Here is a 144,179-nt window from a genome sequence, read left to right as displayed (position 1 = left end):
AAAAAGAGGAGCTTCTTTAAATGCATCAGTAGTAAAAGAAAGACTGGGGAAAGACTCTGCCCTGTGAGGCCACAGCTGGAGTATAGTGTCCAGTTCTGGGCTCCCAGTTGAAGAAAGACGGGGAACTACTGGAGCACGTCCAGCAGAGAGCTACAAAGATGATTGGGGGACTGGAGCATCTCCCTTATGAGGAAAGGCTGAGAGACCTGGGTTTGTTCATCCTGGAGAAAAGACTGAGGGGGTATCTTCTCAATACTTATATCTGCAGGGTGGGTGTCAGGAAGATGGGGCCAGACTCTTTTCAGTGGTGCCCAGTGACAGGACAAGGGGCAATGGGCACAAGTTGGAACACAGGAAGTTCCACCTGAATATGAGGAAAAACCCCTTCCCTGTGCGGGTGCCAGAGCAGGGGCACAGGCTGCCCAGAGAGGCTGTGGGGTCCCTTCCCTGGAGACATTCAAAACCCGCCTGGACACGGTCCTGTGCCCCCCGCTCTGGGTGTGCCTGCTCCAGCAGGGGGTTGGACAGGATGATCTCCAGAGGTCCCTTCCAACCCCCACCATTCTGTGATTCTGTAATCACCTTTCTGCTATAAGAACCTAATTCTACTTCTACCATATTTGTGCCATGCAGCCGGACTGAAAAATATAGGTCAATTTAAAAGAAAAAAAAAAGTATGATCACAGTTTACTAAAGAAGCTCTAGATAGTTCACAAATTAATTTCAATCCATTACCTTTCCTGTAACACCAGTATTGAATACTGGGGCAAAGACGTACCTTTACTGTAAGGGAGTTGCAGTTTTCAAACAAAGAATCAGATTTTTTTCAGCCCAGCAAATAGCAAGCCACAGTAGCCCATTTTCAAAGTATTTAAGAGCAATGAAGAACTGTTTGAAGATTGCAGCACTACAAAGCAATGGAGCCTTCCAGTGCCTTGCCCGGCAGGAGCAGTACAGAATTTAACAACTAAGCAAACGCAGCTTCAAAAGAAGAAATAAGTCCATAAAGTCCTCTTGACTTCTATAGAGGTGGAATTAATTTAATTGCATCAAAAGAAATCAGAGTTCCTGTTCCACTTTCCTTACCAGTAGTGACATTTGAAAAGGAGCAGAAAGGAGGGGAGGAGTTGGAGAAGGGGCGTAAAAACAGTCCTGTAACTCCAGAAAGAGCAGATGACAGGAATGGCAGATCCAATCTGTTTTGCTTTTGTACTCACTCTCTTGTAGCAGTGTTGGTATCAGGGTGGTTTAATCTCTACACATCAGCAGCTCCTCTCTGTGTTTCGGTTCATTTCTGTGCGCACCGAGGGAAACGGTGCTCTATCCCTCACTGACACAAGTCCACATTTGTTATTAAAGCTAGTAATACAAGTCAGCTTGAAACTCTTAAGGCAAGAGCTGGGGAGTGGTTGGTGGAACACTACTCCACACAAATGGCAGAGGTGTGGCTACAGGGCACTGCTCCCACCTTACTAGAAGATGGAATCAAGTGCAGGTCTGGGTGCAGCCAGGCAGCAATAGGGTCAGCTAGGTATAATACTACACAAAGCCTTCCAACCTTTTCATCATCACTGCTACCATCAGTAACTAGTGCAGTATCGGAACATGCTATAGCACTTAGATTTAACGGTGTAGCTGTGGGGGAAGAGGGCTCTGCTCACACTCTATGGCATAAAGTAGAAAGGAAATTAGTGGAAGAGGAATTAAATATGAGGGGAGTGGAGTTTTTTAACTCAAAGATCGCTGGTCTGGATTGGTATCATCCTTCCACCTGGACTGAAAGGTTGTCTGTGTTTATGATTATAAATAAACTGACCCTTTCTTTCTAAGATGAGAGCTGGACCCCTGGAGCTATTGAGGACAACAAGAGCTGTGAGATTGAGGGCAAGAGTAAATAGGGACTAACATGGCCTTGATATCATGATGCATCACCATTTTTGCCAAAATTGACAATTACCACTGGACTTAACAGAGATGGATGGGCCACCTATACTTAATCTGGGAAAGAAACATGTATATAATGACATATGTCTGTTAAATAACCTGAAGATTTAAGATCCATCCAAACAACCTGAGAAGATCTTGCCAGCAGGTTTTTATTACACTGCTTACACCTTTCTATATAGATGATAATTAAGATGTTACCATGTGAGACAGTTAACATTACATTATTGCTCAAAAGCAAACACTGGTTTTAAAATAAGTATTCTGGCCCATCATCTTATATTTAGTTTTGAGAGAGTGAATTTTAGTTGAAGACATCTCTGTGTGCAGCACAAGACAATCACAGTCCAAAGTGGGATTTTATAATTCAGAACTGTTCCACATGGCTGCCCATTCAACACACGTAATTCGTTACCAAATCCCAACCCTGCTTACTCATTGTCATGTACCAGCTACGGGTTGGATTTAATTTAAAATTATACTTAAATGGCCACTAGCAGCATTTAAATATGAATCTAGAAGTTTGGCTACACAAAGTCCAATTAATAGTCCAGATGTCCGTAATCTAAAAGACCTAACTCCATTCCAACACCATTTTTGTATTTATCAGCAGGTCACAACTATAAAGGTTGATAGAATAGCAGAATAAAACAAAATCCTGGGTGAATATGCACTCTCCATTGAGCTACTGGCACATGAACTACTAATCCCATGATGAAATTAACAGGACACTTGTATTATTTTAAGAAAAAAAAAGATAGCCTTTTATGTTCATAATTTGCTGTATTTTATGTTCTATTAACAGTGCAGATTTATTACTTATCTTGACTAGATCTGATAGTACTCAATTCCCTCAAAAAAATCCAACTTCTAAACATCTGGATCAAATAGTCGCTTAATAGTGTATTTTCCTGAAAAACATTTCCAGTAGAGTCTTATAGATCTAATGGAAAAAGCCTTATAAAACCTGGAGAGCTAACAACAAAACCAGTTAAAGATTGCTCCCTTCATTTTGGTTTCTGGTCGCTTTGATCAACCATTAACTCAAAGACAGGAGAATGATTTCGCCTTGACTGCACTAATCCTCCACAGTGAGTATTCCTGGTTCTACAATGCTGAGTCAGAAAGACACAAGGAGCAGACATATGGCCCTCCTGGGTGACGCTGCTATAACCAACAGGACATCCATGCCTTTGGCATCAATTCCTTTTCTGGAGCTCTGGAACAACTGTTCTGCCTGATACAGTGCTCCTGATCACCAATCCAGGGAATGAGACAGACCCACGGGTGAAAAGCAGATGATATCTACGCTGCTCTCAGTTACATCCCACTGCTATGGGACCTGCTGTTATACTCCTAAGATGCATGCAGGGCAGCTGAGTGACAAGAATCCACATTTCAAGCTAGAGAGTTATGTGAGCACATAGGCATGGATGCCTGACACACCTCAAGACAGGAAAAGCTCTAAATACTAAGTGATAAAGATACTGCCAGCCTGCTCCAGAGTGACGTACCACTACATACCACTTGGTCTGGGAAACAATAGATTTCTTTATCATGGCTAGGCATGGTCAAAGGAGGTCTAGAGACTCAAGTAAGCTTAGACAGCTTGCACTTCTCGAAGTATACTCTTACTCTTCCATCCATCTGATTTGAACATAAGTAGTAGAGTCTTCTATTTCTAATAGTAGATTAGAAACAGCAGATAGACATTGACCAGAGAATCTTTTTTCACTTCATTAGAACAACTAAAATACAAAGCATGCCTGCTCCTCTCTGCAAAGGAATCACGTTATAGTTTGCTGTCCTAGCAAGGACTAGAGCCTAAAGGATCAGCCTAACCTTGAATTTGCAATACTTGTTGCAGCCTTCACTCCTCCGATACTCTGAGACACCTCGAATCCAAGTGATTGGAAATAAACGTGTCCTCACAATGAAATTACAAATTCATATTGAAAATTATGCATTATGTTTATAAAACTCTTTAATATATTTGTATGTCTACATATACAAGAAATTATAACCTACAACTCCAGAGGAAGAACATCTAGAACAAAAATCTAGTGGCATTCGTCCTGAATTTCTGTCCTTGTTAGTTACCATTCCCTACACTGTAGCTGACACGCTTAATGTTTGTCCACACTTACACATATACCAGAAGTGTTTTCTTAAAAAAAAAAAATGCCAGAAGTGGACAAAACTTAACTTGAAAGCAGCACCTAATCTGCAACAAAAGAGTGCACTTTGATTTCATTGGAAGTAGACATTCCACCTCAGTCTGAAGTATCGTGCAAATACAATACCTGCAAAGGCTGTCTGAAGATAACTATATATAAGGCAAAGTCAGGAGCAATAAAAACAAGGTTCGACTGAAATGAGGATTTGGAGAATTGGTGTAAATCAGAGGCAAGTTCTTGCCTATTTCTGTTTATCTGTGGAATTCCCTACCAGCAAAAATGCCCAAGTTATTCCATGTGTGATTATGTGATAAAATGAGAAAGATAGTCTGTACCAACAGCTCCTTAACATGTCTGCATCACCAAAGAACATAGTTAATGCAGCTTAGTTTCAAGACCTCTTTCTTATTTTTGGGAATACCTGGAAACAAAGAAATCACCTGACAAAACCCCCACACAGTTCCATCTATTGAAATAAGTTCCAGCACCACATTTTTTTAAATATCTGAAGAGCAGAGCAGGAGACAGCATTGTCTTCAGAGAAGCAAAGCATCAGAGTAACAGCAGCTCAGGCTGACAACTGGCTGGATTTGTTCAGAGTTTGAAACAATCTGGTAGAAACCAAAGGAATTTAGAGCCTGGAATTACTTTTGTTATTTTCCAACTAGAGCATGAAAAAAGCTCACAAAAGAGAAGAATCCATTGGGAAAGATGCAACACTATCAGTTTTGGATCGAAATCACTGTCTGGTTAAAGCTGAATATATTATTTCAAAATGACAAAATCATGGTTAATGAAAAGAGCTCAAACATCGTTTCTGTTGTAGGTGCTCTGCTCAGTTTTAAATTCAGTAAAATTTTACTAGTTTAGTGAGGGTTTTTTAATAATCTCATTGACAGTTTTTGTAAAAGTTGCATCAAAGGGGTAACCTCGTATCTAAATCAAAAAGATTTTGAAATTTGGAAAAATGAAAGCTTGTTGGTTGGTTGGTTTTGTTTTTTTTAACAGCTCGTGTGTATTCCAACAGACAACATACCACTCATGCACTCTGAAGTTAAAGTCAAGCTTCAGCCCTCAATCTGCAGTGCTCATACAGTCAAGTGTGTACAAGCGATTCCCTTTGAATCCAGCAAGCCTCAGCCTGGCGGTTGGGGTTTAGTTTGTGCAAAGCACGTCCTAGCTCATTTTAGTGCAGCAGATGCCAGTTTATCATGGCAGTCAGAACCACAGTTTTTACAGTGAGTTTTAACCATTTCTCGTAATTCTTTCCACTGCAACTGGGAAACAGTTTGCACTTTCCATTAGACAGCCTGGACTACCAACTGCTTTGGTGCTAAGCCCACACCCCATCCCCCCTGTCCTGCCATACGCTCAATCCCAGCACTCACTGTGGCTGTTGGACAGTAAAACTCAGGTGTTCACAGTCTTCCTCTCTCCGCCTACAAGCCCTCTTTTCTACCATAATGACACCATATTGCTTCTAGGCTGAGGGAGAACGATTTGGAAAGCAGGAGCTCCAGGGCTGTTTAGACACTGCTCAAGTCCTCTTTCACTTTTTAAGTGGAGAGCTTGGAAGGCACCTGGAATGCAAATCCTGAATCATCGAAACAAAAAAAATGTTAGCCCGTGACGTCCTTGGCGAGCAGCTGCGCGATGTTACAGAGGCTCCAGGAGGCTGCAAGTACATAAAGGCACTTTGCATGGTCAGGCACACACTTCACTGACCTCACCTTCACAAAATGGGGTTCATGCCTTCAAATGTTACAACAGACTTCCGTGACCCTAATTCTGCCCAAGTCTGGTTACAAGGGACACACCTGATCTAGAATTCCCCAAATCCTACTTTTGTTCTAACTTCCTACAGGGGAATCTGTGGTGCCATGAGAAGGCATTAACCCAAAATGGCAAGGAACACGTATTCCCAGAGAACACAGCTGAAGTCTAATACAACTGCTGACTCAAAACCACTTCCCAGCTTTTGTAGGGATGCTGAGTTTGTCCTGTCAGCCCACTGCACAGTTATCCCGAAGTCTCCTTAGCAGTAATGGCCAGCTGGCTCAGGCAGGAGTGCACTAATACTCTACTGGTACTTCTCAGGACCAGGGAAAAAAACTCCTCTCCCTCACAAAAAAAAAAATCCAACCCATAAACCCAAAACAGGGTCTCCCATAGGAACAAAGGAAGCAAGCTTCTAGTTACAGCCTAGCTCAGCAAAGGAAATCACAGCTCTAGAGCAGAGGGGAAGAAGTGAATATAAGAGTTATTATCTCAACTACTCCAGGTTATAAAAGGCAACTGTCCTTTCCATTCCTTCAACAAATAACATCAACAAACACGTAGCCTTCTGAAAAAGAGTTTGGTGCCTAGCAAGAAAACAACAAGCAGTATCATACAGGTTAATGTGATGATTTAGAGCTGACACAGCTGCACCACTTCATTATCTGTTGCTTTCTAGTCCATGCAAACTTCTCAGGGCACACAGGTCACCATCGCACTTGGAAGGGGTGGGGGGATAAGCTCTTTACTCCACTTAGCTAACTTAGATTTCAGACACCAGTATGCAAGGCAGTGAAAACATTTCCAAAGAACAGGAAGACATCAAGCATTTGAACTGCAGTGGTCTTGTATCCTTGAGGAATTTTGTTTTTAAGTGATAACACTATATGACAACAGCACAGCCAACCTGAATCTTTGCAGATTTATAAGTAGGTAGCTATAAATTGCAGTATATTCTGACATTCTTTACCAAATACAACACTAAGCTGACAAATTATACTAATACAGTATGATTTCAAGGTATATCCACATTTGCAGCATGTGTAAATTTCTCAAATAGAATCCGATGTTTGCTAATATGGTACGATCTAAGTTAATAAGATCAAATTATGTCTGATCATACTACATTAGTAAATGTCACATCAAATTAGTCATTTTCAGAATTATAATGAAGCACAGAAAGCAACCAAAAATAACTTTTCCAACACAAGTAAGCAGTGCTAAAACTGAAAACTGAGCTAAATACCAAGCCCCTCGAGAATGCTTTTTGAATTCAAGGTTAGCTGAATTTTCTTTTCAGTCTTATTTCAGAGAACTCTCATACATGATTTAAATCATAGTTTGAGTCACAGTAGTCTTGTCCAAAGGTCAGTAATAGGGGCTGGAGGTAAGGTCAAGAAGCTGGCAAAATCTCTGCTGAAAGGCTGATAGTTCAGGGGTAGTCATCTTCCTGCATGGCTGTGCTCAGAGCAATGGTTCCAAGTAGGAAAATTCATGAAAATCCACCAAACAGAAGTTTTGAAAGGGAAAGCACTTTAAACAGGAAGTTGCTTAAGTAGTTATTAAAATTTCTTCCTTTCAAGTGTATTATCTGAACTGTTGTAATAAGGCCTCATAAGATTTTATTTTTCTTTTCTGTTACTGAAAGCAAGTACCTGTCAGGTGTACATTTGGTATAACCTCATTTATTTGCAAACATACAGAGTTTGGTTTCTTTGAACACTGTAGGAAACACAGCTTCTTGGCTCAGAAAGCCCTGAGTCTGCCCTCAGGAAGTTCCCCAGCCCAACATGCCTGGCCATATGCTGATTTCAGAGCCACAGTTTTCCTTTTCCATGTTCTTCCGCCAACTTGGAAAGCTTCCTACAGATTTCCTCCGTGTCCCTACATCTAAAGGTAGGGAATATCACTTGAAATGCCCACATTAAAGCTGACCTGCCATGCAGCAGAGGCTACCCAAGTAGGGTGCCGATAATCTCAAAGCATATTCTAAAAATAGAAGGCTGAAGTCAGTCCTATCAAGGATGTCACACAACCTTAGCAGAACCTTTAACAGGGGGGGAATGACACATGACACATGGACAGTGGGGGAATCAAAACCAGAACAAACTGGCATGTGGCAGAAGGAGAAAAAGCAGGAATTTGAAGGAACATTCAATGGTCCCATGTTCACCTGGAACATGGGAAACGTGAACCTCTCCAAAGCACCCCATAATCTATTTCATTGTGAGGAGGCAAAGAAAAGATCGGGAAGGGGAAAAAAAAGAAATCAATCTAGTCTCATAAAGGTAGCACAGGACAAGAGAGATTTCTTTGGCAAGGCTGAGCAGATCCTCCCTGATGGGGAGGATTTTGCCCCTATGCCCTACAGGTAGAGCAGTATAGGATTTTCCCAGGCCACTGCATCAGCTCCAGAAGACAAGGCTTTTGTCCCTTTTGATGAACTAAGAGACACTGGAAGGGAACAAATATGTGAGTGATTTCATTCCTGTCTTTACTGAGTTAAAATACACCTAGATATCTAAGTCTTCTGGATAAATCACCTTTATTCCCAGCGAAATGAATTAGTGCCAGCTGAAACCATTGCAAGCTCCAAGCAAGAAGTATTTTTCAGCTACAAAGTTTAGGGAATTGAAAGCTAAAATAGTGGTGAATACCTAAGTTATCAGTTCAGGTTTTTTTAAAAAAGTAAAATTTAAAACACACCAAACAAGATGTCCACTGTTAAAAGGAGGATTTCTAGCTACTTTCTCAGGAGGTAGAACATATGTTCATTATGTGACCTGTAGTGGTTAATATCATTTTCTTGATTTAGTATACACTGGCATATGCTTCAAAGACTACTTTTCCCCACAATGGCTTTACCAGCCCCTGTTGCTCATGACTTTTGTTTATTTGCTTGATATTTGTTTCTTTTTAATCCAAGCTGTCTGCATGAATTTTAACTCAATTATGGGTGTTTATATAAGGCACTCTGTTCAGGGACAAAGTTGTTGATCCCCAGAGGAAGCATTGTTCCTATCCTGTCTGTATTTCAGCAGATTAGGTTTAAACCAGACCTATCATCAAAATACACTCACTAGCACACAAGCTTTACATGCGTTTTGGTTTGAATAGGGTTGTTATAATAGACCAGACTTTTGTTATTAGCAATTATGAATACTTCTGTTGGATTCTGGTATGTCAGTGGACCAGGAACCCTTTGTTGTCTTTAAGCTAATGTCTACATTATTCTGCATTTTCTTCTTCTAATCCTTCCTCTATCCTGGAGGATTTTAGCAACATTTTACTGTCATTCTGTTATGAAACTTCTTTTCCCTTGAGCATGTGGCAATTTCATTAGGTAACTGAGGATCATATAAAAATCAAATAACAACATAAGCTTAGCCAAAGAGAAAAAAACAAACAAAAAACAAAACCAAAACCATTTCTACTTAGCTCAAGACAAAAATAAAAACACATGGGAGGAGGAGGGGAAAGAAAGAGGAAAAAAATAAGGAAAGCATTATTTGCTGCACTTTAACTCCTTGCTGGCTATATTTTGTGGTGAATCTCAGATGGCTGTGCAGCAGAAGCAGCCAGGCACCTGACTCCTGCTGCACTCCATGAGCTGTTCTCCAGGCTGCAGCCTGGGACAGGGCACTCCTGAGGCCAGGAGCATCCCCTGGAACAGGCAACAGTAAGCATAACTTAAAGCGGGCAGCTGTTCACTACTTCTGTATGGATGGCTTCACCTCTTTCACATGGAAACTCAAACCATGTGCTCCCGTGATCTCTTTCCTCCACCCTGCTTTCCCCCGCCCTGTAAAAAAAATAAAAATTCTTCCTTCTGGCTGAACACAGCTTGAAAGAAAAAGTGTTAGAGAAAGCCAAGTGTAACTATAGAGGACTGGACCTGATGACCCAGGAGACCCTTCTGATCTTTTCCCAGGGAAACCAGCTCAGCTAATCCCAGAAAAACAGTCACATGTCACAGACTATGCTATTATCTCCTATATACACTATAAAATCCTCCCAGGATGGTCTAGCCATTTTGATGATACAGGAAGACTTTCCACCATTTTAACAGGACAACAAACCATCTTTCTCATTATATCAAGTCAAACAAGAGGTTCTTTCTTCTTGGGACCAGTTAATTACATGCTTGAGTATTTTCTGAAGTGTTATTTGGCTATACATGGGCATGACTGATGACAGTCGTCCTGTTGACCTTTGTTTGTAGGACCCAAGAGCCGCTATTATTATCACCTCGTTCACATTTATTTGAAGTAGTCGTTCAGAAACTGAAGAGCTTGGACATGTAGTGTTTGCACTTATCAGATAAGTGATGAATCTAGCTGACGTCATCTAAAAATGGGTATAAATCAGGAGTAAACCACTCAAGCCAGCTTTCTGTGTAACGTCACTGTACAATCAAAGGCTTCAATATACGTACAAGTTCCAGCTAATTAAGCACAGTTCAGTGACACCAATACAGTAAGTAGCATAGCAAAGCTGGCAAAAAGAAAACTACTTGGCAGGGAAGGCAATGTGTGCTGCTAATGCTGTACAAACAGCATTTTAATCAAAGCCAGGTTCCCACAAGTCACAAGCTCTAATCTCTTGGCTTTGGCCTCAGGTCATTTTTCTGTTACACCCAAGCCCATCTCTTAAGATATAATACTGCTATAATTTTACACACACACTCCCCCGAGAAAAGGAACATCAGTAAACAGCAACATCAGTAAAACAAGATTTTCATACATTTTTATGTATGAAAATAGATTATTTTAATTTATGGCCACAATGCATGCACAATACCACACAGGCCTCTGCCAAGCACAGAAAGATGGAGCATAATTGGTCTTTGGAGTGTGTCAGTACAACAGCTGCAATAGATCCCTTTTTTCCCAAAAAGGAGATTTTAAAGTTGAAAATAACTTATATGAAATTGACTTAAAATTAGTTAGTGCCAAATTAAACTGAATACTTTCTAGAGTTTTAAATAGTGTTAAAAGACAGCAGAAACAGTTCTGCCTCGTGTTCAAATATCTTGACCAGAATTTTCAAAGCAAAAGTTATTTAGTTGGCCCATGCACATTATCCTTGAGTAATAACTGGGCAAACTAGTTCTTGAATTAGCTTTGATTATTGCATCTTAAGATTTAGGAGTAGAAATAAAATTTCTCTTTTTGTTGAGTCATGCTTTTGAGTGAGAAAATTAAAACGTGACTTTGTTCATCACAGGAGAATTAAGGTATATCCGAAGACAGAAGCATTAAAAAAACCTTTGGTTTTAATTCCTCCAGGGTTACCTATCCTCAGTGCTTGCCCTGCCTGACCTTCCTCAGAAGCAGTCTTACCCTCTAAAGTTATTTACATCCCTTAGATATGTGAGGGGCATCAAGATAAACATCTACAAACACACCAGCGTTCACAGAACACCAGGACTTATTGAAGAAAGGTTCCAGTGAACTGAAGAGCTTTCTTCACTGCAAGCACAGCTAAAGCTCTGCACTGGTTTGTGTGTCCTGACTAGCCTAAGCAGACACCATGAGATCTCAACTGTATTATCTTCAGCATTATTGAACGATGAATTCTCGTCTCATCTGGTGCCCCTGAGTTAAGGGATGTAACACCATTTTCATCTTTGCTTCCTAATGAGTGGCCTTCAGTGACCTTGATGAAACGAGGTTGACCAAGTGTATTATTCTTTGTCTGAGCACATTTCACAACCCAACAGGACAGAAGGAGTAGTTCTACTCCTCCACTTACCCGAGCAGGATCCCAAGCAGCAGCCCAGAGCTTACTCTATGAGAGGCTGCTTGTTTTAAAACTCTTCAGCCACTAAAGCATCATTCCATTTTATCATTAGATGAGATGCAGATCTGTGTATAAGGCAGTGGTAGACAGTAGGTAGTCTAGGATTTAAAAGGCCATGCAAAGCCTAATTATTATTCTATTTTTTTGCCAAGGGTGATCCACAGCTGGCCTGTGCCTGAAGCACACCAGACAGACACAAGGTTCAGCCCATTCCTTGGGCATCCACCCCAGCGTGGGATTAAACAGACATGTACATCACCTGTTTCCCTCCGTAGAGCTGGTCTGCACAGAGACAAACAATCTCCCTATTTCCCTCTGACACATGTCAATTACTCCTTCCAAGAGACAAAAAACACCCAAGATCACTCACGTTTCATCCACACTGTGCAGTGTTTGCAAGGCAGAGACAATATCTGGCCAGAAGAGTTAAACAGAAGACCCTGGCCCAGCCTCTCCGCAATTCTGAGGATTTATAAAGCTCCACGATACCAGAATGCTTTTGAAAATCTGTTTTCTACTTGCAGAAGTGAGCAGCCAGGTGGACACCAGCTTCCTTTCCTGCAGGACAGATAAAGCACAGAAGGGTCACTGTAAAGTCTTGTTACCAGCTCCAAGTCCTAACCTGGGGAAACTCATCTTTTGCTTAAAGATATAGGCATCAACAAGGACCACTTATTAAAAAACAGAAATCTGAATTCTGGAGACATTTGTGTGTAAAGCTTTCCATTAAGATACCTTATCTCAGGTCTATTGGACTGTTTCATAAATATTTGTTTCTTTTCCTCCCGTTCCCTTCTCTGGTTTAATCTCCTGAAATGGCTTCTCCCCATTTGACTTTTTCTTTTGTGGAAGAGGCACAAACAGAGAAACAGCACCCAAATAGCCCTAAAAAGGATGAGGCAACTAGGCGTAGGGCAAAAACTCCACTACTTTACCTAACACCAACCATACACACACTGGGGGGGGGGGGGGGGGGGGGGGGGGGAAAGGAGGGCGGGGAAGGGAAGAAAAAAGAACACACAGTTTCTCCTTGCCTCAAAAACCTCACCAAATCCAACCTCCACACACCTCAGTTTCAATCAAGTAAACTTACTGAAGTAAGGTCCTTTTATGTGTAAGGGAATCCCTTAATTCATGGCAGCTGTCCCTGCCCTGACACCCCCTTCCACTCCACCCCCTGCCCCATGTACTTAGGACATGCAGCTGTGATCCCTCTTCTGCTAAAGAGAAGCACTTAACCCCTTCCCTGCTAATCCCAGATGAAAGCGACAGACACTAGACCAGCCAGAAAGTGAATGAGACTGATGACTTTGTATGAAACCTTGTGCAGGCGATCGCCATCAACTTTACAGCTGAAACAGATTCAATTTCCAAACAGAAACAATTGCCAGACTTTGCTCTTTCCCTGCAGAGTGACCACACCACATGCCATTCTGCCTTCCCGTTTCAATTTCAAATCTCTTTTTTTCTGGGATTTCATCACCTGGCAATGAAACACAGTCCCCAGAGGTTCCTCAGTGATGCTGAGTTCAGTAGATCTGCAGCGTACGGAACAGAGATAACAGATGGTGCGTTTGCATTAGCGTGATAGTTCAAATCACATAGACACTTTAAAGACAATGCCCCAAAGTTCCCCAAATTTGGTTCACGCTGCAGAGAGATGCAGGAACATGTGAACTGTACTGTTTGGGTAACTTCAGAAGTCCTACTCCACAGGCCAGAGAAAAATATCTCCCTGACAAAAAGCCAGTAATTGCAAAAACTGGGTAGCAGAGGAAGAGGGGGTAGGTATTGATATGAAATGGACTGTGCTCTTCAGTCAGGTCAATGTGTTAGCTGAAGAGGGAAGGGAGTTTTATTGATGAGTGTGCATCCCCCAACTTCTGTGAAGCCATTTTCCTCCCTCAGCCTCAGTGTTTCCCACACATATGCTCACTTCTAAGCCCCGAGACCTAAATCTTCTTTAAGGACCATATTTCTCCACCACACCACTGTACATGAGGAAAATGGATTATTTTATGGTTGTTTTACTGGAAGGACAGAGCCTCACGTAGAATTACAGAAAAAGGATTTTGTAAAAAATATAATTTTATTTTTCCAAAACTTGGGGCCCAGCCTGAGGCTTACTGTAGCCTACGTGACTCAGGAGTAACTTGGTAAGCTGGTGAAGTTAAACGGACAGAAGTCAAAGCAGAGAAGAAAGCAGACCTTTTAGCCTTGTAAAGAAACAATATGTGTGTGTATTTATCCAAAGGCATTAAGTAGGGGGTCTAGTCCTCCATTAGTGCCCCCAGCTGCCACCCACTGTTCCTTCACATGGTAACAGTCATGTGGCCTCAAGACACCTTCACTCTCCCATCCAGACAGGGCTGCATCTGCCATTAGCACATTTCAGCTTTGATCTTGGACTCTATCTGCAGGTTTGCCCTGCAAGCTCCTGCATGCCATTTGGCAGGGGTTTACATCATTATACACAATTAATCTGTAGCCTTCTCCCTTTGGATTGGGAAGAACAAGCTATGACTCTACTCAGCACACACCCTTATTGGGCTGCAGCTTTTATCCTACATCTGGATCTGCTCACTAAGGAAGTCAAGCGCTGTAATATATTTTAAAAACACCAAGACTTGTAAACTCTGCAAGAAATGGTTACTGTCTCTAAGTGATCAAGAAGAAATATGCCCTTTCATAAATGTGAACCATCTGACCCCAGGAAAGAAAAAATGAGGGCAAGAAACTGCTATAGTGTATAGCTGGCTTAATCCTAACTGCGCTGCACAGAGACCTGATGCCGTTAGGGTTACACCGGGTGTCACTGTGTGTTGACCCCGCTTACAGATGTAAGAGGTGGATGATCCCTTCATATCTTTCAAGACCTGGAACTTGCATGGGTTTAAATACTGCAGTCAGGTGGGCAACAATGCTAGAGGCTTCCTGGTACATGGCTACAAGGGAGTGATTAGTTTAATTAATTTCTGGGTCATTATAGGGATCAATTCTGATGTTGTGGACCATTAAGCCAGTTTGGTCTGTCCCAAAGCACTTGGTCATTATTAGCTCGGAGTCAATAAGCCACATCACACAACCATAATCAATAGATGAAAAAGAATTTTGAAGGAAAAGAAAGAAAAGGATGGATTTTGATCTCAGTTAGATCAATAACTTCCCAGAAATTGGTGGGATTCCCTGATGTAAAATCAATGTGAGCAAGTTCAAAATTGAGTTGTTTTGCTTTGTCAGGAAGATAAAATGGAGAGCTTGGACTGTGCCTTTAAAGAGAGACATTTATAAATTAAATTTTATTTGCAATATCTCGCTCTCCAGAGATTTTCTTTCTATTTATAACCTTGAAAAGTCTATGTCTAGAGGGGATTAGAGGGATTTTGCACATCTGACTGAAAGGAACCTTTGATAGTACTTCAGGTCAATCATTCACAAAAATATTTACCCTCTGTCCTCGCCTAAGATAGAGTAACTGATGTGTCACTTAAAAACAGTATTTTCATTTAGGACAAACCATTGGAGATGTCTGATGTTTATTCCCCATCGTTTTATCATTAACCAAATGTGTAGTCTGGCCCAAATGTCACCCATGGGGATAGAAACGTCTATAAGCGAGCAGCGCCATTGCCTCATGCATTTTGTGCAAGTACGCTATGATAGCAGGGGGGCTTCTGAGCCCTGTTAGCATCAGACTATCCCACCTTGGGCTATAACACTCCTCGGGAGGTAAATCCCAGTGTGACAGTGCTGGTGGCAGCCTTTAGGGACCCCTTGAGAGAAGAGCTGTTGAAAGATACATGTAAAGAGGTGTTTCCAAATTGTAGACTGAAATATGTACGTTGGCAAAACAAGCCTTTTTGCTAGTGATCCTTTAAAAAAGTTCTAAGATGGTTTTAGATTACTAATTGGCAATATTGAAGCATATTTCACATAGGACCCCAAAATGTATGTAAAAACACACAGTAGCATGCTCTGCTGAGTTCAGATATCATTAGTTTGTATGGCACCATTCAGTAAAGCAAACAGCAGGTTGTAAAGTCATGGTTACATGTATTAACTCTCAGGCTATGCACAAGCAAAAGAAGATCCCTTTATGTATGTAAGTTAACGAGTTATAGAGGGTCTTCTCTCAAGTCCGAGCAGGACAAGGGATTGGTGAAACCAGTTTTCACCTCCAGAGTTTGAACAGTCATCCAAGCAAGGTGTGAGTGAGTCGTATGATCTCACCTGTGAACGTTACAAAACAGCAAAGCAGACAATCTGCCTCTGCTTGAAATTTCAAAGGAAGCTTTTGTGAAAGAATAAGATGGTGTGCTGACTACAGTCTCGGAGGGCTCAGTATATCTCTGAGTCCGTGTTATCTATGCGGCAAGTCAGAGGCTGCAGTCTTCAAAGGGTATGGGCAGGGCTTACTGCAGGGTTACCCTGAGCATGAACCTGTGGGCACTCAGTTATTTCACAGTAATTGCCTGTTTCTAGCTGCTATAGCGTTTCCTGAATATAAGAAAGTTCACTTCTTCACTGAGGTATTGCTCATTTACTGGGTAGCTGGTCAGGAGCAGCTCTTAGGGGCAGCCAAAGAGCTGCAACTTCAACGCCTCATTTTCCCTGCAGTGAGTTGTTCAGATCCTTGCTCTATAAGAAAGTTACAACTCCAACAGCAATTTATAATCACTGATAACTGTTAGCATTGCTCCTCTGAGCTTCTTTAAAAGTCCTCGCCAAAACTGTCATCTCCTTTGTCTATCAACTATCACATTCTCTTACAATGTAGGCCCAGAAGGTGGAAACACTAAGTCGCTCCACTCGGGTAGGTTGGGTTTTTTTCTGTAAAATATTACATCCATGCCTGTAGTAGTTTGTTTTAGAGTTGTGACATTTGGCAACCCCCCAGAAGCCCCAAGTGTTCACTAACAACACAAGCCAAACGCTCAGCAAGGGCACTGACAGTGTGACTCTCTGAGCCCACCTCTTCAGGCTAAGTCTTTTCAAAGGAGGAAAAATGCGATAGATTAAAATAGACTCCACTAGAAACTTCACAACCATTCTGCCCACCCAGCTGAATAGCTGCTCCTGTCCCTATTTCAACACTTCTTCAGTTACTGGTTGCTTTTTAATGAATGTCAACTGTTAGGATAGGAAGCACTGTCAGCATAGAGCAAAGGTCACAAATAAGAACACAGATTTGTTTCCAAATTATCTGTAAAAAATACTGGAGCATCATTACAAACCTCCAAGGGCTTTAGACAATTCAATCTCCAGCACCGTTTATAGACTGTTTTGCTACAGCTACCCAAAGGATGACAGCGACAGCGAGATGTGATGAAAATTTTTGCTCTGTGGATGGTCATGGTGGGATTCTTTGCCTCTACCTTTTGCCATCTAAGGAAGGTGGAATTATTGCTGCTGTGAATTTTAATGCAGTTGAGGGTGACAAGGGAAAGGTTGAGTGAGTCCAGCTTTGAAGGTGGAGATGGACGTTCAGGCCTGGGCACAATAAAGACTTTTTATCAGACATTTCATACTGCCAATCAGTGCATGAAACCAAACTCTGCATGAGGCAGAGCAACAGCTCTGTTGCCTTGCAGGTGTATCTATTACTGATATCTGTGATATCTATCTGTGCTTCCAAAAAGTCACATGATATGGTGTTGTGTACATGTCAATGTTTTGCTTGTTCTTCTTTCCTCTAAGAGAATAATTATGGTCCTACCTCCTCTCATTCATTAAATCAAACCTTGTTCTCAGCACAATGAAGAGTATTCTCTGCTGGATACACTTGCTCTTGTACTGAGACCTTGTCAGCTCAGTTTCAGCCTAAAGCAAAATTTTCTGGCTAGGTTTATAAGCTCTTCAATATAAAGGGTTTATAATGGAAACTGCAATTTTGCCTCAACTCTGAGAGCCTGCCTGCCCTGCAATGAGACGTTCAGTACCCTACCAGACTAGCGTACATGCCCTCAGGCAGTACGAAATGACCACTTTCCTGTGTGACAGCCAAACCTCATGACTTGATACAACTGTGCAGTATGTTCCTCCACTGATTTGTTTTTATTGGAGAATAATTAATTCACGGTGACTGACATTGTTTTATTTCCACCCCACCACTGACATCTTGCCTGAGTGACCTCATATCCCACAAATTGCCTATCTTTTTTGGCCGCTGATGCTCTCTATTCCCTCCTCTTTAGTATGATACTCATTATAATCTGCTCTCTTATACTAAGGCCAAGACTCCTGCTGTGTTTCCAGGTAATGTATTCTTTTACTGAGTGATTCATTGGGGACCAGAGAGGAAAGAGAGAAGGAAAAGCCTTGAGAGGAAAAATGTCCAAGTTTCATGATTTCTGAGTCTCTGAAATAGTTCCAAAATTCCTTGGTGTTCTGGAGCTCTTTCCCTGCACGATGAAAGCACTGGGCTTTTGTGTTGTTTGCCTTATTTTGCAATATTTTATGATTCTCATATATTCTGAATTGTGTTGATTTGTGACTAGTTTTTCATCATTACCCTGGGAGGAATTTTCTCTGGAAACACAGGAATGAAGCAACGCCCTGGAGTGAGACACTGCAAATGAGCAACTGCCATCACACGATGGATTCTGTTATTTACCCAGTTCTTGCAAAATATGTATGACTGCAGCATGTGATCACCTCCTAGAACGATAAAGTGAAAATAAAAGTATCTTACTCCCCCTCCCTCCCCTTCCCACTTTCCTCCTGCATCAGCTCTGCAGGCTACTACATAGCGAGGAAGATCCACAGTCCTCCCCAGTCAGGGAAGTAGGTTCTGTGGTTAAGGAGGTAACCATGGATGCAAAACATGTCAGTTCAATTCCATCCCCCAACATGTATACTCTGGAGCAAACTGCCTAGTACAGAGCATCTAAAGTCCCTTGATTTGCAATGAGACCAGTAGAAGTTATAGATTTAAATCTTATTAGGAAACAAGATTCCAGTCTCGGTCTCAAACGCAAGCTGTGAAACATCTCCCCAGCTCACAGGCACTAATTGATCCACGTAGGTATAGAAAGCACTCAGATTCTGAGGCCACAGGAGCTGTAGAAATATCTGAGAATGATGACTCCACCTCTTTGCTCTGGGGTTATTCTTGATTTCCAGAAATATAAATGAGACCAATTTCTCACCATTCATATTTGAGAACACCTCCACAAAAACAGTGACTCCTTGAGCACTAAAATTCAGGGACCTAATTTCCTATGGATTTGCATCTCTGCTAGGAGCCCCTGTGGATCCTCTAATAAGTACTGAATTCATGATACAGCCATTCTTTTAACTGGGCACTAATAGGATTTCTCTTCTTTCCCAGCCGCCTACATTCATGAAATGTGCTGAGCTTATTCTCCCTACCTGCCTGTCTAGCAGGCCACCAAGGCTCATTTCAACTAAGAAATTGCCTTCACTAATTTAAAACATTCATATCCTCAGCTGCTGTAGCAGGAAGGGTATAAAGCCTAATACAATTAGTTTCAAGCCAGCTTTACTTCTATCGGAAAAAAATTACACTTTGCTTTCAGTTCTGATCTCCCAAAAGACTTTCATCATTTCAAATTCTGTTTGTATATCCCTGGAACTATGCCGACATGGAACCAGCATAAGTTAAAGTGAGAATCAGTTAATGTAAATCTAATCTTTATCACTTAAAATGTTGTTTATCAAAGTCTTGGCTTCACAATACAGGGTAAGGGGTAGATACAGAGTACTCTCACTACAGGTGGTAGAACTACTCCCAATGTGCTAATATAATGAAAAGTAAATCTGCAAACATATCCATATCCAAGGAAAGCAAGTAAAATCCTGATTTCAACTTTGTAGTTGAGTGTGTAGGGCAATAATTTCACTATAAGTTTTCTCTGGAGCAAGAAAGTATGATTCTAGAAGCTTAGAAGGGTGTTTTCATGTCCCATATTGTTCCATAAAGAAAAGTAAAAGAAGCAAAAGCTAATTTTCATTGGAATTGGCTTGACTGGGTTTTAAAAGACTTGTAATAAAGAAGTGCCAACTTTAAAACACATATACAAGCCTAGTTTTGGACAACAAGCTTCTGGTGCAGTCTGCATTTTTTACCCATTCTTTTGCTTCAAAAGCAAATGGGTCTTTTTTTGGAGTATATATAGAACAAAGTCTTTTGGACAGCTTTCACATTAGGTGTCATTTTACGAAGCTGAGTTTCTTATTCTTGGCTACTCACACTAAAGCTGCAGTTCTTATGAACACATTTTAATGCTTCAATTTATATTCAGAACAAAGAACCTAGGGTTATCCCGTCATCAGAAATCCTTATGAGTTTGATTTTTTACTCTTTCCATCATGTAGGATTATGGCTTCCATAGAAAAATAAAACAAAGTTTTCCTTTATTTTATTTTATTTTTCCTCCCAGAGTCTATTTTTGGAAGAGCAAATACTTGCGGTTTTGGTTTTTGTTGGGTTTGTGTTTTGTTTTTTTTTTTTTTTTAATAAAAAACCAACAAGCATTTGTTGTATATTATAAATTGGAATGCAGTGTGCCTTCTTCCACAAACGCGTTAACCTGCTAGCCAGATGTGTGTTTGGCACACTGACTGAATGCTGGCTCCCTCGTGTAAAGACCCACAAGGCAGTTTGGGTCTGATCTGTAGATCAGTAGATCCATTATCTAGTAGGGTGAAATTCTTGCAATAACAGCCAGTACCAGATAAGGGTTCCTTTCCTCCCTGTTTTTTTTTAAAGCACTGGGAAAACCCTATAAACTGATTTGTGTGGAAGTATTGAAGACCTATTCAAGAGGCTCAAGTAGGGAAATTTTCACTAGCATGTAGAGGCCAAAAAAGAATCATCTGTTTCTTCTCACCTATACTCAGAGATCTGCTACGTACTCACGAGACAATGAGGTGACATGTCAGTATTCTACCATTTGCCAGAATGTATGTGTCTGTTTATCAAGGAAGCACGAATCTATAACTCCCAAGGTTGTATATTTTTCCAATGAAACACTACAAAAAGTCATCAATTCCTCCACCTTCAAAATTTTATTTTCTTTTGAAAAAGCATTTTGATTGAAAATTCCTATTCAGCTTTTTTTTGCATATATTCTTATAAGAGTAGAAAGAGTAGTGTGAATTCCCTCACACTTCTTGGTGAGTGATAGCATCCCTTGAGGGCAGAATTTCTTTGCAATGTTTCTTGTACAGAGCTACACCAACCTCTGGGGACTGCACACCGGTATATAGCTCCATTCATGTCACTGTGTTTGCAGGACCAAGGTTTTACCTGATATTTTGGAGTTTTCATTTACAAAAGCATCTGTGAAGGAATATGGTCTAAGTATTCCACTCCATTTAGGCCGATAACCTCAACTGAGGACAGGGGAACAGAGACAGAATTTAGACCAAGATAGAAAGGAGCTATGTTTTACAAACATCTCTACCCATCAACTTTAATTTGTTTGCCATTTTGTTGCCCCCGATACTGTAATTTCTTTGCACAGCAAACTCCTTAGGCAATACCTTCAGATTTTAAGCTGTTTGGGTGTAGCAGGCACTCTGCATTTTACTGGGTGGTCCACCTCTTTCCTGGACTCTTGCCATGGCTTTGCAAGTCAAAAGAGATGAGAATGAATCTGGGAATCAGTTCAGCCATGTATTTTACATCAGATAATGCTGGAAAGATTTCATCCTGAGACTATACTCTTGACGCACTATGCTCAAGAGAGAGAATATATGCCGTATCTATGGGAAGAAAACACAGTATACAGGAAGCTGGAGTCCAGAAAAAGATTCCTAAACCCTACCTAAACCCATTTTAAGATAAATAGCACTCCAGCTCTTAATTAAAAACAAACAAACAAACAAACCCAAACAAAACACCAAACCAAACCAAAAAACCCCAACCAACCAACCAAACCAAAAAAAAACCCCACCCTACTCAAAGGTAGCAAAGCTCCTCAGGTCCATTTTCCAGAAGATGTTTGCTTTGGTTGCTTTCAAACCCCAGGGCTTATTTTCTTTGCTATGTGTCACTCTCTTAATCCTTTAGTTACTGAAACTGAGATAGAGTTTGCAAGAAGCTTCCTGAATGATGCCACCAAGAAAAAAACCCACATGCTGTCTTGATGCAGTTCATTAGGAATTTATCCATCACTGACAGCAGGAACAGACACTCAGCACTGAATCCAAACATGTGACACTGCAGGAGTGAGCAATGGATGTTGAGTATTTGCATGTATGAGGAAACAAAAATGGAGAAAAGCTGGGCTTTTGGCTTGCGTCCACTACTTTCCTTCATTTTAAATGTTTGCCCAGGCTTCACTGCATCTCTGCATATTGTATTAGCCCTAGACTTACATAGCTCTGTTTTCATTATTAACCTAGAGAGGAATTACTGGAAGACTCTGGTGTGTTATGTATCACACGAATCCTTACAGGGCTGCTATGCAATAGGCTGGACACCAGCATTCGTTTTTTAATGCTCTGGGGAATGAGCCGATACTTTAGAGAGACTAAATAAATTGTCCCAACTAAGTTGCTTAGAGCTCAATAAAATTACATTTTTCCCTGCAGAGATGGTAACGAGACTAAACTGTATTTTGGGCTTCACATTCAGTAACATCCACTTTTCTGCAAAAAAAGAAAAAAGTCAACTTCATTGTTTATCCTCATTAGGATTACGAGAGACATTCAGGGTCCTGTGCAAGATGATTAATGTCTTCAGCTGCCAGTGAGGCAAATGGGAGTTGAAGACGCTCAGGTTCTCACTTCAGTTAAATGGATTTCTGCCTGGACACAGCCACTGGACTGCAATATCCACTCCTGTGGGAGTGCCAATGGCTGTGGTTGCTTTGCAATTAAGAAGATCCTAAAACCAGCCAGGCTGCACCAGAACAACATACTAGGACTACCTGTTTCCAGCAATGCTCAGCAGAAGATGCTTAGGAAAAGCAGCTAAAAATGAGGATCTGTAGAGACCCACCTTTCCCAGACACACCCTCCAGAGCTGCCATCCAGAGCTTTATTTCTGCTTTGCGATGGCGATGCTATTCTCTCAAATTTCCAGTCTGCTCCATGTTCATGGGACAACCGCACCTCCCCGCAGACAAAGGACAACATTCTCCATTTTGATTTGTCCCTCTAACCTCCACTGCACATTTGAATCTTGTACCATGCACTCAAAACTCTGTCCCTAGCACTAGCAGCACAGATATTTCCAGCCTTCCAGGACGAGAAAGGGGCTGAAGGACAAAAATATCCCATCATTTGTCTTTTGCATGCTGGGTTTTACTTCAGATTTATTAACGTCTGGACAAAATCATTAGCATTCTTTAAAAAGTCCAAGTCTCCAGCCAAAACTAAAATTAATTTGATAGATTCCCTTTGACTCTTAGTTATTAGGTGAGTGCAGAAAATGTTCATAAACATGAAGGACCTTGACACCACAATCTGAAAATTGCCCTCATAATAAATTAAAGATTTTTTTATAATATAATTTCTCATTGCATGTTTTGTCCTACTCCTTCTTCCAAAGAAGGTTTTTGTATATATTTCAAGCTCCCTTACTTTCTCCCAGTTGCAAGAACTGTTATGTGACTGATCTGTGTATTTTGAAATACTATCTTCGCCAAATAGTTCTAACAGCAAACATGAAATAAAATGTGAGCAGTACTGTTCAGCATCACTTCAAGACTTCATAGCGTTTCGTTCAGATGCGCACAAAGATATTCTAATTAAAAATCCCAGTGGATTTGCTTTCTAAGAAAACTATCATTTACATGATAATGTTTTATGTCTCAGAGAGAAACTACGAATAGATGCTAAAAAGAGAAAGGAAGAAAAACTGCCTGTGCTGCAAGGACATTTATATATGAAAACTGGGTTAGAAATCACTTAAAAGATTACAGCTATCAGAAACACTGCATTCTCAGCTGGAAAATTGGGTTTATCAAACTGCTTCTTAATTTTGATGATCTGATTGGAAATCTGACATTGTAACCTGTGTATGATATCCTTCAGTCCTCCCATTTCCATGTAGATGAGGAGAATTTAGCCCAGCAGGCGTGACAAGAGTTTGCCTTAATAAGCAATGGAAGTTTGGGTCCAATAGGAGAGACAAATCTGAGGGGGAAAAAGTAGTATCTTGCTGGGCACAGGAATGAGATGTTGTCACCAATATAATCCGGAAATATATCCTTCCTGAATTTAAAATTAAGGACTTAAATAAAAAAATAAATTTAAAATTCAGGAAAAAAACGCAAATTGTACTGTGTAGCCACATACATTTTATTAGATTATTCCAAGGTCCCTATAAGTGGAATTTAATTCTTTTTCTCTCTCTCTCTTTGTATTACCCTTGGTGATAGTATCCATACGTCTCAAATGTAAGATAAGTTTGCAGGCTGTATTTTCTCTTTTTATAAATATTTACATTTTCTCATAGCGCTGTTTCTTTCGTATAAGTCACACGGTCTCTGTCTCACTGCTGGTCACACACTTCTGTTCCTTGTAAAACTGTACAACATTTTCACACATAGGATGAAAGCGATAGAATTCCCCTTTTGCTGGTGTCAAAAGCACATTGAATTAATTTACTTCAAAATCTTTTTTCAGATTTTAACAGTTAATAAATTGCTATTTTGCTTTAGAGAAACTAAACATTTTGCTTTCTCTGACAGAGTCAGAGGCTCAGTGCCACCCTTAATTACCACAATCCATTGGAGATCTATTGACTTAGGTGGAGCTACATCACTCTGTAACAACTGAAGGCCTAGTCTCTAATGTGCTGTGAAAAATCAAGTTTTCCTGGAAATGCAGTACAATGAATTTATAGGCTAAGTAGGGAAAAAGTGATCCTTCACTGCCTTTTTTACTGCACGGTCAATTCACAAGGCACCTAGCATTATGGCAACCCACAAGCTTTATGTGGCTGGCTTAGAAGCTGAAAGAGACACCCCAAATAATAGGCTTAAACTTTTACCTCGGTCATATCTCAACCAGTTTCTCTACATTTTCTTTTTTTTTTTTTTCATGGTGAAGACTCATACTACGATGCTTTCGTCTTGTGGCATTTTAGCACAACCACCCTAGAACAAAATTGAAAAACATATAGACAGAAGTTCATCCTGTGTATGTGTGTGTATATATAAATATATATATATACACACACGGGAAAGTTATTCTTTCTCCAGGCTCTGCAGTCTTCAAAGCTGCTGAACTAGTTTTGTTCAAGTTGCCAGAAATAGCTGTTTCAGGCACACAGAGAGCTCATAAAATGGTAGGTAAAGTTTTGAGCAACGGCAGCTGGGCACCGGGACAGAAGCTGTTAAGCCATTCTGGTTGTTTTCTGTGTTCGTGCTCCCACTGTGATTAACTGGTCAGCTACACTGAGCTGGGATCCCAAACCCCACATCACCTCGTTTGCTCCAGTAGTTCTTTAAAATCTGCAGAAGTTGTTAGAGACAAAATGGAAAATTGAGTCTGGTGACTTATTGTAGGTGGATGATTAATTCTTCCGAGATTGCAGCCATGATCACAGAGCTTTCATCTCAGGTGATGCTAATTAGGTTTTTCATTCTTCTGCACGCATACATGATATTGGAGCAAATTCACTGCAATAGCACTGGGGAGGCCACATGCAAAGCCGCTCTATTTATTATCACCAACCAAACAGCCTTAAACACTACTAATCAAATACATGGTTTATTGAAATAAGGCACCGTCTCCATTTACGCAGCGTCTAAAGCCCAAGGCCTCTGCTCAGAACAGTTTGCTAGTCGGGTTTAGGCATATAGTTTTACCAGTCACCTACGGTAAAGCTATGCCCAGGTATGCCAGCCCACCTTGCAGCCACTCCTACTGCAGAGCAGACAGACAGACGGTAAACACAAGCACTTTTCTTATCAGCATTTGGGTAAAGTTCAGGCAAAGCCAGAAGCCATAGGAGACATCCACTTCTCCCTCTTCCCACTGAAGTGGAAGAGGACGTGGGGTAGGTTTGTAAGGGGTGCAGAGGAGCAGGCGACTAATGCCACCACGTAGGCTGGGATCCACCCGTCTCGAAAAGCCTGGCAGGGGGTGAGTGTGCGGGCCCTGCTCCAACGTGCAAACTCAGATACAGTCAGAGGGATCTGCGGAGGAGCTGCATGCCCTAACGTGGACCGGGATGGGGCTGCTCTGTGCCTACCCACCCAGAGGTCTGGAGAGCACAGGGAGTTAAACTGGTTACGCCAGTGATTTGGGATCAAGCTGCTAATGTAGGAAAACAAGGAGGAGGGAGGAGGGCAAAGCAAAGCCTGGGAAAGCACATGGGACATTTGGAAGCAAAAAAAAAATAATAAAATGGGCTATAACTGCTTAGTAAACATAATTTTTTCTCACCCTGGGAAAACCCTGTTTTTCTGAATGTATCCTACATCATAATGGCACATGGAACAAATTAACTTGCAGCCATGACCTACATTAGGATCAGAAAAAGGCTGTTCTAGCTAAAACAAAGTTGTGAGCTGATGTTGTCAAAATACTGAGCTGTTGTTTTCTTACAGCCTTTAGGATGATCCCCTGCAGCAAAAGGCTTCAATGTATTCAACAGCAGAGCATGTCTGCTGATAGCTTTCAAGAATTTAAGTCCTCAAATCCCTGGGAAGCATGTCTATCCCTCAATCATTAGCCTCATTTGATCTTATGGGACAAGCACAAACAAGAATAAAAACAAGGAATTGCAGGAGTGGAAACAACATTTCCCAGAAACATCCAGTAGGTGTGAAATATCTGGAGTCCCCAGCACAACCACATCAAACTAGTGAGATATATATGTACTTGGCACATCTGTACTAGTTCTGAAATTGCTTTAGCCCTTTTGGATCATATCCAAAATATGAATGAGCCAGTATAATCTCTTCTTCTGCAGAAGAGGCGAAGCAATATTTGTTTGTTCAAGTGGCCCGTGTACATAAATGAGCAAAGCACACAAAACTTGCTGGCAGAATGGCTGGATCCTATTTTTGAAGCCATGATTTTGCAACTTAATGGTGCAAACCTAAGAAGGCAGAGATGAGTCTCAACCAGGATATTGAGTACCAAGCCTAGGAGAAAGTGTAGAATCTTCCCCTTCCCTCTGGCTGGCTTTAGTCTTGGTGCATTTTCAGCAGCCTGGCTCCTGCATTCGCTTACGTTCCCCGTGTCTCAAATTCAGCCTATACCCTGTATGTGGAAATTAGCCTCTTGTGAAAGGATTTGCAGGACTCTCCCATAACAAAAAGCTACATGTGCTCTCTCTGTCACTCCATTCTCTGAGGCTGTTGAAGTGGATATACTGGCCCATAAGCAAACAACCTTTGCCAATGACCTTAAATATCAAGTCACAATTAGGAGGCTGCAGCTGACGATGCATAACACAGAAAAGTAAGACAAGACTGACAAGACTGAAGGAGTGCCACAAAATGTCATCAGACATTATCAACCACTGCTGGGCCTGGAGCTTTCCCGGGGAAGCCTGCCAAGGAGCCAAGAGAGTACAATATCTGCGACTCAGTGGCAAGTAGCCTCAGACAGTGTAAGAGACACAGAGTTGTCATATATAAATCTCCAAAGGCTGGTGAAAAACAGCTAGTGAAAGCAAGTGAGGCAGCAGGGAGAGAACTCTGGAGGCAAATGCTAGAGTATCACCGAACCATATGCAACCCTACAAAGATAATGGCCCTAAATTACCTCTCACTCGCATTGGTTCATTAAGAATTTGATAGAGCTCTACTGGTGCCACAGGAAGCCTGTTCAGAGAGCTAAGTGGACTCTGGATCAGGCCCTAGGACTGGAAAATATATTAGGTCATAAAGTACACTATTACATATTTTATAAGAGAACAGCTATCAATGTCTGCTCCACCCGGAAAACATACAAAAAACAGCTGGAAATAAGAACAGCTGTGCATATCCCAGCCTCTCTTTAACTGCAGCTTCTTCCAGCTACTCCTGAGCTCGTGTTAGAAAGACATTCCTATGGCTCCCTATCTGTAGGAGTAATCTTAAAACACTGAGAAAACAATTATGTTCAGTGACGTACGTGAGTAAAATAATTATAGCATAAATAAGATATGCTTGACATTATTGTCAATTATTTGATCTAACCTCTGGGTATGCAAATGTGGACAATGAGAGATATGGTTGCAGGTGTCTTTAATGAGTGTTTCTTGCATCACAACTTTTCAGCCAAGATTTTGGTATTTGCTAGCCAGATCTAAAACTATTCCATTAATACAGTCCAAATCAGACCATCCGTTGCTTATACATAAGATTCTTCTGTTAAGGTCGTCACAGAACAACGGGCAACAGATATATGCTGTGGGTGGAGGTTTTGCTAATGAGACTACTACTTATTCCCAAGGAAGTGATTTTTTAGACCCATACTAAATTCCCTGCCTCTTGGGCAAAATTCTTCACTCTCACACAGCTGAGTTTGATCACATGTTTGGTGCTAGATCCGTTTGCAAGTCTATCACAATGTCATCTCACTTCCAAGAGGGAAAAAGAGATATTAATCTGTAGATGGATGGATCCATGGTGCAATCTGGACAATTTTGTATTTAAATTCTTTTCCTTTGTGTCTGGGAGTTGGACCCAAATGGTGTTCTTTCATCATGATTTTCTTTCTCCATTAGTCATATAAACTAGAATATGTGTTGCATTGAACCAGCTGCTTGACCACTGAATCTAAATATCCAACAACTGGTAAAGAAATTGGCTTACTTTTCTGGCATGTAACACTGGTTCCCTGGGAATAACAGATAGGTATTTAATTGTTAAAAGGACTTATATTTATTTTCCTAAAGATAAATGAGAAAAATATAGCATGTTGCACTTCACAGAGTGCACTTGTAAAATATAATGTATCTGAGTGGAAAACTTGCCTGGAGTTTTCCATAGCACACCAAATGAAATACGAGCTCTGTTTGGAAAAGACTTACGGTGTGCCTAAGGCTGTTTTTAGTGCTGCTCACATGGAAATGTCACATCATACAAGTCTCCATTGTAACCCATGCAAAACTGGAATTGCTTCCCCAGAATGCAGTCTCATGGTCTGTGCTGATGGAATAATGGATGCCAGTCTACATGGATAATTGGGAGATTCCTGGGTATTTAGGTCTCTGGAGTAATGCTAGCCTCAACTTGCCTATAGGACAGATTCTTATAATTCACTGTCTCTTTGACTATGGCAGAACTATGGAAGTCTATACAGAAGACATGACTTGGAGACTAGTGTTGCTAATGCATGTGTATCACACATTTTAGATTAAATGCTTCTCCCGTCTGATTTTATCCATATATAAGAAACAGAACGAAAACATTGGCTCAGTCATGACAGAAAAACCCAAAGGTGATAACATCTGCCAATTTAACATGAAAGTTGCCATGACATAGAGGAATTCCTGGGTGACACAGTATTGGGATGGCAGTTCCCCCTGCCAATGCTGAAAAGGAAAGTTATTGCCACTGAAGAGGAAGGGCACAGAGAATACCAGTGACTTTAAGTGTCTGAGCCTGTTGGAATTAGTTCTTAATAATTTGCTAACACAAAGAAAATTCCTGAACACTGGACGACAGCTAGTGTGGTGCCAAGAGCCAAAAGTGGAGCTGAAGTGTGAGCCAGCTGGCCGGCATCAATGCCAGGCAAGACCATGGAAAGCTGAGAAAACTTCAGTTAATAATGATAATTAATTAAAATAATAAAGTATAGAAATATAATTAATGCCAGTAATCATGGTTTTATGGAAAACAGGCCTCATCATATAAATCTGATGTGATTCTTTGATGAGATTACAAGTTTGGTTGATAAAGATAACTGCATAGATGCAACACACAGAGTCTGATGGGTCATAGAACTCAGCAGCACACAACATGCTGATTATAAAAACGTTACGAAACATCTGTAGAGGAGAGGTTGTTTGTAGCACGATATGGTTGCAGGCCAACCACAGTCAACGGCTGCAAAGCTTCAGCAATCTGACATGCAGGAATCAACATCAGAAAATAAGAGGTTAAACATGGAAAGGGATGTGCATTATTTAGCAGTTTTGGGCACTTAAACCAAGATGCATTTTAATCCAGCCAAATGCAAAGTTTTGCAGCTATCAGTGAGGAATGTAGGCCATACTTGCAGCAAGGACTACAGGGAAAGCAGCGAGCTGGGACAGAGTTAAGGAAATTGATATAAGCCCTTATTCTAGGAAAAGAACAAAAAAGTAAAGAAGCAAATCTGACCTTTGTATACACTAAAAGAAGAGAATTGAGGGTGGATTTTTACCTCTGCACACAGCACCAGCAAAACTATCCTGTTTTAACATTTGTATTTTTTAAGGCTGCTGAAAATTGGAGTAAAGAATGAGTCTAAAGTATTTAGTAAAATGTTTGACATATTATTTATGGAATTCAATCAGTTTAATTAACCAGCAAGACAATGGAAAGGTGACTTGATTGTGAAGTGTTTGTACACACAAAAGACCAAAACACTGGGTATCAAAGGACCCTTTCATTTAAAGAAGCGGAGCATAACAAGAAGCAAGGTCTGAAATGTGAAGCCATACAATTCTAAGTAAGCAATTAAGAACACATTTTAATAGGAAAAGTTATAAATCACGTCTAGAAAATACTGAGGAAATGGTGGATTCTACAGTCCTCAGCATCCACAAATCAAAATTAGATGCTAGATGCTTTTCTGGAAAAAAAAACTAACCGAATATAAGTTTTCAGGCTAAATACAGGGGCAACTAGCCTTCATTAAACAAAATGTCAAAGTAAATGACCTAATGGTCCTTTGTGGCCTTAAACCAAATGAATCTCTGAAGAAACAGAGAATGCTTTTTCTTTAAAAAATCGCATGATGACTTCTGGTTTTCAGCCAGTTTAAAACATGCTTTAAATTTTTCAGAGTTTTGACTGGTTTTCCCATTCTGCCCTGTGTATTTCAGTATAAATGTTGATAAATACATAGAGAGATATTTATATCTATAATATTTATGTAAATATACAAATATTGATCAGTATAAATATTGATAAAACATATTTCCCACCAAAAAGGAGATTGTCCAGTCAATAATTTCCATTGGTATTCATATATTTTTATATGTTTATGACTGGCTTTACGAAGTGCTGGATTCCGCTCAGCATTTCCTGGTGAAAACCAGGACACTTTGTCATTGAAACATCCACACAATTTTGTTTTGTATTTTCTTTCTACCTGTATTTAAGATCTTGTGAGTAATCAATAAAGTGAATGAACCTGACCTATGAAGTCGTTTATTCCTATCTTTGCAGCCAGAAAGAGTTACATCAGTGACATCTGCTAAAGTTTTTCATTTCTGTAGCACATGATGAGATCTGATTAATGTGGAGCAGTTTCTCACTGCAGCACTGTATGTGGTGTCGCATTTTTTGCATACCTTCATTGCTATATGATACATTAGCTTAACAGGCAGCTACGTGGATGTGGCAGATTTTTGGAGCCAAAACACATGAAAGAAAATGGAGGCATTTAATTGACCTAATGGGACCTCCAGGACCAGTTTTTCCTAGCATTGCATATGGTACATCTTAGTCCTCCCCACCATTCTCCCACCGTGATGGGAAGGCACTGTGCTGCTGGACCACACGGCGCTGATTCACATGGTCTGAACCACTCAACATAGCTCAAACCCACATAGCAAAAACCTAAAGAACCAACACCCTTTTGTCTTGCCAGCAAGGTCAAGGCTGGGTTTTTTTAGTGATACAGCCAGATACCAGTTGGCTTATCTCACTGGGGAATTCCACTTTGGGAAAACAAAGGATGAAGTGGTATTTCCTAATGAAAAGCATGCACTCTGCTGCAACCTACAGGCCACAGCCGGTATGCGTCTGCCAAGAAACGCCTTCGGTTTTTTTGGCAAGAGATTTTCCTCTCGCTTTTCCTCTCAGTGCTCTACTGATTGTAATGGAGTTATTCCTGAACTGTTCAATAGCAATGAAATGAGAATTAGGTGCACCCTGTTTCCAAAACTCTTCCCTAACAAGTATCAACATGTTGTCATGTTGTTCTCCATCCATCATCCACCCATGCCAGGCATTTACAGCCACTCTCTTTATTTTCCTAGCACTATATTCATGAAGTAAAAAGAAAAAAAAAAATCCTGCTCCATACATTTGTGTAAGGTATATTTGAAACAAGTACACAGCAGAGCAGCAGTCAGAGCTGCAAGCTTCGTGCCAACCTTCCTCCAAATGAAGTGAAGGACTCAGGGGTCCAGATTACATCCTAGGGGTCAGTTTGGAGTAACCTTGGGCACCTTCACTAGATTTTCCCCATGTACCAGCTTTGAGCAAATAATTTGTCAAATAGCCAGCTCTGTATTGCAATCCTTTACTAGAGACACATGAAGAAGCGCTTATAATGCTTGGAAACACCTTCTCCTCCACCCACAGAGACCTCACAACCCTTTGGTTTTGCTGATAACGGTCATAACTCATTCCACATTCCTGGTCAAAGCATCAGTCAGAATTATAGAAAAATCAGTCTGAGACCCCAAGGAGGAAGCCACAGGCTTTGCCTGGCTGGTAGTGGTCTGGCTTGCCATCTGTTCTCCCCTTCACATAATTTTCCATTTGGGGGATGGTTGCAACCATCAAATTACAAAGTAAAAAACAATGTGGCTGATTACACTCCACGAATAATAAATAACCAAATCACCTAGACAATGATAGACATAGGATGTGGAAGCTGTGCTTTTTCAGTCTTTCATTACTTGTTTGTCTCTCATTTATCCTTTGTGCTTTTGAACATCTCCCTTTGTACATGAACACTTCATGTGCTGTCAATGATTTGCTTGAATCATTTACAAATATCACATTTGATTTGGAAATCACATTTCCAAATAGCTACGTGGATGGCCCAGCACCTAATGGTAAGCTCAGAAACCAGAAGCAGTTTGTAAATAATTCACAGATCAACCAGAGAACAGAGCCTTGGAAAATACCATTTGAACAGCTATAATATACTTAACAATATTGCAGCCCGGAAATCAATAGGGTCTGACAGACTAAATATAACTCTGCAGTCACAAACATGAGTTTAACTAACTTCAGAGGTATTACCTAGGCTGGATGAAGACGAAAATTGGCCTTTTTCTTTATTGACGGAAGAAAACAACGATTTCCTGCACTGTGGTCATGTAGATTTCGCCTCTCTGCTGCCACGCCGCTCTCCTGATAAGAAACTGTTTAATCTCCCTGACCCAGGGAACAACGGTTCTGTTGATTCTCCGAAGGAAGTCAAGACATGCAACACGCCTTCGTCTCAGACATGTCCGGAGCCCTGAACGAAGCAGCATGACAGAACGTGCACCAGAGCTGCAGTGAGGCATGAGTCAGCCTCCTCCGGCCATAAACCTAAGTCACCGCAAAACTCCCTTCCATTTATTCCAACTGATCCTCTCTCCCTTGATTAACTTTGCAATGGTGTAATTTTAAAAGCACAGTTACGCTCTCTGAAGGAGGTACAGAATCTCTCAGGGAGTCTTGGAACCGTGTTGTCAACTCACATGATTTTTATCTTAAGTCTTATGATTTTTGAGCGTTCTTCAGCTTTGGCTGCCAGAAGCATGCAACGACATGAGAAAGTCAGCTAGCTCCGCTCTTAATTTTTATTAATAGTAATTTTCTAGACTTTATGATTGTACCCTAAAGACCCAGAAATCAAAACACAAAGGAAAAAGGGGCCAGTTTAGTAATTTTAACTGTGATTTTTTAAGATTACTGTGTAGTTCAGGAAAACCTGACTCAAGATATTTTTCTATTGAAGCTGGCAGCACTGTTTGCTTTTCATCCTCACTAAACTGCCCCTTAATATTATTCTAATTTAACTAAGTTATTAAAGAAACTGGGAATACAAACTCTCTGTATCTGGAGGCAGAACAGCAACCTGAGGCATTTACTTCAGGTGCCTGCAAATAGCTCATCAGTACTGGGTGAGGAACAGGGCCATCAGGACGGTGGGGAGGAGAAGGGAAGGAGCTAGGTCCTAACGGGAAAGGCAGAGAAGAGAAAGAGAAGACGAGTTTGCCATCCCTTAAGGAAATGCCCTCCATAGAGCCTCCTGGAGGCAGGACAGCCTCTTTGGCTGCTTCCTCCAGACGAGACGAGATGGGCTGACAGGAAGCAAAGGCACCTTCTACAAGGCAGGTTCCCATGTACATGGCTGAGTCTGCTTTTTCTCTGTTTTCCACAGGACTGCAACTAGATCCAGCTTAGAGGCAAGGAAATACTGTTCTTGGACAAAAAAGGAGTCCGTATTTAACCAGCTTTGAAGGCAGAGGAGCAAATTATACATATTCTTGCAGTTACCCAGCTTCCAAGCTGGGTTTCTCCCTTGCCCTTCCAGGTGCCAGGGGCTGTGCACACAGTGGGTGCGTCCACAGTGTCGCTGCTCTTCAAAACATAAAAGCTTGCAAATAAATGGGGGGTTTAATTCTCTTCTTGGGCACTGAGAAAGGGTTTTGCTGAAGTCTATTGTGGCCAAACCATGCTGCTGACAGGGCCAAAATCTCTGTGTTGTTAATACAGCAGCCAAGCTCCCATAAAAGGGACCTTTGCTAGGGACAACCAGGTTTGACCCTGAAGAGGCACGTGATCCTCAGAGCTGCTGTGTTTTTCAGGGGTCGCAGGAGATTGTGCACAAGTCACCTTTTCCTCTCTAAGAAGAGCTGCTTTGACATCAGTTAGGCAATGGGGACCGTTGTTCGTAAAGGAAGTGCCTCTGCCCAAAAACATTGTGGCAAAATATTCTGCGGGTGTATGTTCCCTTGCTGAGCTGTAGCATGGTCACTAGCTAGTGGCCACAACATGAGTCCTGTTATACTTGGCATCTTTCTGAAAATGTCACCTACTGAAAGCATTTAATTAACTGATAATTTTGACCTTCAAAACAAACAAAATGAAATAAAAACCAGCTCTTTAGCTCCGATGACTTTGGAGAAAATCTTAAAAACACAACCCAGGCATCCCCTGTAGGCACCAAAGGCAAGCGGAAAGGTGGCCAGACTATGTATTTTTCTTCCAGATACTGTGATCATAAAGTCAACCTCCTACTTTTAGAGGACCTGACATCATTTTTGCATGGAAGGAGGCATTAACAGCTTATCTGGGCATTATCTTTGAGAGAAAAATAATTTAGCAGATATTAGCTATCTCTGGATAGTAATGGGCCAGTGAAGAAAAATGTGTTTTACTTAAGTGCTCATTACCATTGCAAGTTTCACTTGCTTTAAAACAACTTGCATATTAAGTAGCAATAATGTAAGCCTCATTAGGGGCTGCCCATATGTCTGGCAGTGAAAGGATACACAGCTCTCACACCGTGAAAAAAAATGAAGGCTTGCAATGGTAAGCTGTTCCCAACCTTTTCCACTGGCAATCGCACCCTGCCAAGCTCCTCATCCAGGTGGAGGAGCCCACTTCTGCTACTGGGTTGACTTGCAGTCATTCCTCTTCTCCTTTATGAAAAACTACTTACATATCTTTCCATCTGTCAAGTGTTACATTACTCTGTAAGTGCAAAATAGATTACTGGTATGTCCATTACTAGATTGGACTTCTAGCAAAATAAAGTGATATTCAAGGAAGATGAGTAAATGTATCAAAATTCAGCACTAAAGAAGCATTCATCCCAGTACAAATGGAGAATTATGCTCAGCTGTACTGAGCTTTGCCCAGACAGGAGGAGAGAGATGCTGAGAGCTAAGCCCGATAGCTTGATAATATATATAATATTATTGTGAGAAGAGTTTTGACAAACTGAACGTGTAAATATGTTCAAATTGAACATGTAAATACATAAATGTGCTTATAAATCTACACACAAAGGTGTAGATTTCTAAGTGTACTGAATATTCTGGGAATGTGGAGATTTGACTCTTTCTGAGTGAAAAAAAAATCAAGATGTGTTGTTTTAACAGCCAGACCCAAACCAATAATGGAAGAATTTCACCCAAAACTGTAATACAACTATGTTGTATTTTTCATGCCTATAAGCAATGCATGTTGGTATTTCCTGTAATCTATTTTATAAAATTATTTTAATTTCTTCCAAGCACACATTTTTATGAAGTTAGAGAAATAAAAATTCTGACCTTGAAACGCAGTCATACTAATAGTAATAAACTACTAAATGTGTATGAAGTGGTTTATCATTGTGCCTCAGTTAGAGAGATTAGCTAATCATACAGCTTATTTTCCAAACATCTATATGCTGCTATTGTTTGTTCGTTTGTTTGTTTGTAGTTCTGGCAAAGAAGCCTCAAAAGAATTAAAAACATGATTAAGGATTTATTTACATTTTCTTTAAATATCAGCAGCATTATAATATGAATGACTCTCTTAATCACCCACCCAATTTTGTGTTTATAATGTTGCCCATAAATTCTGAGTGCTGATTTATTTTTTGACAAAGCATTGCTAGTTTTATGTGCAAGCCTATCTAACCCTCATTAGAGTTAAGAATCAATGGCTCTTATAGACATCTGGGCATTCAACCAGGTCCCATTGGTATCTTTTCAATTGCTAGTCATCACACAAGAGCAACAGAGAACTTGCAGCTTCATCTCAAAATCTAAAGTCATGTTAAATCTACAGTTTTAAAGCCAGTCCTTGGAGAGGCAGAGGTGAATGCATTTGCTTTTACAAACAGCAGACCTACTCTTGTGGGTGTTTTTTTAGCAGTAGCTCTGAAATCAGTGTACAGAGGAAGCATCTTTATGCCTAAATATCAGATAGGCAAACTAAGCATGGAGTTACACAGTGCACCTGAACAGATCCATCAGTTTACGACTGCTAAATGTGGGAATCCCGCTCCCTTTGCCATCACTGCTTCTTCCTCCCCTCATCCCTTTCTCCCGCCTGCACAGCTCCAGCCTTCTCCTTGCACAGCCCATCCCCCATGAGACACCCCACCGAGCCAGTTCAACCCACTAATCTGGCAGAAAACTATCCACTTTTTCCACCTAGCTGGCAAGTTTGCAGGAGTTACCTTAAACCCACACTTCTGCACCTCCAAAGCCAACTTATTGCAGAGAACTGCCACGATATTATCACAACATTATGTAAAATTATCAGCAACAAAAGCCTTGACCCTGATTTTATCCCCACTTACTCAAATCAAGAGGAACCATACTAGCACATAAGACAGCCATAAGTGAGGGGGCCCAAGGTTCAAGATCCCTGGGTACCCCAGGTTGCTCCTGCCTTTGTGGGCTGCACACAGCCTGCCTACTCAGCACCTCGGATGCTGCCTCTGAGAGGGGAGGGAAAAAATCAAAGGTTGAGAACAAAGGAGGTCATTCAGGAGCCATTTCAATCCTATCTTTATTTTAACCATAGCCCCCAAGAACTAAGAGCTAGAGAGTCATCCTTATCACCTGCCAGCCAAAGCAGGAATATGCTCTGCAGTATTTTCTTGAGGGCTCTTATCCAGCTTGTATTTAAATGATTCAAGTAATGGGGATTCCACAATCGACCAGACTTTGCTGTTTGGAAAAATACACTCACAGCCAGCTTACATTTCCTTCTGCTCGTTTCATGCCATTCCTACTTGCTGTGCCTCCTTCCACCAACAAACACAACTTCTCCTGTGCTTTTGGAGAAGCTTCCCCATCCCTGCCATGCCGCACTCAGGATGTGATGGAGGGGAAAGGTTGACTCATGAAATGCAGCTTTAAGCACAAATTAATCTCCAAAATCTTGGGAATATTTGCTCCTTGGCTGCTGGCATAAACCACAGCAGTCTTGGGAATGTCCTGAGAGGTTTAAAGCACAAACTGGTGATCTAAACAAACTAGATACCCTGCCCTGCTGGGTGTCTCCAGTGTCGCTATTGACAGGTGAATTATAGTCCTCCCTCGAGCTTTTATTTAAGCCATTCAGGCTTCTTTTAAGCATCCCTCCATTTACAGCTCTCCCGCCCAACTGACATCCTTCCAATCTGTCCAAGGGAGCCTTTGTTCCCCCGACCAACTCCAGAGAAACGAGGCCCTTTGCAAATTGCAGACCATCCTTTCAATTATATTTCTATAGTAATGCTGGCACATTAGTTCCACTTATCCTTGGTTAATAGTTCAGCTTATATTCAAACAGCCATTAACATAAAATCAACACAGCAATTTTGTATGAATTCTTATATCATTAATCCATTTAAAGTGGATACACAGTTCACACTCCAAATTCACTTAATTATTGACTTAATAACATTTAAAGAGGCCATGGTCTTTGGCTCCATTGGAATGCAATATCCCCCCACCCCACACACACTTTTATAGGTTTTCTGCAGAAGTTAATTTTGCAAGGTTTCGGTAATGCTTGGAGGTGTGTCACATCTGTGAGAAACCTCCACCTAATTATAGGTTCAATCTCATGAGGAATAACCTTCCAGAGCCTGTTGGCTGGCTGGTTGGCTCAGCTGGGGAAAAGAGGGGAAATGTCCATGAGGGGCTGTATGAGATGGACCCCAATTGCCCAAAGCCCTCTGCAGGAGGCAGCCCCAAGCATCCCAGCCTGGAGCATCCTAAGGCGACTCCTTTCAGCCTCCTCCATTGCTGTGGGCTGCAGGAAGCCCTCACACTGTCCTGCTCTGGTGGCAGCCATCACCCCTGCTGAGGAAGGGGAGGTAATTACATCTTCCTCTGTATCTGATATAATTAGCTCGCTAGCTCTGGCACAGACAGTGGACATATCATGATAATTTCTAAGCACTACACACAAAATTAATAGTTTCATCAAAATTGTCTGTGGAGAAGCTTGCTTTCCTCCATAATTCGATTCAATACTCTTTTTTTCTCACTCCTTTCCCATCCCTCTTTTTTCTCTCCTTGTCGTCATCCATGGCGAATGATGTTGTTTGCGCTTCAGCTGCTGTTACAGGGCAAAAGCAATCAGCAAGCAGCGGGTCTTACATTTCACTTTGAAAAATGTCAGGTTAGGACTTGTCGGAATCCTCTCGCATAATTTGTGCCGCTGTGGGAGGCCTTTCCCAGACACTTCTCTTCCTCCAGTGACTCTGGTGGGATTTGGGAACACAAAGACGTGGGGAGGATCAGAAAAATGTCTGAGAGCTGTGGGGAAATGTGTGCATGGCTGACCCAGACCATTGGCCCTTCCAGCTTCCCCATGTGGTCCAGAGGCTTCCCTGAGGGCCTCTGGTGACAGCAGAGGAGGGCGCGCAGCACCACACAGTCCCGCGGGCCGGATTCCACCTCGCTGTTGTGCAAGGCAGGGCTATCTGACTCAGGCATGCTGAACGTGCTGTTTGCCAAAAGTCCTTGAAAACTACTTTGAGCCACCCCTGTGATTATGGGAGCTCATTTCATTGCCTTAAAGACACTTCTGTTTGCCCTGGCTACATGGCAAGCTGCACCTAGCAGTACAGACATATCCTAAACAGCCTTTCTCCTCTCCAAGATACCAGGGCAAGCCAGGCGTCCCCGCTTCCCATAATACATTCATAGCGGTATATTGGCAGGAAAATTTCACTGTAATAGATACCAATGGAGACTAATTGCATCGGGCTTTTTGCTGGAGAAGGGTCATTGGAGCCTAAGAGGCTACTCTGCTTTTCCCTGCCTTTCACAGAGAAGTGGATGCTTGGAGATCCATATCAATGGAGAGGAGCCAAATTTTATTAATGCACTCTTGCCGCAGACATCAGCAAAAGCACAATCAGATGCACAGTGCTGCAGGTTATAAGGAAAGGTTTTAATTCAGATATTGTAGTAAAGAAAAGAGCAGAACATTCCGGGACAGATGCTAAGTGTAGTGTGTGGTTTCTTCTTCTCAGCTGGGCCTTAGACTGTTTCTCTGATCTCCACCACACTTAACACCATTCCCTCTTAATTCATGCACATAGGAATTCCCAGGTAGTGTTTGCTTGGGATTGCCTTGAAAAGAATGGGTAGGTACTTGATAAAACTAGGTGCAACTTTGCACCCATTTTATTGCTAGCTTTGTTATCCCTCTGAGAATAAATGCTGTTTCCTATTTGAGATTTAAGACAATCTGTGCCAGCAAAAACAGTCCTTTTTTGTTTAATGCCTACTGATGCATTTACGTATTTTATAAGGTAACACTGTAACCCTTTTACTATAAAATACATTAAAAACATTGAAAGGAGTCATAAAACTGCCCCTGAAACTCTGACATTTCACAAATACTGGCAAACGTCTCCATGTTCTTCCTAAATTTGCCACAGATTTTCTAAACATCATGTTTAGAAAACATGGTCCTCGTAAAGAACAGCTTCTCTAAACAAGGTCCAGAGCCTGGTTTCAGAATGATGCAGATCATCGCTCTCACTGCAGCTGTTTACATGTTCTTTGGGACCATGGCCCCTCTTGCAATTGCTGGGGAGATGAAGCGGTTGAGCACTTCCCTGTCCCTACTTGCGCACGCAGCAGCAATCACAACTCCTGGCAATTTGAAGGGTATCATAGGACAGGAGAAAGTCTACTGACACACAGACTGCTCCTAAGCAGCCAGAGTCACGTCAGGACATTCATTATATTGCCCAGGCGGTGCACAGCGCCCAGCACCCAGGGCAGCGTGACTGCAGCAAGGGCTGGACCTTGCAGTGGCCTTATGGCTTAGCCCTGCAGATGAGCTCAATGCCCTAAGGCACAAGCATCATATGGGAGACTTCAGAGCACAACAAGCTTTGTAACCAAACCGGCTCTATTTCTACTTAACATTTTTAAGGGAAAAAAAAAACCCAAACCTCAAACTGTGCTGGTACATCCCATGCACCGTTCAGGCTGCAGAGCACGCCCCCAGTCCTCCCAGCAAACCTGCATCAGACAGTTCCCGTGTGGTGCCACAGACAGCGCGTCCCCTGAGCAGTGGGCCAGTGCATGTGCTGCCGGCACAGGCAGGCTTTCCGAGCAGGGAGCCCTGCCAGCGCTCATGGTCTCACTGCGCTGCTGCTCATCCTCAAATGCCCAACCTGGGACATGTCTGGACAAACAGGGATGCCGAGTCCTAGCCTCAAGCCAGAACAGACTCAGCAGCAGGAGTGGAAAAATACCTCTTTCCCACGTGTATTCATTCAATCCTACCGGCTGCTGCTCCCACCTCCCTGTTCCTCTCCATGCTACAGATGAGTTAATATAAACCTACTTGGAGGGCTGCCTGGCTTTGGAGATTCACGTCATGCTTCCTGTTGGGCCCCTCGCCATCCTTATAAATATGTACTAAAATTACGGTCATCGTTCCCAGAATAGATCACATCGTAATCAAATCTGGAGAAACGTGGTTAGATATTTTCTCCATCTTACTGGGTCCAGCTATTTGCTGTGGAGAAACAACACTGGAAGGGACAATTTAAGGTTAAGAGATCCCAAACTTAACACACGCAGCTTTTCATGAAGACATTTAGGAGAAAGAATGGAATTGAATCACTGCTGGGCTCCTGTGGGGCACCCACCAGTGATACTCAGCTGGAGGGATGCACCTGCAGATGCCCCGGCTATAGCCAACTCCTGTGCACAGCTTGCCCCTTCCAAGGTGCTGCCCAAGAGGAGCACAGAAGTGCTCAGAAATACCAGTCTCAGAAATAAAGGTAATTTCCAACAAGCCAGCTGTCTACATTCCCACTGACTTTGGTGGGATGAAGATTCAGCATCTATTTGTAGGCCTGGAGACCACAAGAAGGTCCAGAGATGCACAGTTGTAAATCAGAGAACAAATGCCAAGAGTTGTCTTTATCTCTAGAAGGTGGAAGTTATGCGGACACATTCGTACACATCCCGACATCATTTCCACATAGCGGGTATTACAAGGAGGACACTGCAGCAAAATCTGCTTTGTCTTTCTTGAAGAAACTGAACAAAGAAGAGCAATACTTTGTTTAATTTCCCTGTTTGTATGAAAACAATGTAATTCCAGTTACTGTATGTGCTTCTTGAAAGGTAGAAGGATACGTTTACTCTTACACCTTTTTTTAACACAGATGAAAGAGGAAAACAAGAAAAGATGTTCATACCAATCAACAAGACAGATTAGGATTTTATCCAGTGTATGGACCGATGGGTCTTTATTAATGCCTTGGATTTTCCCTCTCTCCACTTTTTGCAGTAAAGACGCCCAGCCAACTATTGAGTCTTTTTCTATCTGTGCTGAACCACGTCCCCTCCCCATAAAAACCACCCAAAACCCCATGTCCAGCCTTGCTTCCCAGAACTGAAAATTGACCCTCAGGTTTATAGAATGGTATCTCCTTGGTAATTCAGGTCTGTCTGAAATCTTCAGATTCTCTCATGATTTTCACCTAGGCCTCTATGACCTACATAGTCCTGAACATTTCCACATAGATAAATGAAGTACAGAAAGACTGAACTACTTGAATATAACAAGAAAGTCTGTGTTAATGAAAGGAGTTAAAGCCATATCCACCCAATGCTTGGCGGTGCTCAGCCCACTGGAATTTTATCTGTGAGAGCATTTTATTGCAGCCCTAGGTCACAACAAGACATCTTGTTTCATGAAGGGTATGTTCAGATGAATTTCTCTTCCACATCAGAACAAAACCACCAACATTTCAAAATTCCTTGCAATAGAATTTTTGGAGGAAAGAGTTGCTTCGGATTTATCAAAACATTTGGTTTCTGCATGAATTACTTATTTTTATTTTTTGACAGTTTCTATGACAGTAAGAAAAATATTATTTGGAAGTCCCCAGGGGGTAATTGAAGTATTGGAGTTTCTTATTTTACTACTGCAGACATGGACCATTATGATACTGCTATAATTGTCTCTGCTGCCCCCTTCCTTGCACACACACACACCCCACCCCAAAAAAAAAAAAAAGATAAATTGACTAAACATGATTTCATAAACAGTTTTGATTCTGGTGGAATTCAGTCCCGCATAGAAAGATACTCAGTGAACATCCCTATGAACAGCTCTGTCTTGTCAGAGGCAGCAATCAACTGAACAAGTTTTGCTCTGCCTGCTTTTGTTTGCAGATGTCCATTCACTGCCCAAGCACAGGGTTGCTGTAGTACCACTGCCTCTCTCCCGCCTTTGGGGTTTGCTTCCTTTGCTCCACCAACACAGCTTTCCTGTGACAGAGAGGGATGTAACTGGGATGTAAGGTTTGAGTCGATCAAGCTGCAGGATCCTAGAAGTGCTGGGGTCCTCAGATTGTGAACAAGGGTTTCAAACGAGAGGTATTTGCTCTAACATGAAGCAGATGTAGTTTAAATTGACTCTTTGGAGATGAGCAGGAATCTCAGCTGCTCTTTAGGAAGAAAGGCCCATCAAAACTGTTACATCAGTTCTGCAGTGGGGTTTCACCCACAGCTACCTTGGGGACTTGGGGCGATTTTTTGTTTACTGTCCATGTGGTGTTTTGCTGTAGGCTGCCACATATTTTGCTATTGTCTCTTCCTTCCCCCAAAGCCATAGAAAATTCCTCTGACTCATATTTTATTTACAAATTTTTGTGGTTTGTTGTTTTATCAGTTTGGGTGGGTAGGGGAAAGTCAGTTTTATGGTTTGGTTGGTTGTTTTTTGTTTGGTTGTTGGGGTTTTTTTTGCATAAAAGGGGAGAACAGCTTCTCTCCAAATCTCACAGTAATGGTTTGCAGCTTGTCAGGGACTATTCTTTGCTTTATGGAAGATAGAATATAGGTTCCTCTGGTTTGGGACCTGAACTGAAACAAACTTTCCTCTGAGCAGGCTGTGATTCTGAGTGCTCAAGTCTGAACACCAGAGAAAAAAAGCCAGCGCTGCAGTTCTTGTCATGCAATAATCTGTGGCTGACAGCTTTTTTTTCCACAGTTGTACTTACTGGATCAGGGTAAAGCTCCTCCTGTGCTGCTCAGGAGTCAAAGACAGGAGGCAGATTTCTGCTCGCAGAGTATCACAATCCAAGGAAATAGTAAATGGAAAAGGACAACCCCTACATTAAAAAAAAAATGTTGAATACAAAAAGCCCAAAATATGGTAGTGAGCAGCACTATTTCCTTCTCCTTGGGTAATGTAAAGATTATACAATGATTATCACTTTTCCTGGTCCAATTCCTTTTAGCAGAGACGACAGCTCCACCTCCATAAGCAGCACATCAGGTGACAAGTTGTGCCAACCCATCCTGGAGCGATTCTTCAGAGATCCACATGTTGAACAGTCCTTCCCAGCCAACACACAAGAAAAAACAGCTGTGTTTTCCACACTTGGGGCTAGGGACAAACAACACTCGGGACCAGAAACATTTGCCTCTTGGAGCTAGCAAGGGATGAGGTCTGTGTGAAACATTGTTCGTGCAGGTGAAAAAAGCCCTGCTGTAGCTGAGAAGCCGCTCATAGTTTTTCAGCTGCATCCAGTCCAATTTTATATTTGCATTTATATCAGCACCCTCGGAACAGGGTGGAGCCCAGGTTTGAAAGCCAAGAGTCATTTGAAAACATCTTTCTCCGTGAGCCAAAATTTTCTGATTTGATATAGCCAGAAAGATGGGAAATGCTTTAATGGGGCCTTAGAGAGAGTACGGAGTCGCTCCGTGCGAGGCATCCTTTGAGCCTGTGTTCACACAACAGCCGCACGCTGCTCACAACGCTCGCTGCCTGGTGCGGGTACCCTTATACCAGCAGAAGACTGCCTGTCCCAGTGTGGCTTATTCCTCCAAGCCTAGGACTGGCTTGCATTAGGAAGGATGTGCTGGTGCAACTTGACCACACACACTCCTAAGGGAAATACAGCTCACACCCATAAAAGAATTCATTTGTCAGGATAGCTTCAGCTGGTTCTCTGAGCAAACAAGCTGTTACAGCAAAAGCACGTTCTTGCTGTATAAATGTGTCTCCATTATGGTTTTTCTTCAAAATTAAAAAAAAAAAACCACCAACCCTGAAGAAAAATCATACTTCTGTGGAGAAGTGAGGGTCAGCATTTGAGAAAAAAAAATTTAAGAAGGAAATATATAATATCCTGATAATTTTTCACTTAATTGAAAGAAATTGTGGGTGGATACTGTTATGAAGCAGTTTTGGAGAGGTCACAAAAAGGTGGTAGAAATTGGTTATGTAGAATTAGAGAGAAAAACTCACGTTTAAGTACAGTACAATTTTACTCAAGCAACTAAGAAAGATGGGTGAAAACTCAATAGTATTATTTTTTTATTTATAATGCTTACTGCAACACAGAAAACAGATTTGAAATAGGAAATTGAGCCAAATTTTTAATTACTAGTGATAAAATGCTTTAAATTCTGCATTAGTTGCAACCAATACAGTGCATTTGATTCTACTAATCGATCTTAATTGATTAAATGAATGTCCTTCATCTCTGAATTTTATTGTCAGCATATTCTGCCACTTTCTATTACAATCCATTTTGGAAGGTATCTGATGACCATACCTGAATACCCTTTCATCTCATTCTCACTTTCATCCTCTGATTAATTATCTGGTTTCAGCAGACACGGAGCACGTGTGCCCCATTTCTCACTATAAGATGGCCCCATTGGCTGCCATCCAGCTGCTGACAACCCAGCTTCCTTGCAGAGAGGGACTCCAGCACACAGACACATCTACAGCATGGCACATCCAACCTGACGAAGGGCAAATACCTTTTGTACTCAAGTCTCTGCCTCAGTCAAGCATTGCACTACATAGAAGACCCCTTTGGTTCATGTATTCCCTTCCATTAAAGGATCTCTGGGCATTTTTTAACGAGATCTCAATATACAGCTGCTTAATAGAGAGTTTTGTAAGCATTTCAATATTCTGTTTAAATCTAGTTAATATTAAGATGTTTTGCCTCTGAAATTTACTCTGGGTTTCAGGGTGCAATTCTCATTTTCTAGAGAATCTGCAGAGTGCCTATATGAAGGGGAGGGTGGTGGAGAAAACCCCAACAATTTGGATGATGAATAATGCTGTTGCAATTTTCACAAATTAGAGACAAAAGAATTTATTCACTTAAGACGGAAATATTCCCTGAGATATCAGACAGCGTAACACCTAAATTATATTTTGCATAACATTAATCATTAAAGTATAGGTACTCAAGCACTCATGTAATGAGCAGTATATTACAACCAAGCTACTAGAGGTGTACAGGCCTGTATTTGGGTTATTTGTCCCTAGGGACATCAGTCAGAGCTCATCATACAAACTTAGAATACAACCTGACCCATATATGCTATTATTCACATAGCACTGACTGGATTTCTGAATGCAAGGGAAAATGTGTTAGTACAATCCCTAGAATCCATATTCATGACAGCAAGTGAGGCAGATAATACACAGAGACCAGCAGTGCAGATAATTAAGAGCAAAAGGAAAATAAGTTTGCAAAGGAGAAAAACAGACAGTCTCTCTTGCTCTGTCACTGTCCTGAAGAGAGTGTTCCAAAAAAAGAAAGCCTTCCTGCTTGGTTTTGAGTTATCCTAATGACTGAGGATGCTGCCATTACGGTGATTAGGTAAGGCTGAAGAATGATAATCCTGCAAAATGTCTTTTTGTCCTCACCACAAAACAGAAATTCAAGAAAGGCTCACCCGCATAAGACAGAAGCCTCGCAGCCTGCCAAGATCAGCAATTTTTGCAAATGATTGCCGTGCATGTTAACATGGCATGAAGGCTATCTCAGAGCAAACAATTGAACTTCCCCAGCCTCCAAAAGCTCTGGAAGGGAGAATTACAACCTGCAGGTGATGCTTTTTTTGCAATCCAGAGTCTCCAACAGAAAGTACATCCGGAGCCAACAACTGGGATTTGCTTTTACTACCAGAAACATAATTCCTCTATAACACAGTATAAATCAATGTCTATTTTCTTCTTCAAACTGACACCTGCTAAGGCTTGTTTCCTAGAAAATGGCTCTTCCAAGTTCCTGCTGCACTTAAGTTTTATCTTCTATATAGATCTTTATCTTATCTACTGCATGAGTCAAGTAGGGGAGGAGGCTTTCTTATCTTTCGTAGCCAACAGGGAAGAGCTTAATGAAAAAAGTCCTTTTGTTCTTCTGTAACAATCTGCTTGCAGCTCCCAGCAAGGCTCTGATACCCAATGGAGATACGCAGATACACTGCTACAAACATTTCTTTAGATCCAAATCACACATCTGAGTTATTCTACAAGAGCCCAGACAACATTTCACTAAATTTTTCCTCCACTTTCTGGACTTCTGAGCATGCAGCTATTACTATATTGTAATCCTTAGCTGGGAAGTTTCTTCATTAATAGTAAAGATTGTTAAGTGTAGTAAAGTTAAACATGTTTACACATGAAAGGTGATCCAGATTAAGACAGCAGCCTTCATACTGTCACATCTGTTTCTCAACAACTCCTTGTGCAGACAGCTGTAATTCCAAAATAACCTCTCTAGACCAGGCTTTTATTTGCAGCATTTGTTGGATTCAGAAGTTAATATCTCTGCTGCCACAGTTTCAGGAGAACTTGAAGACAATTTAATCTTTCTAAAGAAGTGCATTAATAAGTTTAACACCTAAAGGAGAACCACTAAAAGACTATTTCTGCTGAAGTGCTAGGAAGTATTTTGACTTTGCTAATTTATTCCTGCAAGAGAAGGCAAATAAGCTATCCCAACATATGTTATCTGTTATGATTTTAGAAGTTTCACACAGGGATTCATGGATATATAAGTTTTTCTTACTCTTTCTGAATTAGGGACACCAGAGAATCAATTCTTCCGGTATACCAAGGGCCACCACCCTCACTGGTTTTGTTTTCCTTTATCAAAATGCAACTAAGATACCAATTCCATCATCATTTTGCATCAAATTTGTGAAAAGAAGCCACTTGCTTGCAATAAATTCCTAAAGATTTCATGACATGAGCAGCAGAGCATAGTAGAAGCGCATAATAAATCAGTCCAAATTTTAGCTGTGTCTAAAGGGTTTATAGAAAGCTCTCTATCTGTTTTTCACACTCCAAAATCTGAATTATAATTAATTTCAGGAATCAACCAACCTACCCTTACTTTAAAAATGTCAGGCTGAGGAGTGCATTATGTGAGATTACAATTAATCAGAAGTGCAGGCGTGCACACACACATCTTCCCACTTAAATTCTTTGGCCAAAAAAATATTACAGCAGCCTTGACAGATACTAAATGATCTTTTCAAATAATACTCACTAGTGATAAATGTTACAGTTTTGCAGCCTCATACTAATACAGAGCTTTTCAGCAGCAAACAGGCATCATTTGGTAACTCCTGCGTTAACTCTAACGACATGCTGATGGCCATGACAGCTTTCTTTCTCTTGCGTTTGCTATCCCATCTGGAAAGAACTCCAGGGATGGAAGAGCCCAGCATGCTAAATTATAGAAAAAGAATTATCAACATTCACAAAACATTAATGAAACATTAAGCATAACTGTTTCTTAGGACAATGTTGTTATTTACTCATTTTCTTGCACATATTAAATGAGTTATTCATAACTGCTGCTGTCTTTGGCCCCAGAAGTGCTTTCTAGTCTTATATTGCCCCGATGAAAGGCAATGGGGCTTTCTCTGCCTGGGTCTAATACTCTTTAAAACATGTGACTGCAGTCCAGGCCACCCAAATGTCCTCACAAAAAGCAACTTCACATTTAGAGTAGAGCACCGGTATGCCTTTATGTATCTGACAGGAGTGAACACAAGGGACAGGGCTGTGTGGGCACCCAGCAGGCATTGCCCCTCTCTGGGCAGGGTCCTTTCCATGCCCTATCTGCTCCCTGCCTCTGCCCTTCAGTGGCTAACCAGCCCTACATGTTGAGAGGGAGGAGACCCCGGTTGCAAACACCACCCATCATTAAAGCAAACCAAAATATGAGCGTTCATGAGCTTTCCCTCCTCTCCTCTGCAGCAATGCCTGACCTGCCCTCTCCTCCTGCCTGGGCACCTCCCCAAATCTTCATTGCCTGGCATTCATACCAAGGAAAGGCATCTTCTTGCCCCTGCCTCAGCTCCCGAGGTGCTAATGAAAAGGCTGGACATAGTCTGTAAAAGGCAGTAGTCCCAGAAATATCACTTTGCTTCACTGTCACCTGCAAGGTGTGAGGAACAAAAATAACTGTTCCCTAATTTAATACGGACTTCGAATAAAAGAACCTCCTCTTCCATTTATCTATTTTTGTCCAGTTCACTGAGAGAATTGTTAGATTCTGTTGTGCCTAAAATATTTTGCTTCTTTAATCATTGCACAGGGCTCCTACCTGCAGTAAATGAACTGAGCCAACAACAGACATTTATTACAGCCACCAGCCAGAGACCAAATTCTTCTCTCATCAATTATTTGGGCCACTATTGTTTCTAGCAGTTTCTCCTCTTAATAAAACTGATCACAGCTGAATGTTTGGCTGCTTCTGTAGGAAATGCCAAGACTTGTTATTTCATTATACATGTCTTTTCCTTACTTGCATATTCTCTGGAAGGATTTTATATATAAGTGATGAGCATTGTCTGTTTGACAAAGTATGACTAAAGTACAAGCCAAAGAGCTGGAAGATAAATTCATGCTCGCAGTGCTGCCACTGATTTTCTATGCAACAATTAATGAAAAACACTTTTCATTTATCCCTCTATCAGAAGCAGAGCTGGCAGTTTGGGTTTTTTGGGGAGAGGAAAAAAAATAAAGGAAAAAAAGCCCGGACAAAGCCCATCCCCCTAGTGCAGCATTGGAAGGAGGGCATGACTTCTGTACAAAGCTCCAGGGAAGGGCTAATAGAGCACAAGACAGTCTTATCCCTAAGAAAGCTCTCCCATACACTGGGAACCAAATGCAGGGATCAGGTGATATGGATATAGAGTCTATGTTGCTTTTTCCTTCTCTTTTAGGGCCTTTTTTTAAAAAAAAAAAAAAAAACCCTTTGTAATTCCCACCCCACCTCTAGAGCAGCTCCAATGGCCTGTGGATGGGAAAGCAGAGTCAGCCGTAGCAGAGGACTACAGGCAAAACAGGAGGAGACCTGAGAGTGATATTGGTCTGGCAGGGAAGATGCAACAGCACTAACCTGGGAAGAACTGAAGAGGAAACATGGGGGAAGGTTCTCTCAGCTCAGGAGGGGCAGAAAACCACATCAGGAGTCATAACTCTGCAACAACATGACCCATGTGAACTGGAGAGCAGGAATCCGGAGGCAAATTCTTCCCTGGCCCCTGTGTAGGGGGCTCTGGCACAGGGCATTATACAGAGAAGGACTTGGTCATCTCAAGGACCAGCCAACTTGTTTCTAAGACCCGCTAGTTACTGGAAGGTGAAGCTGGATCACAGGATTTATCACTGGAAACACACATGATTCGCTTGGAGGAGCCAGCCTGACAGCTTCACAGAAACAGGAGATCACAGTGGCGTGCGGGGAGATGAGCGAGGTCTCCCTGCCACTGTGAACTTGGCACTGGTGGAAAGGCAGAAGCAAGGGAGCTGCTGGGAAAAGACCTATTTCCATATGTTTCTTTTTAAGCATGGCATTGCCTCAGGAGGCATTAGTGTGAGAAGTCAGGGCTCTTCCCCATGCTAACAGGAGCTCGGCATTTCATAAAAGAAATGCTGGCAGCTTTGGGGACCCTCGGCACGCAGGTCCAAAGCAACATGCCGCAGGAAAGACACTTGCTCGTCCTTGAATAAAGGGCTTTAGCATATTGTATGCTGTGCACACAGGTGGAGTGCTCTGGTTGCAGGACTAAAACCCATGGTTTCACCTCCCCATAATGCGAAAAGAAACCAGAGAAGGAACGGAGAGCCCATAAAAGCACTGAAATACAGAGTATGTTCCTACGGGTTAGAAGTCTTCGCTTTGATGGAGGTGCCATGAGAAATCCTTGCCAGGGATGAGCACAAAGCAAGCTAAAGCAGCACAGAAGTAGAGGCCTGGTTGTATCTCAAGGGCTTTACTCATTCAGCCTAAAAGCAGCTTTTACAGCAGTTTTCCTAATGGCATTACATTAAGGCAAACATCTCACAGCTACGGTAGCTCATACTTGCTTCATGTATTTGCCCTGAAGTCTAGTTCAGCAGCCTTAACCAAAGATCACTTCAGTAGTCTAAAAGAACAATTTTCCATAATCCATATTTTTGCAGCTCTTTCCACTGTCTCTACAGCAAGGGTGGGCGTTGACCTCTTCTCCCAAGTCACTAGTGATAGGATGAGAGGAAATGGCCTCAAGCTGTGTCAGGGGAGGTTTAGATTGGATATTAGGAAAAATTTCTTCACTGAAAGAGTGGTCAGGCCTTGGCACAGGCTGCCCAGAGAGGTGGGGGAGTCACCATCTCTGGAGGTGTTAAAAAAAATAACAATGTGTAGTCATGGCACTTTGGGACATGGTTTATGAGGCCTGGGGGTGTTGGGTTGATGGTTGGACTTGATGACCTTAGAGGTCTTTTCCAACCCTAATGATTCTGTAATTCTATTCGAACATTTACTCAAAGGCAATTGAGAAATAACAGTCAAAAAACAGGTGCTATAAAACTTCTTTTGCCCTGTGCATGCAAGCTTCATCACCCAAGCAGCCAGGAGGAAAGAATTCTTCTGTGAAAGACGAAGCAGAAAAGGTGCTGAGGGTAATTACTCTGACACCATCGGAAAGATTCAGGGCTAACCCATTAGGGCACCTCAGTGTTACATTGCTTTGCCAGGGCATGCGAGCTCTCAAAAACATGATTCAAAAGCTAGGAGATTTAACATCTCTACCACTTAGTGAACTGAAATTTTACTCCCATAAAACAACTTTTGAATCCCATTCATGTTTCTGAAGACACTTCTTGGCTGGAAGTGAAGCTCCCTTAATAACAGTGTAGATGCAACTAACTGTGATAGTAAACACCATGAAGTGACTTAATCTGCTAGCAAAATCATCCAACATCCCCAGTGGTGTAGCACAAGATAATCTTAATTTCATGGATTATAGGGCTCCACATGATAACGAAAATATATTATTTTAGACTTCTTTTTTGTAGAACTGGATTTCATAGTTACTTTGTGACATGAACTGGAGAGAAAGGTTGCAGTTATATGCATTTCTGCTTCCTGACAAACCATTTTTATATCTGTTTTTGAAAATACATCATTCTGCAGTCACGATCCAGGATTTCACTGAAGTCAATGAGAAGTTTGATTTGAAGAAATTGTCATTAACTTGATAACCTGCATTTTCCTCCTATATTTCTCAATCATAAAACTATTATTCCCTGATTTTCAGCTTTGGTTCATTAAATTAGTTGTTTCAGAGGTCAAAACCCAAAATACGTCAAAGCTCCAGGTTTCTGTTCATTCTTCTGTTTCTAACCAGCTGCAAAAGTAAGGAAGAAGTACTAGCAAGACTCACATCTCATTCACCCAGAAGGTAGAAGGCAGGTCTCCCCTTCAAGCAAGATCACCTTGCCTGGCTGAGCACCTGCATGCACAAAAGCAGTGTGAAGAGCAGTCAAATTAAGCTAGAGAAAAAGATTTGTACACATCCTCCACTGGCTCTGAAGATATATCCACTGTGTCATTTGCCCTGATTCAGAAGACTAGCTCCAAAACCACAGAGATGAATGGCAAGACCCCATTCCTGATGAGGATTTTTGGATTGCCTGTTATCTTGCAGAAGTCATTTCACCTCCCTTTCATTCACTTTATCAGTCTGGAAAGTGAGACTAGAAGTATTCTTCTACTTGACTGAATTACCTTTGAGATCTCCTAGTTTACCTTTAAGGTCTCCCAGTGGAAATTGCCAGTCTGTGTTACTGCAGTTAGATCAGACTAAGACCAGCACTGGCAAAGCACATCAGAAGACCTCAACCTTAGAGGTATAATTAGAACTCCAGGTTCTAGTGGGAACGGAATGCTTAATCTAGAATATGAAGAAATTTTCTTGAATCTACTGTATAAATTGATTTAAGAGATAGATGAAAAATTAAATGGTATAATTACAAAGGTTAACAAACTCAAGGGAGTCATTAGACAAACTGTGAAAAGATTATTTTTTAAAAAGAGCAGAATCAAAGATAATGGAATTCACCAATTTCAACTCAGTTTTCCTCATTTTCCTCAGCTGAGAAAACATTGTAAGTCCATGTCAAACAGAAATGTTAGATGGTAATTTCTACAACATTTATCTTTGAGCATTATGTTTAAACGAGGCTTTGTAAGGTAAAGGCTGGTGACTATTTAACCTGCTGTAGTGGAAAAGTATTTAAGGTATTAAACGTGATCTAGAATTATTGCTATAACCCATCATTTCCTAATCCCCTAACTCTTAGGGAGGATTTAAAATAAATTATATAAACTTTAGTAAACAAATAAATATAGCATATAGGAAACTAAAAATGAAGCCGATTACCCCAGAAGGAAATGTACATATCGCAAGTGAGGTTTAAGTGAAAGCTTTCCAAAGTACCTTGATGAATTAAGAACCTAATTCTCATTTATGGGAACACTTAGGAGCTATGATAAAGATTTTCTCCAGGAAATTTTTTTAACTAAAATTACATGACAGAAGTACTTATTTTATGATTTTCATGACAACAAAAATACAGTGCAAAAGGGCTCCTGGAGCTTCTGATTGCTTTCATTTCATTTCTCAGCACAAAAGTGAAACAAGAGAATGAAGGGAAGATTATATTGCCAGATTTCTCATTATTAATGGTGAAGGAAATAGTTGCCTTAATGCATTTGATTACATCTTAATAATCACAGTCACCAAGCTCCTTTTTAAACATGCCAAAATCTGTAACAGAAAAGTATCTGTACACCAACGGCGAACTGTTCGGTCCTGACCACTGACAAGTTGTGACAACTGCACCGAGCCTTCTGGGAGAGTGTAAATATAACCGGCTTTGCACCCATGTGAGTATCATCTGTCAACACAAGAGCATTATCAAAGCTGCAAGGAAGGCAGGGCTGCGCGTTGCAGAAGTTTCCTGAGGTGCTTCGGGAATAATAAAAAGAGCTGTGCACATGCATATGTAGGAAAGGGTTGCTCAGTAAAAGTGTGCAATGCAAAAGCTGGCCTCTGAATTCCTGATGTTCCCAGGCTGTCCTCAGGGATATTCCTAGAAAAATGTTGGTTTTAATAGTGGTAGAGCCAGTTGAGAAAAACTCTGCACCTGAAGTGTGCCCAAATGCTGAGACAGGGCTATTGAGTGTGCCAAGATGTTAAAAAAAAATAACCCCGATCTTTAATAGAAAAATAAAGATTAATCACTAGAATGTTCTGAAACATCCCAAGCCTGAAATGGGCTTCCTTGGATTTGAGCTAAAGCAGTGGAGACAACTTTCAGGAGCTGTATCCCTTCTCTTTCTGTTTTATGCCTCTCAAGCTTTCAGGTCTCTCCTGAAGGGCTGACCAGCCAAAGCTTGCAGAAATTGCAGCGTGGCTTGTAAACTGCATCAGTCTTCAAAAGGTTCTGTTGTCTGCTGCCCAACAGAACCAGAATTCAGCATCAGGACTGAGACTCCTTTGTGAGGAGCAAAAATGCAAATCCACCACCCAGTTTCCCAGGGAAAACAGACATTTCAGCAACAGCTATGTCTGACCACAGCTTTGTCTCTTTTATCCCTTACTGCCAAGTAAAAGAAATTAGAAGTTTGAGAATTAAATGTTTCTTTAATACAAAAAGCCATCTCAATGAAGTCACATGCATAGGCTTGTATACTGGGACTTGGCACTCTGATACACACTGATGAGATATGGCAAGGCAGAGATGCAAAATTTCTTCTCTTCAGACTTTCTTGTTGCCTAAAACCCTAGGAACATAGCCTCAGCTCCCTTCTTAGCCCCTTACAGGTGGTTGTCCGGAGCAAGATCCTAGAGGGATGGCAATGAGCAAAGTGTGAAAATTTGCAAAAAATTTGCAGTGAGGGAGATGCACATGGAGGAACAGTAGCTCAGCACTGCCCTGGGACTGCTGTAAAAGGATGCTGCAGATGGGAAGGGAATAATCTGTTCTTCATGTGAGTGGTAGGTTAGACAAGAAATAATGAGGTAAAATTACAGCTAGGGAAATTTAATTTGGACATCAGGAAATACTTTCTAATGGTAAAGGCTGTTATGCCCTGGAACGGATAGCTTAGGGAGACCGGGGAATATATGGTGCTGGTGGTTTAAAGAGACAGATGAACTAAATGACCTCCTAAGGTCCCTTCCAAGCCCATTTTCTTTAATTTAGGGTAAATAATTTCAAATTTCTCCATAGACTCTTGCACCTGTACGACCTCTAACTTTCCAGATTTAGTTGACGTGCTTACTTCTGAAGTAAGAGTGCCTTTGGGGTTTTTAAGATTATATAAACCAAGTAATAAGTATAATATTTTATGATATAGTTTTACCACAATTATACACAGACTATAGCACCATTTAATCCAAAGATGTCATTAGGCATCTGGCTATGTGGCCTTCATTCAGTCAAGAGCATTAGCCATTTCAAATAATATTCTTCAACTGCTCCCAGACAACATTCACAGGTTACAAGGCATCAATCTCTGCATTTAACTGCCTCAAACATTTTAGTGTTGTTAGCTGGAATGGCTCAGTTTGGCATTACTCTGGGTGAACAGTTCCTGATACTGTACACTGTAGAAATTCTGTAAGAAGCACTTTTTGGGGGTGTTTTGTATAGTGTTGCCACTTATTTTGATCAAAATCACAATTTGAAGAGCAGGCCTAAAGAGGCACTAAATGAAACCATACAGACCTCCTGCATGCGAAAACCAAAGCAGGAGTCTGGTGATCACTACGAATCTGATCTTGCCACCCATTGTACACAATGGCATCAACCCAGCAAAGCACTTAAGTGCGTGCTTAATATTAAGCATGCAGGTAGTGCCATTTAAGCTAATGGAATCACTTAAGTGCTTTGCTGGATCAGGGCCAGCCTCCTCAGCATCTTGCAGGGTCAAGTTCACAGAGCAATTCATCTAATTGCATCAGACACTTACTGACAAAAATCAAAGTAACGCAGCATTCAGACAGAACCCATCTCTGAGGCAGCTATCATAATCACAGGTTTGTTTGTGCTGTCCCTGTGCCTGAAGTGTCCCACTGGATTTGATCCACCATGCCTTATCTCTGGCATAAGCGCTTTCTGAGCAACTCTTGTCTAAGTCTTCCATCCAACATGCTCTCATTGAGACAATTGATCTGTTCACCCGTCCCAGATGATTACACTAGTTTCTCACATAATTATGTTGTCTTCCGTACCAAGTATGTTCTATCATTTGCTGTTACCTCCTCTTGATGTACACTCGTGCTTAGGCTGTGGACTCTAAGAAAGTGGTTTTACTTGTGCTCTTCGTGCATCTGTGGAACTACAAAAAATTAATTGGGAGAAACAGTGTTGATGCTGCAGCAACTGAAGAGAGATCACATCACATAACAGACAAGCCTAACGTCTCCATAACCTGAAGAACAATACTCACTCTATATATAACTTATTATTCAACTTCCAAGCACAGGAATAGTGTGTATATGACTCATTAGCTTAGGTAGTCTCACCACTATATAAGCTCCTACAACAGCAACACTGCAGTTCTGAAACAGTCCATTTCAACAAGACATCTAATTCAGCATGGATGTAGGATTAACTTCTCACCACAGTGTATCCCTATAAACACAGTTATGAAAGAGAAAGAAATTACATGTCTGGGAAATCGTCAGACTGCTGAGTTAATGCAATTACTGAGAAGGGGTGGTTGAGAACTTTGTTAGTAGTGTGGGTAGAGCACAGTGACAGCAAAGCGCAAGTGCTCCTGCATCTGTGTGACCTCACTCACATGAGCAAGCCCTTTGCTTTAATTGCCTTTATCCAAGCATGAAACAAGTGCAGGGCTGAGGCACACGGCAGAATCAGGATACGGCAACCCACACAGTAATCGGGAAAGAGGGGAAGAATTTTCCCAAAATGCAACGGGAGTTTGTAACATCTTTTGTCATTGTGTTTTTCCACGGTCGCAGTTAGAGAAGAATCATCTTTCATCTATAGTTGATGAATAGACCTATGTCCGAAAGGCACAATCCCCTGTCAGATAGGGAAATACTAAGAAGGAGGTGGGGAGGGTCACGTAACTGGAGTTTGCAATGGCAGTCTTTCTGTAGTATCTCTCTGAAATGTAATTATGCCTTCAGAAATGCAACCACGTTTTCCTGTGCCTTCTGCAGGAAGCAAATTTATGCAGTTAAGAGATCAGGAAGCAGTTTTTCACAACGCCTAGAAACAAAATGCCACTGAACATTGGCCATCCTCACAGAAGCTGAAGGAAGTGAAATCCCCCAGATCTGTAGCAACTCAACTCTTTATGCTCCGGTAGCACCTGTGCTGCAATCATCCCATAACACAGACAGGGAGGCAGGAATAAGTCAAATACAGAGGTAATATTTAACATATCAACACATTTAAGCTAGCATGTTTGCAAATATGATTCATCTTCTTGCACAGTCTGAACAAACTTAAGCCTCCCCTGTACTGGGGAAGTTGTGTTGAATTTTTAAGTTCTTATCCACTCCAGACTCCTGGTGAAAGTAACAGTTAAGAGCAGCAACCTGGGAGATGTAAAATTTCAAAACCAACTTGAAACAGCTCTTTCTTCAAAGACTTCACTTGTTAGCCACTTTTTAGATAATTTTATTTTGTAACAACTTTTTAGAATTTGAGCCCTTGTATGCGCTTATAAAACAGGTAAAAATTAGTGATCCTTGATGAACACGCTTGAATGCATGTGAATTTGGATACAGTAGAAATTCTGAAGCTCCAGATTGCAAGTGCACCTTTGCATCTCACTGATAATACACAAAGTCATTGGGACCCTTCCGCAATTGAGTTATTCCTGGGGCCAGACCCTGAACGAATGCACGTGCTTTCCAGTTGCCCTTTGCAACTGCCTCATGTAAGGATCACTTTCTAAAAATGCGTGGGCAAGACAAATATGAGGATATAAATCAATTCAAGGAAAAACTAATTTTAAAATGTCAACAAGACTGTCTTTCAGCATTTAGTCAGATCTCCTATCAAGTCCTACAACTACAGTGGCTGTCTCTACCAGTCTGTTTTCCCTAAAAACCACATTCTATCTGCAAAAATAATCCAATCACATTTTTCTTTTGTGCCTGTCCCACAGAAAAGGACTTCTAGTTATTAACTCAAAATTTAGCTTTTAATCATATCTGCTCAGAGCAGGGTTGAAGCTGTGATGCAATGCACAGCTTTTCTGCAAAGCATATGGTATTTGAAAAGCTAGTAGAAGGGAAAAACGACAGACAGGAAAAGGTTCAGACTTCTGTAGCCTCGGTTTTGCACTGCATGGTAATTATACTGAAGAATTCATGACTCACTTTGGTGCACTACTGTGCAGTGCTAAATTAGAAGTTTGGCAAGGACACCAGACAAATGATGAAAGATATAATATTGGTTTCTCCAGCATAACTTCATCACTATAGTTTCATGGCGTTTGAAAGTTCTTTTTTTAGCACTCTAAGGAAACAAGTCCTTTTTTTAAAAAAGAGCAACATATTGAATCAAAATTGTACTGTATGGAAGTTGGCAGAAGTAGGTAAAATTCCTCTTTAAAAATCAGCCTTTAAGGTAATTTGGGTAACTGTTCCTAAAACTTATTTCTGAGTCTACAGAGTATCTTACACAGAGACTATTTAAAACTGTTGTGCATTAAAGTGTAAGTGTGATGTGGAGATGAAGCTTTTCCACTATATAACATTCATAAAGGAATAAAATGGTTTTCTTTACACCAGCTTACAAATGTATATTGTCAAAGTTATTTACATAAAGATTCCCTAGTCATTTGACAGCTGCAGTGAGGCCAAGCACACTGGAAGATGTAAACGTTGGGACAGCACTTAAACTCTTAAAGACAAATCCTTTTCCTCAAGGATTGCAGATAGTCTGGAGTTACGCAGCACATTGGAATTAATCCAGTTTTGCCAGATGCAGCCAATCCTCCATGTAATGCTGAACTAGTTATTCTGATTTGTAATGAGAAAGAATTGGTGCCAGTCATAAGAAAGAGGCACCAGCATTAAGAAGTTTGCATGTGACCCAGAATCAACTTCTCAGTTTACCCAGATACAAACCAAATAAAAATACCCAGCTCCCCAGTAGGGCAGAGATGGGAACGAACTTCTGTTAGGCATTTGCACATCTCACAAAAGTTAGTGTCAGATGCAAGTGGACATAAAGATTTTCACAGCTCATAGCAATCAGAGGGTTTGAACACGGAGAGAGTGCTTAAAATGTTAGCAGAAGTCCTGTCTATGGAACTTGTCATTAACTTCAAGGTCTCCCTGCATAAACCTGGCAAACTCTCAGAAATAATGGAGGCGGTTATTAATGTTAAAGTCTCCATATGCTAAACAACCACTGCTCTGTATATTACGTATTTTGTTTAAAGGCAAGCATAGAGATTGCAAACGGTTATTTTTAACTCTTTTCAGTATACAGTACATCTGTTGTGTTTTTGATTTCCATTAAAAATCAGAGTCATTTACTGATCTGGCTGTCATCCAGATTTCTACATGAAACACATGGACTAAGCACAAAATAATGCTGTTTTATGTGCATGGGTGCATGTATTGTATTTATTATCTGCTACGATAATTAGAAATGCAGTTAAAAATGCTGGGGGGGTGCTTTGAAGGAACAGACTATCATACTTATTTTCATATTTCCTCAAAGTTCCTGGGATTAAAAAACATTAAGAACAAGACTGTGAAACCTTTCTTTATGTTTACATGCTGCTGCCATGACATACAACCCCATTGACTTTGCTTACTTGAGAAGGGGATCCTGAAGCTGGCTGTAAAAGGGACACAGATCAGGGTGTACCGGACACCTTGAACATAGCTTTAAAGAACACACATTGAGAAAAGCCTCCAACAATAATGAGCTACCGAAATATCTGCCAACATGGACCTCAGCCAGTAAGTCAGGCAAATTAAAAGCTGCAATCACTTCTCTGAAAATTCTCCAGCAAAACTTGTCCTGAGTTTTGCTTCCCTGGTGAAAAACAGAAGATGATCAGCATGCACCAAAGGTCAGTGGGTTCAGACTATCTGAGACCATCAACGGGAGGAAATTAAAATGCTGTAAAAGGGCACTGCAGAGTTCCTTGCCAGCAGCCTTTTACAAGCTCGCCCCAAAGCCTGCTGAAGTCAACTGGACTCTTTTTGTAGCTACCACCAGCTTCAGGTCACATCCTTGCTCACTGCAGGGCTCCAGTGCCCTCTCCTCTCCTGATTTCAAAGGTGGCAATGCAGTCTTACAGATGAGAGGGACTCTTTCAAATAAGCACTGAATTAGACCTAGAGAGGTCAATACACCACAATGCTGCTCTTACTGAAACTTTGGGCTGAGTGGAGAAAATAAAGATATTCACTTAAATTAGAAAATTAATTCCAAGGTTATTGTCTTGGCAACCTGTCAGCACTTGTTTTCCATGCCTGCATGCACAGAGACCTATTTCTAACCAGGACCCTTATAAAATCAGCAGGCCTAAAACACAAACAGCCAGATGTTCAGAAAAAGGTGAAATCCAAATTGTATATTTGATTTCTGATGCGATTACATAACCTGTCCAGGAGAAGATGAGCCAATACCCCGCAGCTTACGCAAGCAACCCAGATGGAGCTTTGCTCGTAAGGCAATTCCTGTTATTATCAGCAAAGGCACATCTGTCTGGCCAGGCCGCCCCAGCTGCAGCCAGCCCCTAGAACATGTAGGTCCCAGCCCATTGCCATTAGGGGACAGTCCTCAACAGGGTGAGTTACAAGGCTCATCTACCTTCTGCAGCAGATCATGACAGCGATGCCACTGGCTTCCCTCACCCCAAGCAGGGCAAGCGCTCACCGTGTGCCCACTCACCCACTGGGCCGATGAGAAAGTACAGTTGTTTCACATATACAGTCTCAAATTTTTCCTCTTTAAGGACAATGTGATCTTCTCTTGCTGTGGTTTATTCCCCTGGCCTTTATATGCTGGCTGCATATGGTACTAATTTCACACCCATTTTCAGATGATGCAACGAAATTAAATGACATGGCCATATTCACACAGGGACAGCAGCATTAATGCTTCCTCTGGGAAGAGCTCCTTGTTTGTTTTTTTTTTTTCTCTAAATATGGGTGTACTGTTTCTTTCATATTGTGTTACCACTCTACGGCAGTCAGAATTGCCAGATTGACAATACCATTTTACATTACACAACCTGCAGCTCAATTTAACTTTAGTGTCCTTAAAAGGTTAAACTTCCATGGGAAATTATCGTTCAAGAAATATAGCTTGCATATGTTTGTGCCAGAAAGCCGTTTCTGCTGCTTTCTGCCACAACTGTGACTCCTGCTTTTTTTTTTTTTTTTTAATCATGACTCAGAAAGACTAAATAAAAGTTCAGCTTGGGTTTCAAGAATGCAAATGTGCATATTCAGCACCCAGGGTAAGTTTTCCCACTACTGGGGGAAACCCTGCCCAAGTCAAAAGAATAGCACTTCTGGAGGATCCAGCTGGCAGCAGAGTCACCGCCTGCCCTTTGAACGCTGGGGTCTGGAGAGCAAAGAGAAGGAGAAAGTCATTTTCCACGGACCTTTCTATCAAAAGACTTCAGAAGCAACTGCCGCTGCTGTGTCTCTCACCTCTGAGCCCGAGTCCCTTTCTCTCCTCGCTCTCCTTTTCTGCTGTTTGTCTCTCAGCCCCCCCGGCTGTCAGGTACCAGGAGGTGAAGAACCAAATTCCTTTAGATGGCACTTACTGTGGGGTACAAACAGGAGCACATTTGCAGTCTTTGCCCATTCCTTATTGCCACTGTAATGAAGGAGCAGATGAGAAAGCGTTGCTGCATCCCAACACAGCCTTTATAAATTTAATGGTGGAAAAGAGGCTACAGGGGCATACAAACTGCCAGAATTTCCCTATGGGGTAAGGCTATTTGTATTTCAGTGCCTTCCAGCATCCTTACCCCTCCTGAACTGTTTTGCAGCAATGCTGATGTCTCCCTTCTGAGAATAAACCAAAATGCCAGGCCAAGTACGTAGGGGGAGGTTCAGCTGCTTTCCTTGAAGTCCTTTATGAAGCAAACAGTTTGGGTCTGGCTGGACTTACAAGATCCATTAGACATTTCACTCCCATTTTGTCATAGGTTTATAACACAAAAACAGGTAGCAAACAGAGAGATTAAGCTCTGTGACTTTTGTGCAGGGTTCGCCCTGGAGTGTGCTTGGGCGTGTTACAGTGTGCACCCACAGCAAGTCTCGTCCCTCACCCCAGCGCTGCTGTCACTGTGCCCTGAGCGTCGGGGCAGGGGGAGCACATTCGGAGCAGCTGCACAGGAGGACCTTTTGGCCTTAATTTATACGCTGATCTCCGTATCAAGCTTTCAAGTAACAGGTACATGCCAAAAGTCTGCTAAATAGCATCTCCCTTAGTGCTTAAAGTAACCCTATGGGCTTTATTGGCAGTAGTACTTCATATGTTCTGCACCTCTCCGTAGGTGGCAGACAGGAGAAGTCACACATTGTCAGACCACCATCAGAGACCCCCTAGGGAAAGCAGCCTCCTCCCCATCCTCACACAGCCTTCACCCTACCATTATGCACCAACCCTACCAAACTGAAACACATACCAGCGCCCTGCCCTTTGCCACCTGCAACTCCTCTGGCCACTTCTGCCGCTGCCAGTGGTGCAAAGCAAAGCATCCAAGCAGCTCTTGACTACCCACAGTGCTATTTCTGTGCTATCCCTACGTACTAGAGGTAGAAGGCATAGCTTTCCTGTAATTATTATTAGAAGGAACCTATAATTATCTTCTCTGGGTTGAGGAATAATAAAATAAATGAAAGACAAAACAGGAAGTATGAAGCAAGTGTTTATATAGGACTGTGAGCACCTACACAAATGATACTCAAAGCTGCATCTCATACTGTTATTCCCTTGTTTCATTATTTCTTCATGTCCTTCATTTTTAGTCCTTCTGCATAAGACATTTTGTTCTTTTGCTTCATAAGTTTGTTCTTTATTTGTCCCTATTTCCTTTTGTTCTTCCTTTGATGTTTATCCTTTTAATGTTTCTTTCCAAAAGCTTTTTTTTTTTTTTAAACCCTACCAGTTTCAATGTCTTTAAAGCATTTTTGGATTTGCTGCTACTTTACTCTTCATGCAATTTTGATTTTTCTTGCTGCCTTATTTGTTATCTGTGGCACAGAAGCCATCAGATACCAGGAACCTTACTGCATCACTCCACATCTTAACTAAATACAAATATTAAAACTTAATTTTCACTTCATTACCCCTAGCACTTGACTTACCTACCTCATTTCCATTTGTAGACTGGAATTCTAAAGTGGACGTTATAGATAACAAGCAAAATCTTACATTATCTTACATTATGCAAAGGTCTCCAATATTATGAACATGGGTCTGGCAGAATTTATTCCAGCAAAGTGTTGACCATCAGTGAGTTGAGCAGGACCTCTGCTCATATTGATGGTGTTATGCACAAGGTCTCCACCATGAGCTGAGCAGGACCTTTACTCATGGTGATGGCATTATGCGCAAGGGCTTCACCAGCCTTTCAATTCAATCTGTTCAGTCCTTGAATATCAAACTGCCAAGCCGAAGATCCATAATCAGAGCTTCTGTTGAGTTCAGTGAGCAATCAAGGAGGACAGCCGGGTTTTGCTGCCACCTCAAGCTGAGGGGAAATGATCCAACTGCAACAGCCTCTTCCCCAACACATCAAGGCAAGGAGCTCCAGAGGCAGGGCACTACCCCCTCGGGGATCTCAAGCATTAGCCCTTTCTCAGTTTTCTGGCCACATTAGTGCTGAAAGGAGTAAGACCTATGCAAAAGGCACAAAGAAGTCCAGTCCCTGTGCCCTGACTAACCTGCCAGAAGGGCACAATCTATATTTGAAGACAAATGGAGAGAGGGAGATTCAGACCTTCACACAACAAAATGCGAGCATAGCAGAGCTTTGCAGCCACTGTTACTACAAACTCCTGGTGCTCTTGAAACTATTAGCTCCCATAGAAATAGCAGATATGCCATCTAAAGAAGGATCTGTATTTATATGAGTCACCCTATTAGCATTTGTATGTACAGCAGTCCTGTCTAAAGGGTCCCAGCTGAGATCTGGGACACACTAGTGCAGCTCTAGCTAGCTTTACTTGAGTTTCTGAAATATTTTATAAGACAACGGCTACTTCACTGGCTTGTACCTATTCTGCATGTTTTGCTATGAGAAAGGACAGAAATCAGAGCAGACAGCCATGTACAGAATGCTAATCTAAAAGATAATAGGAAAAGCTTTGCAAGGAGAGAATTCAATTCACTTTATAACAAGAAAAAGTTCATTTCTCACAGTGACAACCAGAATGGTCAATGTTTGGTTCCTGCAGGCTCAGCTCTCTATGCAAAGGTCATGATATTTTGTCAGCAGAGACAACAAAGGTGCTGAGATGGGCTAGTCAATAATTGACTGAGCCTTGTTACTCACTGCAATCTTTATCTTGTCACCATGTCCCTGTCTCAGTTAAAACTAGTGAATCACTTCATTGAAAAAGATTTCTTACCTTGAAAAAAAAAAAAAATCACCATCACTGACAACAACAAAGACTTCCTATCTGGTTTTGTCAAAGGTCACTCAGCAGTTAGGTCCATTTACACTGTGACTTCTATCAGCTGTGAAGAACACAGAACAAAGCACACACTAATATTCACTCCTTTGGTTTCAAAAATTTCCATGGAAACCTTTTTTTTCTTTTTAAGTTACCTCAATCTTCAAAGAACCAGAGAAGAAAAAAGCCTGCACTTGAAACCACTTTCACTTTGCATGTCTGACATTCATGTTTGCAGCCCACCCGAGAGTTATAACCTTGACACATTTCTTGGCAACTGCCCAAAGTTTTTATCTTCCAGCAGAGAAGGTAAGTGAGCAACTGCTTTCACCACTGGATTACAGGTGCTGTGCATATATATTATCCCCATCCTTCTAACCTGGATTCCACCTGAGGACACTGCTCTCTTGCTGCAGGCACTGTACAAACACAGAATAAAGGATAGGCCCTGCCTCAAAGCCTTCCCCCTCTGAAGAGACAGAGCAGATAAATCAAACCTATATATGGAAACCTGTGTTGGTCTCTCTTAACTAAGTGACAACCTCAAGAGCAATTAGGTCTGACTTGCAAGGGAGTCTACAGCAATTATGCTTCCAGCTCAGGCACCTAAGCTGTCTCAAGTGTTTGAACCCAGCCCTTGGAGAAGCCCAAGAAATAAGGGAGCCAGAAAACAAACCTGCCCCCAGCACCCTGACACCCTCCATACTCATAGATCATCCCTCCCTCATAACAGCACAGTTGCTTTACTGTGAGGGCTACACACATCCTCCCACCTTCAACGGCAAATGCAAAATAACCGTATTTAATCACTAGAGTTTACTATCACAGCATATCAATAGAACAACCCAAGAAAGTGAGACAGTGTGAAAAAACCCTTGGGGAAAGACGGACAAACTTAGGACCAAAAGAGTGTAAATCACTGACAAGAAAATGGTTCCAGGAAGCCCCATCCTGCTGATAGGAGGAGAGGGAGACACAGACCAGAGACTCTCACCACCTCCCTTGGCAAGCCAATAGCAGACTCCCCACATCCCCATCAAGGGAAAGGCCAAGCCAGCCCTGGGCACACCTTAACTCAGGCTACAATGGTTTAATTCAGATCTCAAGGGTGTGAAGCAGGAACCGTGCAGGCTGGGATTAGAGCTGCTGCCTTGGCAGGGGTACAGCAGTACAAGGACACCCTGACAAAATCAGGCAAGGAGAGACTTCAACTGCAGGGCAAGTGGCAATTCATTAAAAAGGAATCTCACACCAAGTTAATTAAGAAAAACCCAATAATTGTTAGGGGCTAGGAACACAAAGAGTGTACATTTTTAAACTTAAATTTTTTACAAAATTATGTTTTCACTATGACCTGCTAAGCAACAGTTCGTGAGGTAGGAGAGAAAAGGGCTTCTGGAAACTCGAGCACCTGCCTTTTGCATGCCTTTCTCTAAGCTTAGTGGGTTCTATGTCAAGGCTTGATTAGTCAACGAAAATATCATCATCTGTTGAGAAGAGAGGGAATTAGGGGGGTTTTTTTAAGTGACAACTATTGCACAGGAATCCTCCATGATCAAAGTTTTCAGTGTCTTTAACACCAAATCACCAGAAGCAGATCTGTGATCGTTTCTGAAGTGTCCAAGAAAACACTTCAAGGACAGGACGCAAGAAAAATACAGGAAAGGAAGAAAACAGAGGGGCCTGGGGAAAACAGAAGGTGCAAAGGTGTTCTCACAAGGCCTTCTCTCATTAGAGAGACACATTGTGCTTCGCACTTCCAGTCACATCATGCTGTCCTTCGGGATACACGATTGTGTATATACACAAGGACACTAATAAGTTTAAGGGGTTTCATGACTCAAGGACTCAGCTAAAGTCCCAGTGTTTCAGAGCCTCCTATATAGAACGTTCTTAAGAGTTTGAGTTTCTTGCGGGGTTAAAGTCAAGAGACAAATTATTCTCCAAAGAAGCGAGACCTAAAACATCATCGTCTCTCCCCTGTAACAGCTTTTATTAATAGATCTCAGAATGCTTTAGGGTATCCTTGCTATCAGATGAGGAAGGAGAACTGAAGCAACTTTCCAGCATCACATAGCCAGGGAACATCCAAGTTGGGAAAAGTCCTGGTGTCTCCTGGGGCAGAGCCATTCACAGCCTGCTATGTTACACTGCCTAGTTGTAAGACTCTCCCGTGAGGGCTTTTTATTAGTATTTTAATTTCTATTTCAGTCTGTGGCATGCTTAAAATGTCTTTGTGGTTTGCTCTCTTACTTCCACAGGTTTTTTAAAATTATCTGATTGAAAATTTAGCCAGCCAAGAGGAAGAAGGCTCAAGTTAAGTCAAAACATCCATACAAACCGAAATTAGACAGCAACAAAAATAATTCCCAGAAGAGCTTCTTCAATATACAATTAAACTGTTCATGTGTGCGTGCATTCTGTCTTTGTATGCACTCAAACGGGTCTGTGTGTGGCTGCACACTGCAGCATGCAGAAGCTTCCTGTGTGCATGTGTAACTACATCTTGTTTTAGCATCAGGACACATTTTCTCCAGGCATAAATCACGTAGCTCCATCAATTTTAATGAATCTGCAAAATGATTTTATGTGTAGTTTAGCAAGCCATGCTTTATACACTTTAAAAAGATTCATGCACTATTACCTGAACTCAGAAGGTCCGCAAGGAATACAGGTTATTTGATCACAATTCTTTTTAAAGCAATCAGTTGTTATAGGAAGATGAAATTATGATAACTCAAGTAGCACATGGTCTTATGTCATGCACATCAAGATAATTTGTTTTGACTTAGTTTAAATAATCATTTTTAGATAAGAATACAACCTCCTAACAGCTAATTTTCTTTATGACATCCTACCACTTAAGAAGGCAATTTTTCAGGCTTTCAGTAATGTAGCTATATGCAAGATTACTACTCCACTTGAATGACTAGAGCAAATGTGATCCTTCCACAGGCCAATCACATTGCTCTAGCAACAACAATAACAGGTTTTGTTCTTGCATTGCCAGGCAGCTCTTTGTTCCAGCCAATGGAAGAATTAAGCATTGTGGGCCAGATTCTCAGCTGATATAATTAGATGGCATTTCATTGAAATCAAGGCCAGCTGATACCAGCTGAGGAGCTAACCCTTGATACGCAGCAGCAACAGCTGAGGAGTAATAAACAGGCAGGGAAAAGCCTTCTGTTTCATTGCCTTAATATAATAATGACTTCTCTGCTTTCCACAGGTTTATCAAGCAACCTCCGGATTGGATCATCCAGAATATTGTATCCCAAATTAAAGAATGGGAACGCTCAAAGCAACAGGCTGAAGCTGGAAGCTTTGGCTTTCTGAAATCATTTGAGGCTGGTGATGCATTTCCAGGCCAAGCTACCCTTTGCCCAGCCTAGATGATTTGACAGTACCAGCCAGCTCTGCTGGTAACAGGGGAAACCAATCACATGTCCCTCCTTTCATCACTATTTAGCTCAAGCTTGCAGCTCAGTGCCCCTCCAGTCAACCTTAGCAAAACCATTACAGGAAGCAATGGCTGGCCACACTGCCTGTTTGACAGGGAAGAGGAGATTTGGGCAAAGTTTGTTGAAAAAAACATTATGTAGCTAATGAATTCCTGGAGTGGAAGGCAACCAAGACAACATTAATTTGCTTTATTTTAAAAAAATATATATATTAGTACCCCACTTCAAACAGGTATCGCTGATCCTTCATACACCAAGTTGACTGTGAAATCAAGCTTATAGAATTGCCTTCTGTTAATTACCAAGCATATTCTTTAGCAATAAAGGCTATTTTCACAGTGTGGGAGGTTAATATGCAGTACCCATCGGATTGCCAGCGCGATCTGTGTTTATAAGGCAAAGCACAAATAAAGTGGGTCAGTACATGGATCTTCAGAAGAAGGAAAGCGAGGGAGAGCAGAAAAAGCATCCTAGGCAGCATCACCACAGGGGCCAAGCAAGGCATGTAGTGCCCTCAGGACTTTCAGCATCATAGACAGAGACTTTCAGAAAGGAAAATCCATTGTTCCATTAGAAGTAACAATAAAAATATTACGTGGATTGAAAATGTGCAATCAGGCCTGACTTACAGTTTGCCCTGCTGCATTCAGGCTTTACATCAGAAGGCTGTAAACCGTTATAACAGAAAATAATAGCTGGGTTTGTTTACTCACCCAAAGCCATGCTTCATTTATTTACCTGAATACATTATCACATACACTGACCATTGTCACTGCTCAGTGAGGCAAGTAGACAAAAATGGGGAAAATAAACATCGACAGATTTCACCAGCAGATAAGCTATTAAATCATGCACAAAACAATGAAGAAATGTCAGGATATACGACAATAACCTCTCCTGAATTCTTAATTGTGTTGTTAAATAAAACCAAGGTAGAACATGCAAAAAGAAGTGCTTAGTGTTAATTTGTAATATCAAATAAAAAGCCTGCTAGATCCAAAGCAATCTTTGCCTGTGAATGTAGTAATTCAATGTAAAATTTTAACAACATTCAACTGCTTCCAAGAAAACAGAGGAAATATTTTAATTCAATGGCCAAAAAAAGAAAATAAAGAATGTAAGGGATTTGATTTCATTGAAATTATTGAATGTAAGGGATTTGATTTCATTGAAATTATTGAAATTAGCTATATGCAATAACTTAATGTCATAATATTCCATTAAGAGCTGATTATTTCCTTATTTACATAATGCTAGCAATCGTGGGGTAATGCTGGTCCAACACACAGCGCAGCAGAAATTAAAAGCTGTTTGCCCCATACTGGAATTCCACAAACAGGCATAGAGTTAAGGTAAGCAGAAATATTTACATTTTACTTCCTGAGCCCAAGACCTTAGAAAGTAAAATAATAAGCAACTAACTTCTGAAACTACCCAAATCGGGCATTATTACAAAGATCCTATGGCTCCGCACACACAAGTTCTGTGGTTAAGTCTTGTTTGAAGATGAGGTTGAACAGTTAGCAGTTACCAAAAATTTTTAGTTTCCCATCAACTCCAAGCCTTGAAGGCAAATGTCTGAAACCAGGGAGAGGTTGCATGTGAACACTGCGTTTTCAGTGCAAGTGAAGGGGCCAGGCCATCGAGGTACACAGGCAAGGAGGTAAAGCTGAAACCCAGCTGGCTGGACACAAATCCCCATTTCTTCCCTTGCAGCAGGAAAAGGGAGCCATTCCTTACTGGGGTGAGTCACACACACCCCAGATCCCAACACAAGTACAAGAGCTCTCCTGCAAACTCACACGTGCCCAGAGACAGCAGTGCGATTGTCCTGGGAAGCTGCAGCAGCCTTGGTAGCCCTTAGACCTGGTCCCAGAGCCTGCCTGCTCCTTATCTTGTACCTGCTGCCCAATTTCCAGGCTATCCTGACCTGCAGCCCAGCTCCTGACTTATTTCAGTGGCTTCACACATTTACAACATGTGGCTTCCTAATCAAAAGCCACCTCAGCAGATATGTGGGTTCCCATCTCCAGCCTGGCCCAAACACCAGGCTCCTTGCCAGCCCCACAGGGCCACCAACAGGAATGCAAACGTGAGATTGTCACTTACTCTCTTTTCCCAAACAGATGATTAGCGAGGCAGGAGAAACCCTTTCATTCACACCCAAGGGACAGTGGCTCCAAAACAAGCGCAGGGTATTATTCTTGCACCTATTTATGGGAAAAATGAATGAGAAAGAAGGGAGGCCGGTACTCTCCTTGTGCTAGAGATGGGGCCCATACCGAAGAGGGAAAAGCTACACGTGTCTTAGCTTCATTCACTTGCATTACCAATCAGCACAGCTTAAAGGCACAGAGGGGCTATACTATACTACTGGTGTTGATCATTAACAGTCTCCAGGATGGAGGAAGAAAGGCTCAGAAAACACAATTACACGATGCTCTTTGTCCAAAGCAAAACCACAAGCTTGCTCTCTGCTGGTGGTTGCCAACTAGCCAGTGCATCTTATTTCACAGATGACCACGTCAATAGGTAAAGGCATTTGTAGATACTAATTTGAGAAACAAAGAATTATCTGATGTTATTTTCCTTTAAAGCTTGCTTTATTGCATTGAATAAGAGGACAAAAGAAAAATCCAATTCTGGTAACAGCATCTGCTCATCCCTGCTGGGAAAGACTGAAGCCTGAAAGATATCAGGCAATTTAATGAAAAATATACCTGCAGACTGTCAACAGGAACAGATAACGTCACACTGAAGGCAGCCCAAGTTAGCCAGTTTGTAAGGTATTTCCCAAGACTTTAAAAAGGCTGGCACCAGAGCTGAGAGACATGCTCTTGTCCACGTAAGAATGGCACCAGCCCAAGTGACCCACAGGAGGTACAGAGGATCACACCAGGAGTTGCCCACATCTGTGTTACCAGGACTCTTCAGCCTAAGTCACGAGGGAACGAAGGGTACTAGAGAACAGTGCCCTGAAAGACCCCATGGGTCTTTTTAATCAGACTTGCTAAAAGCAGGTGTTACCAATTATTTAGCAAATGGGGTGGGGTGGCCCTTGCCTTTGATAGGCACCTCAGAGCAGTTAGCTGCAGGCCAATAGAGCCATAACCCCATTGAAGATCATCACAGGAGATTCTCCAGCTGGTGACACTTGCCATTTCAATATTTTGCCTTCACCAATATACGGGTGCTATTTATACTATAGAAAGGTCCTCCCAAAAGTACTAAGTATAATCTTGTAAAAGAAAGACTCAGTTCTTTGGGTGAATCCCACCAAAAAGAAGGAAGGTGAAAGAAGAAATGCAGAGAAATCAGACAGCTCTTTATTCATGTCTCTAGGGAACTCTGGCCCTGGCAAAACTTGTCCACAAAGGTCAGTTACGGAGGGGAATATGGTACATCTACCAGTCTCCCATCTTCAGATAAAACTCAAATGTTTGAAAGGCTCAAGGAACAAAAAGCTCATAGGAGAGAGTTAGGGAGATTCAGTTCACAGGCAGACACAATTTAGATAAAACCATATTTAACTGGATAGCCAATATGCACTAAAGGTCATCCTGATGAGAACAAAAAAAAAAAAAAAAAGTAGTTTCAAGGAATCAGTCGCTTGTTCGCAATACTGCTATTTCACCTTTTGAAAAACATGCAATTAATTCCATTTAGTTGCTTATGTTTCAAAGCTAATCTCACTTTCATTATATAACTCTTGCACGTGGAGTTACAACATGTTTGACACACTGTTTTGTTACTGCAAAGTAATAGATGTATTCAAACCTTAAAGAACTCATTTAAGTAATTTGCAACTTTCTCTTCATCGTACCTGTTAAGGCTCACCCCCCACCTAATACCATAGCCTTCAGCTTTAGTTGATCAAACACTAAGAAAAAAAATCCACGTAGCTACAACCTGTAACCCACAAACCCTATCATGCCATGCTAAAGCAGATAATGCATCATATTATCTGCCCTCACACGAGGTACTACAAGCAGCTCACCCAGAACCCCTTAAAAAAGCCACAGCAAAGGGAGTATAAGCAATACACAGGGAACTGCTACATAGCCTGCACTCACCCCTCCCGGAGCACTGGCTTTAGGCTGCTCTCCTCCATCACTCCTCTCCCTGAGGCACAGGCTCCTGTTTCCACCTGCCTCCTTTTGTCTCCTTGGGCTTGTTTGATAATCCAGCTCAGCTGATTTTCCTGAGAGACAGCACCAGAAGCTCTGCAGGAGAAAGGCTGCAGCCACAGGCGGGCAAAAAAAAAACCCAAAACAAACAAAAAAACCCAACCAAAACAAAACAAAAACCACCAAAACCTCCCAAAACTGATAGTCTTCCACATGCCATTCAAACTGCACCCCCACCACATATCATATGCCCTTCCAGCAGCAGTGGGTTCCCCGCTCGAACCAAAACTGCAAGGCTCTTCCTGATGGACCTAAAATGCCAACTTGCTAAACTCCATTAAAATAAGCTGAACTTTAACTTACTGCATAGAGAGGTAGCTAACTTATGAACCAAACTCAATTTCCCAAGCAGAACTGTACAGACTTACTATCGAGCAGCGGTGGGAGGCAATGGCATACAAGGAGCCAGCGTTACTGTCCTTGTCAACTGACCAGACGCCCTTTAACCGAGCTGGTCTTGGTGAAAGAGTAGAAAAAGATGGAAAACCTTCCCACTGGCTCCACAGCAAAATGTTTTGCTACGATTAAGTACACCCGTCCTTGAAGGATCCAGGGTGACATAATGGCTTCCATGGGAATCAAAATGCTGCATCTACGGTGAGCTGTACCTCTGAACCCTGGTACTAAGAGGTCCTCCTAGAACAGCAAGTCCTGTGCCTCCATAAAGGTACAGAGCAGTCCATAGGATCATGGCCCTGTCAGCTCTATTTTTTCAACAATCTTTTTTTCCTGTTGCAAAAGCAGTGACTTCCCTTGTGCAGAACTTGGTGACACTGTAACAGTGCATGGACGTGCCTCAGGGCAGTGCAGAGCACGAGGCTCTGCAGAAGCCCCCAGTGAGGGAACGCTGCTGGATGGAGCCTGGGGGAGGGGAACATTTTCGGGGGGGAAAGAAATACTTTGAAGTTGCTTAACCCAGGGAAAAATGGGCCAGCATGATCAGCATTGAGAAGACTCTGTGGAAGCTGGTGGTGGGTAGGCAGAAGCACCTTTCTCATTCCTACTGCAGCCCCACTCAATGACCGTTTGAGCCCTGCTAAGGCCCATAAAACCCAGGGGACTCCCCTGGCCAAAGACAAAATCAGCAGCCCAGAGCGTGCCTGCCTGATCTCCTGAAGACCATTGGAGTGGCTTGTCCCTTCCCCCAGACTGCCTGCAACCTTAGACAACCACCGACGGCAACTGCTGGACTCCGGAGGCTGCCCCCGCCGCGGGACCACCAGCCCCGTTAGCCATTAGGCCACCCAGGCACGGAGCCTGCCGAGCAGCTACCGGCAGCAGGCGAGAGGGCAGATTACGCCGCACCACGCTCACGGATTATCACAGCCCAAGGATCTCAGATTAAAAATAAAGACCGTTCCTCCGGAGGAAGCGGAGCACACGGCTTTCCGCGTTGACCTTGCTCCGGCGAGGGGCTGGGGGCGAGGGGGAGCAGGCGGCCGGCCGCTCTCCGGCCCAGACGATGACAGAGCAGAATCGCTGCTCCCGGCCTGGGCACACAGACCGCGCTTACACTTTGCAACGCTGTTAGCGCAGATTCCTCTCTCCGCTACCCCTTCCTTTTATTTTATTTTTTTTTCTTTTTTTTTTTGCACAGCTTTGTGGAACAGACGCCCTCTCCTTGCCCCAGTTGGAGCTGCAGTAGAATGAAAAGGGGTGTGGGAAGGAGGGAGGAGAGGAGGAGAAAAAAAAACCCCGCTTTTGGTTGAGGTTTTCCTGTTACTATCACTGTAGCATTTATTTAGCCAATCTCCTAACTATGACGCGAGGAAGGCAGGAATCATGGCTCGCTCATAATATTTAACACACCCACTGAAAGCTGGAGCTGCAGAGCTACTAGTCCAACCAGTCTCCAGAATTCAGTGTAGCTGAAAGAGGTTTTCACTCTGCACCTGCCAAAGATCTCTCCCCCCTCTTCCCTTCTCTCCCCCCTTCTCTTCCTTTCTCTCTCTCTCTAAAAGGCAGATCTGTAAGACCCAGCAGAGATCAAAGACGGGACCTCTTTGCTAAAAAGAACCTCTCCTGATTTATATTAGTTTCTTTCCTCTAATCCTTCCTCTCCCCCCCCCTCTTTTTTTCTGTGCCATATTTAACCTTTATGTTGCAGTTGTGCCATCAGACAGTTTTGCAGCCAAAAAAAACCAACCCAAGCCAAAGCAAAAGCTCAGCTCGGATACAGCAGCCACCCAGACTTGATCTCAGTTGAACATATTAATCTCTCTCAAGCACTGGACGCGATGGATGAAGAAACTGGAACCGCTCTAAGAAAATTATTTTCCAGCCAATGTTCTTAAGCAGTCTCAGAGAAGAGAGGGAGCGAGAGCGAGCGGGAGAGCGCTTCTGCTGCATCACTGGTCAAATTCAAAGGAAGGGAGTCAGCGTTTCCAGCACAGCCAAATATTATGGATGATTTTTTTTCTTCTGCCGCCTTTCCATACAGGTTTTCTTAATATTATTCTTCCCCCTTCCTCCTCCCCGTCTTTATATATATATATTTTTTTTTAATCTTATTTAATCAGAGCTAGTGTCTGATGCCGGTTTCTCTTCAAGACCCAGTTTTCCCTATTTGTTGTGATCCCTGTAATAAAAAGAGAGAGAAATCGTGAACAGATGGCTTTATATATTGCAATGCCGCTGGCACTGTTTTCCTATTGATTTTAAAGGCTCGGTGCGGTGCTTTTTTTTTTTTTTTTTTTTTTTTTACCTTTTAATTTTTTTTTTTTCCCTCCCCCTCCTAAGTTCTTGATGATACCGGGAAATGAGGACCTATTGCTTTTAGCCTGTTTATTTCTCGGCGCCTATGGAGATAACTTTATTGACTTGATCGCTCGCTTCCCGATCCGAAAGGAGAAAGCCGGAGCCCCGGGGGGGGGCTGGAAGACCCACGCCCGCCCGGGCTTTTTCCGCGAAAGCGCTCCCGGCCGACCCCGCCGCCTCCCCTCCCTCCCCCTCCCCCGGTAATTTATTAGCCGCCCCGGCCATGAAAATGCTCCTGGTCCGCAAGTTCCGGGTGCTGATCCTCATGGTGTTCCTCGTCGCCTGCACCATGCACATCATGATCGACCTGCTGCCGCGGCTGGAGCGGCGGGGCAGCGCGGGCCGCCCCGGCTGCTCCTGCCCGCCGCCCGCCGCCGCGCCGCCGCGCGCCGCCCCGCGCTGGCCCAGCAAGCACACGCTGCGGATCCTGCAGGACTTCAGCGCCGAGCCGGGCTCCAACCTCTCCTCGCAGTCGCGGGAAGCGGCGGAGCGGGCGGCGGGCGGCGGCGGCGGCGCGGGCGGCGGCGCGGGCGGCGGGGGGGCGGCGGCGGCGCGGGCGCGGCGGCTCATCGCCCCCGGGGCACCGCGCCCGCCGCCTCCCGCCGCCGCCGCCGCCGCCCCGCTGGCCGCCCTCTTCCAGCACCCGCTCTACCGCGCCGCCCTGCCCCCGCTCACCGACGGCGACCTCCTCTTCAATGTCAACAGCGACATCAGGTTCAACCCGCGGGCGGCCGAGCAGCCCGAGTGGTGAGTGCCGGGGCGGGTGGGCGGCGGAGCGGGGCCGGCCCGGCTGGCCCCGGTGCCAGGCGTGCGGGGTCGCCCCGGGCAGGGCCGCCCCCGGGCGGGGGGAGGCCCGGCGGGTCGCTGGGCGGTCGGTGCGGGGACGTGGCGCGGCGCTCCCCTGGGCCGCTGCCTTCCGCTCTCTAACGCGGGTTTTTACCCCGGCGTTTACGAGAATTGGTGTGATGGCTGGTTCGGAGTAGGCAGCGGGGTTAAACACAGCGGTTCCGTGTCACCAGGAAAAAGAGAAATCGGGCTTGACCGGTTGCGTTCCTAAAAAAATGAAAACAAACAAACAAACAAACAAAAAAGCCATGAAATACGGGCTAAACGCAGCAGCACGAGGAGAAGGCAGGAGTACTGAGGCCAAAGGGTCCGTATGCCCCAATATCCCACCTCCAGCTGCAGCCAGAGGCAGATGCTACCGGCAAAACAGAGTAAGAAAGAGGGCAAGCGCACAGGGAGCCTCCTCTCCAGTACCTTCCTCGTCTCCCACTCAGAGGTGTAGGGGCTAAGCAGTGAGACCAGCCAGTAATACATTACCATTTTCTCAAAAGCAAGGTCTAATATCACAAAGGCATTCATCCTAGCAGGTATTTCTGCCTGTGGGATCTGATCTGTGCTACATTCTTCATCCTCAATTAGTTTCCAGTGTCCTAGCACCTCTGCTGCTCTCCAGCCTTCAAAGCAGTTAGTTGCCTCTGTGAATCGTATGCCCTGTTGGCTTGTAAGAAATGCTGAGAAATTTCAATGACTGAAAAATCAAAAGGCTTGTCTAATACAACAGCACCCTCTTCCAAACACACTGACATTGTAATGTTTAAACAGCTGCACTGTACCGTGCAAAAGCTCTGTCAAGCCTCAGAGCAGCCAGCATGATCTAAACCTTTAGAAGGAGAGGATAAATATTTCTCATTTCTGCCCCACGACCATGCAAATTGCCCAGGCCCCTTCCATCTAATAATCAAAACTGACTGTGAAGTGAAATAACCTGAAAAAGTTCTGGTTTCCCTGAGAGGGGGGGGAAAGAAAAAGTAAGTCTCAAATGTATGAACATCTTTAGATGAATAAAAACACAGAGGACTTCTGGATCGAAGATACGTGATAGTGTATCCAGTAGGTGAAGAGTGAAGCATCGCGGACGTCCACAATGCAGCTGCCTCGTGCATATTTTCCTTAGTGGCTGCAGCCAAAGTTCACAGAACTAACATGAAATATAGGAGATAAGAGTAATTTTAACAATTCTTTTCTGTAATAGTATCCTACTGCTAGGGAAGGGGCAGAGCCATCCAGTTTTTCTTTAGCAACCAGTTCAGAGTGATCCAGTTTCTTCTCATTCTCTCTAAAAAAGAGAAGAAGAGTGAGTGGGAGCGTTTGGCACAACAGGGCAAGTTCCTGCTGCACCCTCAGTTTCCAGACCCAGGTCCCTGTTAACTGAAGGTTCAGGATGATGCTGTTGTTTGGGTCAAACTGGTAAAAGACGGGTGCAACATAATACCCCCTAAACACAACATAAAACTTGCAGCTCTGTGTTTCTGCTGTGTAAGGGCCGCTGCTAACGCTCAGTTTTGCTCCTGACTTCCACGGTCTTTAAATTAGGCATGAAAAGTGATGGTGAAAATCCATCTGCCCCTTGGCCCCAGGTGGGAGCAGGCGCCTGGCGCGCAGCCGGCGCAGGGACGGACCGGGGACTTCTTCCACCTCTGTAGTGCTTTGCCTTTCCGAGTTCTCACATTTTGAAGCCCTGTTTCTTGATGCCTGTTACAAACTGTAACATTATTTCTTTCTCCTCATTTTTGGGTTTTTGTTGTGTTGTTCTTTTTTTTTTTTGGTGGTAGGCAAAACGAAGATAATGAAGAATTTTTGCCAACTGGAGAAACCTCCATAGACTCCTACCCAAACTGGTTAAAATTCCACATTGGCATTAATCGGTACGAGTTGTATTCCAGACATAATCCTGCAATTGAGGCTTTACTACAAGACCTGGTCTCCCAAAAGATAACCAGTGTTGGTATGTTCGGATATATGTCATTTTTTATGATTATTTGCTCATTGTTCAGGATCTCATTGCTGTTTGAATATTAATGAATATTTTGCATGGCTTCTCTCCGGCGTGCCTACAACATTGCTTCCCGAGTTTTGCGCTCATTTTCCCTGTTAAACATAAAGAGATATTGCCAGCTCTTTATTACCTGAATCATTGAAAAGCCTACCAGCGAGGCAAACCCCATTCATTTCAGAGATCTTTTAGTCACAATCAGGGTGAAAGTGCTGTATTTGGTCATTTAAAAGAATTACGATAATAAAAAAAGGATGGTAAAAAGAAGATAGCGTCTTGCACGAGCTAGGTTTGTATCGTTAGCTGACTGTTATTTAAAAGGCTCTGTCTGGCAGCGCTCATCCTCCCGAGGAAGGAGGGAGGCAGCTGACCTGCAGCCCTGCAGCGATGGCTGCGGGAGCATCCGGCACCGCGGGGCTCTGCGGCTCGGCGGAGCTGCAGCTTCCCCGGGTGTCGGGCAGGGAGCTCCAGGCGAGCCAGCCTCCAGCTGAGCAGAGTTCAGCTCTGTTTATTCTGCTTGTAAATCAACAACGGGGATGTGCCCTTGTCAACCTTTGGCTCTGGTTGAACAAGGTGACACAGTTCGGGGCTTTTCTCCAGGGCTGTTTAATGGCAACGTGTGTCTCCTTGAATTTAGCCACGTAGCTGCGCAGGGAAAAAAAAAAAAAACACAACCCCCAAATGAAAGCCCTGGGATACTAAACAAATGCACACCCCGTGGTTTCCAGAGGTAGAGAGCTGCAGCACAGCCAGTGGTTTCCATCAGCCGCGCAGAAAATGAAGTTACTTGCGCTGACCACAAAGTTGCTAAGTCCATTTCAGAGGGATGAAATAGCAGGAGCTCTGTAAAAGTGCTGATGGTGTGTTGGCACCGCGGGATGAGGTCAGCAGGTCTTTAACCCTGCAAGGCAAAAATTCCCCTGGCTTCAGCAGGAAATGGCCTGTGCAAGAATAGCACGAGCGGCCCCAAGGTTTACATTTTCCATCGTGTGAATCATGGTGGCTGCTGAGCAGGAATAAGGGAGATCCTCGGTCATCAAGAGTGGGCTGATTTAGCTGATCCGGGCAGAGTAGGTGTAAAACACAGGATGCCACAGGAGAGCTTCGCCTCCATGAATCGAGCTGCCCGGTGGATGTACTCTGCACACAGCTCTGCTCTGAGCTCTGCTGGGGCGGGAGTTTGGATAAAGCATTTTGCGGTCCCCAGGTGCCATCCCACAGGTTGGATTCAAGGGTCCAGTGGACACCTAGCTCATGAAAGATGACAAACACAGGCTCGTTTATTAACCCGTGATGTGTTTTCTGTACCCAAAACTCTGGATTGGAGTGATTCATTAAGGAGCGCAGGTTTGACAATCAAGCCATGTGTTTTCCTTCTCTAGCTCAGATGTGACACTGCTGGTACTGCAGACTCTGCCTGTGCTCCTCTGGTCTGTGCTGGACGGTAGCTGTGTGGACGTGGCCTGTGTGATTTTCTCCTTGACATAGCCCTCTCCTTTCCTGACCTCTCCCCTCAATACTAGCCGATCTCTGGAATATTAGTGACGCGTGTGAACGGGGATTGAGCCAGCACTTTGTAACACGTGTTAACGTTGCTCTTTGAGCACATCCATTGAGGAGGAAAAGATGCAGGCTGTGCCCTTCCCTGTCCCCGCATAGAGCAGCAGTGCCCCAGGCAGTGACCAGGCTGTCCCCAGCTCTGTGCAGAGGTGATGCTCAACCAAACCATCTCCTGCCTCATTTATTGAGGTTTACACAAAATGCATTGGCCCTAGAAGTGTTTTGTACTGCATGGCTGCTAAGTGTATCGATCTCTATTTACCTCTTCCCTTTAGAGCTCATCCGTGTTGTCTATGCAGGAGGTGAGCAGTGTTTGCAGCAAACTTGGCAGCTTTCGAGCCACGAAGTCTGTCACTTCGGCAGAGCGGTGGGATGGTTAAGGTTGACGCAGGGACGGAGAAGCTGGTGGGGGAAGGAGGGAGGCAGGAATGAGAAATAATAGTTTAGTGCTCACTCTTCACTTGATCTTCGGGGCTTGATCTTCACTTGTGCTTCCGGGCATGTTGCTTAACCTCTCTGTGCTTCAGTTAACCTAGCAGCCAAATGGTTATCATAAAAAATAGGACTGGAATCCTGACCATGGTGACATAAGTGGAAGTTTTGCCATTTACTTCCCTGGGGCATGATTTCACCTAATGTGTCTTATAGATGTGTTGTGAGGTTTAAATTAATTATGGTTTTGATAGAGCTTTCAGATCAAGGGGGGGGAAAGGGCCACGGGCCCGCAGAGGAAGATTTATGATTGTTATTAGCGATTTCCTATGGGATTGTCTCTCTGTTAATGTTTGAACAAGGCTCTCAGAGCACAGTAGGGCCTCTTGTGCCCCTAACAAAAATGCAGAGCCATGGTTTCTATCAATGATTCAGTATAATTTCCATAAACTAAAACATGAGGTACATTGGGTATTGGTATCGGTCGCTGTGGGAACTGACAGGGGATGATTCCTACACATAAATCTCAGTCTAAAATAAGGCCTATGGAAATGGAAGGGGACTTTTGCCAATGTAAAGATGCCAGGATCTGAATTTTTGCTGGTAGCATCAGCTGCCTGCCTCTGTGGGGTTTCAGGACCTTTCAGTCAGGTTACAAAGCAAGAAGGAGCGTATTGTAATATAATTTTTTTCTTTTACAAGGTGCAGCATCTCTTATTTTATGTTGCAAATTCTTCGGGTGTTTAAAAACATGTTTTAAAATAATACCTTCCGGTTTTCAGCTGTACTGCAGAGCAGCAGCAGGGATTCAAAAGCATGTAAGCTGATTAATAAAGAGTAATATATTTGACCAGAGAACATTTACAGAGCTGTTACTTTATTTTGCATATTCCTGCATATTTTCTAATCTGTCTGGGTTTTTTCCTTATGGTCAGTTTTTGTTATTTTGCTTTTAGTTCTCTTTTTTTTTAAAGGCAGCTGCAAAGATGCCAGGTTAGAAGTATAAAATAAATTGAAATCTTCCTAATGCCCAGTCTTCAGGCTTTTTTTTGCAAGTGGGATAATTAAATATGCAAGCTTACATGCATGAGATGACATGGGATACTGCTTTATTCCGTTTCTCCCCAGTATTCAGATTTGCTTTGGCTCTAATAGAATTTGGTGATTTGCTGTGCAGGTTCCTGATACTACGGTAATTAGATCCAAACTGCAGCTAAACAACTTTCTTAGCCACATTGTAGTTTCTGTGCTCAGCTTGCATTATTTATGGAGGACAGTGGTGACCAAATTGTTCTCCCGCCATTTATCAGAACCACTCACACAACTCGGTAATGTGCAGTGTTATTTTAAAATGAAAACGGTGGCAGAAGCAATTCCCAAGAGCAGGGAGCAGGAAGGTGACATTTTCTTGATGTTAAAGTTTAAATGGAAGAAATCCATGGATGGGAAGGAGCATCACATTCAGCTCCCACAGTGACACCTAGAGCTGGCCTTGAAAAGGACAGGGTTATCCCGAGCTTTCAAGCTGAGGATGTATTCTGAGCCCTGCATCAATATATATCTTTCGTATTTATTTTGTTCAGCATAAAAGGATAGCTCTTAATTTGATTTAATTCACTGAAAATTTCCTCCTGCCATAAATAGGAGCCTGGAGAGAATTGTTTTCCACTGAGCATTGAAACCCAGTTTTCAGAAGCGGCACATGCACAGGCAATTGCACATTTCCTTTGCCTTTTGTAACTGTTTATTGCATGCATAAATAACCATAGTTAGCTATTTTCTTGCATATTTACAAGACGCCTGTGCATAATTGTGGCAGCACTGTCAGCAGTTTAACAACAAATATGGCATGGTGCACCATAGAGGCAGTGTGGTCTTGGTCTTGCTTGTACTGCTGTCCAGAGGAGCTGTGCTGTGGGACTGCCTGTGAGCAGAACAGGCTTTTGTAATTCCTGTGTTTAGTTGGGGTTTAGTTTTTGGTTCTTTAAATTCTTTGTCTGGAAAGGTTTGGAAACATTATCTGACTGAGTTCATTTCTGAACCTGCGAAGCCTTCAGTTTGTACAGGCAGTAATTAGAAAGCAAGCATGCAAGATTACTCATGCGGTGAATACATGCTGCAGTTAACTAAGGTGGACTCTGCTTCAAGTCAGGGGGGGGAAAAAGACAAGATGCTAAATAATGAATCTAAATTCTGGTGCTAAAGGAATTTATAAAAATCTCATCCAGAGGAAGGGGAAAAAATGCTGCTGAGAACATGTACAAACCAAAATGAAATGTAGCACTGTTGGTTTACTGTATAAGAAAACAATGAATCTGCCAAGAGTCAACAGATTGATTTAATGTACAATTCCAGATGAAAGGAGGGGACTTAAAATGTACAACATAGCCTCTGAATGATTTCACAGACCTCTTCCCCTCCAGAAGTTCTTTACTCTCTTGACTAAACCAAGAAAGGCCTTTAAAAACAAGTTAGCAGAATTGGATGAACAAGAACAAATTCAGAGATGATGAGGGCTTGAATTTGTTTTGAAATATGTTCTTTACAGCTTGTATGGGGCCGTGTCTCTACCCTGGGACAGTGCATTACTTGTTAAAGCCAATCAACGTGTTTATGTTAGATTTAAGCTTGATCTATAAATAGGAATCCAAAATGGATCTGAACGTCCTCTGTTTCAGATGTTACTGCATCCCGGGCTTTGACTGGGTCTCACTTCTCAGGCATTAGCATTGCGTAATTAAATACATTTTAAAATGTTTGTTGGATTCTTACCAAAAAGCAGCTTCAGAGGTTCTGTTGGGACTCTTGCTCCCCATCAGAAGACCACATGGCCTAGACAGGCCAGTAAGATGAGGGCTATGGTGCAGGAGCTGGAAAGCCGGATCAGTTCAAATTCCAAATCCTTTTGGGTCAAATCCCTTTGGGCAACAATGAGTCTCTACTAGGGGTTAGTACCAGATGCTTTAGAAGAGAGTCAGAAATCCTGTAGCATACAGTTATAAAAAAGTAACTGCGAGATGATAGGTAGTGCATCTTTTTACTGGATGGTGTCCATGGAACAAGAAGATAATTTAGGTCTTGTGTGGTGAGGGTTCAAGGTAGGGAAGTAGCAGACATGGCATGTGGCCATGACAACAGACTCATAGTTGTAAACACAGCAGGGATTTTTGGAGTCTTGATTCAATGTCCGTCAGAGAAGACAAAAGGACTCTAATCCCACAGACACTCAAGCAAGAAAATATCTCAGGGAATTTTTTGCAAAGCCTCCTAAAGTTAGGAAGATTTCTGATCACACCTGAAAGCCCTTGTACTGGGTTAACAGGAGAGGTTAATGCTGCTTTCCATTTACTACTTGGGGGGGGGGAAAGAGGGCCTTTGAGTTGCCTGAAGATAAAAAGTAATGCTTGTATTGGGATTTGTTTTTAACACTGTGCCAGTATGTTCAGGGACTGTAGGAGACTTGATTCGAGGTACCTGCTGGGAGCTAGCAGATTTATAAAGTCTTTTACAGAGCTGTTCATGACCTGTGATGTTACAGTATATTCAGAAACCTTAAAAAAAAGAAAGGTGAATTCAGAGTGTGACTAGTGGTTCCCTTGGAGTCAGTACAGCCTTATCTTGCAAGGTCGTCTTATAAATACCTAAGCCTGCGGATTGTAGACGTGACAGATTGCAATGGTGTAACATCCTCCAATTTCTTGGTAGATTGTATATGCTGCTTCTGGTATTACAAATTCTTCAGAAATGTTCCTGCAGGCGGTAGGTGAAGGGACAAGGGCATCTTTAGATAAGCGAACTGTTTGGGGTAAGCTCCTGGAAGATGACAGGGCTCCTGCTGTTTGGCCATAATGGCCAGAGGGACATGTTTAACTGAGGTTTGAGCAGGAGTTCCTGAAGGAATACGGCTCAGAAAATGAGAGGGAAGCCAGTACGCAGATGTAACGCTAAGTTGCAGTAATCTGACCTAGAGCTCTGAGTAAATTATCTCCAATGAGATCTGTTGTTTTCTGGCATTGCCAACCCCAAGACTGGGGCACCCTGGACTGCTCCCAAGGCTGCTTAGTTTAGAGGTGTGTGAAGGGTTTTGTTGAGTTCAAAAGGACAGTCTAAGCTCAGGTGTTTCCCTCTCCACAGGGATTACAATGTTAGGCTCTAATTAGTCAGGACTCAGAGGGTGGCTTTGAATCACCTCCAGCCTGGCCAGCACATCTGCAGCACTTAACAAGCAGCCAAAGTGGGAATATCTGCACACGAGTCCAGACGATGTGGGGGAAGCCAATGTGGAGCTCTGGCACGCGTCGTCGTCCATGATGCATGTGGCTTCCAGCATGCCTTGCCATAAAGCACGATGGGACACTGTTCCCACCAATGTCATCCTCTGTTTTGGGGAGGTCCAAAGTTTACTCCTAGCAGCAGTGGGGGGACAGCATGCCAGTAAAACTTGTGCTCCGTCGAGGCTACTATTGCAACCAATTAGAGCAATACAATAAGATGGATCTAAAAAGACCAGGGAAATGCTTTTGTCTTAGTTCGGCTCAGTTCCTTCTGACAGGAAACCAGGCATTTGTGTCTCGTGGAAGAATTATGCTGGATTGTTAATCTTTTTCATACATTTCTCTGCTTGGTGATGACACGCTCATTGTTGAGTTGGGCTGCTAACAAAATCATTATCTGTCAAGTGGCTTCAATTTGCTGTGAAACCAGTCCTCTTAGTGTATCTGAAACTTTATGCTTAGGAAAGGGGATGCTACAATATCCTTTTTTCCTCTTCTTTGCATTGCTGTGATTTCCCAAACGCTTGGCTTCCCAGCCGTACCTCAAAATAGGCTCTATCCTTCCCTTTTCTCTGGTGGACTTACAGGATCTTTGCTATATTTTGGACAATCATGTCTCATGGAGGGGAGGGAGTTAATCTCTAAGCACTGAGCTCCTCGAATTGAACAAAGCAACATAAATCACATCAGTTTTAGAGGAAAAACATTTTGTCTTCAGTCGGTGTGAGCAGCCTGCAAGCAGCTAAGTTGAGGTCAGTGGAGGTGGGGAGAATTATATCTGACAGAAAGGGGGCAATTCTGCCTTTTGATACCGAGACTGATATTACTGACCTAAATGGAGATAGCCCACATGAACAGGGGTGCAAATACCAGGTTATACTTTAAAGAGCTGGGCAAACCCCACACCTTTGGCAGCAGCTGAGCAGGGAAGGTGGTGGGGGCAGGTCCTGGGCATGGCCATGGGTCCCCACAGGCAGAAGGCAAGGGCAGCTCCAGCTGCCTGTTCGCTGTCCAGACTAACCAGGAGTGTTTCCAGAGTGCATAGGTGGGCTGTGATGGTCCTAGGGCAGCACATGTAGGTTTTTGTCTGGAGGATTGCTGCTTTTCATTGCCTTCAGGCTCTGGGGTAGGTATAAAAAGGTCTACTCCTACTCCTTCTTCCCTCAGGTGCAGATCAGCTGACCTGTTCTGCACAAGAGAGGGAGTTTAATACGTGAAAACCATGTGCTTCTGCTTTACCTGTTCTGTGCAGGTTATTTAACGGCCTTATTTCTAATTTATTTGTTCCTTTGGGATAAACTGGAAATGCAAGAGAAGGTTGGGGTCAGCAAAACAGCAAGGCAGGAGGGATTTTATTCTAGGGGAAGTATAATTACACTGACCAGATTTGCATAGCATTTTGTTGCAAAAATATATAAGTGCTGAAAGAGAGCTGATGACCTATCAGTAATAAGGCACAGAGGTGAGTAATTAGAAGGATGTGCAGCTAATAACATTGGTTAGAGAAAAAAAATGTACAGGCTATATAGGTGAAACAAGGGCAGAACTAAACCAAAATTTACAGAGTAAGGAAACTTGACATTTATGTAGTTCTCCAGTTGACACAGGTTTGCTCAGAACTGTAAAGAAAGGGATTGATCATACGTAGGAAGCATTTTTAAAGACCGACTCATCCACATAGACAAGACTGCCATGGCCTACCTCTCTGAACACAGAAGTGAATGAAGGAGTCAGGGTATAGGTCATTTCATTTATTCAAAGCAGTTTTGATTGAGATGGTAAAAAAGCAGCTGGTTTGCCAAAGTATATATTTGTCTTTCTTAAGTAACCTTATCATCAAGTAAAATGCATTTTTATGAATTCTTATGTAGAAAGAAGTTCTCTCTGACTTTAGAAACACTATAATCTTGCTGTTAACGTGGTATTGTCCAAAGTGTTCAGACTGGTATGAATAAATGTCGGTCTTACATTCCCATTGGCTCTCAGCTGGGAAGTGAGCGCATTTAATGTCTGAGCAAAGATAGTCCTTGGTGTGCAGTGTGGACCACAGTCCCTGCTGCCTCCACGTGCCCTCTCCTACCCTCCCAGCAGAGCCAGCGACCCGTTCTGCACAGCTCTGCTCTCGTGTACGAGCCACTTTGGGATCCCTTGAAGTTAATGGATAGGCTTGGGTACATATCCATTGTGCATAGAGGAGATGAATTTGCATATCTCTACTGCTCAGCAACAATTATTAAAATCACAGCAGAGGTCAGAGATTGCTATAGTATCTGCTCATACTTTTAATTAAGGAGATGTCTGCTGCACATGGGACTGTACATCCCAGCTGCAGTTGTCTTCGAAAGCACCCCATCTCCTTTCCCAGTGAGTGTCCTGTGTTAAAAAGAACTGCAAAAGCGATTGAAGATGGAGAAAATAAGACTCCAATGGTCTGTTCCTGTATATGCCATTCAGTTTGGGTGCTTATGGAGCCCACAGTGGCCAAATGAAGAAGGCAAAGATGTGTCAGGGAGTACAATCCATTTTTAGTCCCGGTCGGCAGCTCAAAGCCCTCCCCTGTACTCTGCACCCGCTGAATAATCTGTTGTCCAGTTAGGATTACCCTGCTTGGTGCTCAGATACCGCAGTGCTGAATGTAATACAGAGCAAAAGAGATGTGATTTTGTTTCAAGGAAGCTGAATGTAAGTAGATCCACATGTAGCATTTTAAAGCGGTTTTGGTTTTTTCCCACAGCGATGAAATCAGGAGGCACGCAGCTGAAGCTGATCATGACATTCCAGAACTATGGACAAGCATTGTTCAAACCAATGAAGTAAGTAAAAAAAGTCTGTGTTGTAAAGTGAAATTGCAGTGGAATAGCCTGTTGCCACTTTCTGAGACATTAAAAGTTTGCTGTAGTGTCTCTCAAGGTTAGTATGTCTGGTTCCCTAGGCTTGCTGCTGAATGTAGAATTTCAGGGGCTGTTGAAACCTTGCCCTGGCAGACTGGTCTTTGGAAAAGGTACTGAGGAGGCTTCAGATACATTACAGTCTTCTCAGGAATGTTATCCACTCTGATCTCTGAGAAATCTCCCATCATAAATACAGGATATTTTCAGCATTTCTTTCTTACGTAAACTTACTCTGAGCTTTATCTAGTGTCAGTGCTCCTCTGGAATATGGCCAGACAAGAGGGATGGTTCAGAACAGCTTTGGGAAGAGCTAAATAGTATTTGTCTGATAAATTATAATTTAATCTGTTGATTTATTGTTGTTTGCATTAAAGGGTTGTATTAGTCATTTGGCTGTGCCTGTGCTGACTCTGTGTAAGTAAGTTTATCTGAGAGTAGTACTGCAAAGTACTGAACCTAGAGAGAAAGGGAAGGACTAGGATGATGCAGCCTTGATTTGCACCTGCCCAGATCCCATTGAGATGAGGGAAGTTGTTCAGATACAAAGCAGATGTAAATGAGTTCTGGATCCTGACCTGTATGTTTGTGTTGTAATAAGGAAAATTACTCTGTGCTTACTGTAGAGGGTTTAGTAAAGACACGTGGGGCTGCAAAATGTTTAATGAAGCTACTCAATACTCTGTGACAAGGGTACCACTGGAGTAATAAATTCATCTCCTTCTTTTGTTCCCACTGTAGGGAAGTTCAGTTAATTTCCTCTAGGATGGTTGATAAAAGACTAAAGTAACTGAGAACGAATTGTTTGGAGTATGTGCTGGCAATGTGTTACAGCTATAGTGGGGAGTATGGCTCAGGGGGTAAGCTGCTGGCTGGAGGCTGAGAAATTCCCCTTTTCACTGTAGATGTTGCTACAGACTGACCTCAGACAAGTACAGATTTGACTTGATCTTATTTGACTGCCTGAAGGGCCACATAATTGGTCCTACTTTCCTTCAACTCACATTTGAGCAGGAGCCCTCCATACATGCATTTATGTTGGGAATCACAAGGAAATCCTCTAACTTCCAGGCAGCACATGGCATTTGTGTAAAGGACAAATGCCTCTGTGTTACTTCCCAAATTGCACACAAATTTCTCCATGTTTCTCGTGGATCACTGATCGCCTGGGAGAGGTCAGAGGAAGCCCAGATAATACTGACAAGTCAGAGGGAAGGTGGTATCAGAGAGCATCTACTCCAACATCTTCCCTTCCTCGCTCTGCCCTCTCCTCAAATCCTCAGATCACCAATGCATGGATCAATCCCCCTACATCTGCAAGTTAATGCATATAGGCACAATTCTTAACTGTGTCCCATCCCACATGCGAAATCAAGAACCAGGTGGGTTCAAGCAGCCTTTAAGTGTTTGGCAGAATCGTGGTTGTGCTGTTGGCTTTTTACATAGTGTATATTTTGTTTCTTCCCCATTTGCTGATATGCAGATAATCCCAATCTTTATCATTGATATGACATTGTAATTCTGAGAATGCTAATGAGGTCAAATCAGAAGTTTACCATTTCTACTGTACTGTGCACAGCCTTGGCAAGATGATGGATGACAACAGAGGTATAGCCACGTTCCTGTGAAGAAGCAATTGATGATGTCTTAATCATTCCCTTTGCTTGAAGGGCAGCAACACCCTATTTTCCCACTGCTCTTTGCATTGCATACACCACTGGAAAAAGCAGCATTAGACCATTCAACAGCTGTGTTCCCAGGCACCACACCTTACAGTAGCAACGCTGCTGAGTTTGTGCCAATTATCGCTGAACACATTAGCGATTTTGAATAAGGATGTTTGCAAGCATTTGTTTTCATTCTGATAACAGTGAACGAGGAGCCAGATGCTCGGCTAGTGTAAATCTTCATAGCTCCTTTGGCATCTGGTCCCATTGGCCTCTTTCACCAGCTTATGGACTGTTGTTGATTAAGTTCTTGGAGAGGTTTGCAGTGTCATTTCTTTCTACAGAAATAAGCAGCCTAGAACAACAACAACAAGAAAAAATCAGGCTTTAAAGCTATGACATTTCTTCCTGTAGGACCTTCTTCAGGCCCCAGGCACCTTCCAGGCTGTTTCTGGTGCTCCCACTTTTCTGCAGGGTACCCTTCTGATCCAGGCTTCACAAAGCTGGGTGGGCCTTCCCAGGACAGGAGGCTATAGGGAGCTCGCAGATCTGGGCAAGACTTCTCTGGTCATCAGGACTGGTGGTGTAAAGGACATTTTTTTCTAAATAGCTTAATTTTTTTAATGGAATGTCATCCTGGTGGCTACTTCTGAGATCAGCTTGTTGAAGGAAGCCCTTGGAGCATAGTCAGGATATCCCCATGTGGTTCATCCTATGTGTTTCAGTTGTTACTGGTTATCAGCTCCATGGCAGGAGAAATTATGCTTTTCTCTCTCCTGAGTTGATAAGCGTCTTCATACAAGCAACCTTCTTCATGAATCCCAGGTAACACAACCATTAAAGAGCACTGAGCGCCCAGCTGCAAACAAAAACTGGGGCCTCAGTTCATCACCTCAGTGCTGGAGGGGCAATATAAGTTGCATCTCTATGTTAAACTGATCTGAGCCACTGGTTTGTAGAGAATAGGGTTGGTATCAGTAGGATTTCAGGCCTGATCCCAAGGAAACTTGATAATCCTGAGTTTCCCACCCCGTCTGAGATCTGAAGTACTGAATGCTGGGAGGTACATACTGGGTAATACGCAGGCGTGAGGCCAGTCTCTGCCCCAGTCAGCAGCCAAGCCCCACGCAGCCGCTCGCTCGCTCCCCCCTGGTGGGACAGGGGAGAGAATCGGAAGAGTAAAAGTGAGGCAACTCGTGGTTTGAGATAACGACAGTTTAACAGGTTAAGCAAAAGCTGCGCACACAAGCAAAGCAAAACAAGGAATTCATTCACTCCTACCCACGGGCAGGCAGGTGCTCAGCCATCCCCAGGAAAGCAGGGCTCCATCACACGTAACGGTGACATGGGAAGACAAACACCATTTCTCCAAACATCCCCCCTTCCTCCTTCTTCCCCAGCTTTATAAACTGAGCATGATGCCATATGGTGTGGGATATCCCTTTGGTCAGTTTGGGTCAGCTGTCCTGGCTGTGTCCCCTCCCAGCTTCTTGTGCACCCGGCAGAGCACGGGGAGCTGAAAAAGTCCTTGACCAGTGTAAGTGCTACTTAGCAACAACTAAAACATCTCCACGTTATCACTGCTGTTTCCAGCAAAAATCCAAAACATAGTCCCATACTAGCTACTATGAAGAAATTTAACTCTATCCCAGCTGAAACCAGGACAACTACCTGGAAAGCTGTTTTTGCTATACATAGGTGTACTCAGTATCTTCCAAATGGAATTAAGACCTGTTTGAGTAGGATTGCGGCAGATAGGTGTCGTGGTTCAGCCCCAATCGGCCAACTAAACACCACGCAGCTGCTCACTCACCCCCCACCGCTGTGGGATGGGGGACAGAATCAGAAGAGCAAAAGAAAAAAAATACTTGTGGATTGAGGTAAGAACAGTTTCATAATTAAAATAAAATAATAATGATTATTATAATAATAATAGTGATGATAATATAATAAAAGGGAAAAGGGAAAAAAACAGAAACACAAACGATACAACCGCTCACCACCCGCCGACTGACCCTGCCCATCCCCGAGCCGCGATTGCTCCCTCCCTCCCCCGGCCAGCCCCTCCCAGGTCACATACTGGGCATGACGTTACATGATATGGAATATCCCTTTGGTCAGTTTGAATCCGCTCTCTTGGCTGTGCCCCCTCCCCTCCCGGCTCCTTGTGCCCCCAGCAGAGCATGGGAAGCTGGAAAAGTCCTTGACTAGTACAAGCACTAGCCAGCAACAACCAAAACATCGGTGTGTTATCGACATTGTTTTCATACTAAATCCAAAGCACAGCACTAGGCCAGCTGCGGTGAAGAAAATGAACTCTACCCCAGCTAAAACCATGGCAATAGGGAAGACCATGTGAACGCTTCCCTGACAAAGCTGGGCATCTGCAGTGGAGGGCGGGGCTCCAGACCTCTGGAAGTGACTTCTGCAGGGGAGTCGCAGCAAAATGTACTCCCTGGAAAATTGCTTGAAGCTCTGCAGAACTCATCTGACTTGCTCTGCTTTTTCCCAGCCTCCCAGTTCCACACTGAATTTAGCCGGAGAGCAAGCCAGCTCCAGAAAGGTCCAAGCAGGACCTTTGGAAATGGGGAAACCAGAATCTGCCTTTGGCACCTTTTGTGCTCAGTGTTTGATATTAACTGACAACTCTTCATCTGGTCGTTGATTTAGGCTAGAGGAGCAAATGAGAGGAGGGGAGCTTAACAGTCAGGGAAGTGTGACAGAGGTAAATAAAGCCTGATCATCTGCAATTATTTTATTTATTTGTGGCTCTGGATCTTCATTTCTGAGATAATTGCCCATAAAGTATTGCAGAGGAAGCCAAATCTATTTATAAACCCAATGGCCCAGTGTAGATTCCTTTGCTAATTCCAAATGCATCATAGAAAAAGCGAGTATTTGCTAAAACTCCAGGGAAGATTTAATGTATTTGCAATGTATCTTACAGTTAATGTGTAGTTTTATTTAGCTCATAACAGTTCAATCATACAAAATTATTACCATATGGGACAGGAAAAAAATAGCAACCTCCCCTTCTCCCATGATTAGTGTGTCTAACTGTACTAGTATTGTACAGCATAATAGAATTTATTTACGTAATTGCTGATATCTGCAGCTTTCTCTGTGACTTATCGGGTAGGGGTGGTGTAAAGCCATAAATTTAAAAGAGTTTTGGCTTATTTGTCCAAAAGGAACATGTGCTTTATAGTTTTATTTGGTTTCCCTTTGTTTCTGCTAACTGGTGGAGTTAAATATCTGGCTCAGCAACAAAACCAACACACTATTTTTTTTCCTCTCAAGGCTTTATTCTTGAAGGGGGAGATTCTGCTCCAACAGACTCAGTGTCAGGATTCCTGTTGCGTATGCTGTTGCCAGGATTTTGAGAGAGGTTTTTACAGTTCCTTATGGAAAAGCCAAATAGGATCGAACAGAAAATGATACCTTGTTATTGGAGTTGTGAGAAAAGTGTCATGTGGTGTGTGTTTAAGAATGACATCTCTCATTCGCAGTTTTATAGACTGCTTTGTAGAAACGTGTAGAAAGGGTATTCATTATAAAATCTTTGAGGTTTATTTGTTCCATTCAAAAAAATACTACTGTATCTAGTGAACTCACTTTTGACTGAAACAGATAAAAGCCAGTTCTGTTCCAACAGAACTCAGATTTTGCTTGATATTTTAAACATCTTTTTTCTTTTCTTTTCTTCTGTTTTTACAAGTCACAGTACAGCTTTGTTAAGAGCCACATAGCTGTTTCTTTCAGTAGCTCAAGTTCATCGTTAAAGACTTTAATAAATTAGAGCCAATTAGCGTCAGGGTGATATCAGGCCAGAAGAGACTTCTGGGGCCGCGAAATCCAGCCTCCTGGAATCACAGGTGATTGTCTCATGAAACCCATTCAGTAACTGATCAAACACTCCTGACCACGTTGTTTGTACCTTTTGCCCCCGCTATCCCTCCTAAAACTCAGTCCTTTAGGAATAATGTTACTCACTGGGAGCATCTCCTGGTTCCTGCAGCCTTCAGAGACATGACCCATCCAGGTGCCAGCCCCAACACAAGCGGGTAGTCACAGTCTAGTGCAAAGATAGTGCCCTACTGAAATAAAGCAAGCACACTCACCTTTCAGCATCTGTATTGTTCCTGTAGCTTATCTTTTGGCTCAGAGACACAGGCACTGCTAGCTGGGCTGAAATCTAGCACCCAAGGTCATGGGGAAGATAATATTTTTGTTTCGATTGCCAAGGCACAGCTTTTTGCTGGCTTTTAGATGTCATACTTACAGCAACAAAGGATTAGCAACGTTCTTCAAGTTTCTTTTTGCTTTCCTTTTAGGATTGTTCAACAAATAATGCATCTTTGGTAAGGATATTCAATAGGCCAAACAATCCCCATAATACAAACAACTGTTAATCGCTTTCATTTCCTACAGTAATGTTCCCTTTCCAAAGCTGCAGTGTGACTGTTGTACCTGCAAAATGCAGCCTCCAGGCCTGATTATAATTTCAATTAGGCTGGTGTAATTCTTCCGAATTGGTAGCATTGCTTCCAAGTCAGAGGAGTTGAAATGAACTTCAGAATCGGGGCCACTGGAAGATTGCTTTCCTTATTACATTGCATATCATGCTGTTCTGAGGAAATACATTTTGCAAACCTGTTGCATTTCAGCTGGCAGGCATCCAGTATAAACATACTGTTATAAGTCAACATAGCAATTAAATCAAATTGCAGTGTTTTCTCTGAGCAGCCAGAGAAGTGAGATGTGCATACAGTAGCTGCTATGCTAGAAGCCTTCTGGGATTAACGCTTTGGCACACTGGAACGCGCTGCGTGAAACCCGACGGAGCAGTGGCTGGTCAAAGTACAAACCCAGCCGCTGTGCTTTGTCGCTCGGCTTAAGCCGTGTTGCTGCACCAGTCACTGGAGAACGTTGGTTCTGCACAAGGTGTGTTACTGGAGACCTAAGGTTCAATAAACTGGTTGGAAAGGTCGAAGCTAGTAATCCCAGTATTCGGTTTATATAGGTGTATTTTAAAATTGCAGAGAGTGCTGTCTCGTTACATCATGAAGAAGAAATACTTTCTTGCTGCTGGAAGTAGTAATCAGTAATCAGATATTCTGCGGACCTCATCCATAAGATTTGGGGCTTTTTAAGGGCATTCAAATCCTTACCTACCAAATCCCTGCTGAAATGTTTACCTGAGTGAGACTGACAGGCAAATTTGATTGTACTTACATCAGGAATAAATTTGGAGTAAATTGGATTAATTATATCTGAATGTGGTCCTAAATAAGGACAGTAGAGGTTGCCATGTAGTATTTTAGTTCTTTAACTTTTGGTACATTATGCATGAACTGCTTTTCTTTTTTATAACTAATCCTGTTCATCAGATCAGACTTCTTCAGTAGTTCAATGCAAATTGTGTTTTAGGACTCAGCAGTGCCTCTAGTCGAAACCTCATTTATGCAGACTGGAAAATTTGCAGTGACTTCAAGGGGAGCTGGATCAGGATTGAGGCTGACTGATGGCCCTGGACAGCAATGAAATCCAGCCTTCTGCCTGTCACTGTGCAGCGCATTTCCCCTTGCCGCAGCTCAGCAACTGCTGGCTGAAATATTGATCAATCCCATCCAGCCCAGGAGAAATTTGTTCTCAAATTCTGCAAGCATGTTTATGGAATGACCCCAGAGTTAAAGTCTGCAAAGCCCAGGTAGCTCAAAGGTTGTCCATTTAGATGAGGATCTGCAGGGATCCGTGACAGCAGCGTTACACCGTGCTGGCAGGCAGGAAGGGGAAGACAAACCTCTTTCCCTCTCTTTCTGCACCAGCTCTGTTGTGCTCTCCCAAGCTGAGCTGCCCGGGTTATCCCCTCCCGGAGGCAGGCAGGAGCTTCTCTGAGCCAGGCCAGGCCAGCGCGAGTCCCAGTGCTGGGAGGGAGCAGACCTTCCTCCCGCAAACCGGGGCAGTTTGGCTGGTTATCACCACGTCCGTGGGGTTCAGCCCTATCTCGTCCCACTTCCCAGCACTGGGAAGATGCCATTCACCACCACTGGTGAATTCTCCCCAAAATCCCTCTCCCGAACTTCCCCATGGCATCTCCAGCTCCTGGCAGGAGAAGATTTCACTCCGCAGCTCACAGAAACACGAGACCCACTGTCTCTGTGCCTGGGGCTTTTTGGACGAACAGTTCAAGCCTTGTATTTTTCTGCAGCTCATTTGTTGGGGTTTCACTGGCAGCTGATAATATGATGCTCAATATCTATTTTTGTTCTTGTGTTACACAGACACAAATGGCCACAGGTACTGACTGTACCTGCCCCTTATCGCCGTTTTAAGGGAGAGCTGAGTGGGCAGTCATATTTTACAGTAGTGAGGAGTCTCTGCTTGTTTAGCTGCTGTCTGCCTAAGTGCTTAGAGAATCTTGCTAATTAGTCTTCAGGTACAAAGACATGGTGGTGGTTTTTTTTTCTTTGGAAGACGGTTATTGCAGCAGCTAACTTTTTTTTACCTGGTACCATAGTGTATTAGGAAATAAGCATCTTCAGCGTCTGATTTTAATCAAGCTGCTGCTTCATTTTAATTTTCTGCACACCAAGAAATGCAGTCCTGTGGCTTTGTCTTTTAATCAGAGACCCACTTTCAGTTCCTCATTTTCTTATTTCCTGTATCAACAGTACAGAAAAGCAGCAAACGTTATCGAGGGAATAGCTGGCATGAAATGCATAACCTGTAATTTACTGCTAAGTAACAGGGCTTGGCACATGGGGGACTCGCTGGTGTAGCACTGAGGTAAGATGTCCTTAATAAATCTAAGCAAAAAAATGTGTCCAAAATGTTTTCAGTGGGATATGCAGATACTGCTGCCCTGAAATATTTCATGGGAATTTGCCTACGTTTCTCTGCAATTTATAAACCTTAAACTAGGCTCAAGAGACTGAAATTCAGGGAGGGAAAATGATTTGTGCAAGACTTGTGGTGTAAACCAGAGGCTGAAGCTGTTTTCTCTCTGGAGCTTTATCCTGGAGACGAATTGCACCATGCTTGTCTGTCCCCCTTGGGAGGAGTTATTTTTTGATGTTTTATGGAGCTAATTTGCTCCATCTCTACCCCTGGTCCTTATCTCACACAAGGATAGCTCTGGGGATCCCCGTCGTTTTGGGGGATGCAGGTTGGGATTTAGCCATTCATGCCAAGATTTGTTTGAAATTTGTTGGTCTTCTAACATCCAGCTTGTTGAAGCCCTCAACATTTCTACACGTTTCTTGAGTCAGGGCTGCTGACTATCGGAAGGGGCAGGAGAAAAGCAGCAGAGAACCGGGTCTGATGAAACAGCAGGTCTAGTGGCTGAGGACCCACATCCAACTTTGCCGGAGGTCAGCGGTTCAGGCAACACAGTGATGATGCAAAAGCTGGGTGGCATTTGGGAGGGACCCGTGGCTGAAGTTAGCAGTGTCCTGCAGGTAGAGACAGGAATGTTTTGGCAAAGCTGAGAGGCTTAGGAGAGAGCGCACAGCGCACGTCCAAATTACACCCTGGGCGCGGTGCTGTTGGTGACTCACTGCTGCAAACAAACAAAAAAAAGTGTGTTTAAAAAAGCCGTAATAGCTGATGATAACACAGCTTTAGGACACACTGGACATTTCTGACTTCTTTTTTTTTTTTTCATTTTCAGTCTCTAGTTCAATACAGTTAGTACTTTTCTTGTTAGCTTACAATTTTCCACCCTGCTGTAACATTCTGCATGTGGGTAAATAAAAGTGAGAAAGCCCAGAAGACTCATTTGCATGTGAAGAAGTAGCAGAAACCCAGAGTAAATAGCATCTGCAAATGTGTGGGAGCTGGAGAGTGGGGGGGGAGGGGACAGCAAAACTGTTGTAAATAGAAGCAGTTTAAAGTACTGGATTATGTGCTACGGATAATAAAATACCCCAAGCCAGCACATAAGCCAGATACTGTTCTCAGCAGCAGCAGCCGACTGATCCTGTTAGCACTTCAAGCCCCTTTTGTAAACCTTGTAATCGGGGGTCCAAATTCTTCATGCAGGGGTGGTCACCCGGCCAGAGGACAAATAACACCATGGCCATGCATGGACTCCTGTTAATAGTTAGCAGAAATATTGAACACAGGCTGCAGATACACAGTCTGTGTATGGATTTTGAACTGCTTTGATAAGCTGGCATGAAGCAGCAAAAGAAATGAAGGTTTAAATTAATCTGTACATTTATGAGGAAATCTAGCAATAATTATTACCATTTGCTTTAGTTTTCAGTATGACTGACTTGCATTTTTGTTTGATTCTATCTCATAATGCACAAAAAGAGTATTTTTACCCACTATATTTATGTTTCCCTCTATTTTGTGCCCCTTTGAATTGCTGCGGTATGATAATCCAGCCAAAATTTTTAGACAAACCTCTTTTGCATGATTCTTTAAGGGTTTATTAAGCAGAAAATCTGATTCCCGGGGTGTAAAACCCAGAGGTTTTTCAGCCTTTCATGTTGCAAGCCCAGGTTTTGTGTCAGGGCCCTGAGTGAGCCTCAGAGAGGAGGAGGAGAGACTGATGCTGCGGTTTAAACGCCAGCTCTGCCTCCTGGGGCTGGTGATGGCAGAGGCAGCTTAAAGCAAAATCCTGTTTTCCTCTGTAAGATTGAGAAGGACGGGGTGCAATGAGGAGGGCTTATGCCAGCCCTAGGCAAGGTGGGGACAGCAGCTGTCCCCTTCAGCATGGACCCAGTGCCACCACGAGCCTCCGTCTCCCCGCATCCACAGCAGCAGCCAGCCTGAATCTCTGAGCTCCCACACCAGCAGAACAGGCTGCCCAGAGAGGGCACAGCCAGCATTCCTCATTGCCTGCCTTATTTTCCTATTCCCAGAGCCAGCTCCAAGTTGAAACCATCTTTTTCTGCAGCCTCCTAACCCCAGGTACAAGAGCAGGGTAACTGGGAATTTAGCCCAAAACATGCCCTTGTTTGCTCTGCCTGACCTCCTTGTCACTGCCCGTGGGGAGCTGCAGGGGCTTCTGCTCCTCCCCTGCCTTTGCTTCAGGGAGTCGGGCTTTTGGGCTGCCGATTGTATCGCGGTGCCTTGAACTTGTCCTGGTGTGCGCTGGGTATTTTGGTACAGAAGCTGCTTTTCATGTGCTTCTGTAACACTCAGGGCCTAATACTTTGCTCGAAGCAGCGGTAAAGCCTCCGCTTTCATGCTGCGGTACTGCAGGGCAGTGCCAATCCGGAGCGAGTCCACGGCTCCGGGTGGTGGGAGCACAGCCGGGTCCTGCTCTGTTAGCAGTCGGCAAGGCCATGCGGAAGAGATGGGTTTTGCAGCATATCCAGGCCACCTATTCAAATCCAGGCTCTTTTGGCACCCGTGAAATTGTCTGACAACTTGTGAGCAGGCACCGTGCCATGCAAGCAGATGGGCATGAATGTCCCAGCAGCCAAGAGTCTGGGATGTTCATCTGGCAGAGGGGAGCGAGAGCAGAGCTCCTCGGTGCTCCTGTCCAAATGCCTGTCCCTCCTGAAGTGACCATGGGAAGAGCAGGCACAGCGATGGGGTGCCTGCTTTGGGCACAGGGTGTTTCAGAGCAGAGATGACACCACCCAAATTCTCCCCCTGGTTCCTGCTGCTCCATCACCCAGGTCAAGGTAGTTTCTGAGATGCTTTCAGTCCAAGCTCCCCATTTTCCTGGGGACAGTCGGCACTTGGCACGGTCCTGTGTCCTCCGGAGACTCACCTTGAAGGCAACAGCACAGTGATTTTTTCTTTAACTACCTCTGCTAGGTGGTTTCCTGTGAGAGGCTGGCTCTTGCCAGAAGTGAATCCTGAGATAAAAGGATTAAAACATCCTCTTCAGGGCTTCACAGAAATTGTCACAAGGGCTTTCTTTAAAACATAACTCCAGGGAAGGCCTTAATGCTTGTCACCCCAAGGGGCAGCTTTTCTCACACACGCATGCACTTCATGAGGATTGACACATCATTAATTAACTGTTATTAATTAACCCCCTAATCTGAAGGGATGGGGGGAGGAATTCCTTGCAGGCCCGGATCCTGTCATTTCTTTGAACACTCGAGTCCCCTGTTCTGCTGCACTCCCAAACCCATCTGTCTTTGGGCCCGAAGAAGCTCATAAAGAAGGCAGGACTAATGAACAACCTTTTATAGCCCCCCCTTCAAACGCCTTCATTTCCTGACAGGCACAGTTCAAACATGATTTGCAGGCGTGAGATTATTTGTATCTATTGCTCTGAGTTTAGAGGAAGAGAAACAAAGAAAAATAAATCTGTTTTTGCCTTTCAGCCTCCCCTTGTTGCCTGCTGTGTAGGATGTGATGCTGTGAGGGATACAGGGTCCGTCTGTAATATAACGCTGGCTCTGCCAGTGGACGGTCACACACCTCCTTTTAGGCTGGCTCTGCTGCAAAAGGTTTCAGCCCAAAGTTAGGAAAGAAAAACCTCCTTGCTTCTCCAGTTTAGCTCCCCCCTGCACTCTGTAGCCCACGCCGTGCTGAAGTGCCAAGCTGCACGTTACCCAGAACATCAGCAGAAGGGACAAATTCTTCCCGTGCTGACTTCAGCTGGGCTTTGCTGTTGTCCTTGAAGACTTTATTTTGCTCTAATCATTTTGAGCCAGCCCATATCTTCTGCCAGTTCTGCCTGGTGGCCTCTAACAATCTCGTATGTCAGGCAGCAGCATGATTATAGCTTTATTCAACTTACTTTGTCTGCATTTGCCTTTCAAGGAGCAACAATGCAGCAATTCTGCAGACTAAATGTGGCCTAAGAAAAGAAATTGTCCTGTTTATCCACAAACACCAGATTCTTGGGGTGGTGCCAATCTCGATAAGATACCAGTGGTGCTGATAAGCCAATAGTCATAATCACTGATCAGTGTTTTACTGATGTTTTGGCAAGGTTTCGTGTCCAATATTGTTAACCCTACGCTTTTTCTATTATGTGCTGCATCCTTTGGCAGGAGAAAGACCTTCTCAGGGATCAGCATGGTACCTACATTGCAGGAGGTGCCTAAAACCCATTATGTTTGGCATGGCTTGTTCCTTTTATCCAGAGTTGTATATCAGAGTTCATCCCTCCCATGCAATTTCAGGCACAGCAGTATTAATTCTACCATTTTACATCTCTACAATTGGGAACAGCCTCACGTTGCTGACATCTGAATTACATTTTTAACAACAATTTCCTTTGTTAGATAAAATGAAGCCAAAACAAATACTGGTATTGGAGGCTCACTTTCTGGTTTAAATAACAGAGACCTTTAAATGGATGAGGTCTATGAATCATTTGTGTGTAGATACTGGCTGTGGGTTGTTTACTTGCTCATTTGTGAAGGATTTTGTTCTTTTTTTTATTTTTTTTTTTCCCTGGCAATGTAAGTCTATCACTCTTGATGCAGTAGGACAGTTTGTAAAGTCCCGGGTCCCTCTTATCTAACTGTACTCTTATTAGATTATTGGGTTCTTTCTTCTCTTCCTTCCCCTAAAAATTCACTCACTGAAAGGGTGAAATTGCAGTGTATTGAATTGCCTGATATTGCACCAATTCTTTATTGCAATATCTTCTAGATTTTAATAGCCACGGGCCTTGAAACTATTTTGGTTTTACCAAAGACATTTAATACCTGTGAACTTACAGAAGGTATTTTCTGGCACTCAGCAATGACTCCAAAGTCCCAAAGAATTACACTCAACACCCCTGAATTTCAAAGCCTGACATCACTGTGAGCAAGGAATACAAATCCATCAACAGGAGCAGGATTTTAATTGCTTTTGAATGATTCTATAGAAATCTAAAATTGCTTTGTGGGATGAAAAAAAAAAATCCCCACTTTTATCTGTGAAGAGGTTTTAATTCTGGCGAATAAAATAAGTGGCTGCTGTAATAATACAAGATTTTTTCCCTCTGACTGTGTAGCTGTTCCTTCAGCCCCTGCCTGCTGGGATTTTATCCTTGAGCAGTGAGACATCGGAGTTCATCAGATATTATACGTGGCAATTGCCAAACCAGGAGAGGCTCTTTGGTGGCTGGAAGATTTGTGCTTCTATTACGTTAGCTGTTAAAAAATGAGACCACCTGCATTCTTTTGCAATGTGACCTTCTCTAGCTGGTCATATGCTGTGTTTTCTCTGTGATCTGATCTGATTTTAAGGGTAATCAAAAGGCCAACAGTGCTTTAAAACCCAATAATACCTTGACTCTTGCTTTACAATTTTCTTTTCTTTTTTTCCCCTCTTTTTTTATGAAAGGAACAAAAACCTCTGCAGACGCTTCTACATCTGGCTTAGCTTCTGGTTTAATGCATCCTCAGGGAGTGCTGTAAAATATTACTTCTCCTGTTTAGAAGACAAGTAAATGAGTCATATTTTCCGAAATAGTTTTCAAGGAAAGGGGTATCAGAAGTTGTTTGTATTTTCCTGTTTAATAGATCTGGTAAATACTTAAAAACGGTCTGTATCGCAAGAGGAACAAAACTAGAGTGTGAGTATTTCCACTGCCTTGGCAAATGGCAAACGCCTTTACAGCTGGCCGTATGAAGGGAACGTGCGGGCTGTGATGGTCCCTTCCCTGCCTCGCTCCTCTGCCGTCTGTGGGGTCGGATTCCCTTGGACTGGCGTGGGGACGGAGCCAGGCTTCCTCCCTGTGTGAAGGGTGGGGAGCAGCATGTCTCCTGCCCTGGGCAGGTTTGCAGGCAGAGCAGAAGGCATTTTCCCCCTCCTTCACACCCTGAGTGGTTTGTAAGAGGGGTCCTGTTGATCTTCAGGGGTCTGGGGCTATCGGGTCCCTGCGGGCACAATGGAAGGACTCTCCTGGGTTTCAGAGGGAACCAGGTCTGGCCTCTCGTCTCGTCTCAGCGTTTCTGTTTGTGGATCAGCTGGAGGAAGCTCCTTACCCTGACCTAAAATACTCAGGATGCTGGAGGAGGGAATCACAGGAAAGGAGATATTCAGGGCCTCCAAACTGGAGACCACAGTGGAAATGGGGAGCCTGTCCCATCTCCTGCCTCTCCACGTAGCTCCTCGCCAGAGAAACCCTTTCTGAAATCCCAAACAAGCCTCAGCCCAGACCAGGGTGCAAAAAAAGGCACCGTATCCCCCATCTCCACCCAAACCAACATCACCCATGGAGCTAAACATTTCCGAAGGCTCTCAAGGACGTTAGCAGGCATCTCTCAAGTGGACCCATAATAGCATCTAATAGTGGTCAGCAATAACATTTCCTTAACCACGTATTAAAATTATTATTGAGATTATTTTAGGGAGGAAAAAAAAAAGACAATCTAGTATTTTACATTTTAGTTAGCATGAGACATACAAGGAGGTGATTGGTTGCAGCATCTGAAATTCTGCACTGATGTTTTTCCTGTCATTTGAAGCATGTTGATACTAACGTGTTAAAGTACAGAAAACCTTCCTATTGAGGACTTTAAAATATTTTTAAATTATTTTCAGAAATAAACCTAGCCATTATTATATTTTTGAAGGACAATTATTTTGTCCTTTCTTGCATAACTACACATTTTAAAATACCTTTTTAAATAATTATTTTAAAATTTTTTTTTCTTCAAATTGACCATAACAAACCAGACAAATCTCTTCAGGATTAATTTTCCACCTAGCTGAAGAAATTAGCTATTGCTTTCTCCCTCCCACCCGAAGCTGTGCTAAAATGGTTACCTGGATACCCTGCCTATAAAGGATGTATGTGCCGAAGCAATTTAAACAGCCTGATTTGTCATCTAACTGCAGACATCATTAGCAAAGCATTATTTGGCTGGAACATTGTAGGCTGAACACGGATAACTCCCCTGTGTTGAGGAGAGATTTAATTTAACCACCTTGTGACCAAATATTGCCTGTCTTGAGTGTGGAGCTGCAGCAAGTCTCGTGTGAGGAATATGAGCTGTATCTGGGTGGGAAATTGTTTTCCTGTGGTGTATAGCTATTGGAAATGTATTCTGCAGCAGGATGAAGACAGGCTTTTTCAAATACGCTGTTTCAGAATCTACTGATTTGTTTATTTTGGGGCAAGGAGATAATTTCCATATGATGAGGAAGAGGGAAGGGAAGGAAATACAAGCCTGGCTTTTGCTGTTTTTCCCCTGTAACTTTTCTCCTTGTCACAGTCCCCGTTTCAATTTATTCCTTTGGTTATTGTCTCTATTTTTAAAATGGCAATTCCATCAGGATGGAAGGACCCTTATAAGCAGGTTTTTAAAAACAAGCTGGCAAAATTACGGTGATGACTTGAAATCAATTTTGCTGCATATGATAGTGTGTAAAGCAGAAAACAGTGGCCGCCTCTGATAAATCCTGCATGTCAGGAGGCAGAAGTAGTTGTTTCCCTGGAATCTGACTATTGAGCGTGATCAGGGAGGTAGTCTGTGCATAACAAGAAGGAACACGGGAAAACAAACCTGAACTTTAAAAGGAGGATTTTGTTAGTTGTCAGATAATTTTTTCAATCTGGACTGAACCTAACACACCATTTAAAGGCTTTAACTGAAATCAGGTTAGTTATTATTGATTCCAATATGATTTGGAAAACTTGGCTAGAGTGTGGAGGTTTGTCAGGTACATTCGATAGACTTGCATCCTCCCATCTAAGCTAATTCTGCAGCTACAGCTGAATTGCAGGAGCACCACAATTGCAGAGCTGCAATTACATATTCCTGAACATCCTTCTTGGCGATTCAACTCCCAAATCATGTTCAGGAATCATAGTCTTAAATGAAGCATGGTTGCAAAAATATTCTGCTGATCTATGGTGCAAGTCCTTTTCCTTTAGTCGTAATTGATGTTACAAAACATTTTATGGCTTCTGTCGTTAGTATTCCCAATTGGCTTGATCTACAATTTATTTCATGCTGTAAAAATGCTAAGAATTTTCTACTGATTAGCAGCAACAGAGGGGCATGTTTCTAGATTTATCAACATGGGATATTTTTGGGTGGGTAAGGAGTCTTTTGTCTCTGAATTAAAATGTGTCTAGACACATTACAAATTGAGCAAAGTGAAGATACTTTTGAGGTAGTAATTAAATTCTTTCAGTGACATACAGTCTACTATGCACAAGGCATCAGTATAATGGATATATTTATTTCCAGGAAATTTACAGTATTTTCCTTGCCATTTGTACGAGTCAGCATATAAATAATGCAGACCATGCTGTGCTGCTTTTCAGTTCATCCCAGGAAATTATGCCATTAAAAATGCCACAGTTCTTTCAGGCACACACAGACACAGCAGGTAAAGAGAATATTCATATGATGAACAGTGACAGAAGCAGCATTAGCTAATACATAACCCTGCCAAGCACACCTCAGACGACGAAACTGTTTGCAGTAATTATAGCATGGAATGAGACTGTTGTTTAACTTAACATCATGGCAGTCAAACCATGATACATCAGAGTGGGCTCTGAATTTGTAACCCAGGGTTAGGACTCAGAAGTGCAGGTGCAAAATAAGGCAAAGTGAAATGAAGAGCTCTGGAGCCTCCCCTGCCACTGCAAACAGGCACAGTGAATAACCGTAATGAAAATAAAACTGCTCATTGGAGCAGTGTTGGAAATAAAAGGTCTCCATAAATTCCTCACAGACTTGTTTTTGTTTGAGAGCACGTTGCTATTTGAAATATGCAATTCAGATGTTAAAATGTCTCCGCTGCAAAAATAGTGGTCACTCTTGCAGTGTTCAGACAGAAAAGATCAGCTGGTGTATAAAAGCACAGTCACGTCCCTTTGCTCAGTACGGTGGGAGTGTTTTGTGTGTTTAAGAAGGAAAATCAACCATCTACCATTCGTAGGCATTACTTATGCATAGGCATAGCTTTAGTACGTGTTGCAAATGGAAATCAAGTACATGATGTGCCTGGAAGGAGTTTATCTAACTATTTATGGGCTGATCACATTTGAGCTAGAACTGACTTGGTTATTTTTAGTTAAATGATGTTACGGTAGTAGTTGCGTTTATAAAGGAGCAAGAAAATTCTCCTGCAATTCATACACCTTTCTTGCTGGGTCTCATTTTAAACGCTATTGTCCCCACGCTCAGTGTCCCTGGAGGAGAAGCCGAATCCCTAATGCCATGGGGGTAATTGAGGATCAATGAGTTGCAGCTCAGAGTCGGACTTTAAACTCCCACAAATCAGCTTTGTGTGTCTTTGTGCCTTTCCTTCTCCCTTCCCAGCTGCGTGCAGAGCACTTGAATGGGTTTTGCCAATTTGGAGCCACCCGCTCTGGTTTGGAAGTGGACCGTGTCTGCTCCCTGGCAACCCAGGTTAGGTTTTCTCATCCCTCAAAGGTGGTATCCATGTGGAGTGCATGTGTTTGCCCCGTGGTTTTGGAACAGATTCGTTTTCAGGGTTGGAGTTAGGTGTAACTGGTACAAAGGGACTGGGCAGGAGTGAATACAGCTGAACGCGAGGCTCACGTGTGAAAAGTTTTTGCTGGATCTCTGAGAATAGTTTTTAAAAGTAAAAAAATTCACTGGGTTTGGAAAAAAAGCCTCAATCTTCTTTCTCATCTTTATTTTCATGATAAAAATCAACCATTTCAGGCAGTTGCGCTTTGATACTCCTTTAGAAAGAAGTTCCAATAACTTCAGAGATGCAGATGTAAAACAAGCTACAGCACATCGTTAGCATGAGTGACTATTTCTTCTTTCTAATAAAAAAGGAATAGGAGACCGTTAAAACTTATGAAATAATAAGGCAGAAGCATATAATTTAATATGGTCATCTATTTGGAAATGCACATTGTGCATAAATAATCAGATGTAGCAGCAGGGAATCTGCAGCCATCTAACAAGTAAGTAGTTTTGCAATTGCCATCTGACCTGTAGATAAGTGGAAACAATGTCTTCATTAAACTTACAAAACTGAATATTAATCATTAGCAAAACCAGCACTGCAAGATGCAAAGGAAGGCTTGCTGTGTCCCCGGGAGCAGTGTGCATGTACCTAATGGCAGGATTTAACTATTAAGGTCATATCAAAAATAGATCTGCTATTTGGCCACAGTGCTTACTGGCCTGCTACAAAGGCAATCGGATTTAGGCTGTAGTTTAAAGACTAACTGTGTGTTGGAGGAGGAAAAGGTGTATCTGGAAATATGTCCTAAAAGACTTCACGGGCGGTGTCCAATGAAGAGTCTTTAGTGGAGATGAACTGGGTTTTTAGTGGGGATGAACATGCTACTGAATGCACTTTCTTAGAGGCTGACTCGCTCCATTGCTCCCCCATCCTTTTCAGCAAGCTATGAAGCAATCTGTACTAGTGCAGAGCTTTTGGAAAGCGTGTTTTCCAACCCTGCCTGAGACTGCTTTAGTCTAGACTAGTCTGTACAAGTTTCTCCAGTGCCTTCCAGTAGTGCTGGGCCAAGAGACTAATACCTGCCAGGTATGGTTTGTTCTCTTTTCTTCTTATTCTCTCCTCAGGGTGTAAAAGATTAAGAACAATTGAGTGTTTAATTTTTATAGGTCTTTACTGAAGGTTTTTTTTTTGTTTTCAATGTTTGCACTGCTCTGTCCTTTGCTCCCTGTTAGTGGAGGTAGACCAGAGCTGGGTGGTGGGAGCAGGAGGTGGTGATGCCCTGAGATTCCTGGGGCAGTTTATCTCACAGTCTTAGACTGCACAGTAGGTATGTAGGTGAAATTCCTAATTTAAAGATTGTAATTAATGTGGTGGTATGGCACCAGCGTATGCAATGCTGGAAATCAAAGGATGAAGCTAATATTTTTAAAGATGTGACTAAAAAGACCTGTATAGGTGTAGAAAATGGAATGGCAAATTCAATCCTGCTTTGCACTTTTGGGTCATTTTGCAGGTATTCCTGTAGGCAAGCAATGAACCCACTTAATTTTGTTTCCTTTGTTTTCCCGTTCTACCTGTTTGCACCAATACGCTGATTCAATCAGAAGGTAGTCTGACTGTCTGTAACTAATCCTGTAATAATTTCTTGACATTCATACTGCTGTTGAGCATTTCTGTCAATACAGTCATTGCCTGTGAGCTGCATGGAAAACAGTGCCCAGGAAAAAAAGAAAAAACAGGTTTCATTCTTACCAATATTTGTGATAAAATGAACATCTTCACTCAACTTTATTGGAGTTTGCTCAGGCATTTGGTAATAGCAGCCTACTGGAGATTGCCAAGGAGGGAATTTGAGGGACCTGTAATATAACACAAGAAGATGGCTTGTGTATTCTTTTTTATCGAAGATCTCAGTCCTGAAAGTGTCAGACACACAGTGTGCTTTGGACAGAGTTGAAATTCCAATATTAATTTAAGACCCTTCTACTCCTGCTCTTGCTTAATCCTGCAATATCAGCCTCAATATTAGCAAGAGCTGTGGAAGATCTCATGGATATATTTAGACTAAACACTAAAACCAGAGGTTATGTCTTCTGTCCCTCTCATCCAGGCATGGACAAGAACAGGGTGTTTGCTGTGACAGACGGCTCATTTAATTATTTGCTTTAATCTGCATCTGTTCCACAGTGAAGGGGAACGGGAGGCTTTTCCCATGACTTTTCTGGCATTTAAATTTGAGTATGGGCAGGTTGGGTCCCAGTTTATGAACTGGCTCTATCCTTCCTGGTCCAGTTCACCTTGAACTCAGTGGGAGACCTTTCACCGAGTAGAAGGAAAGTTGGATCAGACCCAGCGAAAACCAGTAAGTGCTGGAGCAATGAGGTGATGAAATTCAAAGATTAAATCATGCAATCGCTTTGCTCCGCCATATACTTATCCTCACTTTTCATAGGTAGGGAAACTGAAATACAAGCGTCCTTGGCTTTAGGAAAAACATAGTCCTCTCTTTGAAACCAGACTCCCACAAAACTCCTGTGGGCTATGCACACACATATCTGTCGCACTGTACAATAGATAAGCTTCATATTTTGTAGACATTTAAACGTAGTTAAAAATTCAAGGAGAAGTAGCCAGACAAGCCTGTTAGAGAAAAACAGCTGCATGTCATAAATCAGCTCCATAAAAAAAATGTTGGCAACAGTGTAATTTCACTAAAGGTTTTACTGCACATCCTTTGCAGATTTTTTCCTCCATTCTCTTGTCCTCTACTCTTGTCTCTTTTTACTTGGGCTGTTTTTTCCAAGCTCTGCTTTTATTATCAACCCTCGCGTACTTTATTGTACTCTCCCCTTATCTTACCAAGCAACCTCAACATAGGTAGGCTTTTAAGTTTAAATTAGCCGAAACTAATGTCTAGTCTTGTGAAGGGGAGCACACCTGTTTCACATTGAACACTCAGCTGAGTCTTGTCGTTGAGAAGCGCTCCCCGCTGTATGCCTGTACACACACACACCCAGAGATACCCTTCTTTATCTTCACTCCAGGTTCGAGTGGGTGCATTTTTGCAATCTACCAAGCGTGAATATCTCTCTGCACCTTGAGCATGGGAGTTCACCGAACACATTGCACTCGGTGGGAGATGTTTATATAAAACAGCAATTGCCCTGAGCAGCCAAGCCAGCGAGAGTCTTTCTTCCCTTGTAGTGCCGCGGAGCAGTTCCTCTTAACATCCTTCTGCTCTTTATTTTTTCATATTGGATATTTTTCAAAGATTTCAGTAGGTCTTTTTTTACTTAAGGGGAGCAGGTTAGGCCAATACTGAGCCCTTTTGAAATCCTGCATCTACCGTCCTTTCAAGTGATGCTTCTCAAAACCTCCACCTCCATTTTTCTTCCTAAAATGCTGTGCCTGTAACTAGGACCAAAGGAAGAGAGGGAGAATACTCTGTGAAGAGCAGGGACTGCACTTGCAGCCCCGCAGTGGCAGGGTCCATGTGGAGGCCACAAGGTTAAAATCCTCCTTCTCAGGGGAGATGCAGAAGAGGGAAGAGATGCTAATACTGCTTGATTTTCCCCTGGGAGTAACACAGTGACTCTCTGGGCTGCAGAGCGTTAACCCACCCTTTATCCAGATGGCTGCAAGCTAAAAGGACCCTGATGTGTAATTTCCAATGTAATTTGTGACTCATGTGGTGCCCTTAATATAAAGCGTGTATTGGCAGTGGGGTTTCCAGCCTGGAAAAGGAGAAGTTTAGAAAGTATATTTTTTTAAAGCAGGACAATTAATCTGTGAAATGGCCTCAAAAAAGGGCTCCCAACCCAGTACACTCTTACTCATGCCATAAATGGACAGCCAAGGTTGAGAAAGATACAGTTAGTTTATTCAGATTTAGCCAGAGAGTGAAACGTTTGGGTTAATACTAAGATGGTCCACGAATTCTTTCTTCTCAAAAAGTTAGGGCATCCTCTGACTGAGGCTGAGAAATGCTGTTCCCAAGTACCTGAGACGTGAGCTTGGCAGCCGCCGGTCAGAAAGGAGCTACCTGAGAAATGCTCAAAATGGCAAAGTGGTGATGCCAGCACATTCCCAAACATGTAACACTTTGCAGATGGGAATAACCCAGGTGGGACACGTGTCTGTCAGGGGAAATCAGCCTCAGGGATGTGTTGATCAGTCACTGGTTTTTGCAGCAGGATGGGGCTGCTGCCTGTGCACAGCCAGGGAAGGGCGAGCAACAAAGTGCTGTTCTGAATTCCTTGTTTAGGCAAAATTCTGGTTGGGAAGAAAATACATTAAAAAAATGGAAGTTTACCCATGAACTGTGGAACCAGCTTAGGGCAAAGAATGTCAGACACTCTTCACAGAGATAGTGTGTGCTGACAGGAGGAGTTGTAATGAGGAGTAAAAATAAATTAAAAAAGAGAGAGGTTGCATAGTTTGCTTTATTAGAGCAATGAAGTACCACACCATATCAAAGCAATTCCCATTTCTTTTGTAACCACAAAGTAGTCTGAAAATTACATCTTCTTTCCAGCTCAGAGAGGCACATCACCCTTTGCCACACATTAAGGAATGTTAATAGCAGCGGTAAGGCGAGTTCAGGGGTGCGTGTGCTTTATGGGGAAATCACACCTCCAAGGAATCAGAAACACTCAGCCCTGGGGAGCGATTATCTTGCAGTAACCACATGCCTGCTGTCTTCAGTGGCATAATTACGGAAGATTCTCAGGATTTCGGATTGAAACACGCTTGAAAAGTAAAACTTGCCGTTGTCCTGGCAAATATCCCCCTCTGACCTGCACAAGGACTGGGCACCAGCACATCCTCCAGACCCCTATGCGGGGCACTCCTGGGGGCACTGATGTGTAGTGGCTTGAGCTGAACCATCCACTGGCACTCAGAAGATCTGGGGATTGCAGGAGGAAATTGCACAAGATGCTTCACTGTTCTGATCCCGTTTCTCATTTTGTACTGGATGTGAGAACAGTATCCAGACTTTGAGATCCGTAGCTGGTAAAAGGAGCTCACTGTACAAATGAGAATTTCATGCTCTTTTTTATGTATTGGTCAACACACGCACACCGTGTAGGCTCTGTCCTATTAAAGATTTTGACAGTAACTATTTATCTATCTGCAAAATCTTGGGCACTTAACTGAGTGTAATTCAGCATCCAGTAGCTCTTGAATGGTAAACTGTAAATAAAAGGCCAAAAGTGTCTGACTTCTGCATGGTTAGGGGGCAAGGGAGGAGGGAGCACGCCATAAGTTAGCATGGTTACTCCTTTGGGGTCCTGGGGAAAGTGGAACTCCCCTATACAAACGCAGATATATAGGTCACCCATGACACAAAACAGTGACATTTCAAAGGATTTTTCACTTTCGTAACTGGATGCTGAGCATCGTTTTATTTATCCTTCCAAGCCATGACAAAATGACAGCCTCATTGTATGGCTAATTGAGAGGTGTGATTGTATAAGGCTTTATCCCTATTACACAATCTTAAGAACTGCAAACATTTCGTCTGAGAGAGAGAGGAGAAATTCAAATCTGACCTGAAAGAGGGAGCCTGTACCAAACGGGCTGAATACAGAGTGCAAACACTGTGGTGCTTCTAGTTGTGTCAATATTCAGTCCAAACAACTTCTTCCACTTGGGCTGGAGAGGAAAATATTGGGTCCGTATTGCTCATACATACTGCCTGTGGCCCTTCAGCCCATTCCTGTACCTTGCACAGCTCAAACGGCATTTCTAAAGCATGAGGGCTCATAAAAGTTGTCTGAACTTCATTAGATTCATTTGTATTTCCCTGTGTGGAGTAGGAGACACACTGAAAGCAGGATTTTAGCCTTATTTCTTGTTAGTCTGGCAATAAAAGTAAGAAAAGTAATTACTTTTTGTTTAGGGGAGTTGCAGTGCTTTGCGTGGTGCAGTTATTCAGGTACAAGGAATCTTGAGCACACCTAGGACCTGCAGACCTCAGTGTCAACCTGAAAGGTGACATCTGGGCTCTACCAAAGCCCACGGCCAAACCAACTTGTACTTTTGGCAGAATGACACATTTTTTTCCCAAAGTAGTTGTTGTCATGGGTGGAAGAAGAGGAAGAAAAACCAACTGTGAGTCTGGAAGTGGATGGGGTGAGCGGCCAGAGCTGCTGCGGGGGCCTGGTGCTGATCACTGGCTTGTTCTTGCAAAGTGCTGAGCACAAAAGAGCTCCAAGGAAGTATTAAGTCTATGCTTGACTGTCAAGGGCGCACATAGTTCACTGGCTATCTGTGTGCCCAAAGTTAAGCATGTGCTTAATGAGGCTAGAGTGCTTCGCTTAGGGCAGAGCTGAATCCTTAATAGCTCCATGTTTTGCAGCTTTTGCTGAAAAACGGGGCTAATATTTTCATGCTTCCTGGGAGATTTTGAGGACAAGCTTACTAGCATTCATGGTTCTCATAATGATGGCAAGGAAACTCATGAATAGAGAGGAAGAAGTTAAGTATCAATACGTCAGAGTCACAGTAATTACTTTTTCCAACCTATTTTAAACTGGAACCTATTGTGAACCCTGGAATTTCAATGGCACATACATCACGTACAGTGAAAAGAAAAAATCCAACAAGCTGAAAGAAATTTGAGCTCTGCTATGCTTCTAATATGTTTAATGTTATTGTTCCGTTAAATCCCTACCCTTAATGACCCCAGACATATTAAATAACATTCTCAGGGCTGAAGAAACGCTTCAGAATTCTAATTTTACACATATTTTTCCTCCTGCGCTCTCAGAACTCTACAAATGTTATATATTGAAAAACTTCTGTAGAAAATATTTTGCAGTCTTTTTTCCTGAAGAAAAGCTGAAGGTAGCTGGGATCACACGGAGCTCTTTTTGCACTGCCTGTTTTTCAAAAATAGTTTTTGCAGCTGTATCATTTTTCATGTTTGCAATTTATGGCTAGCGGACGATGTACAACAGACCCTCAAAGGGATAAATCAAGGGGAAATATGACAGATATCATGGGCTTGGCGTGGCAAAAATGCTCACACCTCTTGTTTAAGAGCACAAAGGAATCCAAGCCACACCCGGGCAGCAAATATTGACAGTGATATAATTTCTTAATGAAGATACCTTAACAAAAGGCACAAAATATCATTGTAGCACCTCATTAATGAAGTCTCCTGCTTATTTAATTGCTCTGAGGCTTTTTCTCCCTGCTGTGGCAACGGCAGTGATCATATTAACGCTGACACTGGGAACTCTTTTGTTGTGCTGTCAAGTACCTCTTATTCTTTCAATTCCTGTATGTCAAGTCAGGTTTCTATCTCAAAGATGAATCAAACTTTATTTCTGGGTTAAGAATTTTTTTATCAGCAAAGTAAATTAGTGACAGGAGCTTCCCAGAGCTTGCCTTTCTCTTCATACCGTGACTCATTTGTTTTTCTGTACAAGCCCTGCTTTTTCTGGATGAGAAAAAAAATTCTAGCCAACAGGCATTGCCACTTAGCCACCGTGGCATCAGTGTTCGTCCGTTCTCCGTCCCACTGGCGTCCCAAAAGAGGGAGATGAAGATGAATACGCAGCACGGCTCACACGCTTGCACACCTGCGATTTCTGCATGCATGTGCTGCCTCCTGCGCAATCAGCATACCAGTATGGATTGTATACCTCCTGCCGAGCTCCCGGCACAGAGGGTAGGCTTCTATAAATCAAGGTATAAAGACCTGAGCTTCTACTTTTGGAAATGCACACTTCAATCCCTACTACTGACCAAAAAGCAGCCATGCTTGTCATTACTTACAACAGAAGCAGCCCTGTACACAGCTTACAAAAGCAGTCATGAAAAGCATCTTTATTTCACTTACCCTAGCGTTCGGTGGTGCTGCTTTTCGGTAATAACTGAGATCAGCCTCTATCCCATAATGTTGGAAAAAATCATCTTACCTCAAGTATTTTAAACTTGCATGCCTTCAAACACTGTGCCTGCCTCTTAAATTTGAGATGTTTGTGGAGTGCAGGGGAAATACAGGCAAATATTATAAAGAATTATCCTACTTGTCTGGTCACGCGGTGTCCAGTACCACAGCAGGCAGTATTAGATATTGTTGTATGTGTTGGGTTATACATTAAGTGCACCTACGTACATCCATCTAGAGTTTGGTGGCACTGGAGCTCATCAGTCTGGTTTTGTAAGGCTTACCTGCTTTGTAACAGCATTTCATTTTGCTTCTCTTTCCAGCCATCTTCTGAAAATAATAATAATAATTATTATTATTATTATCATAATTATAGAAAACCTATGAATCTGAGATCTGACTAGGCTAAGAGGGAAGCCCCCAGCACAGGGACCCCTTCTTTTTAGCCACGTTCCCTGGGAGCGGGAAGACCACTGGCTGTCACACCGAAAAGCGTGGGTGGGGAAGACATCCTGACAAATGTGCTTACGCTAATATTTTTTTTCCATTTGCTTTTCCCATGGTGACAGGCAGCTACCTACTAGGCAGAGCTGGAAGTAATATTCTGAATTGCTGAAGGAAATTTTCCTAGTTGATCAAACTCTTATGTGTTTTGTGCTGATCAAAGATTCTCCTCATGTCTTATGTATCTGAAAGCGCAAAAGAATGAATGAAAAAAAGAGCTATTCTTCTGTGCTGGTAGACAATGAAATGATGATTGGTGAGATTATGCCTTGACTTTACTGTCAGCACAATGTCAGTGAAGGCAACGGTACAGAGAGGGTGCATTTTGAGATATTAATACCAAATCCAGATCACTAGGAGGAACAGAAAAGCCCCAAAGAAGAGGAAAATGTCTGTTTTTATTATTATTTTTATATTTTAGTGGAGAATAAAATGAATCTTTCATATTCTTGGATCATATTAGTTACCCAGATTATTCATCCCTTCAAATTTTATCTGCTTGTTTAGTCAGGAGTTGTAACTTATGTTTTGCTCTGGTGAAAATCTGCTTTTTTATATATATATATGTATATGTATATATCTAACTACATCTCATGCTCGGGATGGTAGGAACCTTTCACTGATGCTGCTCTGAGCTAGGGACTGGTTTTGCACAGCCTTTCACACGCACTCTGGTCTATGTAGAAGAATCAGAGGTTGCTTCACTGTCTTTTACAAACAGTGCTGGTTTTAAGGGGAAAGCCTAAAGTAGGCTTTCAAGGCTTTGGGTTGGCTGGGTTTTTAATGAACTAAAAATAAATGAACTGTGCTTAGTAAAGAAGGGGCCTCTGAGCTGAGGAATCTGCAGTCTAAAGGCGTTAAGACTTAATTCCCAGGTCTTGGCTTGGCGATGCTCTTTTCAGGAATGGGAGCCAGTTGTTCTGGCATGTCTCTTGCATGTATTCCTTCCTTGGAGAGGCACTCAGATCAGCTGTAGCAAGTCTTACTGTGATGGTTTTGCCTTGATTGTGGAGCAAGGAGGGAAAGCAAGATTGGAAATTAGTAGAAGAGTAAGGTCAGCACATGGGGGCAAGGAGGAGAGGGCTGTAGCCATGGGACTGTGAAAGGATATTTTGAAGACAATGTTGTAGCGACGCCTGTCAAGAATGGTTTAGGTCTGGCTGATCTCGCCCTGGGGCCAGGGGATGGGTTAGGTGACCTCCTGAGCCTTTTTTCCTTTGACTCTGCAACTGGAAAGGGAAAGAAAACCAACTTGCTATACAGTTTTCCTGTGGATTTTCTCTCCCTCTTCCTCCCATTATCTTCCTGTGCCAGGTGACAAGATATTTATATATACAAATGCTCTTTCAGAAGCTTATTGCCATTCTCTGCATCAGAAGTTTATGATTTGTATTAAGCTAACTGGTCCTTGAGCATGTGCTGTTGTCAAGCTCTCTTCATCTGCTCAGGAGAAAAGCACTCCGGGGCTGGCATGCAAGAGCATGATCTTGGTATTTATCCTTTTGGCGGTTTGCTAATTATTCCTATTGCTATCACATCCCTGTGCGAATTTCTGTCTTTCTGCCACCGTAAATATTCTCTCATTTTTTCTAGCTGCAGAATTGCTAGTTAAACGGGAGAAGCCTGAATATCCTGCAGAGGCCCATATTGTCATTTGGATGATAGCGATGAAACGGGCCAAACATCCTTTCTGTACCGCTTAAGTTGCATGTCTTTGCATTCCTGGATTAGCCGCTCATTTTCTGGACCGTATTCTGCTCTTGTAAACAGCTCGTATCATTCCTGGGAGTGCTCTTTGTAGCAGAACGCTTTGATAAAGCCAAAGCCACCAGCTGCCAAGACTCCATAAGGAGTCAGAAATAGGCACCAGATATCTTAGCTACTGTAGATGTAGCTGCATTAGCAATATCATTTATCTGTCTAAGAACTGACTAAGCCACTAAAATATATTATAAAATTAAGTGGCATTTTTTCCACCTGTTCTGACTGGTGCCAAACGCATAGAAAGCCCTCCGGATGATATGACTCTGCATGCAAAATCTAAGTACCCTCCTAAGGACTGCAGCTGCCTCAGAGACATTGGGTTTTTTCCACAGGCTGCCTCCTTCACTTAGAATAATAAGCTTTAGATTATCTCAGGGCACTCTAGTTCCCACTGCTGCGCAATCCAATTTGACATAAGGGTTACAGGGAGGGAGGGGGAGAAAATCTTACAAGCAGACACCAGACTTTCAGTCTGAGTTTGCACTAGTACGAAGAAGTTCATAGGTGAGGGCTGGGGAGATTTCATGCCTGTATGTGTTGGAAGAAAGGCTCTCTGGACTTGGTGGAGCATCTGTGCTTCAGTTGCTTGCCGGAGCAAGGGGCTGCTTACAAAGCCCTACCATGGTGCTTCCAAATGTAGGATGTCCCCGGGTCCCTCCCAGGCCACAAAGTAATTGAAACAGCAGCAAACTACTGAGTGGCAGCCTTTTAGTCTTGTATTAACTTTATTTTATATTTAGGTAGCACTGTGTATTAACTGTTGAGCCTGCAGTTCAGCTCCAGGAGAGGTATTTAAACACCTTAAATACTCCATGGGAAGAGGGGAAAGCTGCTTTCCAAAGGAGAATACCGATCCATAACTGTGGGTAGGTCCAGATAATCTCCAGTTATCTGTTCCGATAGCCAAATTGTGCTCTTATCAATGTTAGTCGTGTCCCTGCCAATGCAATTACCATGCCTCGTTGGCCTGTTACGTCTGTTAGTGATTTTGCTGCTGCCGAATTTCCCTGGCGGAGAGAGTCAGGGTCTCTGTCTGCAAAATGATCTAACAACAGCAAACCCCCTCCCTGCTGCGGCAAAGCTCGTTGTTGTGATCCATAATCATCCCTAATCCCTGTGGTTGATTCCCCTGATTACGTGTCAGAACAGGAGTGCAACCTATTTAAAAGGGGCTGGTTTTAAATCAGCAGCATGTCCTTTCATTAGTTAAGGTACGCAGGTTTGACACAAAAGGTGTCTCTGAAATGTCTCTGGACTGCGGCACAGGAGGACAGCATGTGTCTGTCAGGATAACACTTGACTCAGATTAGGCTGTTGCCCTATTTTCTAAGCTTTTTGGCTGCTGTACGGATAATAGGACCCCTCCAGAGCAGAGGAAGTCTGGCATCGAGGCAGGATTCTTTCGAGTAATACATGGCCCTGGTGGGTATTAATCCTGGTAATTTAGGCAGGTGTATGCGAGTGATCCTGGCAACTAAATATAGATTTCCATGCTAAAGGTTTAGTTTCTATAATGGCATTTTCTGAAATGCCAGAGAGTCTGCAGAGCCTGCAGTCTCACTGTGGTGATGAGGTTCATGAACTGCAGAAAAAAAAAAAAAAAACGAAGAAATTACTGATGTTGGGTTTTGGAGATAAAGTAATTGGCAAAAAAATATTTACAGAAACATTTAAGAAAACTTGAGGCTTTGCAATTATTTCTGCATGCAAATCACTCTGTGGGTTTATCCAGATACTGCTGAACACCAAATCAGGTCCCAACCATCGCTAGAATGGAACTGATTTACCAGATTTATTCATGACTGTTCATTTATCAGAGGAGTTTTCTTCCTTCTTTCTTTCTTTCTTGTAAGCATGACTCGCTTTTCTAGCCAGAAGATCAGATCACAATTGCATCTCATCTTGTGTCAATGCAAATGTGTCCCTGTCCTGTTTAAAATCGTTCTTTACTTCCCATGTTTTCTCTGAGTTGTGCCGTGGTGGGGAAATTTTCATGGGCTTTAATTTCCCCTTAGTTCTTATTTCTCCTCTACTAGCGTTACTGTGCTGATTTGTCTTTTCCTCATGCTGTAATTGGTCTGGTGCTACTGTGTAATTTTTAACTGTGTGCAGTATCAACAGACCTCCATCTGTCTCTCCTCCAGAGCTTCCCAGCCTGCCGTTACAAATATCTGCCAAATCCTTCTCCAAAGAGAGGATCACCAGATTCCAACTGTTTGCAAAATAAGAGCTGCTGCCAGAAATCCTCTCCCACCGTCTGCAACCTGTGCAGAACCTGTCCCCTGCACGTTGTGAGATGTTACTGCTGGCACTGAGCAGCTCTGACCGTTGCTTTATGTTATTGCCCCTCAGAAGCATACGCTTCTGCAGAGGGTTCAGCATGTTGGCCTATTTGCTCAAATATCTCATTATGTGTGTAATTTTATTAGAAAATAACCTTCAATAGGCATCAGGTAATAAAACCAAAATAACTTGAGGGTTGGGGTTTTGTCTCCTTTAAAATGCAATTCTGATTTAAAACGTGCTGTGGGATGGATCGGTTCCAGTGGTTTTTTATAAGATACTTTACTTGACCTGGAAGGGACTCTGAGTCCGTGTCCCTTTCCCAGCCTGTCACTTAGAGACTGAGGGCCAGTTGCCATGACCTAAAGCCGGAGTAACTGATAGGACTTGCTGACTGCATGCCCACGTTGCTGAGAGTAGAGTTTGATCTTCCGCATCTCTATACATATATGTCAGAACAGATCAGTAGAAGAATTAGCACCAAACCAGGCAATGCGTTGATTAGATTGTGCGCACTAAAAAATAGCAAGTTTTCTAATGTGGATAAAATAAAATCACGTATAAGTACATTCAGATGAAGTAAAAAATATAGATTACAGTGTAGGTGCCCTTTTAACACTGTTAAAGCCATTCTCATACCATTCCACTGATTCCATTGTTTCAAAGCCATTTGAGAGTCATGCAACTTTTTAAATTCAGTTGTGTACCTTAGTCTATGATCATCACACGTGTTAGGGTTTGCTGGTGGTATGGCAGCTTGCTGGGGCTGAGGAATTACCAACGAATCTCTTGAGGTGCTGCTGCAGACATCAAATTAGCAATAAATGTATGTTTGAACAAAACTCTTGCCAGCTAAAGTCAGATCCAAGGAACAAGGTTCCAGTTCTCTCCAGGGGATATTGGAATAAGCTAGCAGAAAGGATTTTTCAAGGTTATTTCAGAAGAGGGTTTCACATTGGATCTGCTACATCTCAGTTCTACAGAGCTTTGCAAAGGAACATAAGGCATGTAAAGCAGACTGAGGATTTGATAAATACTCCTTCCAGTCTACGTTCAGAGTAACCCAATATTTCCAAGAGACAGAAAAGTGGGAGCGGCAACTGTTTAACCTGGGCATGGACCATGGGGGCTGTGGCTGGAGGGTGCTCTTCTGTAGGTAAGTAGAGGGAAGCACCTGAAGCACCAAAGAAACTTGGGAGGTTTTTTCGTGATGTATAGACAGGTTTAAAAAATACCGATATATCCATTGTCTAGATTGCACTGTGGGTTTGGTGTCCATTTTTGAAGGTTTTAGGACAACCAAGTTCATGATTTTCTAGGAGGGTACGCTACCACTTAATAATACATTATGACAGGAGAGAAATATGTACAAACAAGTCTAAGCCTGCAGGACAGCTATACTTACTCTCAAATGAATAATATCCCCAGCCATTGCCAGGGGTGGCAGGGAGCAAATAGAAAAGTGAAATTAGAGAGACCAGACTATCCTGGCAGTGATGTACTGAATGCCTGGCACGTCGAGCAGGCAGCGCAAAGGAGCTGGGCTGTGGGACTAGCTGTGCTTGCAAGATTGAGATCTACCCTTTATTTAAGTCTGATTTTCTGGAGCAAGATTTTCTTGTAAAGGAACAGCCATGATTTGTTTAAAGTCTTTGGGAGATAAAAAGCAGATGGCATTGATTAGCTAATTAGTAATATTTTCTGCAACTTATCAGCTGTGGTGATATGTGTAAAGTTTGCAAAAGCTTGGGATGAAGCTGCCTTTTTTTGATTTGTTGAAGAAATTGAGTATTTTAAAATCTGGAGGGGAGGGAAAGTGATATACAAATGTGTAATTTTCTGCCCAACAGAAATATGTTAATCTTTTCCTTTGAATTTATATTCAGAGCTCATTGCTTCATGGGGGGAATATGCACGAGGTTACAGCTCTCCTAGCTCTTGTTTTGATTGTGTGGTGTATTGTGTGACATGCCACAGGTTTCTGGCTCTCCCATATTCCTCTTTGTGGGCGTGCTCCTTCTCCTTTTCCATTTATTATGGAGACAGAGCAAAATATTATTTTTTATTTTATGCCAGGCTCACTTTTAGGTTGCCTTTTTGTGAACCCTTGGCTGCCACAGCAGCACCCTAGCAGGACTTCTGCCAAGTGTTGGCCACCTCCATGACCACTACTATTACAGTGGTCAGTGCTATTTTGGCCAGAGCATCACTGGGGTGTTGGAGGACCCTCTGTCCTTGAGTTATACTGGACACAAGTCAAATATCTTGATTTGTCTCTATGAGGGCAATTGTTCATCATTTAGGGCGAGACAGCGTGCCTCACCAAGATGTTAATTTAAAGAAGAATGTCTGAGAAAGGATATCAGCCTTTCAGACCCTGCTGGTTGCATAGCAAAATCTTCATATAGCCAAAAACCACGAGGCTCTTCTGGTTTCTTCAGCAAGCCGGATACAGGAGGGCTCGCAGGCATGTACCAGTCCCGATAGTCATGGCGGTCTTTGTGGGAATGAGCGTGGGTGGACACAGCTTCGGGTTCCCAACAAGCCCCGTAATTAGGACTTGCTGCAAATTCTCTGGAGGTTTGAGCTCTGCACCTGCACCACCCCAAAGCCTTTCATGCAACAAGGTCCCAGTGTAGAAGCTGTATTTAATTGCCAGTGTGTGGCATGGGTGACGCACGAGCTGTCAGCTGGCCACCTGTGACAGCAGGGAATGAGAAAGAGCTTTGTTTTCCTCTTCTAGGGAACTGTCCTCCCTTGCAGATGCTCTGCAGAGCAGCTTTGCAGTGCTTATCTCACATTTAAGAATTCAAAATAGGACATGATGCAGGTTGAGGTGGGGCCCGGACATTATACAGGTCAACTGCCTGAGTTGTGCTCCATCCAAAAGCCATCAGGTCTGGAAATTGCCTAAAGTGACACAGAGATTTGCTTCTTTGTTATATAGAGCTTTCTGTTTTCCATGGAGTTCAGTGTCGCAGATTTAACCTTTCTATTTCCATCAGAATGACATTTTTTATTGGATCTCAAACGGAAGAAACAACACATTCTGCATCCTCTCCGGAGCACGGTCTTGTTAATGTTCTTTGAAACGTGACATGTGTCGTGGACGGCAAACTGCAATGATCCCATTTCTTCTGAAATGAGAAAAACATGTCACTTTTGGCTCTAAATAACACAAAGGGAGAGTCGTATTTTAGATAGGAGCTGCATGGCTGCCAAAGATGAAAGAAAAATTTTATTACTTTCAGAAAATTCATAATTACAATTGATGATAATTTAATGAAATTACATTGTCTTCACCACTATCACTAATGAAATGTTCGAGAGTGATAAAACAGATCTTGTTAATTAGAGCAAGAGTCTTGAGTGGAATAGCTTCACGACAGCAGCCTGCATGCACAAGTCTTGAATTCTTATTTTTTGTTACAGAAGTTTAAAAAAGAAGATAAAATGAAGGCTACATGGCAAATAATGCACACATGAAGTATTTAAAGGCCTTCCATTAAGCAAACAGTACTGAACTGAATAAATGCTGACTGAGTCCTGCTCCTTCGAAATGCTAACCCTTCATTAAAACACTTTCCTTGTTTTTCTTTGCAGACAAACCAGAGAACAAGAAACCCCGCCTGACTTTTTTTATTTCTCAGACTATGAAAGACATAATGCAGAAATAGCAGCATTTCATTTGGACAGGCAAGTAAAACAGATTTGCATTAAAAGAAATGTGGAAATATTGTGATAAGTTTCTGCACTTGGCCAGCCCTGTAACTGAATTACTTTTAAAAAAGGGGAAAATGGAACAAAGGCGGGCAAGCGCCATGGCAGATGATGAAAGGGGAGATTAAAAATTCGGAAACGCGACTTGCTCTGGGCATAAGAAACCTGGCAATAAGTAATTCTCAAAAAGAAAGAGAAATTATATTGAAGAGAAGCAGGGAAATGAATTTCCCCTGTGATCTTGAAGTGCATATGGAGAGGACCCATCTCCCGGGGCATACGTAGCATAAGTGTGACGGGAGTTTGGCTCACCCCAATTAGCTCCAGGGCATGCAAATCTGAGTGAGACACGGGGAATTGTGCAAGTATTCAGAGAGGAATAATGGAGATGGGGAGGGGGTTCTGGTTTCACAGCAAAAAGCTGGGGCTGTCCCATATCAGAAGCATATTTAGGCTACAAGTTAGTGGGAAGGAGAGGACACTGATGGTCATCCCATGCTCCTCTTAGCCAAAAATGTCCCAGCAGGCAGAGTTAGTGCAGGGTGTCGTGGATACCCCAAGGCTCGAAATGGACTGCAGCCCTTCAGCGGGCCCAGATTAGGAGCAGGAATTAATAACTAGTGAGGAGGTATTAACAGTATGGCTAGAAACCATGGCATTTCACAGGCTGAGTTAGAACTGAAACATCTCTCACACCCTGAAGTACCAAGAAACATCCTTCAAAAGCTTGAAGCTTTGGGACCACAAATTGTCTGGAGGTACATGTAGTATTGTTGCCTTCTGGGTTGATCTTTAGGATGAAGGAACCCATCAGTGGGTGGCACAAGGTAGATTTGCCATTAAGAGCCATCCTGGTCAGATCCTTCAAGGATCTTCTATATTTTATTGTTGATGACCTTGGTGTTGAGCCCTTCTGCTTTATATTTTATATTGCCATTTTAAGCAGATGGTGCTGTAGGAAAAAGCATTAATGGAGTTCCTGCAGGGAGGTATGTTAAATATCCACACACTAAGCAGAAAAAGCGGTTGCTACCCAATGTAGAAAATCTTATCAGCAGACAGTGGACATAAAAATCCCACCTATGGGGAGGCTTTGTATGGGGATTTTTCTCTTTTACTGTTTCTAATAGCGGTGCTTCGTAGGGGGCTTTTAATGATCTTCGAAGGCAGGGGAGTTTGGGGTAGAGAAAGGCTCTTCACCCATCATTTGCCCGTGGGAAATATTTTCGTCTCAGGGAGATTGTTTAGGTTGGTGTAAGGGTATTAAAACAGAGAGGAGCCGATGCAAACAAATTAAACAAATGCTGAGACTGTCAGGGAAAAAAAAAAAATTACTGTTTTTTAGATCTATTAGGTGATGTTTATGTAAGAAAGAGGCTGAAATCCCATTCCTCAAGTCACTTAAAAATCTAGTGAGTGAAATGCATGTTATAACAATCCTAAAGTAGCACAAAGGCAAAAATAAGTTTCTACTGTCTCTTATTTCTGGAATTCTTTAATTTTTTCATGTGACATTGTGTCCCCATACTCTCCTGTGTTCTGCATCTGCTCCCTACTATGTAGGCAAGTCAGAGCTGATCATATTCAGGACATATTTTGTAATACATTATACAAAGGATTATCCAGTTTGAAGTTGATGGGCTTTTTACTCTTTAAAGACCAGAGATAAACGTACCTTCAGAGTGTAACGAACCTTCCTAAAACGTATCACTATCATTATATTTTAATCCTTTACATAAACTATCTCTTTTCTTTCTCATCCAGGATCCTGGATTTCCGTCGCGTGCCACCAGTTGCAGGTAGACTTGTTAACATGACGAGAGAAATAAGAGATGTTACTCGTGACAAGAAACTGTGGAGAACGTTTTTCATCTCACCAGGTAGTCTTGGAAATAACACTATATTCTTTCTATCCTGCCGAAAAAGTACTTAAGGGAACGATGTGTAGATTGCTTAATTGCTCAGATATTTCTAATAGAACTGTCTTCTAGACCTTTGAATAAAAATAAATGTGGAGACATAGCCTACAAAGAAGACTTTATTGTTTTGAATTGAGTGCCTTTTCCCCTTGACAAATTATCCACAGAGACAGGCTTTTATGTTCACAAAAGCAATGTATTCAACAAATGTTTTATGTAGAGTAATTTCTAAAGCAATTTCTTCTGTTGCTCTCAGTTTACCCAAAACCTTATTACTTAGCCTATTAGTTATTTAGACTTTCCTACTGCAATGTGATCCGTCACTTCTGTTGGTCAGCTGCATTTATTTCTCGGTTTTGACTGGAGAACCAAAACCTAATTTTCTGAGAGTCATGAACCTGAGGTTTTTTTACAACAGGAGTTTGAAAAAATCAACCAAATAGATGTGCAAAATATCCTGCTTCCAGCTCTGGGCAGAGGCCAGAGTAGAAGTGACCTGAATTGTTCCCGGTCCTCGTTCTTGCTGTGAGGGCTGGCCCCAGGAACCGATACCCCTCTATTTCTATTACTCTTCATTTTCACAACGTCTGGTGGCCCCAGCCAAGGATGGAGCTCCACAGGGAGGGAGTTTTACAAATGTGCCCTTCTCACCAAACTACACATCTAGAATAGGCAAAGATGGGCAAAGGGTATGAGAAAGTGGTATCACCTGTGTTTAGAATCTGGGATGCTGAGGTGGAGAATTTAAGGCTCTGAGTTAGGGCACAAAAATACATGCCTAAGGATGTTCTTAGAGAAAGAATATATAGGGAAATACTCAATCCAAAGCATGTAGCTATGTTCCAGTGAGCTTAACTCATATTATTTCAGCTGCGTGCAAATGTGCTTTGCTGAGCTCAGGCTGTGTCTTGTGTGACAGGCAATCTGGAGCAGAAATCTCCAGAGATCTCTCCCTTGCTCTGTGTGCGATTGGCCAGAAGCTGTTTATCCCAGATCCCTAAAGTCAAGATCCAAAGACTTAATTACAGTTTCTCATGATGTAACTGTAATTTATTGCTGTTAGCTAGAAACCAGAGCCCTGTCATTGCAGAGCTTTCTCTCTTAAGATGTTTATTGCACTTTTGTGATCACCAGTAAAGTCATTATTATGGCTGTTATTTTTAGCTTAATATTTACGTTCAGCTCTGCAGGACACACAGTTGAGCAGACAGTTATTTATTCCAGTAACTTCACTTGTAGAACACATTACATAATTACAAGAGATTTCATCTCACCCCGTGTTATGAGCGCTCCAATTTTACGTGTACAGTCGTGGTGACAGTGGTGACAGTCCACGGTGACAGTACTTAGCGACAGTGTTCACCAAACCTGATGTGCAGACATTTCTGTGTGCTAGGCACTTGTATCTCAGTCTCTTTCTCTCCCTCTCTGTCTCTATTTTTTTTGCTTGATTTTTTTTGTAGGCAAACAATCACACACAAAAGATGGGAAAAAAATCTTGTGACTGTTTATGTGCCAAAGTACTTTGGCTCATTTGAAATATAAGCCATTCTATTTCCGTTTTAGCAAGTAAGACATGGATTAGTAGGTTTGCTTGCTTTTTAGTCTTCCCAGTTTATATATCAAGGCTTAGGGGTGAACTTGAGTGATTTCTGAGAATTACAAAACTGTACTCAAGTACTGAGCAGCTTACAGCAGCCAGAGCATGGCAATGCAGAGTTAAGGCTGCAGGTTCGGATGAAGATCTTTATCTTGTCATTATGAAATTCCAGGCATCCAAGGGATGATCCAAGTATAATCCTTTATTCAAATTTATTTAGAGGCCTCAGATAAATTCAATTAAAATATTTGATTAACTATGAGTCAGGCTTTTCTGGAGAATAAAATGCTTAAGCAATTAATTTTTCTTTCAGTTTTACATTTCCTAAATCAATATACTTTGCTTAAATCATGTTGGTTGCTTGTCAGAGTTCTTCCCTACAAGTCCCCAGTTTAATTAGCCAGATTCTCATTAACATATGCCCAACCTCTGTCTTGTATTTCATACTGACCTTAAAAGGCAGGCATTAATTAATGCTTAATGAAAAAGTAATAAAGGTCCTAAATTAAGCATTTAGATACAAATTCACAAACCTAGCAGCCAGCTGAAGCAGCAGATTGAGGGCAGAAAAGGGAAAAGAGGAGGGTGCTGGGATGAGCCCCGGCGCCTGGGGAGGTGAGGATGGAGAGGGACCGGGAGCCTGGGGAAGACTGGAAGAGGTTCACTTGTCCCCTTTGGCAGATGAGGGGCAGCAAATTCAGTTGGTTTTGAGGGAGAACTGGTTCCAAAGCTGAGAAACTGCGGTGTGACGTATAGATACTTGCAAGAACCAGTCTGTGCACCCACATTAAGCTCTTGAGGCCCCTCTGGGACTCCCTTTCAGGTGGCTGTGTCTCTGCATCTCCATCCCCAGCAGTGCTCAGCAACAATTAATGGGCATGGGGACACAATGTATCTGCTGGCAATGCATCCCTCTCCATCCACCCATATACATCTCTTAAAATTAAACGAGCAGTAAATGTAATTGATTTTAAATCTCTTCCCCTGGGGCTGGGAGACCACTGTTTGCAGTGGAAATCCTCAGAGACTAAATATTGATGATGCTCATCAATACACCATATTACTTCCCAGACCAGTGTGTGAATGTGTTGGAAGAAACCTCACTGCATTTCCATGCCGGGGCCATGTCACTTGTCCCATCAGGCACGGAAATCAGGGCCTCTTACTGCCAGGAAGCTGCAGGCAGTTGTAGCTTCAGAGCACGCTGCAGAGCGGCATCCCTTCTTCCATTGGGAAGTGGAAATGGCTGCGAGCAGACAGGTCAGTCAATGCATTAGGCTGCATTCAGAGAGAAAGCAGATTGCAGAAAAGTGCACTTCCAGGCAGTTTGGACTAAACATGAGAAATGGAATTAGGTCAGTAATTATTTAAATTAATTTTACATCCTTGGCAGTAGGGCAGACTGCAGTAGCCCTGCTACTCTTACAAATGAATGGTAATTTGCTAGGAAAAAAGAGACATATTAATGATGTCAGCCTTCATTTTGGAAGTAATTGAGGCAGCAGCTTAAAGAAATCAATGTTACACAGCTAGTAAGCACTATGTGTTTGTTCATATTAACCAATTCCAAGGGATTATGGATTTTTTTTCCCTCTCAGCAAACAATAGCTATTCTGAATTAGCTATTATTTTGAGCAGGTAAAAGAAAGATCTTGTAATGCATTGCTTTAGTAAATATTCAGGATTCTTTCCAGTACTCCCGTTGCATGGGTTTGCTAAATGTCCTCTATTAACAGTCATGCAAAGCTCAGTAAAAGAATTGCTCTGCCAAGCAATTTGCTTTAAGGTATCTCCACTTGTTCCTTTTCTTCCTGAAAAGAACTATTGTTCAGCTATCAGGATGACACACAGAAAATGTGCAGATGAGTACACAGACACTCTGGTTCTTAATTGTTGTAATTAGTTGGAGTTTCGATCACCGGACCATGATTTTTTGCGTGGATTTCATTACAAATTGTATCCATTCATCCTCAGATAATGAAAATACAACATTTGCAACACCGCTCGGGATTCTCTTGCCTCTCTAGTGCTTTGGGGAAACAATTTTGTTTTTTAATGAAGAAGGAGTTTGCATGTTGCAAATTCCCAGCATTTGAACATTTCAGCATCTATAAACATCCCTCCCTTTCTGGTGTGCCAGCGCTGCTGCTGTTTCCATTTCTACTCACTCTGCAGGAGTGCAGATTCCTGGCGGCCGTTTCTTTTGCAGGTGTACTTAGGGATGGGGGTCTGTACAGAAACACCCATATGGTATGAGAGAGGAACACATGGGCTGGGCAATTTTAATGAGAGGAGAAGGACCATGCTCCCGTTGGACCTCATCTCCCCTTTCCCTCTGATTTTTGCTTTCAGAAGGCCAAACCCTGCTCTTAGCATGAGATTGCCAGCAAAGCTCTGGGCTTGTGTCTCTAGCTGGAATCTCACCCTCAGCCTGCTGTGCAGAATGTGGGTCACCTACTTTGGTTTCAAAGAGGCTTGCTACTGCACCTTGAAGTCTTAAATGAGAACTGTGTTTTTCTATATTTGATACCTCTTTTTTTTCTATGTTTTTAAGAAACCTTAAAAATGAATGTTTCCCCAGATAATTCAGGCTACTTCATCTCACTGCCTGTATACAAGAATTAGGGTAGACATATCAAGATGTCTATTCTGTATCAATCAAAGCAGTTAATTTCTTTAATAGTAGCTTGAGATACGCCATCCTTTCACCCCCACTACCCCCAGAAATCAGACAAGAGCTGTGGAGAGTAAATACCACAGGTCTGAGCCCACAGGGAGAATAACAGCTGGCAGAAAAAGCTTTGCCATTAAAAGTAACTTCTCACTAAGAAATACACTTACGGTTTTACCGCAAGTTTTCTGTCTTAATGACAGGACACATCCTGCCATCGCTTGGAGGGCTCGTTTCCCATTGCAGGCGACGGGGGCTCTGTGGGAAAATCAGTACCTGGAGGAGCTCAGCAGGTGCAGGGATGAACGCCCGGTGTGGTGCAAGCAGCACACATGCCAGCTGTGTCGCTCTGCAGCAGTGAATGCCATCACTGCCATAGCCCCTGAGCTTTCCTGAAGATTTATCTGGATATGAATGTGTGATTACTGTCAAATGATTAGTCCCAGTTGCTCTCGTTGACAATATGGAGCAGGGTTTCATTGTTCCCAAAGTTAAATTCAGAAGCAAACTATTAAACACAGTATTTATCTTCCCACTGTGCAAAATGCTGTGTTTAATATAATTCCTTTCTTGAAAGGTCAGATTTACATAGTGAGCAGCAGAGGATGCGATGGTGCGGGGGGGACATTGCTGGGCCTTTTGCTCTTTACAAAACAGTTACGGTGGCAGATAACCAAGCATTGGCTTCCCGCTGCCAGGTGGAAGTCAGGTCATAGAAACCCTGGAAGATAAATTGTCTCAGGCGATCAAGATAAGTCTGCGTAGGTTCCCTCCCTCCACAGACGAGCGGGTGATGCTGGCAGAGCTGAAGTGAAGCACAAGCCCCGCTGCAGCTTCAAATTGGTGGAAACAAACCTCCGCTGCAGCGCAGGGGAGAGCCCTACCTTCCCACCAAGGCAGCAGGCACCCAGGAAATAAAGGATCTCTTTATCTCTCCTAACTCTTCTGTGCTAGCCTGCAGCAAGCAGCATCTGTATGTGGTTTCTTGTAAATCATCCCTTGTGGCAGCCTGGAACCCCACGAAATATCTTGTCTGCAATTATTTCTTTTAAGGGTATAAATCACAGACGTTTTTCCCCAGTTTTTATTGGCTGAGAATATCCCAACCTTCCTAATGGCCCAGTACGACCCTCCCATCTGCAGCTGGCAGCACTGCCCACAGGTTCTTGGACAGCTCTTTACTTTGATCCTGAGTTATGGAAGAGGTTCACAGGGAGGCATGAAGTCCTCCTGGTTTTGCCAGGGTGATCAAAGGCAAAGTTGAGGCACCTGCATTAGCCCTGCAAAAGCTATGCCACGTCCATGCTGCAATAGCATTTTTGAAAAGGAAACCCGTGAGAGGTTTCAGACCGCAGGGCAGGGCGCCCAGGGCTTGCGTTAGGTTGGGTTGGTCTAGATGTTGACTTTACACTTCATTTTAAACTAATTAGTTGAGTGATTCCAAAGGAGGGCCACTGAGATGGTCCTGGAGCTGGTGCATCTGGTGTACAAGGAGATGCTGAGGCTTCAGATTTTTTTAACCTGGAGGACCTGGCCTGAAGCTGTAGCTTGGACCAGAGGCCTACAGAGTCCATTCCAACCCGTTTCCCAAACTGCGATTGCTCTTTTCCCATGCAATTTGTAAAAAGGTTTTCAAAACTTCACTCTCAGAGATATGAGTTGTATTACTGAGTTGCTTAAAAGGAAAAATGAGTGGGGTTTCTGTTTAGAAGTTAATAGGCACATCAATCATCGTCATTGATCTCATCGTGTGGTGAGCAGCACCAAGACTTGTGCTGGGGTTGACAGGAAATAGCCAAGCCAAGTGGCTTGTTGGCCAAGGACATGGTCACTTCTTAGCTCATGGGAAGACTCAAACTACTGTTCCTTCGACTACAATGTTAAGGGACTGAGTATGCCTTATTTGTAAGAAAAATCTTTTAAAATAATTTTTAAGAAAGGACATTATGCGTGGTAAAACACTTTAAATTACAAAATTTAAAGTACAGACATGCTGAGTTCCCCCTTCCTTATGTAATTTCTGTTCCTCATTTTCTCTTCCTTGAAGTACTTTTCTTTCAGTAATTGTCAGTGAGGTTTTTGACCACAGGGTGAATATTTCTGGACTGAATCAGGATATATTTAACTGGTATGAGCCAACCCTGTGAATGTAAATATACGGTTCGGGTTGGAGTTATTCCTGAGCACAGATAGATGGGTGGTCCTTATGAGTCAGTCACAGCAGAGGGATTTGAAAAGGCTGTGTCCAGAGTAAAGTAATCACAACTTGATGGACAAATCTGGTGGCCATCAACAGAGGCTTGGAAATGAAGAGCTGGGACAAACTGTGAAGTGGTACACATCAGCCTTATAGTCCAATGATTTGGTGTAATTCCACGGTTAGCAGTGGGTCCCAAATAAAATGGTTAATTAATACAATCAAAAATATTGTGAGACCTTATCGCTCTTCCACATTCTCTTTCTCTTCTTTCCCCAATCACAGCTCCTTTCCCTGTTTCTCCCTCCCTCCTGTTATCTCCATAGCACCGAGGCCAGTATTGCTCCCTGTCGTCTTGACTCGTCGTCTCCCTTGCGTCACCCGCCAGCAGTGTACCATCTCCACGGGGTGCTTTGCTGGCCATAGGTTGGATGTGGACCGGGGGGATGTCATAGCACTGTGCAGGGCGGCATGCTGCAGGGCATTGCTGCAGTGAAAACCCACCATCTTACCTATACGAGCCACGGGATCGTCTGTGGCAGGCAGAAAATCACCCCCTCTATTCACCAGCCCTTCCTGCCTCATTTATACTGATCCTGCCCAAAGGAAGAGTAGCTCAGAAGCAATATTTGAATTTAGAAGCCTTGTGGGGAATTAGGCAGCAATGTGACTTCTCGGCTTCATGCATTACCATAAGGAAAGGGCACAGTCTTCCTCTAATGACATTTTATGTGCATAAAGCAATGTCAGAAGAGTTGTAGCACACTGACAAGATCAGCATTGTGCTCCTGTTCTTGTTCATACTCCAGCGTTGGTGGGGTTTGGGGATGAGCTGCGTTCTCCCACCTCCAGTGAATTCATGTGGGAAGTGGGTTCTTATAAAGAGGTGGGTGTTCCCGTTGGTACAGAAATACGTGGTGGCAGCTTTGGGTAGGTTTTAAGGTAACACATGCTCCAAAACCTGGTACAGGTTCTTTTTCTGTGGTTGTTGGAGAACCGTGATGTGTGGAGGAAGAGATTTGTGTTTGGGATGTGTGCTGACAGAGTTACATCTGTGCTATTTCCACCTTCCACACACACTCCCACATGAGTCTTCATGGTAAATAATTCTCCTCAGTAAAACTGCCAGTTTTTCTCATACCAGCAAGTAAATGAATGAAGTGTTGTTTGTTCTTAAAAAATGAGCCAAGATTTTGAAAGGTGACTTAATTTTGGGCACATGCCACTTGTTCAGTTGTGGGATCTGGGATTCCAGCCCGGGGTAACAAATATATCCCAGAGGATGTATCAGTCTGAGAAAATGAAAGGAAAAGGGAAAGGATTAAAAAAAAACAACTGTGTTTTTGGAATATAAATAGACTAGAAACAGTCACAGAGAGCTCAGCAGAGGGTGTGATCCCAACCACTGAAATCAATGTCTTTCTAGTGGTTTCCGTGGAAGAAAACTATATGTGGTAACAGGGTTTGGGTCTGAGATTTATTTCTGCTCATGTTCCTTCACATACATTAGTGTTTTTATGAATTCTTGAACTCTAATTTAAGAGTAAGTGTTAAAACTCTTCTCCTTCATTTGCCAGCCAACAACATCTGCTTCTACGGGGAATGTTCCTACTACTGCTCGACTGAGCACGCCCTCTGTGGAAAACCAGATCAGATCGAAGGGTCTCTGGCTGCTTTCCTACCTGATTTGTCTTTAGCTAAAAGGAAAACCTGGAGAAACCCTTGGAGACGTTCCTACCACAAGCGCAAGAAAGCAGAGTGAGTAGCGGTGAGCAAGGGCTCACCAGCTGCAAAGGGCGATAGGAAAACAGAACAGTGCTGCAGTTACTGCCCTTGCCTGACCTAAAGCATCGAGCTTAGGAGAGCATCGGCATTTCTTCAGCGGGTCCAGCTCCTGGGAAGGGACAGAGTACTTACGCTTGCAAGGAGCTCCAGCTTATGGTCCTGAACCTGAAAGGACCTTCAATGGCATAATTCCCTCGTAGGACAGATACCTCCAGTTGCTTTGACAGCATGCAACAGGACCTGTCTAAGTCCTATCAGAGGGAGAAAGATTCACTGCTATCAGCAGCCCTAAACAAGTCTCAGATGTTTTCATCATATGACTGATGGTGCAGCTGGTCTCCTAAATCTTGAAGCTATTAGCCAGATAGTTTTCAATCCTGTGATTTTCTTCCTTTTTCATCAGTCACAGTCTTTATCGGTTGCCTGCATTACTGGAAGCGGCCTGAAAAATTTGCTGCCTCTACCTGACCCTGCCCTCAATCAATCATGATTCTACAACTAGATCTTTGCAAAATAACATTTTTTTTAATACTCAGTAAGCTTTGTATGTCACATAAAATATCAAAATATTGGCTTTTCCAGATGGGAAGTTGATCCAGATTATTGTGAAGAGGTTAAACAAACACCCCCGTATGACAGTGGGACCAGAATTCTGGATATAATGGATATGACAGTTTTTGATTTCCTAATGGGTATGTTTCATCTCTTTCAAAAATTAAATGCAACATTTAATTAGAATAAGAACCATTTCTTTCTACACCACTCTGCATAGCTCAGCAGTTTGCTAAAGCGTGGCTGAAGCTGCATTTACTGTATGTGCTGTTCTAGATGATGATGAGAAAATGCAGATTTACATGGTTATGTATTCCCATCAGTGCAGATTAAAGGAACAAAGATGTTCAGGAATGCAGAGTGATGATGAATGCAGGTCACGCTAGTCTCCTTCACAACAGTTAAGGGCTTCACAGTTGGCTTTAGTGAGTGCTTTACTATTGTAATGTATGGCTCCTGGGTGCACATGCAAGGACTGTTCATTATTGGCACATTGTTTTCAACCTGCAGTACTACTCACTGCTGCTTGTCCTATAAACTGTCAGAGGGGATAAAAAAAACAAGAGGTGTTGCTTTGTCACAAAGGTAACTGGTATGTATCAGGAACATTTTTTTTTTATGTTTAGTCAACCCGATCAGAATAAAATAATTATTAACAAGCAGGTAATAGTGACCTATTCCAAGCCTATTCAGTGGTTAACACTGAGACATTTTCATATGAAACCTGTTCTGCGGCAGCTAATACACCTGTAAGGTGCCAACATACACGATCCTCGGACACATGCCAGCATGGCCATACCCTCTGCTATTGCCACTACTGAGATTTCTGCAATATGCTGCAGCAGGAGCCTATGTGGCATCTGTAAGTGGCTCAAGACGCCCGCCCTGAAGACAAAATTCATAGCTTGGCACTGGTACTCTGCACATTGGCCTGAAAAAGCAGATAACATGTCTGCCTGTCATGGGTGCCCAAAGAGAGCTGTTCAGCTGTACCACTGCAGTAGCATCCTGATCCGTGTGTTAGAGCCTTAATATCGCTTGGCTTTCCAGGCAGTCAGAAATATGGACAAAGTTCTTATTAGGGGAAAAAACAGGATGTATGGTCGTGGTTCAGAAAGTTTAATACAATATTAGCAAAGTCATGGATTAACATCCCTGTTTGAAGGACGCATTTTCCCCTCCCTAAGCTAAGCCTCGCACACGTACCAGGGCTGCTGTGCAAGCCGTACTGACCGAGGGCTGGAGCAGCAGGGCGCATTTTCACCAGTGAAGCTCTGCTGGCTTAGGACATAGCTACCTCATGGATGACCAGGCTCCCTGAGCGGTTGAGATGCCATCGTACCTGAGAGGGATTTCCTTGGCACATCCCAGGAGAGGTTGCTGGAGGGTGGGAAGGTTTGTTTAGCCTCCTGATGGGTCCTCTAGAGCTTAAGTGTAAAAGTTACAGAAAGCTTGAAAAGCTCCCAGAGGTGTAACAGCCCACCTTCCAGCATTGCACACTTTGGGCTTTCCACCGTAGCAGCAAATGAGCTCAGCAGACCCGTTGCTTTCTCTGCCTCACGCAGCCGTCGTGTTTGGGGAGCGCTGGGCGTCTCGCTGATCTGTAGCTTTTGTATTGCCCTGACCTGCAGGCTCAGCAGCAAGCCAGAGTGAGAGCGGCCTTCTTTTCTCTTTATTCTGTAGGTAACATGGATCGACATCACTATGAAACCTTTGAGAAGTTTGGCAATGAAACATTTATTATCCACTTAGATAATGGAAGAGGGTAAATACCATTAATAATCTTTCTGGGGAAAAAAAAGAAAAAAGTTAGTCTTTCAAACAGCCTTTGTCATGTTCTTGCTCTTATCTTTAAATAGGTTTGGAAAATATTCCCACGATGAACTTTCCATATTGGTGCCTTTAAACCAGTGCTGCAGGTACGTTTCATCTCCAGAGTTGTTTCCCATTTTATACGGTTGTTTCCGCTAACAGGACTGACATGTTCAAGTGAATCTTTTATTGCGTACCATGGAGAGGAGATGTTGTGATCCTGCCCAGTGAGCCTGACCCGAGCTAGCCCTGGGCATTGGCACCGACACGTTAAGTGCTTTGTTGAGATCAGGACCTTGCAGAAGCGTGGCGGTGAGCTGCTGTGAGAGACGCTTTATTAAGACAAAATACGTGTTCCGTTGAAGCCAAGTGGCAAAACTTTCCCCAGCTTGTTCAGGTGTTTCACAACGGCTTTCCATGGTGCCCTTGGCCAGGGTTTTCAGAGAGGACGGGTGGTATTTAGGGTTTCCGCTTTGCACGGCCGGGACGCAGGGTGAGCTCTGTGTCTGTGGAGGCTCTGGGCACCCCTGCAGGGTGAGCTAGCGGGAGCCTCTGCGGCCACCGCCCGCGCCCCGCCTCGGTGCCACGTGCACCGTGCGCCTCAGTGCCACGGTGGACGTGACCCCGCGTGTGCTGCACCTGAGCCAGCCAGTGCCTTACCCAGCCGAGGAGCGTGAAGGCTCTCTGCACCTGGCTCTAGAGCTGTGCTCCAAAACCTTTAAGGGCTCCCAGAGATCACTGGCCAGGTGACAATGCAAGCTGCTCATTAGGCCTGTGACAGTGCCTGCTTTTCATCGTTTCGGATCACATAATAAGGTTTTTATGCTGTTGTCGCTAAGCTGACTATAAGCCTTTTAGCCCTGTCAAGATCAATAGTGATGAAAATACTGATTTGCATTTTTTTTTCTTCTTTCTCTCAGAATAAGGAAGTCTACCTATCTGCGATTACAGTTGTTAGCCAAGGAGGAATACAAACTCAGTCTCTTGATGAAGGAATCTTTACTAAAAGATAAAATAGCTCCCATTCTCTACCAGCCTCACTTGGAGGCGATGGACAGGCGGCTGCGGATTGTCCTCAAGGCTGTTAGTGACTGTATAGAAAAGGATGGTTATGACAATGTGGTTGAAAATGACTTTAACACTGATGTTAACACTGGTACGACTGAGAGGTAGTGAAATCGCAAGACTACGTTTTTACCAGCCAAGTAAAGAAGATTCAAAGGGGGGGGGGGGGGGGAAGTCTTGCAAAAGACTGTATATGCCACTTTGTGAATTCAGTGAATTCAGAAATGAGATATAATTGTTCCCAAAGTAGTAAAGTGTAGACTCTGCAAAGGCTTAGTTCATTAAGAAAAATAAGTCTAATGTGATGCTTTTCATTAGTTCCTAAAGAGAGATTATGAAAAGATTCATAAAATACTCAGCTCATTGACAGACAACAGTCTGATAGCAAAACACCTCCTGTCCTTTTTGTATAGAAAGGAGGCCTTTACTTAATATTTTGTATTTATATATGGTATATCTATGAAAACCCAGACCTACCTACCAAATTTAACTAAGAGAGACGGCATAGTTTTGTGACTCACACTTTATTTGTGGTGACAGTCCACTTAGTATTTTGTGTTAACCCTTTAAGTGCTCTAATCCACTGTATCTTATTTAAATTGAATGCTTTTTTCCCCAGCTACTTAGCATTTAAAGGGTTAAGGCATTATTAACTTTTAAAGGCAAAAAATAAAAATTATAATTATAATAATAAATACAGTGGTTACCAGAAGGGAATTTCACTAATTGTGCATTGACAGGAATACTTGAATGTTGGTTTTACAAAGTGATGTAAAATGACAAGTTGTACTATTTGTCCATAAGGAGCTGGCAGCTCTTATCTTTCTAGACTATCATAGCTGAGCTGCTACTTTTCAACTTTGCTTTTGATAGTTTTGTGTAAATATATACATATATGGGTAAAAAGCTGCTTTCAGCAGCTCTAGGCTTACTTTTGCAGCATTTTTGTGGAATTGTTTGCAACGTGGTAAAAGTGCAATAAATATATGGCAAAATGTGTAGCCATTGTGTCTAAATGGATTCATTCTTCACTGGAAATCTTCTTCAGAGCAAAGCTGTGCACAATAGCCAAGCATTCCAGAAGTAGTAGTTTAAATTGCTGGTTCCCTTTTGTAGCAACAGCAAGTCAAGCTAAAGCAGGGAATTGGTGATTAATATACGTTACAACTCCAATAAGGGCTATGGTGTTGAAAATGGCTAATCTTTCGTATGAAAGCATTGTTTTGACTATCATTTCAACATACTTTCCTCATGCAATTATAGCTGTAGAGCAACACCTCTAAAAGATTATGGCTTGACACACTGCCCAGAGGATTTAGGTACATCAGTTCCTCTGACTTGGGTAGCAAAAGCCCTTGCACAACCCAGAAAATCTCAGCCTACATTAGCTAGAAACATAATATTCTCAACCAAATAATTTTGAATCATATACAGCTAAGTTCATGTAGTATGTGTGGAGACTTTCAGCCCAAAAGCAAGCTATAAATCGAACAAGTGGCTGCATTTGACTTGTGAAAACATGGTGTGGTACAGAAGGAATCCCTCATCGCTCTTTTGGGCGAGGAGAGAATTTATTATGACAATATTCATCACAACTATAATTCAAAGCTGTCATTTGTTTCATTTCATGTCTTTCTTCTCAGGGATTTATAAACATGTACTTTAAAAGCTTGTAGCCAGATAGACTAAAATGTAGGCATTTCAGCATATTAAAATTATGAATGAGAGAAAGAGCTGCTATGTAGTCTCATTCACTTCTTAGGTTGATATATTATCACTAAAAACATATGTCTTCTACTATTTTATGGCCCATTTCAAATTCCCATGACTCTCACATACGTGGTGTACAAAGACAACAGAACATCTCAGATTATACAACTGTCCGTGAACTTTGAAAATTTCTGTATTGCCCCATGGCTTTTTTTCACGAAGTCTGGCCTGTGGTAGCAAGGATGTCTGTAACGCAGTACCTGCACTGCGGCGCTCTCTCCCCGTGAGCCAAAAATCCCAAAACATGAGACTGTAAAAAGGTGAAATGGGTGATATTATCCTTGCTTTATCCTCAGTGCCTGGCTGTGGTTCCCCTGCAGGTGCAGCTTTTTCTCGCTATGAGATTGTGCCAGGACAGCAGGCAGGAGCTATGAAATCACCTCCCTAGCACAGCTCTGCTTTGTACTTCTGGGGTCAGGTCAGCCAGGGGCTCTGGGTCTGCAAACCCGGTTTTCTTTTGGAAAGCAGCACTTGGCAGCCTCTAAGCTCATAGAGGAGCAGGTACAGCAAAGGTTTTTGTTCTTTAGAAGCTAAGTTGCAGGTCAGGAGCTTCTGGCAGGGTGGTTCAAGCTGAAGGTCTCTGCAGAAGGCTGCCTGGTGCTGTCAGGGATATAAACATAGTGTTATGAACCCAATTCTGTATTTCTATAAGCAGAATTAGTACTGTTTCTGTCAAATAATTAACTAAAGGTCACTCATCCTTGCTATATTGTAACCAGCTCTGTAGGGCCCCCAGTCTCTTTCTTAACTTTGATTCCCCTTGCAAGCTCAGTGCTATGGCTCTCTAGACCTGTCAAAATTCTTCGTGTCTCCAGTCTTAAACCAGGTATGCAGAAAAGCTGAGGGAGAGGCTTTCCTTTGAGATGGGACATGCAAGCATCTTGGAAGAAGGGAGATACTAGCTAAGAAGCTGGGAAAGGTTTCCTTTCCTCTGTGCTCTCTGATGGGAAATTGGGGTGAATTAACCACACCTGAGCCGTGCAAGCCTAAATACACGGCAGGGTGCTCCGGCAGTGAATGACAACAGCTGAGTTCAGGCCCTTTGTGTGGCTGGGGAGCTGAGGACACAGGATGATCTGGGGGTTATTTCAGGAAGTGGAAGGGCTGATTAATTAAATAAGCTGTGGAATTGCTTCTTGGTATCTACCAGGAAGCTCTGGTGTGTTTGCATTTGTGCTGCCAGGTGGCTAGAACTTTGACTCAGGTTAATTTTCTAGGTGTTTGGGCAAGGGAAAAGAATTACTGCCTTGTTAAGATATTTCTTTTCTATGTGGGCAGGGATGAGTGGGCACGATAAATGGGAAACTGGAGTGGGGAGGTGAACTTGCGGCTCTGCCTTCCAGCTCTTGGGGCTAACACAGCCTTGAGAATAGCTCTGTACAGCCCAGGGAGGGGGAAACCTCCACATTTGAGTTTTATCTGCATTGCCCTAAGACAGAGCTAGCAGCTGGCCAGAATTTCTTCTCCTGAAAACCTCATGAGTTTTTAAGAGCCTTTAGGGAAAAGGTGTTGCTCTTTCCAGAGTGAAATGCATCCCTCTCCATGCAATGAAGGCTTTCTGAGCTATCTGAGCAGTAGGTACAACCTGAGGGTGCCTTTGCACAGGGACAGCTTGTTCTTGGGGGTTCTTGAAGGGAGGACACCGTGGGCTTGATGCGCAGAGATTGTGCACTTTGGCATGGGCGTGTGACAACAGATTACCATAGTGCGAGATGATGGCTCTGAAAGGGCTGTCATTGTGCATTAGGTCAGTAATCCATGAGCTAAGGAGGATTAGCATGACAGTGTAACATCTCTTTAGGAGTCCTACATATCTACCAGACAAAAAGATTTGCTCTAAGAAGATAAATAAATGTCAGAATCCAATTGGTTTGTCTATGAACCTCAAAAACGGGTGTAGCAACAGCACCTGGGCAATAACGTACCAAGAAATCTGCAGTAGTCTATCAGGGGCATAACAAGTTGGGTACAATAAATAACAGACAAAAATAGATACTATACTTCTAAAAGCACCTAATTACAACTGTATCTGACAGCCCAGAATAGCTTACTCTGTTCTCCTGAGTAATTCAGATGAGAGCCTCATTTTGTTTTGCTGCTTTTCTGTTATTTAAGCATCAAAGGAAATTCACACAAATTAAGAAAAAGCTCTCATTGTTTGAATCAGATATCACTGTTGTGATCAGCAGTGCCGGGCAGAGCCCGTAATGTGCATACAAGCTGCAAGCCTGAAGGAGATTGCAATGTAAGCAACAGCAAGAAGCACTGTGTAGGAGGAGGGAACCTGGGATTGCAGCCTGACTGTTGCCTTCGGGCGCTGAGCTGAAAATGAATTTGTCTTATGTGGGTGTTAAAGGGAGGAGAGTCCAAAGGGTATTCTGTTTCCTGCTAGTGGGTCTGTACATGGTACCTATAGGTCCAAGGGGGATGTCCTCTCTTCCATTGCAGCAGCTGCTTCATCCCCTTAACACGTCCAAACTCCCCCTGAAGACCGTCCCTGCATCGAGGCTTTTGTGGCCCCAGCCTAAGCGCAGTGAGTTTCCAGCTTGGAGCTGGACATATCCTAGAGCCTTGATAATTTGCATCCTGGTGGAGCAAACTTTCTTCCAGTACTGAATGTATGACTGCAAAATTAATTTTCCAGAAATTATTCCAGCTACTGGTTGTTTCTATGGACTTTCTTGCCGGTGGTTGTTTACTAAAATATTTGGGACTCAGTATGCAGAAATGAACGTGTGTAAGGAAGATTCTTTTTAAACTGTAAATCAAGTGTTTGAAGGAAATGTTGAGCTGCCTGTGACAAGTTTTCACATGGAATTTCAAGTTATTACCAGTTAGAAGCTGCTGGATTTCTTGAGAATATTTTTTGTGCTAAAAGTGATTCATGGGTAGCCTCCAGCCATAACTCAGTCTGACCAGATCAAACTGAATTATCTGCTTGCTTCTACATTTGCATCAGTAAAGTACCAATCCAACGCTTTTGGCAGCTGTCTGGAAAATAATTAAAAGCAATTCAATTTGGTGGGTCAAAAGACCTGGCAACTGAGGTCAGACCAGCTCTGGTCATGGGTGAAAATGAAGCATAAGCAAAAAGGAAACCGTTCATTTGGCAGTACCAGTACCCGTTCCTCCTTCCTTCCTTCCAATGTAAGGACAGAGCAGAAGTTTATGTCTAGAGATTGTCTTCAAGAGCTGCTGGAATACAAGCTATGCTGCTCCACCTTCTTAGAGATATTAAATACTTTCCAAGGTTTTCCATTTATGCAAATTTGATGTAGTTAACGTGAAGAAGGAAGGGGATTTTGAGCAGGATGAAGGGAATGCCCACATTTGTATCCAATACACTATATGAAGACTTTTGTGCTCCTCTCTTTCAAATTACTTTCATACACAATCAGCCCCTGTTCCCCATCAGAAGTAGCATGTGTTATGCCTTGAATCTTGCTCAGATATGGGCCCAAACCCAGCAGCTTGCAGATGAAATTGGCAGCTTGAGCTAAAGCAGAGTATCTCAAAACTGGACGTGTCGGATCAGAACACTCTCCACTTCTATGAATGTGGGAATCTGGGTCACGTTGTGCCTTGGCCACAGTAATGAATGACATTAGGATCCCTACATAAATTTCTCTGCCGCTTCTAGAAGGGTGCTCACTGATTGATAGACATGTGTACAAAACCACCTACATGCTTTAGTTGACCCTGACATAACTTCAAAATACATCCTAGTGTGACTTAAGACAGATCCTCCCCAAAAGACAGACAGTTTAAAATCACATCCTTCCAACTGCTGGTGCCGTACTAATGCCAGCCATGTGTCACTCCAGAGGTGGTTGCTGGTGTCTGCTGAAATATAGTGATCTCTGTACTTTGGCGTTGCTTGCTGGAGCACCTGGATGCCTGCAGAAGGTGCCATAAATCAAGTGAGGACTACAATCTGCGTGCATCTTCTGAATCTTCATGCACAGCTAAATGACAAATGAAAGTTAAAGCTGTCAGCAAAATGTAAGCCATGCAGCTGAGGAAGCCCGGGGGGGCGGGGGGGGGGGGGGGCAACAATCCCAAAATGACAAAGGCAAGTTGATGGTCAAGACCTTTTCTTGCAGACACTGATACGTAAACCAGGAGCCATACTTATTCGTCTGATCTCAGGCTGAGCGTTGGAAATGGAGGACAAATCCTCTTCTGATTTGTAAACTAAGCAAATCAGGCTATCCAAAACTGCAGGCAGCTTTCCTTCTAGCATATCCTCCTTGGTCCTCCACCGTGACTGTGTGTGTAACCTCTTAAGAGTAGCACCAGGCGCCTTTGCCACAGGCAGTCATTTATAAATTGCAACAATAAAAGGCTTTTCTGGTTAGTCTATTGAGTGGCGTTCACGTTGGTTTCCAGACCAAATCGGAACTCTTTCTGCTGATTTTTAAGAAACTCCTTTCTAATCAGTGAAGTCAGTGAGCATTTTACAGAAGCAGAATTTAGGCCCATTATCTTCTTTCACTGCCCCATTTATAGATGAATAGTCTCTCTGACTTTCTCATGGCTTTCTTAGCTATAAGCTTAAATAATTTATTATTATTGTTTAGCTTTTCTCTGTATTTCTAGCTGTTTGATTCACTGCTTTGCACTGGATTTCCATTTTCAATGGATCTTTTTTAGCCTGAAAAAACAAACTCCAAAATTCATCCTTTGTAGATTGAGGCATCTGTAGCCAAGTCTTTGCACTGTAATTGTAACTTTGTTTAAATGCGTGCAGTGGCCTTTAGACTCAACTGTTTGCAGTGTTCCCTTATGTTGGTCACGCCTATAGAACCCTCACTTTGTGACACATCTAGTAGATTTCTGTAGAAGCTTGTGTGATAATTAATTCCTGTGAAATCATTTATTCCTCCAGAACCCATTCATAAGAGCCTCAGCAAATGCTTTACCCTCGTTCACCATCTGAAGGTTATATCTGAGGACATCTTCTGCGCTCTCTGTACCTGCACAGATGAAGACCCTGCCTCTGTATGTGTAGAAAAGCCTTGTTGAACTTTGCAGCTTAAATTCAGTATAGCAAACCCCTTCTTTTCTTAATCGGGGGGGACTGCAAGTGTTGTTGGCAGAAGCAACCCACTTGTCTGGTGGAAGAAAAAATAAATCTCATTCATTCAGTACCTACAGATCTTTCTGGCTTCAGCTGTTATCCTGAATGTTGCACTGGAACAGGTGCTTTGGTCCTTCGGCATTACTCTAACACCAAAGTGTTTGGAGGAGGTGGTTCTGGCAGAGTAGCTGTTACGCCTTTTCCCCTCCATGTGTTGGCAACAGATGAAGTAAAGAAAGTAACTAGAAAATCATCTGCCTGAGCCCCCCTGGTTCCTTGCTGTCCTATAGGCTCTTAACAGAGCAGGGTAAGCAAGAGGAACCTGTTGACTATCTTCAGGTTTGATGCAAGAAGTGGAAGAAGCCAAAACAAGGTAAGAAAACCTGTGTCATGATCTGGGTGTTCGAATAATAGCTCCAGTGGAAAATGGGTTTTGTGGTGTTCAGGACGTGTGGTCCCCATCGTGGATTTTTTTTTTACCTCTTTCCTAGGCAATGGCAGAGCCATCCAACAAAGCCTCCACACTCACCAGAAATGATCAGTATTTTCCTGTTGGAGGACCTAATCTAGCAAAGTTAATGGAAACCTTCCCAGTGGTTTCAAGTTTCTTTAGATCCAGCCCAGAGCAGCTGCAGAGGGCCAGCAGCAGAGAGATGCTCACCTGAGCTTCTGAGAAACACCCTGGAAATAAGGATGTTAAAAATTAAAGGACCTTAATGGTTGTACTAGTGTTTTGTTTGGCCTGGTGGTGGTATATGTGGTTCCTGGTTAAAGAGTAACCGCTTAGCTGTTTACATGGGGCTCAGTTTTGCAACAGGTGAAAATAAATGCTACCTACCAAGGAGGGAGGCTGGGAAATCAGAAGAAAACTATATGGACCATACAGTCCTGTGTAGTCTGCAAAGAGCATACAAACCAGCTGGGAGACTACTGCATATTTATGAGAGCATCTCACACATCCTCACTCTTATTAGAGCATCCTACTTCAAGCCCGTCATGCTTGATTAGCATTTTAACAGGTTCAGACACTTATTTACCAGGTCTCTACACTTTGCGCCCCAGACTGGATGATTCAGATGTTGAATGCTGGCAGCTCACAGGTATTTTGCCTGTCTTACAGCATCCCACAGCAGCCTGAGAGCCCATTCCTTACACATTCCCGTGTTGCTAGAAATTGTGGTGAACAGACTGGGTAGGCAACAAGCTTCTTGTTCATTCATCAGCCTTCAAACCCCTTTGTAGCAATTCTTCTAAACCAGCACAGCGCAAGAATTGTGGGTTTTCTGTGCTATTTGGACGTCTGAGGCCCATCATTCTGTTTTCAGCCTTCCATGCAGAGCTGCAGAGATAACAGGAACAGCGGTCTCTCACCGCAACAAAACCCACTGCAGTTGTCCAGACTAAGTCAGAACCCAAATAAGTTTAAAAAGTTATGTAAAACAATGAAAAATGTTTAAATAGGACCACTATTAAAATAAAGCAAAGTCATTAAGAGGTCAGCAATAAACCAATACCAGTTAGTTTTAAAGAGCGGCTCCTGCTTCCACGGTTTTAGTGCTGCATAGGCACAATCTGCACACCCTGTTTGCCCATGACCAGGCACAAGTGGGTGTCTAGCTTTTGTTCTAAATGAAGTCATTAAGAGGACGACAAAAACCACCCTGGTTATGAATCACATCTGCTTATGAACATCACTTGAAGGAAAATATTGGCTATATCAATCTGTTGGCAAGTGGGGAGCTTGGTGGTACCAAATGTTTCAAATCCTGTGAGCTGGTGATATTTTCCTGGAAAACTGGCCTCACTGCAGCATTCAGAGGTGTTCCATTGCACCTCGCAGAGGTGTTGGTGCACATCGTGCAGTTGTGGAGCGGCTTTTGGCAGACTGTGGAAGTGATATGTGTCACTTCTAACAGATGTAAGTCATGCTGCAGGAATACACCCTACAGGTGCTCTGCCAGTGGCTTTCCAGCCTCTGAATTACTTTGGAAAACAATATATTTTTTAGAACTATCTTCTGAGTCACTGAAGGGGGAAATAAACACTCATGATTTGGCTCACTTGAGCAAGAAAAGTCGCTTTCCTGTCAGGGAAGGATCATATCTGAGTTCCAGATACTTGAGTGGCGGCTGAGGTATGTTGCCCATGTTTATCACTGCTGCTTTGGACTTCGCTAAGTGTATGAAACCATGATGTGGCAAAAGGTATTTGGAAGTACAGCTAGCAGCCCCTTGTCCTCCTGCAGCATGGATCTGGGGGAGGCTGATGGTCTCCCTCCCTTGCATTTCTCAAGGCAACTGTCCAAAAGCAGCCTTTTCTCTCTCTTTCAGGGAATGTACTATGGGGAGCTGCATTTTCTTCTTTCTCTGCAACATGTTCTAATTTATAGGATGAGATTTGTGATAATTGAGTTCAGAGCTGAATGCTGAGCCTTCTCCGTATCCCCTGGGGTTTTCCTGCGAACAAGATGGATTGCCCAGTATGCTTCAGGCAAAAAATAATGAATGAATAAATAAATACATGAATAACAGCATGCTTCATTTTGCCTATCGCTTAGAAAGAGAGAAAGCTAATTCTTTAAGTATCAGGAATGTGCTCATTATGCAAAAATGGCAGAGGAGATGCACATATTCATAATAAGTATATTAAAAATCTCATTTTAGCTCCTAGAGGACAAGTGCAAGTGCAAAATTGGGTGCAATTATATTTATCTTCCCACCTATGGTGTGCTCTCATTTGAATATATATTTGTTTGAGCTGGCTGTATCTAGAAGCATGGAGTTTCCTGTGATTGAGAAAGCAAATTATTATGACTACCCGCCTATGATACTTCATATCAGAGACTGGACCCAAGGTCCACAGAAGTCAGTAAA

At 42.8% G+C, this 144,179-nt stretch overlaps 1 protein-coding gene and 1 long non-coding RNA gene across 2 annotated transcripts; one reads left to right on the top strand and one right to left on the bottom strand.

The window, feature by feature from the left end:
- Positions 1–73,499: 73,499 nt before the first annotated feature.
- LOC135315180 (uncharacterized) lies at positions 73,500–75,458 on the bottom strand. Its single transcript, XR_010374614.1, has 2 exons — positions 75,374–75,458; positions 73,500–74,519 (listed from the first exon to the last, which is right to left on the bottom strand). It is a non-coding gene; the product is annotated as an uncharacterized LOC135315180 (long non-coding RNA).
- Positions 74,513–135,457, top strand: FAM20C (FAM20C golgi associated secretory pathway kinase). The gene is made up of 10 exons (XM_064461688.1): positions 74,513–75,445; positions 77,317–77,489; positions 86,538–86,616; positions 120,739–120,831; positions 122,620–122,735; positions 130,820–131,000; positions 131,610–131,719; positions 133,263–133,344; positions 133,439–133,498; positions 134,312–135,457. The coding sequence occupies exons 1-10, from the start codon at positions 74,922–74,924 to the stop codon at positions 134,562–134,564; spliced, it is 1,671 nt and encodes a 556-aa protein (XP_064317758.1). The 5' UTR covers positions 74,513–74,921; the 3' UTR covers positions 134,565–135,457.
- The last annotated feature ends 8,722 nt before the right edge of the window (positions 135,458–144,179 follow it).

This window comes from Phalacrocorax carbo, chromosome 10 (genome assembly GCF_963921805.1).
Source record: "Phalacrocorax carbo chromosome 10, bPhaCar2.1, whole genome shotgun sequence".
In the NCBI taxonomy this organism is placed as follows: Eukaryota; Metazoa; Chordata; class Aves; order Suliformes; family Phalacrocoracidae; genus Phalacrocorax; species Phalacrocorax carbo.
This window is presented reverse-complemented; position numbering and strand designations above follow the sequence as displayed.

What these genes read in the sequence shown, in the direction of transcription:
- FAM20C (XM_064461688.1), top strand. Translation starts at nt 74,922, where the DNA reads ATGAAAATGCTCCTGGTCCGCAAGTTCCGGGTGCTGATCCTCATGGTG. An exon ending in CCAAAAGATAACCAGTGTTG is followed by an intron (nt 77,490 to 86,537) that starts GTATGTTCGGAT and finishes TTTTTCCCACAG; the next exon opens with CGATGAAATCAGGAGGCACG. An exon ending in GCATTGTTCAAACCAATGAA is followed by an intron (nt 86,617 to 120,738) that starts GTAAGTAAAAAA and finishes TTTTCTTTGCAG; the next exon opens with ACAAACCAGAGAACAAGAAA.